The 127974-nt window shown below is 33.4% G+C and overlaps 3 protein-coding genes across 6 annotated transcripts in view; all 3 read right to left on the bottom strand.

Moving 5' to 3' along the window:
• The window catches only part of LOC110108973 (18S rRNA (guanine-N(7))-methyltransferase RID2), an 11585-nt gene extending 8504 nt beyond the window's left edge, over positions 1 to 3081 (bottom strand). The window contains exons 1-5 of one of the 2 annotated variants that reach the window (XM_020839847.2): positions 2911 to 3081; positions 2422 to 2599; positions 2257 to 2332; positions 1490 to 1573; positions 1342 to 1397 (exon numbers count right to left, since the gene is read on the bottom strand). In XM_020839847.2, the coding sequence (XP_020695506.1) occupies positions 1342 to 1397; positions 1490 to 1573; positions 2257 to 2332; positions 2422 to 2517 (312 nt within the window). In that variant the 5' untranslated portion in view covers positions 2518 to 2599; positions 2911 to 3081. The remainder of the gene's footprint in view (positions 1 to 1341; positions 1398 to 1489; positions 1574 to 2256; positions 2333 to 2421; positions 2600 to 2910) is intronic. The other variant, XM_020839848.2, reaches the window with a different exon arrangement.
• Positions 3082 to 6437: 3356 nt separating this feature from the next.
• Positions 6438 to 8941, bottom strand: LOC110108931 (60S acidic ribosomal protein P3). The gene is made up of 2 exons (XM_020839789.2): positions 8650 to 8941; positions 6438 to 6818 (listed from the first exon to the last, which is right to left on the bottom strand). The coding sequence occupies exons 1-2, from the start codon at positions 8845 to 8847 to the stop codon at positions 6642 to 6644; spliced, it is 375 nt and encodes a 124-aa protein (XP_020695448.1). The 5' UTR covers positions 8848 to 8941; the 3' UTR covers positions 6438 to 6641.
• Positions 8942 to 11807: 2866 nt separating this feature from the next.
• Positions 11808 to 102181, bottom strand: LOC110108953 (digestive organ expansion factor homolog). 3 transcript variants are annotated; one of them, XM_028691811.1, is made up of 23 exons: positions 101800 to 102181; positions 101590 to 101667; positions 100524 to 100584; positions 93281 to 93425; positions 90858 to 90981; positions 85725 to 85825; positions 85488 to 85619; positions 81300 to 81380; positions 80938 to 81116; positions 72930 to 73002; positions 65120 to 65179; positions 64979 to 65017; positions 64805 to 64893; positions 45981 to 46045; positions 38419 to 38465; positions 38292 to 38351; positions 37809 to 37880; positions 19662 to 19691; positions 14596 to 14690; positions 14273 to 14378; positions 13915 to 13977; positions 13759 to 13830; positions 11808 to 12187 (listed from the first exon to the last, which is right to left on the bottom strand). In XM_028691811.1, the coding sequence occupies exons 3-23, from the start codon at positions 100580 to 100582 to the stop codon at positions 12113 to 12115; spliced, it is 1767 nt and encodes a 588-aa protein (XP_028547644.1). In that variant the 5' UTR covers positions 100583 to 100584; positions 101590 to 101667; positions 101800 to 102181; the 3' UTR covers positions 11808 to 12112. The 3 variants fall into 3 exon arrangements, with proteins under 3 accessions (XP_028547644.1, XP_020695479.1, XP_028547645.1); XM_020839820.2 differs by having other exon boundaries at positions 101590 to 102181; XM_028691812.1 differs by lacking the exon at positions 100524 to 100584 and having other exon boundaries at positions 101590 to 102181.
• Between the last annotated feature and the right edge of the window lie 25793 nt (positions 102182 to 127974).

Below are 127974 nucleotides of genomic sequence, written 5' to 3'. Positions count from 1 at the left end.
AAACTTTGAAGACAGTTCATGGTAAAAAAATTAAAAATAAAAAGACGTTTTGACAGTTAGAGATGAAACAATATAATATACATAATGAAAGAGTTATATTGTAGTGGTACTAATCAGTCAACCAAGTGTCATATAAATAAAAGCAAATGGTTTAGTGACCTCTTTAATTCACTCACTACCAGAAATAACCACTCTGTTCATATCTGTTTTAAAGTTATCTATTAATCTCCGTAGCCAACTAGCCATCATTAAGTTAACAACTTTGACCTCCAAAACCAACCCTAAAAAAACTTATCTAAGAGAAAAGAAATTCAGGTTCTACAAAGTTGTTTAGAAAGTTGAAAATGAATGAGCGAGCACAAAAATACTACAAAAACAATAACAAGATTTTATCCCACTACATTGGGTTAGTTACATTAATCCATTTCTCTATTGTATCCTTTTAAGAGTCAAATTCTCATTTAAATTTAATAAAAAAAGGACTATTTTCTAAGCAAGTCTTTTTAAATCTACCTCTACTTTTCTTAACATAGGCTGGTTCTAATCAAAGTTTAAAATTACATAATTGGGTATTGAGACGTTTTTTGTTCATGAGGTGAGACGTAAGCCTCAAAATCCAAAAAATTGCGTAAAATAATAATAAATGTCAAAAGTAATTTTTTATATAATACCTAAATAATAAGTTAAATTATGATATATTAACTGTAAAGAAACATGACGATAGCACAAGGATAGGAAAGCTTGGATGAATGTTCAAGTTATCATTCTAGGCTTAGTTAGATCAGCATATAAGGCCTTGAAGTTCATGTTAAGTGAGGTCGGACAGGAATCCAAATCGCATACTGGTAATCAAACTAAGTATGTTATGAATGAAACTAATGACCTTATAAGCAATTCATTTGCATAGAATAATGTTTCCAAACAAATTTGACTTTTGATTACAAGCCAAAGGAGTCATTGAAACTTCTATTCCTCTATTTCAAAAATAATAAACCAACTTTAATAAGCATGTAGCATAATGAGGCTAGCTCATTTATGGTTGATGTTCCTAAAAGACTTCTCACTACCAAAAAATATTATAGGAAAGTCACTGAACTTGAAAGATCTTTGATTTTTAAATAAGAATTCCTAAAGCACTGTCAAAGGAATATGTTATCATTTGCTTCTTTTGAATTTGAGCAAATAAGCAAATAACCACGGTTATTGATCTAAAAAGAAATCTAACACTGAAAGCATCTTTTCTCTAAGGGTTCACTGAAAGCCAAAAAAACATGTAGATACTAGAAATGATCAAATTTAAAAAGAACAAAAGTAACCATGAGCAAATTTTTCCGGCCATACCTGACCCATGTCAGCAAGCAGTAAATCACCTTCTACTTCCCGCTCCAACGCAACATCTAAGGGCAATTTTAATGTCAATAACCAAAAATAATAATCAAGGGAAAGCAACATCTAAAATGCCCACATTTATAGGGTGCAATTAGCTTACCTAACATCGATTGAGAGATATCAAAGCCAATCCAATGGTGCTCATTTTCAGATAAAGTTTCACCGCTAAGCCCAGATCCACAGCCTAGTAACAACAGGCAATATGAGAAACAAGCTATCATCTGAATAAAAGCATTCGTATTAAATATCCACAAAATCACATCAACTAGTTGAGAGATTTTTCCATCAAAATCAAGTTAAAAAAAAAATAAAAAAAATCTGCTATGTTGATGTTGTTACATCTGGCTATTAGATTGATAAATGATCAAAATATAAGAACCATAAACACATGACCGCCTTCATTAATAAGAAGAAACTTTTTTGAATGAAATTTCAGGGTTTTTTTGATATCACCTCGGATTTGATTTAAGTAGGATTTTGTAAATCCTCTAAATACAGAATTCGGAAATCCAGAGGGGCTTAAAACCCAAAAATTGTTTAGTAACATTCATGATAAATCCTTTTAAAACTTATGTGACTATTTGGGATTTACCAAACTGGCACTTCCTCTGGAGCCATGGATTTCTTAAATCCGGCAAAATAAATGATTTTGGAAATTCTGAATTTAGAGCGAATCGGCGGAATTTTCCGTCCACAACGGATTTTGTTAGCCTTGAGATTTGGTTTTGCATTTCAGGCCGTTTGGCTGGATTTCGCTCAAATCCGGCCTAAATCCTGCTACCAAACAGCCCCTCAAGCTAACAACCAACAACTAAATAAATAATAATGTACATGAGGAAGAAAATCAATGAAAAAGCGAAACTTAACCTATATCAAGCAAAAGACGTGGAACTCCATCGTTTGGAATATTGAGCAGTTCTAGTGCTCTCTCCGAAATCTTAGCCTAACATGAAACATGAATACAACATTGAGAACTCAAAACATCTTTTAAAAAAAAAGCAAACAAAAAACATGAAAAAAGGAAGATTCTACCTGGATTTCAATGATTCTGGAGGAAGTCGTGTACTTGCGAGCCTCGGTGTCGTTGTAGAATATCTCTGGCGGCGCTTGCAACTCCGGTCGGGGCATCTCGCTCTTCCTTATTCCACTAAAAACGAAAAATATATGTATATCTTTATGGACTGTTCGGTAGCAAGATTTAACCTAAATCCTGGCAAACATAAAAAAAAGGGATTTTTACATACATACCACTTTATAACATATGTATTACATTTGACAACTTTAGGGGCAGTTTGGCAACATGATTTATGCAGGATTTCAGCAGGATTTATGCTAAATCCTGCCCAACTGGATTTGAGCGGCGGAATAAATCCTGTTGCCAAACTGCCACCGTAAATCTCACGGCGGAATAAATCCTCCGTTTCCCTCTTTTTTCCGTAAATCCCGGATTTACTAAATCCTCTAGAGATCGACGGATTTACGGTATTTGGCCGAAGAAGCCCGCGAAAAGGAGAAAGTTACCTTCACAGCCAGCGAGCTCCCGTCGTTGCTTCCGATCAAAATGTAGTAACTTCCGCTCCGACAGGAAGGGAAAGCTGTCGAAGGAGCAAAGTTGCCGAAGAAGCGACTAGTGCAATCTCTACACCTCCTGTGAAGTAACGAAGCCGAACCGTAACAGAAGGGAAGATGATAGGCAAGCCCTAAACCCCTCTAAGTTAATATTGATTAACTTATTATATATATACATATAATAATTAAGTAAATTAATTAAAAATAATAATATTATAATTATTAAAATTATTTAAATAATTAATATAATGAATAATTAAAATTAATTTAATAATACTTTAGAATTAATTCAATTATTAATATGAATATTAGTTTTTTTTTATAATAATAGGGCTATTAATATGAGTATTAGTTAAATAATTAGTTATTTAAAAAAATTAACTGATATATCATCCAAAAATTATGTTGATCGGACATGAATATGGAGGCAAAATCAAGATTGGAAACTTCAATAAATAATTAGTTATTTAAAAAAATTAACTGATATATCATCCAAAAATTATGTTGATCGGGCACAAATATGGAAGCAAAATCAAGATTGGAAACTTCAAAAATTAAATTGGAGATCATCTCAACTCCGATTTCAGTAAACTTATAGTTGAGCTTAAGGTCTCGAAAATACAAACCCAACGACACTAAATTCGACCCAATTTGAGCTCAAATGGGTCCAAATCAAAGACCCGAAGCGCATTTTGAAGGCTTGATACATAATTTGGATTACTAAACAGTTTCTAAATGTGGTGTGCTTATATTTGAATCGAGCGGCTTTACAAGATGAATCCAACGAGCTCAAAATCGTTGAATTCTGATATAATTAAAACACTCAAATGCTCAATAAACGGTCAATGATTAAAGGATTCAACATCGGTCATCCATTTGAACCACTACAAATTTATCATTCATCTTTCTTTTATTTACTGCTCATGTCACTCTCAAAAAACTATGAATAGACCCCTTAATTCTCATGGAGGAGGGGTGGAGCTCAAGCAGAAAGAGGAAGAAGAGTTATGTTACCACCAAACTTCTCCTCGACCACCTCCCTGCAACTGACCAACGTTAGACTTCTACCCTGTCGTTGAATTTCTACTCGACGTCGGACTTCCGCCAGTCGTCGAACTTCTACCAGACAACGGACTTCTACCTGTCATCGGTCTCCTACCCGACACCGGATTTCTACTCGACGCCGGACTCTTACCCGTAGTCAAACTTTCGTCGGACTTTTACACGACGTCGAACTTCCACCCGTCGTCGGACTCATGTCAGACTTCTACCCAATGCCGAACTTTTGCCCGTCACCAGATTTTTACCCAGGACCAGACTTTCACTTGTCAACAGTCCTTCCAACCTCCTTCACCAAACAATATTCTTCCTAACTATCGTTACCCCTTGACTATGATTCTTCTGACCTCTGTTGCTCGCCGACTATGATCGTTCCAACCTCTGTCGCTCGCCGACTACGGTCCTTCTACCCTCTGTCGCTAGACAACGGTCATTCCGACCTTCGTTAGTCGCCGATTACGATCCTTTCAACCTCCAACACCTGCCGATTACAGTCCTTATAACATCATAACCAGTTAAATGTTCTTTCTGACCTCTGTCGCCTATTAACTATGGTCTTTCCAACCAAACGAACACATAAACAGTGATTATTCATGTTTTCACCATATAACATACTATGTATGATGTATATTTGTTACATCAAGCTAAGGCCTTGCCCCCGATGAAGAGTCTCATTTGCAATCAACTGCAAATACTAGTGGATTCATTCAAACTGAGCTAGGCTCCGTGATTTTTCACCATTTTCAGAGGTGTTCCACGTAAAAATATTGGTGTTTCTTATAAATACTGCACCATTTCTCTTATCTAATTGTGTGCTGGATCTTTGTACAAAGCTAAGACGTTAAACTTTATATTTCTCTGCCAACTTGAAAATTCTAGAACGCAATGCAACTAATTAATTAGATACTTATTAATATAATTAAATATCAAATACATATTAGATTAACACATAAACAAGTAATTTAATAAATAATATTATAATTTTTTTTAGCTTTTGTTGCCTATTTTATTATTCTTCATATATATATGATGGATATAGGTTAGCTACTTTGATGGATTCATATTGTAAATAACAACCGTTCTATTTATTATTACAAATTATATAATCTTTATCTAGGAATGCCTCAAGCCCTTCTCAACTCAATAACCTTATGACATAATTAATGTAAATAAATTAAGAAAATATGATTATAACTAATCAAAATGTTTATTTTCCAAAAACTAAGGTTGTTTTTTTTTTTAATAAATATTGTAAATTTGAATCTAATTTATTATTAATTAAAAAAACTTCAAATTTAGCAAATGAATCAAAGTATTAATTCAATCTTTAACTCCATTAATGAAGGAGCTTGATAAATACAAAAATTCTCTTTAATTGTCGACTTTTTAAAGGATGAGATTTTCTTCAATTCATGAAAACTAAATAAAATGACATAAAATTAAATTAATTCAATAAATTGAGTACTCTTCAATTTGATATATTTTGTGAATATTTTGTTTTTAATTTTGATCAAGTTAGAAATACATTTTATTAAAAAATTATCTACTTTTTAACAATAAGGTAAATACTACCATTGATAAAGTTATATTTTTCTCATTAGGTGCAAACTATGACTTGAAAAGCTATGTTTCATATGTAATTTAATTAAAAAAATATAACAGTTAACAGTAGGGGCATTTTAATCTAACTCATAATTTTGGACATTTTTAAATATTTTTTAACCAAATATTTTTAAATTTATCTCTACTTTATTTTAAGGTTGGCTTGATCTAATACATCAACTCTCCTAAAAGGGAATAAATTATTCTGTGCAGAGGCAAGACGCAACTCTACGTCCAAAGGCAAAGCAATTGCATCCACATCACTGGAACTGAGCCACGTAATCGAACAATACCGAGCGAAGGAGTGACATGACACATTCTGGTTGGTCTCTAGACAGCATTCAACATCCGCACAAAATAATTTTTCCTAGATGAGTCATCAAAAAGCTGATACATTTATGTGACAAAATCAATTGACATAATTCTCTCTAATCTTATCTGCCAATGAAGCTACTAGTGATGAAAAAAATATAAAACTCATAAAGACCAGTATAAAGTGCCTCACTCATTAAAATCATTCCTTCAGCTCTAGAAATGATAGGGCAGCTTATGCTGGCACATGCAATGAAAGACAATTTTTTATGAAATCAAAAAAAAAAAAAAAAAAATCATGTTTATAAAAAAAAAAAAAAAAAAAAAAAAAAATCATGCTCAGCTCACTCACTACTCTGCTATCATGCATCATAGAACAGTTGAGTAAGCTTTTAAGAAAAAGCAAATGGTCCAGAATACTGAGCTCTAAATATCGCTCTGCTAAGAAGGGACAATGGAAAAATCCATTATAATTGCCTCATTCAGGCTTCCAGTGCTGCAAACCATTAAAAAGAATCTACTTTCTCAGAACAAAAACAGTAAGAAAATGTCTCAAATCTCAAAATAGGAGCCACATAAGCAAAGCAAGCTCAAAAAAGAAAAAAATATCTTATCATCACAATGAACAACAGAAATTCAAATTTGACAGCAGCCAAAGATGTCTTCTTAAGAAGATGATTCATAAAGTAGGAGAAACTAGCAAATAAAACCTAATCAAAAAGGGAGAAACCCATATCATCGTCACTCTCTTCCTTCTCTTCTTTCTTTTCCTCAGCAGGAGGCGCCTCAGGAGCTGCAGCAGCACCCCCACCACTGGCAGCTCCACCACCCGAAGCACCACCACCACCAATGAATGCACCACCGCCGCCACCACCACCAATTATAACCTGTAATGCAAATCAATGAACATCACCGGACATATATCGGTATGAAGATTGACAGGTTGAACTGATGCAACTTATTGCCTGCTGGATCTAAAAGGCGAACAACTTATTAATATAATAAGGTCTTCATTTAGTTTTTAGTGAGTGGAACAAGAGAATTCTACTTTGACATGAAGATTGGAAGTTTAGAAAGCTATACTGTTATTCAAACCCAACCCCTAAGAAACACTTCCAGTATATAGAAGAGTTCAAAGCGCCATAAAAGAACATAATAAGCAGTACAGGTTCATAATTCTTAATACATCAGGTTTATGTGCTGCAACTAAGGCAACTTATCACCTACCAGATCTTAAGGTCTAGAAATTTCTTTAAAATAACAAGGTCTTCATCCAACTTCAGTGAGTGGAAAAAGAGAATTCTAGTTTGGCATGAAGTTTGGAAGGTTAGAAAACTATATTGTTATTCAAACGCAGCTCCTACGAAACACTTCTAATATGTAAGAGAGAGTTCTAAGTGTTGAATACACAACATAAATGAATGTAATAAGCACTAAGCAGCACAATAGAATAGGTTCATAGTTTCCAATACATCAGGATTATGTGCTACATCTAAGGCAACTTATAGCCTGCCAGATCTTAAAGGCTATAAATCTTTAAAATAATAAGATCTTCATTCAACTTCAGTGGTGGAACAAAAGAATTCTCCTTTGACATGAAGATTGGCAGATTAGAAAGCTATATAGTTATTCAAGTCCAGCTCTTAAGAAAAACTACAAATACATACACTGATAAAAGAAAGATGGAAGTGTTGAGCAAACAATAGAAAATACTTTAACAATCAATATATGTTCATATTTCCGAACATATCAGGACTTTGTTGTACAACTAATTAGGCAACTTATCACATACCAGATCCTAAAGGAAAACAATTTTTAGGATCACAATAACTTAACAAGAGAATTATATTTTGACATTAAAATTGGCAGGTCAGAAAGCTACATTGTTTTCCAGAAAAAGCACCTAAAAATTACTTTAATATGTAGGAGAGAACCGGAATTCAAAACTGTAAAGTTTAACAAAATTTAAGAATTTAAATGCAGGAAACAATTATCACCATAATCACCATTGATTGCCTAGATCTAAACGCACCCCTTTGACAAAACTATCATTGCATTTCACTCTCGTATCAATAAGTACAGTTCAATTGTTAATCTATTGTTTCTTTGATAAATCCACACATAACCCGCTCACAATACAAAAACAAAAGAATACTTCCACCTTCATAAATTTATTTTCTCTAAAAAATACCCAATACAACAACCAATCTCGACTGTTTGAACGCATCTTTAAACTAAATGTTACCAAAAAAGCTTATTCAGTATCCTTGGATCTCCAGATTTCATAAAATCCAAATTCAGATAGGGTTTTCTAAATTCTGTCCACGATAAATTATAGTAATTTGTAATCCTCAAAGTCCTAAATACAGCCAAAAAATATATTTGCTAAAGCCATACTTAGATGATTTAATAAATCCTAAACGGATTAAAGCAGTCCAAATACCCGTGCTCCCTTAGCTTGAATTCGACAATCAAAGAAAATCTGCCACAAAATCATCCAAAAACAACCACGAAACTGGACGAAAAAGCATTCTAACAAAACGAACAACAACAAGCTTTTATCCCACTACGTGGTTCGGTTACATGAATCCTATTTCTCCATAACAAAACGAAAAAAACAAAGGCCTAAAACCCAAGAAAAATTCTCCTCCCAGAAAGAGATCAATAGGACAGCTAAAAAAGAGAAAGTTAGAGATTGAAATAGACAAGATCTGCGACCTGGAAAACAGCGGACGAAGGCGTGACAAATGAGAAGGAGGACTGCACGCCGCCGGACGAGTCGACAGCCGCTGCAGCCCGCACGAGATTCCGCTGGAGATCGTATGTCGACGAAGCCTCGCCTTCGAGATCACCAGTAGTCTGCTTCGCGCTCCATACGCCGCCCGAGTTTCTGCAAACGAAAGTGTACACACCCATCCTCTCTGACGCTGAGATTGGATGCCGCCGCCCAGTTGCAAAACCCTAATCGAGGATAGGAGCTCGAATCAATTTATAGTGGTGAGACTGAATTGCTCCTATTACAATTAGTGTTGGAGGCCCTATAACCTCCGACCGGCCCTATAACCTCCGACCGGCCCGTGTCAAAAAATGAGAAATTTGTGATGATCAAATACCGAGTTATACCGAGTTATATAAAAGTTGTATCGAGTTTTTCTTAGAAAAAACTCGATACAGCTCGATATTGCTCGGTATAACTCGGTATTGATCTTCACAGAGCGGTATTCCTCGTTATTATCAAATAATACATAGTAATACCGAGCAAATACTGAATTTTTTGACGGAATTTTGCCTCGGACTAAACATTCCTCTACATCCATACACAGGACCTAATAAAAGTTCCTATTAACCAACCCCCAAAATATTGAATATTTAAAAAATTAATACTTAACTTTCTACATTAATAATAAAAGAGAATTTTTAATTTATATGCCTTGTTATGCTCTAAATTGAAGAAGTTTATCTTTATTTTATATTATAAAAAAATATGCTAGAACATTTTTGAGATCCAATATATTATATTTAAATTTCATTTGGGATAACTTTTTTCTTACTTGTTAAAGTAGAATTAAAAAAAAAAATTATTTTTTTTACTAAAAAATTGATTTAAAAAACAATAAGAAAGTCATCCCAAATGATACCTTAGACTCATATTTAACAGTAAGGAACGAAATGTCATGCCCTTTTTATCTTGACTTTCTTCATACGTTGATGTTGTCATCGTATCTTGATTTAGAGTTTCATTTAACTTTCTTCGCTCAAGAGAGATCATGCCGGTGAAGTTAGAGATTATTTCTTCATTTATTATAGACTGCATACATGGATATTTTTTAAAGTTTTCACAGCGTATGATTGATTATATCATTTTAACAAAAATATAATGTAGATATGGATAATCAAATATATTAGTTAAAATATATGCACAAATTATGTTCCAATCTTATTCAAACCAAGATCAAATATGATTCAAGATGTCAAATATTGTGTTTGATCTTTGATTTGAATGTTTGAACAAAATTCAATTAATTTCAATACAAATTCGAAGAATAGTGAAATTATAAATTGTTGAAGTATTTTAATCGGTAAATTATGCATCAATATTCTTATATTAAATGGAGGAAAATGGAAGTATTGCTTGGAAGACGAATATATATTCTTCGAAAAAAGCGCAAATGATTGAAGTTATAGAGAAATATTTTCTTTAGCGATCTTTTTATTCAAAGTGATTGATGCTAATAAGAGATATTTCAAATTGAAATTAGAGGTGATATATCACTTTAATAAAGCACTGCTAATTTCATCAACTAAGTTATTTAAATATAAGAAATAAATATTATATTAAGATTTGAAAAGCATTCGACTACGATCTATTTTCTTATTACATATGATCTAAACTTTAATCAATAATTGTTCTTACATTGTTCGAATGTTATTCAAATTATTTTGGGTCAAGGCTTGCTTATTATTTTGATCATTGAGGAGCTTTTGGGTATACTTCACCAAAAGTTTTATTTCTGTTAATATATATTTTAATTGATTATTTTTTATTTTTTTTTAAATTATTTTTAAAAACACTGAAAATAATTTTATATATTTTAAACATTGTTAAAACAACCAACTACCACCGCTATCACCTCACCAACTACTGATTCTATATCACCTCATAAATCAAATTATTTGATATCAAAAAATAAAAAATTGAATAAATGTAAACACTATATTTTATTTTATGTTAGAATATAAAATAAAAATAAATTTAAAAATATATTTCATTTGAAAAGCTTAAATTAACTATTACAAAAAATAATTGCATCTTAAATTAAACATATATTTCGTTTGAAACAGTATTTTTATTGTTTTCTAAAACAATTTTTTTAGCATAAAAAAATCTTAAAAATAGTGAAAAAATAATTATCCCAAACGAAACCATAATTTGATATCACCCATGAGGCTAACATCATATAATCCACTCCTAAGAAGAAAATGGCAATATATTTTATAGTTTGGAAGTCATAAATTATTTCACATAGATGATAAAAAAACATCATCAACTAACAAAAAATTATTCTGTGTGGACACCGTACCATCTAGAGGCGAATTAGAGCATGTCACATCACCTGATACAAAGTGGGTACACAGCCGCGAAACAAAGCACCTGGGTGGCATGATGCGCTCTGATTTGCCTATGGACGCGTACAGTGTCCGCACAGAATAATTTCACTAAACTAACAGTCAGTTTTATGGTTTTAAAGGCATTATCTCTTAATCTAACAATTACGTTATAATTTAGCATAAATAGGCCATTCTAAAGCTGTCCAATGGACTCCCATTACACAAATAATCAACAAATCTACTGCATGCTCTACAAGGTCTCATACAGGCAGGGGCGGAACCAGCCCTAATTTTCAGGGGGGGCAAATTTATAAGACATATATGTTGGGGTCCAAGGGGGCAGTGTCTTCTGGCGGGGTTCGACCTGTTGGGGGCAATTACCTAAAGACCATAGTATTTTAAAATTTTTAGGGGGGGCAATTGCATGAAAACCCTTGTAATAAAGACTAAAAAATGAATAAAAATGAGTAAATTACCTAAAAAACCAATATAAAAAAATTTTGAGGGGGGGCAGTTGCCCCCCCTGGAACCTATTGGGTTCCACCCATGCATACAGGCCTCTATCCACTCTATTCAGCAATGAAATGCAAAAAAGAACACATTCATTATCAGCAGCTATGAATCTTAATGCATTAAAAACAAATTCTAATAATCATTAGATCCCACAAGGATTTTGCCTGGAAGAAAACTTATCAGTCAGAACAGTAGAAACATCACAGCAATAGAAAAAAAAAAAAAAAAAAAAAAAAATTGAACTGAAAAAAAAAAAAAAAAAAAAACATAAAATTGAACTGAAAAATGCCAAAATGTATACAAAGATTCATAAAGAAATAAGACCGATAAAACATGAATAAGTTTCGAATATAAGACAGGCTCAGGTAACCCATGGGAGCAAAAAAATCCCAAAGATCAAAGTCCTCAACGGTAAATAATAAAGGGTATCAAGGTGGGAAGGAATGAGATACATAATCAGCTATGAAGATGGAGAAATACCTCATCAGAATATGAAAAATCTCCCACCTAACAACCTTCTTTTACAGTTACAATGATGCAGTTAATTTCACGAACCGCATTAGCAAAAGACAAAGGTGGTTTTGTCAGATGAGCTCATCTTCTTTGCAGCAGCAGTTCCAACAATCCTCTCGAGCTGAAAATAGGGACGTCAAAAATTCATTTTTAATGCATTGGTTGAATATAAAAATTGATTTATTGTTTAAAGAATAAAAATTCGTTGTAAATGTTTTGCTAAAATTATGTGATGCAATGCAAGAAGCCTACTTCCAATCACCATTCATGAGTAATTACTTCTTACAGTTTAGCCCTGTTTAGTTAGTCATTTCACGTATTGTATCATAGTTATAATTTTTTTGAGAACGGGGTATCCACCTATTGCCACTTCCAAATCGGCTGACCTAGAAGAGGCATTGTTAGACCGGTCCTTTGAACCGGTCCAGCCGGTCCACACGGGACCGGCCCAGGCAAATAGAGGTGGAACTTCGCCGCCTCTCTCGTGGAGTCCGATCAAGCTGCAAGTTTTTGGGAGCCGAATAGGGAAGATTTTTGGGGGCATTAAAGGGGAAATTTGAATGTAGAGACTCTTTAGGGATTTCCTTTTGATTTGTATGCACTAAATAGTTTGTTTTCCTAGGGTTAGGGCATCTTGAATTTGGCTGAAATTTGAAATCTCTTAGATTTAGGTTTTCTTTGGGCTCGGCGTCTAGAGATTCGGGAGAGATCGATCCTCCTCTCGAATTGAAGATCAACTGTATCTTGCTATTTTATGTTTCTATTTCATCAAATAATACAAATTTTCTACTATTTTCTTGGTTTTGTGTGGATTTTTGTGGAGGATTTTCGCTGTTTTTCTAAAGATTGATAGGAATTACTTGAGATCTTCAATTGTTTCCTATTAGGCACCCACCCCAGAAACCTCCTGGCCCGCACTTGATTGGGCCTCACTTAAGAGGTGTTGCTGCTCGAGGGAAATCGAGCACGGATTGGGGGTTCCCAACCATACTCGCCCATGGTGGGTCATAGTTATAATTTTTAGAAACACATTGGCAAGCCATAATTATTTGTCAGGTTGTCCTTCTCATTATCATTTAGTTAAATGTCAGGATGAACTGATCATTTGTTATTTTGGACGTGTTTAACAATAAAGATAAGATATGACAAGCTAAACACAACAAAACTGATAAAGACTGTGACTACGGAAAGATGGTGAAAGAACAGCTTTTGTGCATAAATTCCAGTTACAATTTTTTTAAAAAACATTTTCTTTAATTTTTGTGCTCAAACGATCCAAAAACTAAAACAAAACGGAAATTAAAAACCAAAATTGCCAACACCATAGAACCGTGGGAATAAGGCTTCATTTGAGACAGCTTTCTTACTGCTTTTTAAAAAAGTTTTCTAGTACAAAATTTTTAATTTTTGTACTAAAATACTGTTTTAAGAAGCAATAAAAAAATCATCCCAAACTAAGCCAAAAACTACTCATTGATCAGAAACTAAAACCAAATACGACATTCAAAAATAAAGAAAAAAAAAACAGCATAGTACCTTATTAATAGATAATGTCAAGGACACAAGAAAGATCAAATAGCTGGTTATTAAGCAAAATTTTTTTTGCCAATTTCTTATGACTATCAGAAGAGTTTTATAAAAATACAACAAAAACACTAAAGGTAGTAATAAGTATCAGCCAATATAACATACCCTGTAAAGATCAAAGCGCGAGAAAAGCACACTGCATGACATATTTTTTGATCCTTCAAGCATATTAACGATCTGTAAGTGTAAGATAAAAATTAACTGTTGTCCACGCAGATCAAACAAATAAAGGAAAGTTTAACAAAAGGATTATTAGGTAACCTCAGGATAAAACTCTTTTCTTTCAGGCAGAGAGTAGATAATCAAATTCTTTATTCCACGAATCTGCATTAAATAAAAGGAAATCAAAATATTTTAAAAAACATAAAAAAAAATATCATCAATAACAAAGCTACACTTCCACAAATGCCAAGTGTTAATTGTACGAGCATTCTTAGTTTATATTGAAGAGTTTTTATACTAAATACAGAATGACAGTCCCAAAAGGAAAGTAACATTTTGGCCCTAACAACAAATCTTGAGTCTAATCGGACTGAATGCACGTTAACGGCATCGGCAGTGAAGGAATCAGATATCAAGAAAGGCATAATAAAATAATTTATTGAGCTGCAAAAAGAACCTTATATCTGTGATAAAAATGAGCTCTTTCAGTGTAAAGCATGATTTTTCGCTTCCCTTCAAAAAACCAAAGGCGTGAACGGGATACATCACTTTGTTTAGTGTACCTAAAGATATAAAATAAAAATAAAAAAGTAAGAAAGGCACTCAAACAAGTAAATTGATCACTAGAAATAGATTTGAAAAAAATTATAATATAGTAGTCAAGAAGTTTAACCTATTTTATAAAAGCCTAAAAGATCCAACAATATACAATAAAGTCAAGCCTTTATCCCACTACGTGGGCAAAGCCTAAAAGATCCAAAAAGATGAAATTTGTCTTACTCGCCAAGCAAACAAAAAGAAGCATTCTGCGATTTTAGGAAGTTACGTATCCGCACAAATTCGAAGTAAGAACTTATAAATACCAAAGTACCACCCTGCACCCAAAAAAAAAAATCACGTAATAAGCATTGAAACGATAAGAGTAATTGTCAGAACAAATCCACAGGTCTGCAGAGTAAACATGCATAACATGCCTGTAATCACAGTAAAATCTTCTAAAAGAAAGAATATTCCAACTTAGAAAAGTGCTACTCTTAACTAATTTGTACCCATTAATTGAGTTTAAGAAGAGAATTCAACTGTCAAGGAGAGGGAATTCAAGACATGAAGGGCAAGGTGGATGACTTCACTATCTGAAGTATAATCATAAGATTAAGTGAAAAGGAAATTGTCCGCTCATCATTATAAATTCATAGTTACATTTTCGTACAATGAAAATAACTGTTCGTAGTTCTAAATATCCACTAAATCAATAAAGAAAGTATTTCTCAATGGAGGGGGAAAAGAGCCTCTATACGAGCTTTGAGAATGGAAAATAACCCTAACCATAGTAGTTATTTTAAAAAAGGCATCTGAGAATATGCAAGTCCAAGTATCAAGACCTGAAATAATGAAAATAATCCCTTTGCAAATGTAAGGGTAAGTTTGCATGCATAACCCCTCCCTAAACTTTGTATTAATGGGAGCTCCATGCTCTAGTTATGTCAGCCTGAGCAAGTGGACTTCTAAGGAATAAACGCTCTCTTAATTAAACAAATGAGAAAAACTTTTCAAACCAAGAACATGCTATCTACTTTAGAATTATATTAATTTGGACTAATTGGCCTCACCAGCATAAGTGGAAAGCAATATATAGGGGTGACAAAATGAATAGATGGGGATTAACTTATTGGATTTTTGTGAGTTAAGAATATGGGTGTAAAAAATTGACACGACCTGAAATCCGACCTAAAAAAATTTGGATTCGGGTCAACCCATTTGTGAAACGGGTTGGGTCCGGGTTCAGATTTTTGACCCGTTTGAAAAACGGGCCAGGTTCGGGTTGACCTGACAACCCACGGGTCGACCCGTTTAACCTAGATCCCACATGACCTAACCTGCTTTTGCCGCGAGGTGCGAGCTCTTGCGGGCCTGCCTAGTCGGGCTAGCGCTTAGCAATCTCGCCTCCGTCCTCTCAAGTCTCGCGATGGAGCTCCGCCGACTCAAGTCAACTACTCCGTCCGACGACTCTGCCAGTCCGCATGAATCCTTGATGACTCGACCTCGCCTTGCACAGACCCTACGTGCTCAGCCTTCGCTCAGTAGCCATTCGTCGGTTCTCCCCCAGCCCGTCGACGCCCAAGCCAACAAGCCATATGCGGCTACGCATGATGACGCAACTCAGCAACAACACCTGCGAGTTTGCGGGTCAGGTCGGGTCAACCCGGCAACCCGTGCAGGTCGGGTCCGAATTAGAAATCCTAACCCATTTAACTAAATGTGTCGGGTTCGAGTCAATCCGTTTATGCCCGAGTCAAGTCGGGTTCGACCTGAACTCGACCCGTTGACCCAAATTGACACCCCTAGTTAAGAATTTGGTGGTTATTATATATTTAGGTCATACATGTGATTTAATTTTATCACTCGCTATGTTACAGTGGGTAAAGTCCCCGAATAAGTGTTGGTTGTAGATTGAATCAACTGAATCATATCTACCTCAATCAAACCTTATGCTCGATTGAGAGGGTTATCGTGGGGCACGACAATTAGCCCAAAAATGAGAAGACCGCCTGTTAATCTCATTAAAAATTTTGACATCAATGACAATAATCGACATTTTTGTATTTTTATGTTTGATGTAACTGTTAAGTATGTTGTTATTAAGGGCTCGTGTACTTTCATTTAAACACCATGGCTTTTTAATCCAGTACTCATTTATATGTACTTAACTTTTAAAAATAAGATCTATTTATTTTCCTTTCATCTTTATCATTCATCTTTTTAGAAATGAATCTCAAGATTGTAGTTCATGTGGCTCTGTAAATCTGCACAACTTTCCTCTCTTGTTCTTTTGTCTGATTTTGCACAGTAATGTCCAATGCATAGAGGGTATTGCAGCTAGTAATGTGGTCTTCCAACTTGTCAACTATTTCGGCAATGTCGTCAACAAAAGAATAACCACTGCAGGCGAACCACTGGTTACAAGCATGCTAACGACATTGCTAAAACTTGAACAACCATGCTGGTCATTGTTTAATGATAACCTTGAGTCCACAGCCAAGTTAGAAAAACATGTTTGTCAATGGAAAAAACACTCTCCCTAATCTTGGATTAAAGAAAAAAGGGAAGCAAACTCTGACATCATTTAAGATCGACGGAACACAGAGGTGGCCATCATCCGATCTGGATCTAATATTGATAGAATGCAGATTCTTCCTATAATATTTGGCTAATGAAAAAAATATTCTGACCTATTCTTTGTCTTTTGTCTCCTTCCATTGTTCCCTTCCCGTTCGCCTCGCTACTGCAAACAGTTGAAGGGAAGGGGAGGCTTTCTGTTTGCAACAACCGCCTCTACAACATGCACAACGTGACTCCTTGTATAGCACACTTCGTGGGAACCACGAATCTACAAGTAGTTACAGCATGGGGGATTGCAATCTGTAATGCAGAGTTGTTCCGTCTGTTATGGACAGACTTGCGAACATAATATGTGAAGCAAGTTTGACAAGCAAAAACTACCAAGTTTCACGCGAGTTGGCGATGCAACCGGAGGAAATGGAAGCAGCCATGGGAAAAGTGGAGTGGAACTCATATATGGCGGCATCACAGGAACTGTGGTGATTTTACCTGAAGTTCCTGGTGTTAGAGCAATTTTTTTTTTCAATAAAGCTGTAATATGGCTTTATTTGATAAAAATAAAACATTCACGTGAATTGATTTTAATACATTTCTAATGAGGAATCTTATCTTTTTCTAGGATTTTATCAAAGTGCTGAACAACATATAAGACAAAATGTAATAAAGCGAAAAGTGGATAAATTAATAAAATTAAACATTTAAGTCGATGGAATTATGGCTTTGTATTAAATAAGAATTTTATCGCATAGTAATAATTAGTAATGACTTAAATACTTCTAATTGGATAGAAAGTATTTAACAAGTTGAGCAATTTTTAGATTAAAGAGAAGAAAAGACACGAAAATATCTGAAATAATTCATGATCATCTTTAAACCGGGACGTGCCTGTCAAAGTCCTGATAATGCATTGATATGTGTTTGATAATTAATAAGATAAATGATTAAAATATTTAATATTGAACTCATAAATTAAGAGACTCTTTTAAGGCACTCTTTTTTTTTTTACTTCTTTGATTGATTAAATTTTACTTATTTATTTGCCAACAATTTGTCTAATGGCAGTCTCTGAGCTTAATGCAAAATTACGAGTTATGCCACTGAACTAAGAATTGCGGCATATGCAGACATGCTACAATTCTAAGAACTTTTTTTTTAAATATTTTTTTCTTCATAGGTAATAAGTCAAGAAACAAGATTCCATGCTGGCAAACCAAAAATTTAAATTATTTGCTTTATTTGCTATTGTGCATTTAACTTAACATTAAATTATATTGTGTTAATAATTAAACATCCTTTGCTAATTGTCTTAGAAAGTTTTTTAATAACCCAATTCAACCACCCCTATTGGGCCGTTTGTAAGCCATCAATGATCAACTCAAATGGGCTTTTCATTGGATTAATCCTTATCCCAACCAATTTAAGTCAGCACAATACTAATAAACCCATTACATCAAAACTCAAGCTTTTCAATAGATATAAGCTCATCCCAATTAGTCTTGGCCTTACAATGACTGTAGGCCCCATCCTAACCTCAAACTCGAGTTCTCTCTCATGCTGAGAAGCCCAGAAATCAAAATAAAAAACACTAATTAAAATCATACAAATAAAAATTCTCACATGTCCTAGAGAAACTACTTCGAGTCTAGTAAAAACTCGTAAACAACTGCTAATCATGCATGTCTCGGAGCTCATGTTAGCCATGCCTAGTACATTTGAACTACAAACAACCATACTTTGTATCTCTGAAGTATTCAATGAAATTAAAATAAGTCCACAATTAAAATCAAATCCATCAATTAAAAGCAAGCAAACTACAAATCTCATGTCTTAGACACTTTTTTTTAGCCAAGCTAAAACTTATGCAACAGTTATAACTCATACATGTCTCAAAGCTTTTGCTGGTCATGTCACTTTTGAACTATAAGCGATCATTCTTTGTGCTTATAAAATATTCAGTCAAATTGGTATAATTAGCCCTCTCCCAACAAGCAAGTTGATCTCAACTTTGAAGGCACATATTTAATACCTATTTTTCAACCTTAGTATGCTCAGGATATCCAAGAGAAGGTAACAAAGCCATTCATTAGGCTCCTTGGATGTTATGGCTCATAGGCATTAGCATATATTATTTGTTGTTATAAATGATATGAAAGAATCATAAGATTTTAATCAAGTCTACCTCCAATACTTGAAAACTCTCCATTAAATTAAATTCAAGCTTAAATACAGAATTTAATCTAATACTAACCTAAGTAACCTCCTCAATTGAGAGTAATCTCACGTTAGTGGAAAGAGTAATATATTATGGGGGCTTATATCCATGGGAAATCTTGACCCTAGAGCTAAACAAACCCTGACAAAACATGAAGGAAAACCTACTTAAAATAAACCAAATCTTATCTACCAGAGAACTTCTCCTACATTTCCTCTTACACATTAAGAAGGCTCATAGGAAAGGGGTTTGACTTTTCCTAGGCAAACACTTACTAAGATTTTAATCATAAAAATTTATAAATTGATACTTAATTCAAAAAAGATGAGTAACTTATCCTCCATTCTCACCCAGCACTTTTGGACCTTTTGGGCCAGTAAATAAGTAAAGTTCTCACATATACTAAAAGACTGACGTAACATCTCAATAAAGAATATGAACCAAATGTAAATAATTAAAAGTTAGTAATATACTGTTAAATGCCAAACTAAGATAGTAATTAGCAGATGCTTACCTCTAGTGAATCCTTCATCTTAGGGAAAACCTGCATAAATTGATTATATTAACACATGAAAGTCTAGCTGAAATGTTTATTAAGCTAGGAAGTTTGAATATATTGAACATGAAACATGAAAAGGCCATGCATAATATAGTAAGAGTTTATACTCATTATATGTCATCAGCTGAATTTCAAGGTGTAGATACTAGTCCCAAATTTCAACTATTCACTATAATTACCATCTACAAAAATTAGTGCCGCACGTCCCAAAGAATAGCCCCCTTAGAAAATTATAGGGCCATTCATGGCTTACAAGGAAAGCCTATGTTGAACCACTCCAATCATTACCCTTCAAAAAACTGCTAAATAACTTTGGAAACTTGTTTGTAAACACTTCTTTCTAAATAAAAGCATTTTCAGATTTTATATTGCAAAGAGGGCGCCAGTTTGTAAGTATGACATCACTGCAGACGGTTTCTCTAAAGTTTCATGAAGCTCTACATAAAATGATAATGATTTCCTCTTCCAGTATTTTCTTTGCTTTACATCAATATCAATATTTTCTAAAGTTATAGTAACGAAGCCGTCCAAAAACATTAACATCACCAGGTTGCTCCGCCCTTTTAGGCAGAATATCTACCCAATTCTCTCAATTCATTCATGTTTGAAAAAAAATTGTGAAACTAGAGTACCTCAAGCTTTTTAAATAATATTTACATTGTTAGCTTTGGCCTGAAAGTTTTTCTACATAGATTTTTTATACTAATTTGTATTGCTCCTACTACCTCCTCCTCCATCACATGGCCAACCAATCATAAATAGTTTCCTACTACCTCATTCTTTTTTGTAACTTTTGCTCCCACAAACCTCTAATTTGATCACTGCTTCCGGTTTGTTCTCACTTCCACTACACAAAGTCGCTGTTGTAGCCTTCTTTGTTGCTAAATACTCCAATAAATTCAACTGAGCAATTTTGACTGTAATTCTATAAAATTTTAACTTTCATCTTCAGCTTTCGAGAACCTCTATATCATGGTTTAAATTTCAACAAAACCATTGAAACTGACCAATTTTCAGTTTCAATATATTTTTTACAAAAAACTGTCAAACACGTCAAAACAGACAAAATAGCTAAAACCCCAAAAGGCAATCAAAACAAATGAAACTCAATTGGAACCTTCAAAATATTAGGATAATAATGAAACTTTGAGCAAAATCACATGAAAATGGAGAACACATACCAAAAAATCACAATAATATGACACAAGTTTATATAGGTTGGGGAGATCCATTCATGTCCACGTATGCATGAAAATTAAAAAAATTAATTAAGTTTCAAAAGGGATACAAAGACAGATTGCACATTGTGCAAATAAAGACAAAGATATCGCTTTGTCTATGCCACCCACTAAGAGAAAATGCTTCTCCATCAGATGAAATCAAAACTAGCAACACCTCAAAAAAAAAACAGATCTCCCTCCTACAAGCACCTAAAAAAATTCCTCCCCTCTCTTTAGGTTGGTAGCCCCCTCTTGCAATTTGCATATGATTTTTGGATGATCTTTAACACCATGTAACCATCTCCTTATATAATGCTTAGACGTAGTAGGAAGCAAGCTTCTAAAGACTAGGTAGATGGTGGCAAGTAATATAATTGTAGGGGTTAGAGGGTGGTGGGTAGCAAATGTAAAACCCAAATTTGAGCAGGTATGAGTCACCTTCTGCTCAATTTATAAAATATCTGAAAATCCTAACATTTACAAAATTTCATAAATTTAATATCACTATGTTCTACTCGTTGAATGGAGCAATTCAACATATAGAACTATATTTCGAATTGCAAAAAGATAGGAAGTTAGGATATTAAATGTGAGTTGAAAATTTTTCCTAAAGTTTTAATTTATGTCACTGTTCAAATATGAGAATTATTGTAGCAAGGGTAATTATAGATTTACAGGTGGCTTGCATGCATTGTTTAGGAGGGTAATTAAGGAATTTAAAACGTCGCTATCCTCGATTCAAATAGTAGAAATCATCTATAAGCACAAAACCGACAGAAAAAAAAACTAGAAGAGAGATAAAAAAAACAAAAGAAATTTAAAACGTCGCTATCCTCAGAACAACCGACAGAATGGTTTCCTCACATGCATTGAAATGTAGGTTAAGTAAAGTATGTGCTTAGGGATAGCAAACCAATGGTCCACCATAGCAAGAAAGTCCAAACGTCCAACCAAACTCCTCCAGCAAATGCTCCCAATTCAGCCAACAAACATCACCTCAGTTCAAGAAGAAGTATACAAATGGAGTGGAACTTGTGTAGAGAAGAAAGAGGTAAGAAGCCCAGACGAAATAGAGAAGAAGAAGTGGACAAAGCTCTCAAGCTTTTCCAAGAAGAAGAAAACCCTCAGGTTTTTTAAGAGACTAAGCTCAATCAAATTCAACAACCTCTTCCTTTAAAAATCATCTTCTATATATAGGCAAGATAAGGGAACCAAACAACCATAAAACCTTCCAAATAAACCAAATAGATTTAGGGAAATGAAAGGCCAACAACCACCACATCAGTCCCCAAACGACACAGCAAAAACAAAGAAGAGGGCTCATGATGTAGGCAAAGGGGGGGTCAAATCAAACCCAAAAAATTTTGGTTTTGACTTCCCTTGAGCTTGCTAGCTCAATAAATTTTGAGCTGAATTTTTTAGCTCATTATGAGCCGGTTTTTAGTTCATTTATTGAACTAAAAGTTATCTCATTATTATCTAGGTTTTAGTTCATTTATTATCTTATTTATGTAGCTCTTTATTTATAGTTCTGTCTCTTAAAATTCTGAGTTTGTCCCTTAGTTTCCAAAATGACTTTTGGATTTCCTGTGTTGGCTATTTTCCGTGCTTGGCTCCTTGGCTTCCTCGGTTGGCTGTTGGGTGGCCTTTCCCGTGCTTTGGTGCCTCGGTTCCGTGCGGGCCTCTTTGGTTTCCGCGGCTGCATCTTCGGGTCCCTGGCTGGGAGGTTTCCCGTGGCTGATGGGGGGATTTTCCGTGGCTGATGGGGGGCTTTTCCGTGGCTTTGGTGCTTTGTTCTTAGCATAGAATTATATGGCTTTTATTTGCTTAGAATGTGAAAGGTTTTTGGGGCTGTTTGTATTCCCCTCTCATGCCTATATATATAGATGTTTTGGAATGTTTTACGATAAGTTTATGATGTGATTTTTGGAAAGAAACCTAAGGGTTTTTGGAAAAGCTTGCGAGCTTTGTCCACTTTCTTCCTCTATCTCTTGGGGAGACTTGCGAGTTCTTTCCACCCTTCTTCTCGGCTTCTAACCTCTTTCGTTTCTCCGCAAGTTTACACCCCACCTGTATCCTTCTTCTTCTGGAAAGCAAGTTTAGGGCATCTTGTTTGAGTCAAGTTTGTAAGAGTCTTGTAAGTCGTTTTATTATATAAAGTTGTGGTTTATATAATTTGTGTCTTTTTGAGTATTTTTATGTTTTTATTTTGTTCCTAGAAAGAGTTTCTTTTCTGATAAAAAATTTGGGGCCCTCTCCCAAATTTTTGATTGCATCATTTGGTATCAGAGAATTTCTTGGGGGGCCCTCTCCCCAGGGATTTTTGCTCGTATCATATTTGGTATCAGAGCAAGTTAGAAAGTCCTAGGTTTATGAGTCAGTTTGTCGTATGCGTCTTGATGTCATATAAGTTTAGTTTGTGAGGTCAAATAAATCTTGGTAAGTCATAGTAGTCTTGTGAGTCATAAGTAGTTATTGGTAGTCAAATCTAAAGCCAACTCATCGGGAGATGAGTTCTCAAGAAGAGGAATCTGATATAAGCAAACTCAAAAAAATTTGATTTTGACTTCCCTTGAGCTTGCTAGCTCAATAAATTTTGGGTTAAAATTTAGCTCATTATGAGCCGGTTTTTAGTTCATTTATTAAACTAAAAGTTATCTCATTATTAGCTAGGTTTTAGTTCATTTATTATCTTATTTATGTAGCTATTTATTTATAGTTTTGTCTCTTAAAATTCTGAGTTTTTCCCTTGGGTTTCCAAAATGGCTTTTGGATTTCCTGTGTTGGCTGTTTTCCGTGATTGGCTCCTTGGCTTCCTCGGTTGGCTGTTGGATGGCCTTTCCCGTGCTTTGATGCCTTGGTTCCGTGCGGGCCTCTTTGGTTTCCGCGGCTGCCTCTTCGAGTCCCTAGTTGGGCGGTTTCCCGTGGCTGATGGGGGGCTTTTCCGTGGCTTTGGTGCTTTGTTCTTAGCATAGAATTATGTGGCTTTTATTTGCTTAGAATGCGAAAGGTTTTTGGGGCTGTTTGTATTCCCCTCTCATGCCTATATATATAAATGTTTTGGAATGTTTTAAGATAAGTTTATGATGTGATTTTTGGAAAGAAACCTGAGGGTTTTTGGAAAAGCTTGTGAGCTTTGTCCACCTTCTTCTATCTCTTGGGGAGACTTGCGAGTTCTTTCCACCCTTCTTCTCAGCTTCTAACCTCTTTCGTCTCTCCGCAAGTTTACACCCCACCTGTATCCTTCTTCTTTTGGAAAGCAAGTTTAGGGTGTCTTGTTTGGGTCAAGTTTGTAAGAGTCTTTGTTTGTAAGTCATTTTATTCTATAAAGTTGTGGTTTATAGAATTTGTGTCTTTTTGAGAATTTTTATGTCTTTATTTTGTTCCTAGAAAGAGTTTCTTTTGTGATCAAAAATTTGGGACCCTCTCCCAAATTTTTAATTGCATCAGCTCACGGGAACCAAGAAGGAATTCCACGGAACCATGCAGACAGCCGCGGAATCGAGCAGATAGCCGCGGAACCGAGAAGCCAGTCATGGGAACCAAAGGGGCAAAAGCATGGGAAATCACCCAGCATAAGAAAATGAGAAGACAAAGGGTAGGAGAAGAGGCAAGTCCACTCCAAATTGAATCCTTGAATTAAAGCATACCTTTTTGGAATAATGAACTAGGAAGCTCAATAAATCTCCCAATAAATGAACTAAACTTCAGCTCAACATTAATGAGCTAACAACTTAGAGAATAAAGCTCAACACCAATAAACCACCACCTCCCAACATCATCTTCAGCTCAAACCGAGAACCATAAGCCAACCCGAGAACCAGCAGCAGCCCAAGGGACCCAACAAGCTAGTAAACCAAAGGTCTACCGAAGCCCAAGCACAACCTACCATGATCATTGGATGCTTTCCCATCATTGGATAGCTAAAAAAAATATAAAACTAAATTAAAAACTAATGTTCAATGCATGATAAATAAAATACAAAAAAATAATGATTGCATAAATTCCCCCTGGTGGGAGAGTCTCATCTCCGGATGAGAAAGCTTCAGCAACTTTCTGGAAAAGATCAGGATGACATCGTTTTAGTTCATTAGCATCCATCAAAGTGCAGTCGATTAGAGGACGATTCTTCCATTTTGCCAAGAACCTCTTATGTTCTCCATGCCTTGTTTTAGAAATTCTGACATCAATAATATCTTCAACATGTTCTTCAGTTCTTGTCAAAGAAGTGGAGAGTGGCAAAGTTTCAATTTCCACAGAATCGTCAGAATTTCCTTCATATAAAGAAAGATCAGAAACATTAAATATAGGAGAAGTGCCAACAAAAATAGGTAGATCCAATAGATAGGCATTTATGCCTAATTTTCGAAGCACACGAAAAGGTACAAATCTCTTTCTGCTTAACTTTCTGAAAGTAACAACAGGAAATCGTTGGCGACGAAAGTAAGCCATAACTAAGTCACCCTCACTGAAAATAACCTCACTTCGATGTTTATCTGCAGCAGATTTGCACTTAGCATTAGCCTTTTGGAGTTTTTCAAGGACTTGCTGTTGGACAGTCTTTATGTGGTCAAAAGTTTCAAAAGTTTCAGCACTAATTTTATTAGGTAAATGCAAGCAGTTTCAATCTAAATGTGAAGAATAGGTTGTCCATAAATAATTTCAAAAGGAGTTTTACTAGTGGAACAGTTAACAAAATTATTGTAAGTAAACTCAGCTTGAGGCAAGACTAAATCCCATTGAGATGATTTTTCTCCAGCAAGACATCTTAATAAATTTCAAGAGCTTTGATTGACAACTTCAGTTTGCCCATTAGTTTGAGGATGATATACACTACTAAATTGAAGAGTAGTTCCAAGTTTTGCCCAAAGAGTTCTCCAAAAATGACTCAAAAATCTAGTGTCTCGATCAGAAGTAAAAGTACGAGGAACACCGTGAAGACGAACAATTTCTTTAAAAAACATATCAGCAATGTAGGAAGCATCATAAGTTTTCTTACAAGGAATAAAATGTGTCATTTTGCTAAAGCGATCCACCACCACAAAAACAGAGTTAAATTTTCGAATAGTAACAGGCAAACCCAAAACGAAATTCATAGAAATATCTTCCCAAGATTTGTTTAGAATAGGTAGAGGAGTATACAAACCAGAATTTTGTGAAGTTCCCTTGAGAGCATGACATATTTTATATTGTTTAACCAGCTTAGCAATTTGCTTTCTCATATGAGGCCAAAAATATTTTTCTTCAACCAAAGCAATAGTTTTCCCTTGCCCAAAATGTCCACCCAAACCCCCACAATGAAAGTTCTTTCACAAGTTGTTCTCTTAAAGAGTTTTTAGTTATGCAAAGTCTAGACCCCTTAAATAAAAAATCTTGATGTATAACAAACTGAGCAGAAGAATCAGTTCCAGAAGCAAGACAAGAATCCCAAATTCCCTTAAAACCAGAATCATTTGAATAAGTGTATATTTCAAAAAATAAAGAGAAGTGATAGTTGGATAAACAGTTACTAACAAATGAGATCTCCTACTTAAAGCATCTGCAACTTTGTTTAAAACACCAGTTTTATGTTTGTATGAAAAATATACTCTTGCAAAAATTAATCCCACTTGACATGCCTTTTATTCAAATTTTTTTGAGAACCCAAAAAACGAAGAGCTTCATTATCAGTATTTAAAACACTCCCTTTGAATCAAATAACATCTCCAGAATTCAAAGCTTGAACAATAGCATAAAACTCCAAATCATAAGTAGAATATTTGGATCCAGTTTCATTCAGTTTTGCACTAAAGTAAGCAACATGTTTTACTTCTTGACTAAGCACATCACCAATACCAACATGAGAAGCATCGCAATCAACTTCAAAAATATTTTCAAAATTTGGCAAGCTAAGAATAGGAGCTTGACTCATCCTTGCCTTTATGATTTGCAAAGTTTTTTTCAGTTTGAAGTGTCCACCTAAATATCTCTTTTTTTAAGCAATCAGTAATAGGAGCAATCAGAGAACTGAAGTCTTTATAAATCTTCTATAGAAAGAAGCCAAGCTATGAATCCTCTCACATCACTTATGTTTTTAGGAACAGACCAATTTTGAATTGCTTCTATTTTTATCAGATCCACTTTTATTCCCTCAGCAGAAACAATAAAACCCAAAAATATTAAACTTGAAGTCAAGAAGGAACACTTTTTAAGATTGATGAAAAGTTTTTGTTCTCTTAGAGTTTGCAACACTTGCTTCACATGATTTAAGTGTTCAGAAGAATGAATACTATAAATCAAAATGTCATTGAAATAAACCACAACAAATTTTTCAATAAAAGGTCTCAAAACATGATTCATAGTTTTCATAAAAGTACTCGGAGCATTTAAAAGGCCAAAAGGCATCACAAGCTATTCATACAAACCTTCTTTAATTTTAAAAGCAGTTTTTCATTCATCCCCAGGCCTTATTCTTATTTGATGATACACACTTCTCAAATCAATTTTAAAAATTTTTTTGGCACCACTTAGTATATCCAGCATGTCATCCAGTCTAAGAACTGAAAATCGATATTTAATAGTGATTTTGTTTATTGCCCTACTATCCACACACATCCTCCATGTTCCATCTTTTTTTGGCGTTAATAAAGCAAGCACAGCACAAGGACTTAAACTTTCTTGAATCAAACATTTTTTTAACAAAGCAATCACTTGCTTAAAAAGTTCAGCATTTTCGAAAGGGTTCATTCTGTAATGAGGAAGGTTAGACAAAGTAGCTCCAGAAATTAAATCAATATGATGTTGAATTTTTCGCATTGGAGGCAACCCAATTGGCAACTCATCAGGAGTTATGTCAGAAAAATCATTAATTAAAGCTTGCATTTCTTTAGGGATTTGAAAAGTAGAATCAAATTCCTTTCTCAAAACCAAATAAGCAACTTCAGAATGTTTTAAATCATTAGCATTTAAAAGCAATTTAGGAGAATTAATTTTGGTAATCGAGTTTTTCTTAACAGGTGAATCAGGTACATATTTTTGTGGATGAAGAGTGAACTCCTTATTATTTTGAATCAAAGTGTAAGTGTTTTTCTCTCCATTATGAATAATTTTGTGATCGTATTGCCAAGGTCGTCCTAACAAAATATGGCAAACTTCAAGAGGCACAACATCACAGATAACTTGATCTTTGAAAGATCCCCCAATTGATAGATTGATAGTACATTGCTTAGTGATTGGAACCTCACCCCCTTCTTTAAACCAAGAGATTTTATAAGTTTTGGCAAGTGGTTTTGACTTTAATTTAAGCTTGTCAACCAGTTTTTGAGAAACAATATTTTCATAACTCCCACTATCTATCATAAGAGTACAGATTTTCCCTTCGATTGTGCAAGTTGTTTTGAATATTTTTCTTCTTAGCCACCTATAACCTTTGTCAATTTTTGTTGTTAAGACTTGTCGAATTACCAATAACTCTTCACCTTCATCTCCTTCAACATCAACCTTTTCTACTTCATTATCATTTTCAGATTCAGTTTCATTTACTTATTCTTCTTCCTCCAAGTTTTCATCGTTTCCAATGAGATTATTTCTTGGTGGATTGTTTTTCCTACAAGTGGCAGATAGACCACTTTAAGCCATTGATGTATATTGAAACAGTTTTCTCTTCAGATTCATTTAAATCATTTCTAGATTGAAGTTTATAAAACATTTCAGTGAATTCTTCAGCTGACTGATTTCCTTTTCGCAAGTTATTAAATTCTTGGAATATTGTTCGAGCATGATCAGTTGGCAAAAATTTTCCTTTCATTTTTTCCTTCATCCTTTCCCAGTTTTGGACTTTTTCTTTTCCTCTCCTAAACCTATTATTTTGAAAGTTTTTCCACCAAGTAAAGGCATGACCAGATAGTTTTAGGCTAGCAAAGCGAACCTTCCTATTATAAGGTATTTCTTTCACTCAAAAAATTAATCCATCTTTTCTACCCACTCAAGGAATTGATCTGGTTGAAGTTTTCCCTCAAAATTAGGAACATCAATTTTAATTCCATGATCCCAATTTCTTTGTTGCCTGTTTTGATTTCTAGGAACCTCCTCTTACTTTCAGAATTTTGCACATTAGGATTAGCATTATTAACATTCAGGTTTTCAATTACTTCAGCCATAATATTGATTTGTTGTTGTAAATGATACAGTTGTTGCATTAGATTTTGCCAATCCCCCGGATTATTAGCCATCTTAGAATTTAAGAAAAGACCCACCAAACAAAGACAAGAAACCAACAAAACACACCAACCAAGGATAAGAACATGCACTGATACCAAACTTGATGCAAGCAAACTAGATTGAAGAAGCCAGATAAGGAGAACGAAGGGCAAAACTTTAAGCAAACTCGATTCAAATAGTAGCAATCATCTATAAGCACAAAACCGACTGAAAAACACTAAAAGAGAGATCAAAAGAAACAAAAGAAATTTAAAACGTCGCTATCCTCAGAACAACCGACAGAACGGTTTCCTCATATGCATAGAAATGTAGGTTAAGTAAAGTATGTGCTTAGGGCTAGCAAACCAATGGTCCACCACAGCAAGAAAGTCCAAACGTCCAACCAAACTCCTCCAGCAAATGCTCCCAATTCAGCCAACAAACATCACCTTAGCTCAAGAAGAAGGATACAAATGGAGTGGAACTTGTGTAGAGAAGAAAGAGGTAAGAAGCCCACAAACGAAATAGAGAAGAAGAAGAAGTGGACAAAGCTCTCAAGCTTTCCAAGAAGAAGAAAACCCTCAGGTTTTTTTAAGAGACTAAGCTCAATCAAATTCGACAGCCTCTTCCTTTAAAATCATCTTCTATATATAGGCAAGAGAGGGGAACCAAACAACCATAATGAAAGGCCAACAACCACCACATCAGACCCCAAACGGCACAGCAAAAACAGAGAAGAGGGCTCACGGGAACCAAGCAGGAATTCCACGAAACCAAGCAGACAGCCGCGAAATCGAGCAGATAGCCGCGGAACCGAGAAGCCAGTCGTGGGAACCAAAGGGGCAAAAACATGGGAAATCACCCAACACAAGAAAATGAGAAGACAAAGGGTAGGAGAAGAGGCAAGTCCACTCCAAATTGAATCCTTGAATTAAATCATACTTTTTTGGAATAATGAGCTAGGAAGCTCAATAAATCTCCCAATAAATGAACTAAACTTCAGCTCAACATTAATGAGCTAACAACTTAGAGAATAAAGCTCAACACCAATAAACCACCACCTCCCAACATCATCTTCAGCTCAAATCGAGAACCATAAGCCAACCCGAGAACCAGCAGCAGCCCAAGGGACCCAACAAGCTAGTAAACCAAAGGTCTACCAAAGCCCAAGCACAACCTACCATTATCATTGGATGCTTTCCCATCATTGGATAGCTAAAAAAAATATAAAACTAAATTAAAAACTAATGTTCAATGCTTGATAAATAAAATACAAAAATCAAGATTGCATCATAGGTGCATCTATATTAGTAATGTAATATTCACTCTGCATCTATGATGCATTGACACGGACACGTCGACACGAACATGACACAACACGGACACGGGACACGAGATTTTTTAAAAATATAGGACACGGTTGCGGCGTAGACATGGCATAATAATTTTTTAATATAATATATTAAAATTAAGATGACATTATATTAAAAATGACAAGCAATAACAAATCAATTTCATGATAACTTGTTTAACTTATAACATAAAGATGTTTAATACAAAATGTCCAATACAACAACAAAAATATAAGCAAAAAATCATTTGGTACAACATGAAGGTCCAATTACTCAATAGAGGGAATGATAGAATTTGATTCAGAGGTTGATCTTTGGCCTTCAATATCATCATCATTAAATATCATTGCTTCCAACTCTGGTTCATCTAGAGAAAGATTTGCAACCTCAAATAATCTCATATCATCAAGGCACTCGAACCCATCTTCAGCAACATCCCACATCTTATTATCACATGTCATATAAAGTAGGTTTTTTTTGGATATTTTCTATTTGAACTACTATCCTTCAAAATAGAAATTATAATTGATATGAAGTGAAATCAAAATATCTCAATAATAAGAAAATATGAATACGACAATATGAATACAACAATATACCGGTTTGTCGGCGGTCCAAGGGGGCGCTGCCCCCTGGCGGGGTTCGACCTGCCAGGATAAGAGTAATTTTGAAGTTCTGCTTGTTTTTAAAGTTCGCAAGTTATTTGTATGAAAAGATACCGAGCGGTATCGAGCATGTACTGAGCGGTACCGAGAATGTACTGAGCGGTACCGAGCATGTATTGAGCGGTACCAAGCATGTACTGAGCGGTACCGAGCATGTACATTAGCTTTTTTTTGGTAAGTTTATAAAAACAATAATTAATATTTCAGGCGTCGAGAGTCAGGCGTCGATGCCATTTATCAGTCACTGAGAGAGAAAATGAAAATACCTTCACTGCCAAAAAGAAATTAAAATGAGAATATTGGATGATTGGGTATTAAGTGCGGACATTGATTTGGTGTCGTGGATAGGAAATAAGAAATTTAGTTTAAATCCCGCAAAATACAAGAAATTATATTTAAAAAAATTCATGATAAGCGTGTCGGATACGCGACACGCGTATCCAATTTGCATTTAATATTTTTTAATCAGACATGTTTTCGACGTGTTCGACACGTGTCAGAAGAGTGTCGTGTCGGACACAGTGGCGGACACTGCACGCCTCTTTGAGGATGTTATGAACCGGTTGGTGGCCGGTTCAACCGAACCGGCCACCCGTCTAATATTAGACGTCGCGACCCATCCAGGGTCGTTGTTTTTCGCGAACGACACAAGAGAGCGGAACGGGCGGACGACCGAGGGCTTCGTGGGAGAGCGAAGTAAGTTTCGTTTTTTCAATTTTAGCGAATAATCTTCTTCGATGATAAGAATCGATCATTCCTTTTCTTTCTCACAGTTAAAGAAGTGCTATTTTGGGAGAATTAGCATCGAGAGGGAAGAAACGATCGAGAGAAAAATAAGGAAAAATGTTTGTTGAATTTCTTTCGAATTTTCTTATAAATTCTTCTCCTACTTCGTTTAAAGTGAGCGATATATTTCTTGAAAGATAGGGAAGAGATTGTAGTGAAAAAAAGGAAATTGGAAGAGAAGGGATTTTGGGAATTTGAGAAGTTCTCAATTGTAAGTGAATTATTAATATTTGTTATCGAATCACAATTTTATTTATATGAAAATCATTGTATGAATTTAGGTTTTAGAAAGTGAAAGATCAAGTTGTATGCGTTGATCCTGCGAGAATTCAACAGGAAGAAGGGAAATTGATTCAAGTTTATATCAAGCATCGACGACCTGAAAAGTTCAAAGTGGGTATTTATAAAAGTTTAAATTTATTTATTTCAATTCTATTTTCATTTAGAAAGAAGTATAAGCGAAATTATTTAGATTTATGATTTCTCCTACTTTTGGAGAAATGATTAACTAAAATAAGCAACGACATGTATGAGTACAATTATGGAAAAGAAAAAGGATATGTTATGAGTATATCAAAGAAATAGAAAGTAAAGTTTAGAAAGAAAACATACACATGTATATGATTCGTATATGCAAATGATAAGTAATATTTATAGAGATACACGTAAGATATGTTGTATGCAATTGTATCAATAATGATGAAAATGAGAAAAGAAAAGAAAATAAAGAATAAAGGAAAAGGGTATTGAAAACGATAGGAGTCACCCCCTTATGGTACTGGCTGGGGACGCCGTACTCGTGCACAAAAAAGGAAAAGGAAATTTCTATGGAAATGGGAAAAGGAAATCAAATGGAAAAGGTTGTACCTTTGGGTACTTTGAGACGGTGCTCCTGTGCAAATTAAACGGGAAAATGAAATATAAATGAAATATTAAAGATAACAAATGCTTCAAATTATTTTAAATGAAAATATTCAAAGAAGAAGTATTAAGTTAATGGAATTGAAGAAGAAACAAGATTAAGAATAGAGATAGGAATATATGTTAAATGTTATATTATAAGATAAATTTATATATAGTTACCCACTGAGTATTAACTTAGTAAACTCAAACACAAGTTTAAAATATTTCAGGAAAAGTTCCTAGAGGAAAAATAATGGCTGAAAGAGAAGAACATATACAGAAGACGATGTGCAAATGACAACAGGTAATAATAGGTAGTTGTTGTTTCTCGTCTTATTCATATTGATTGTGCGTGGAGTTATTATTGTTTAATTTGTTGTAGATCTTTATCGTCGACTTCCGTACCCCGCCTCGTTAGATCGAGCTTCCGGCCGGGTCGTGACAGAGGAGGTGCATCATAGCTCTGCATTTCTACATGTTGTAATTAGTATGAAACTGTAATGTATCATTATTTCCACATGTCATTCTTTGTGAGCATGGGAGTTGTTTTATATGCTGCTGTGTTGTAATTTTATAAAAAAGACATGAAACTATCCAGTATTATATACTAATATTAAAATGCAACAATATTGATTTCCTTGATAATAATATAATATATATAAATATAATATATATATATATATATAGTAATGATGAGGGTATCAACAAGAGATTCTGGCGCGTCTACCACAGGAGGAACCGTAGATCGACGGCTATGATTAAGAGTATATTTTATGATGAATTTTATGTATTTCTTATGCTTATATTTTAGTCTTTCACATTATACCCCTATGCGAGATTAGTTTGTGTTGTAGCCCGATGGCATTTTAGTATTCGAGTCTCTTTTATTTTGAGGCCTATATACATAGGCCTTTGCTATTGTATGAGGATGATTAATGAAATTTTTTTTGCATTCGTGTTCTCTGGAATGTTGAGAGCTCTACAAAGGAGAAGTCCCTAGGTGAGGGCAAAGCAACTCCCACCAGTCGCACGAAGAGTCTGAGCTCTCGATTTCCCCCTTCCCCCTTCCTTTCCTCCACCCTCCTAGCCGAAACTACTCCTCTCCTTCCCCTTCCCCCCCCCTCCCTAAACCGCCGACCCAAACCCTCCATTCTCCAAACCATCGGCGACAAAGGCCCTTCCCCCTCCCATAGTCGTCGGCCCAAAGTCTCCACCCCTAGCCATAACCCTAACCGCCGGCTCTAACCCTAATTCTCTCCCCTAAGCTGCCTACCAACCCCTCCCTTGGCTCCAAAAATTCAAAATCGAATATTCTAAACCCTTCCTAATTTATCCCCTTTAACTTTGGAAACAATTTTAATTCAGATTCAAATATATTTGAATTTGAATTTTGTTTCCTAAATAAGGAGCCATATTTTAGGAAAGTCCCTTGAAACATGCTTATTTGAATTTTAAATAGGATTGGATTTAAAATATTTGTTCCTATTTTAGGATTCTAAATAAAGCAAGCATTAACTCTTCCCCTCAAAAACCCCAATTCCCCCCAACAAAGCCGTCGGCCCCTCCCTCTTTCCCTCTCTGATACATTGTTTCTCTTTCCCTCTTTGGAACCCAATCAAAGCCCTCATCAATTCTCCTCCCTTACACCTCTTCTCCCATGATTGATATGTCATTTAAGGAAGAAGACAAACAACCTCCCTCAGCCTTCTTACTCATGAATGGCCGATCCAGAGCATGATCATGGATTCGTGTATGACCCTCAAGGACGAGTAGATGTTCTTCATCTCCCTTTCTTTGACATCGATTTCGAGATCGACCACTTCGTTGAAAACTACATAGATCGGATCTTCTTCACCTTGAAAAACACCATCGACGAGAATCAACTTCCCCTTTAGTGGCAGATCCTCCAACACCCAACGGCTATCTCCTCTCCAAATAACTCTTCATTGAGCAATATCGTAAGTGTTTGCTATCTTGTGGTGGCATTGTTAGTATTGTGTAAATTATTCTTCAGCTGAACTACTTGAGAGTATCAGTGAGATAAACTCAAGGCGACCGTTTTAATTGTTAACCGGTGAATTCTTGTAATTGAAAAATTAAGCACCTAATGCTTTTGTTCTTATTTTAAATTCTCCCTACTCCCTACTTTATATTATAACTACATGCTATTATTTCATCTTTAACTGAGAAATCCTAGAATCTAATCTTGTGAAACATTAAATTTTAATTAGCAAGCTTAATAACTTTTTATTATTTCACTGCAATTCCTGCAACTGCTTTATGTTTCACATCAAGTAAAGTGTCACACAACACTTGAAGGAAAAAATAACGATCAGGTAAGCCTGAAAAAAATGTCATGTTTGCTAATACGCAGGTGGGGGTAGTGAACCTGATAGAAGAAGCGCGACCTTGGTATGATATGAAGCCTACGGGTGATTGAGGCAGTGCGACCTCATGAGCTTATGGGGGCTATAGACTTAAATTTAGGCATCTAGACATGACATATTCTGAGGCTGAAATGAGAATTATGAAAGAACATAAATCTATTTCTGATTATCTATCATAATGTTTGATACAACGTTTTAAAAGGCGAAATCGGGAATCGAGGCGTTTTGGCTAAGCGAGGCGAGGCGTAAGCCTCGAGGCGGATCGAGGCGTAAGCCTAAAAAATGATAAAAATAAAGTAATTAACAGTGCTGAGCATGTACCGCTCGGTACCGAGCATGGACCGCTCGGTACCGAGCATATACCGCTCGGTACTGAGTGGTACTAGCTTGGAACTGAGCGGTACTGGCTCGGTACCGAGCATGTACTGAGCAATATCGAGCATGTACCTAGTGGTATTGGCTTGGTACCGAGCGTGTACCTAGTGGTACCGAGCATGTACTGCTCAGTACCGAGCGGTACTGGCTCGGTACCGAGCATGTACTGAACGGTACAAGCTACTCAATAATTATTATTAATACTATTAATTATATATTTAATAATATATATTTTAATTTATATTAACTAGGCTAATTATATTAATATTTAATTAATAATTATATTACTAATTAGTCAATTAATTTATGCACTAATTATACTATTAAGTATTTAATTAATTTGCTTAATTATTAATATTTAAATTATATTAATTAAGTTAATCAATAATAACTTAGCTGCGTCTAGGGTTTGCCTTTTATCTTCTCTTTTCGTCCTTGTTGTTCGGCTTTGTTGCTTCATAAGAGGTGTAGAGATTACACGCGTCGCTTCTTTGGCTCCTTTGTGGCTGTTCGACTGCGCTCCTTCGACGACTTTCCCTTCCTGTCGGATCATAAATTAAGACATTTTGATAAGAAGAAACAACGGGAGCTCATTGGCTCGCTGGCTTTGAAGGTAAATTTCTCCCATTCGAGGCGCTGACTCGATGCGCCTCGGCGCCTCTCATATTGAGGCGTACGCCTCCGTGGAAAAAGGCGTAAGCCTCGCCCGGACGTTCGAGGCTTAAGCCTCAGTTTGCTTGACCTCCGCCTCGATTTGAGGCGCGCCTCAAGGCGTCCGTCTCGAACGCCTTTTTAATCGATGGTTTGATGTACACATTGGAAAACAACTGACAATGGAGTATTTACATGCAATGTATCATTTTCATATGAAATGAAATTAGCCTAATGTAGTGATAATAATATAACATTCTACATAGCTCTAATAGGTAGCAATATGTTCACCTAATACATTATAAACTATTGTACAAAATTTATGTTAAAAAAATTATAGACGGTTTTCTTACATTCAATTGTTAATGCTCATGTTAAATATTGTTTTCCCTATACTTGATTACTATATTAGAATTGCAAAACTTTTTGGGCATTGTAACTCACGAGATTATTGTTTTGGTTGTTCTTACAGGAAAGAGGAAGGATAAGGTTGTGCAAGAATAGTGACAGATTCAGTTTTTATTTTATGTTTATTTTTGTCAATATAAGAAAGGCCTGGTTTAAGGTTAGTAGGCTGTGAATAATATCATGTTATGATTTTCTTTTAGTTGCTTTGTAGACGAAAATTTCTGGAAATAAAATTTTGGACATCTTCCGCTTATGAACGATGTTTTAAATTTTCCTTTATACCTGTTGTAATTTGAAGGACATAAATTGTATTGAAATGCAAAGTAGTATTATTGAAAATGATTTAAAGTCTCTTAATTGTTGCACTTCGTGTAGAGTGTTTGTAGTAAGGTCTACGTGAGGCGTGACAACAAACTTGTAGTGGCTAGGTAGAGGGTGATATGTAAGAAACTTGTAAAACTTAAGTAGAGAAATTTATCCCACATCTCAAGTCTCAACACAAAAACTCAATCAATCCAAAAATATTATAATTATGATTTTAAAGCTATTAAAATTTTATATTTTAAAAATAGATTTATTAAATATTTTGAAGTTTTTTAAAAATATAAACTAACAAATAATGTGAAACTGAAACTTGTAAGATGAGAATGAAACGAAAATTAAAATTTAGCTCTATATCTTACATACCAACTTTAATCTTATTACTCGGGACATCTATACCATCATTAGTATGTATAATTTTATCCAAGGTTTCTAATCCTATGAAGCCATTTTATCACAATTGATAAATCACGATCAATTTCATATCCATGAATTTCAAAAACTGTGAAAAGGATCATTGTTCTAATAATTAACTAAAACTGAGATACAAATATAAGAGCATTTTGTCTTAAATTAAGAAAAATGAAATATGGCGGACATGACTGTTTTTCCTTCTTTTGCCCATTTACAATGATAAATATATCAAATACCTAAGTCAAATTCAACTTCCTTCACATGACTAACGAAATGTCTAAACAATTGCAGCTATTCCCACTCATCAAGAGCTTCATGCATCATCGAATTTTACCCAGAAATTGTTAGATGAGTTCTCCAAAAGCATTTAAGCATGCATAGCACCAAAATGAAGCACTCTAAGGCCTTCATCAACTACAATAATAATAGTGTAGAAACTAACCTTCTTAGAAAAATATTCAAGCCGGGCATCATCAGTATCAATTATTGAAGAGGCTTCAAATCTCTCATACGCCTGTTATAAGTTGAAAATAAGAAACTCGGTAATAAGTGAGGCTTATACCTAGCAGCAAAACATAAACATATAATAGTGCATAGAAGCCATAGAAAAAAAAAAAAAAAAAACATTCCCTTGGGCATCATCAGCATAAGAAAATAAAATTACAAAACTATCAAAAGCATGATTATGGTTGCATCTATAGATTCGATTGGCATAAGTAGCATGAATACAAGCACTGAAATGCCTCACAATCATTCTTGCAAAATATCTAAATTAAATTTGGAAATTAGTTTAGGCTGGACAATAGTTTAATTAACGAATAATTAAAAATTAAATTTTATGAAGATCATTATAGAATATTATTTACAACTTCAGAAATTCTTCAGATAAATATTATTCACATAGAAACTTAACAGATCAATTTACCTGGCGTACTTGAAGCAAAACCTTGTGAAGAACACCTTTATGCTTGCTAATCAACTTCAACTGACAAAAAAATATGATATATATGAAACTGCAAGATTTTTAAAAGGATATATTTAAACTTGCATACCTTCCCTTCATAGTTAACACAAAGTCGGTTGAATAGTGCATTCATTTCTGAAACGTCAGTAAGATAAAAGCAATGTAAAACTATTAGCAGCAGATTGTTTCAAAACAATAACATGACCAAAAAAAGGTTTACAAAAACTGCAGTAATAAAAGAAATGTACAAACTGCAAAGAGGAAGCACTTTAATCCACAAAAGGATTATAATGAGCACCTTCAAAGAGGCGAAACCAACCCTTTTCTTAAAAACTTTTAAGGATTATAGGATTATCTGAAATCATTCTGTAAACATAACTCCCAACAGTGTTATTAAAAACACGCTTTAGTAATGAAGTAAAGTGATATGCTAGTCCTGCGCATTGTTTGCCTGTGAAATGCAAGCTTGCACGGGCGTCATGTTGTAGCGATGTGAGCTTGGCCCTGGAACAAGGAAATCCTGGTTCAAATCTTATGTTTCAATTTAGCATTGTCGCAATAATAAGGCACAAACATTTGTTTATTTTTGTTATTTCTCATAGCCAATAAATTGTTGTTTGTTGATTCTCTATTCTCTCTAGCTGGAACTATTATTTTCTTGGTTGTTCTTCTCATCACTCTATGTTGCTTGGTAGTTTTCTTTGACTCTTCTCAGCAGTTTTTATTGTGGGCACTAACTTCTCGCTCATAAACTTCTTCTCAATAATGCTTGTCAATGCCTCATTCAAGCTCTCTCAGTTCATACTACCCCTACCTAATAATTTCTAACTAGTTGCTCAATCTTACGACTATTCTTCATTTCCAAGTATTCATTTATCAATTTAATATTTATGTCTTTGATTTTCTTTTGTTGGATTTCAAATAGCTCAAAATTGCTCCTTTAATATTTTATTTATTAATTAAAACTTATTGCTTGATGTGATTTAATTTTGATTGAAAAAATGACCTATTGTATACACATGCTATATGTATGCATGAATGCAATTCATAAAAGCGCCGCAAATGTTTGTGCCCTATTAAAGCAAAAATGAACCATTGCGCATTGCGTTGGGCTTAAAGCTTTTTAAAAACCTGATTTCAGATTGATTTCTGCAGTCTCAAATACAAATTTGTGTTTTTTTTCCAGTTTCACACATTTTGCAAAGGATTAATTTCAACCATACCTTACCCCAATGTTTCCATAAAAGTTTACAATCAAGCCAAAGTGCTTCTTCTTATTTAGCTAAATACCTAGTAAGTGTCAACATCATTATTTAGCGAGTAATAACTCCTTGATTATAATTTTTTAGCTATTTAAATAAGGTCACAAAAACCAAAATAACACACTTCTTCACTACAAAATTAATCATATTTATAAATAAAAAGAATTTCAATTATTTGATATTATCAGAATTACTAATACAGATAATAATTGTTACATGTAAATAAATTAAAAGATCAAAGCTGAATATATGACTCTTTCCTTCATTCAGAAGTATCATCATGTTTAAGTCAGTTAATGCCAGGACAAATACTGACATTACAATACTCATTGTACATATAACGCAAGCATAGAAATTGTCTATTATTTAAATTTTTTATTTTAACAAATTAAAATAAATTAAATTTTAATAAAATAAAAAAATTTTGAAACATCAATTATAAAAGATGAATAAAAATGACATTGAATAGATGCCAAAATGTCAAAACAACCGAAAACATCAAAACTAAAGCACATTTGATTTTCTTTTTTTCTATTTTAAAAAAGATGAACTTAAGTAGATGAAACATGTACGACAAGTTATTTCATTTCTTGTTCCTTATATTAAATAAAATGGATGTTTCCTAAAGGGCACTTTCATGTAGAACACACACAAATCTTAATAATTTATTAAGAAAATAATCAAAATAGTTCCCCAAACTATCTATAAAAGAACAAAATGGTCCCCACAATGTAAAAATCTCAATTTAGTCCATAGCCTTTTTGAATAGGAACCAAAATGGTCCTGCCATCCAACTAATAGAAATTAGAACTAAGGGTGTTAAAAATGGGGATTTTTTAATATATTTTTTTCTTTTTGAATATGTTAGTAGATTTAAGTATCTAGATCTTGCCAATATGTTCAATACCCCATATAAAAAAAATAAAAAATACAATACTAGTCACCGTGCTTAGGAAGCTTTGGTTTCTCCTATTCATCGTTGCTCGAGGGAATCTTCACTCTTTATCGCTATTAGGGGGATTTTTTGTCCACTCCTCTTCATCTCTTATGGTCGGAGAAGCTTCATCGAGCACAGGAACAAATACAGTAGTCTAGTACGGCTGGCTCCTAAGAGAGGTAATATTACTACTCATCCCTTCTCCAATAGATGCAACCTAAAAAATAATCTTGGTTCTAGGAATGCAAATTACAACCTTCGTTTCAATATAACTTAAACAAATACAACAATAAATAAGACACGACATCACTTACAACTTCCAATAACACATGTCACAACAACACTTACAACTTTCAATAAAACATGACACAACAACACCTTACAACTTACAATAAAACATGTCAAGTAACACTTACAACTTTTAATAGTTTCGAGAACAAGCATACTGGTGGAATGATAATTGTGAAAACAAGAAATAGATAGAAGTCCAAGACGAATTAGTAGAGGGAAGGTAGAAGACGATAGCTTGCATGCTAAAAACCCATAGATTTCACATTCCAAAAATTCATCACAAATCTCTTTCTCATAAGAAAATCAGCCACATTATATATGAGAGGAAAAAAAAAGCATTAAATACTCTCCTAAATGAGCCAACCAAGTAGCCAATAAAATACACCCAAAACAACCACCATGAAGGTAAGTAAAAAAATCATTTATAGGGATCATCAAGGAGCAAAAGACGAGCAACCAACAGCAAGGAAATCGAGACAGCAGGGAATCCGAGCCAGCAGGGAATCTGAAAATAGTAGGGAAACTGAGCAGCCACCATGAGAAGACCAAACAACAATAAGGAAAAGACCAAACAACAGTAAGGAATTCAAACAGTAAACGAGGAAAACGAGTGGGCAATAGAGAAAATGATAAGACAACATGAAAAAGTAAAAGACAACAAGGAAATTAAGAGAAGCCACAAGAGATAGAGAGCTAGAAACATAAGTGAAAAATTAAGAAAAAAAATATAAAATAGAGAGCCTTGATTGCATCAATTCTCTCCTGGTGGAATAATCTCATCTCCTGATGAGAATGCCTCAGTAACATGCTGGAAGATATATGGACGACGATGTTGCAACTCCACAGCCAATTTGTTGATAAAAAGTTATGGATATCTTGGTTTGGTTTGTCAGTTTGAATGATGCAACCTAAAAAACAACATTTGTTCTAGGAATGCAAATTATAAACTTCCTTTCAATATAACTTAAACAAACACAACAATAAACATGACACAATGCCACTTACAATTTTCAATAAGACATGATACAACAACACTTACAACTTTAAATAAAACAAGACACAACAACACCTTAATACTTACAATAAAACAAGACACAAAAACACTTATAACTTCTAATAGTTTCGAGAAGAAAGATACAGATGGAATGAAAAATGTGGAGAGAAGAAATCGATAGAAGTCAAAGAAGAATTAGTGGAGGGAAGATAGAAGAGAATAACTCGCAAGCTAAAAACCCGTAGGTTTCACATTCCAAAAATTCATCACAAATATTTCTCACAAAGAAAATCAGCCACATTATATAGGAGAGGATGGGGGAAAATGCATTAAATACTCTCCTAAAGGAGCCACCAAAGCAGCCAATAAAATACACCCAAAACAGCCACCATGAAGGGAAGTAAAAACATCATTTATAGGGATTAACAAGGAGCAAAAGATGAGCAGCCAACAACAAGGAAATCAAGACAAAACAACAGCAGGGAATCCGAGCAGCTACAAGAGGAAACCAAACAGCAGCAGGGAATTCAAACAGTCAGCATGGAGAACGAGTAGACAACAGAGAAAAATGAGAAGACATCAGGGAAATTCTGAGAAGCCACGGGGGAGAGAGCTAGAAACACTAGTGGAAAATAAAGAAAATATAAAATAGCTAGCCTTGATTGCATCACCAACCTTCTGTGGTAGTCCCACTCCAGCTCCGAGGAAGCTATGCTTACTTGTCTCATGCTCAACCATCCGTCTCAGAATAGGGGTAAGTGTGATATAAAACAAAAATCCCACCAATTTGAACAGCGAGACCATCATGGTCCCTATTGAAAGATATTGGAGACTAAATAAGGATCTTTATATAATTTGTTATCATTTTGACCTTCATAAATAAAGGGACTATTTTGATCATTTTCTTTCTATTTATATAACAATCATCTTCATGCATATATCTATCAAATTCTTATCCAAATATAAAAATTTATAATAAACCAAGCCCATTCTTTTTGCTTATATCAAACTCTCAACAATTTGCTTGTCAACAAGCAAATGCAGAGGTTCCATAGTTTAAAGAATTAAACTTATAAACATGCATAATTTGAGTGGCATGTGCATAATTTTTCCTTCCTGAAAATATGAAAACACCTAAAAGCATGTTTCACAAGTTTAAAAAACATGCCTATTAACAGTTTAAATTAATAAGATATTAATTAGGGTAAATTAGCACATATTAAAATCATTAATATTTTTTTAGTACTTAATTATGATAATTATGTCTAAATTAGTAAATCAATTGAAATAATTTTTTTCATTAAATATTCAGGGTAATTAGAGATAAATTACAATTTTAATTAACATCATTAAGTTTCTTAGAATTTTTAATTAAAATATATAGCTCAAAAAAAACTAAATTAGTCTAATAGCATTTAAATATTGAAGATAATGAGAAATGAATTTTGATTTGATTAAAATTATAAGGACTTTAATTGTATCAAATTACATAAAATAAAAATCAGGTAACTAATTTATTTCTTAATTAATAATAATATTAAATAATTAATGAGTCATTTCTTCTAGCTAAAGATTAAATAAATTTCTAATTAAGTTTACTTATAAGTAATTATTATTAATTATTTGCTTAGGACATCAACAAGAGATTCTGGCGCGTTTATCAGAGGAGGCATCAGAGATCGATGGCCACGATCAGAAGCCTTTATTTTTTAAGCATTTTTATGTGTTGTTATTTTATATTTCAGTTTTTCCTATTTTACCCCTATGGGTAGTTGGTTTGCTATTGTAGCCCTATGGGAAATTTAGTCATTATCTTTTTTTATATTGAGGCCTATATATAAGGCCCCTTCTATTATATTTGGGATGATGATTTTGATGAATAAAATTTTGAGCTTTTCTCTTCTTCATTGTGGTGAGCTTTGAGAGAAGAAAAAGCACCCTAGGTGAGGGTAATTGCAATACCCGTCAGTCTTTGGAAGAGTCTGAGACTCGCAGCTCATCTATCTCCCTTTCCCCGCACCTCCGGCCACCTCACCGTCTCCCAACACCCACCGGCCTGCTCTCCCCATATTCCCCTATTTCTCTTCTCTAACCGAGCCCCTCGCCACCCCATAGACGTCGGCCTCCCTTGGCTCCTCCAGCCGTCGGCTGCCATCCAAAGCCCATAGCCGCCGACCCCTAGAGCTATATTTGGGATAGTTTGGAGTTTAAATTATTCCCTTTTCCTCTCTTAGAAAATTCTGAAATAAAATTCAGATTTTCTAAGTCCTTTGCCCACCTCCCTAGCTCTAAACCCTAGCTGCCCACCCTTTTCCTCTCTACCTAAGAATCCCCACTGTCGGCTCCTTCTCTCCCTGCTCCCTTCACAAACCGCCGGCTCCCCCAAGGTTCACAATAAAGAAGTTTCCCACGTTCATGGATGGTCGATCCTGAAGTCGACCACAGATTTGCGTACGATTCTCAAGGACAAATTGATATCTTTCAGTCGCCATTCTTCGACCCCGACTGGGAATTTGAAGATTCCATCGAAGAGTACATCAACCGCATACTATCTCATCTAGCCGAGATGATCGACGGACAACGACCACCCGGACAGTGGGAACTCATCAGACATCCACCTGTACCTCCTTCTCTGGCTACCTTCCTGTGGATCAAGACCGTAGGCGTCCTAACTCTCTTAGTGGTTTCGTTTGTTTTGCTGAAAGTCTCTCTCTGCTAAAGCCATTCATCGAGTGTGAGTGAGGAAGGAAACTTTAGGTGAAAGTTTTAAATATTAATCTGTGGATTCTTATTACGGCACATTTAGTTTTACTGTATTTTCTAATATTATTTTAAGTTGTTTTGTTCTCCAAAAAATTGCGACTGCATACCAAAGCAAAATGTCAATTGAGAATTCCTGAAATTAATTCTTGTGGCTCATTAATCTTAAAGTAGCAAGCTTTATGATAATTTCATTATTTCCTTGCAATTCCTGTTTGTTTCACATCATTATCACAGTTAATCCTGAAATAATTAATAAACTAATGATTGATTAGAGCATTCAATATTTAACTATTCACTTAGTTTAATCAGGGATCACCTAATTACTTATAGTAACCAATAATTACATATAGTTAATTCGAATTTTAATTAAGATAATAATTAAACTTGTTATAATGAAAATATAAATTATAATTTCATTTTGACTAATTAAATATATACACCAAATTAAAATCTTAATTAATCAAATGATTTATTAGTCACTATAAATTATAGTGATAACCTTAAATAACAAAAAATTAATAATACTTAATAATAATTATAACCTAAAGAGTTAATTACAAAAATTACATATGTATAAATTACTTTTTTTATATTATCGCATATGTTTTCAATAAAATTTGTATTATAAAACATATTTTTGTTATGTTAAAAAAAAAAAACAAAACAGCATTAAAAAAAATCTGCCATTTAGCATGTGTTTCAAAGTTAAGAAAATAGCATTAAGCACACGTTCAATAATGTTAAATAGACAACAAAATTTGCAATGTAAGCTAAAATAAGAAGATACACATTAATACACTATTAACATCATCATTGTAAATTTTTTCCATTTGGAATGAGTTGAGCTTGACCTTGCAATTCATTTTCAAAACTATAACTTCAGTTAATTCTAGTTTAGTTAGCATTGACCTATTGAACCAATCACATCAATTATATAAGATAAGGTCAACCAAAATGCCAAATCAAGTTAAGGTAGTGGAGAAAATTAAAAATTAGAAGCAAGATTATTTTTTCTTTTCTGTATAGAATACTGTGGACGACGCATAATTAGAATAGAAAATATTAAAGGAAATGTAATGCTTAAGTGAAGAACAAGACAAACAACAAATACATAGATTATTGTAACAGAATTTTAGAAGAAATAGTATTTTTTTTTTAAAACAGCAACAATAAAACTGAAGCATGGTGATACTTGCAGCTTTTGATAAGTCGAATCTCATTAACATAAAGGATATAGTTTGGAGGGGAAAATACTAAATAAAATAAAAGCAACCATGCCGCACGAACACAATTTTGGGAGATAAAATTATACCAATGGTTGGCCACTTCACAAAAAGGTTAAAGGAAACATAATTTGGAATCAATCATGTATTCTATTATTTGAATTCACAAGAAACCATTACCTGGAGTAACTAAATAGCCTAAAATAATTGTTTGGCGATAAAATCGTGCATGCCCTTCTAAGTACCTGTTCATGGACAGATCATTAGATAGAAGTCATAAAATAGTATATGCCATATAGTTAAAGAAGAAACATAATCAAAATATATGAAATTATGTAGAAATACTCCGTTTAACAAAAGAGCGGATTATTCACTAGATTAATCGTACATGCATCTGATTCGAGCAAAAATCTCCCTGGGGAGAGGGACCCCAAGAAAAATTCTTGATCACAAAAAAAAAGACAACACACTTAGCTAATTATAGGGAAGAACAAACTCTTACATTTCAAATAAGAAAAAACACACTTACAAACTTGACTCAATCAAGACAAGACTCTTACAAACTTGACTCAACCAAGACAAGACTTTTACAAACTTGACTCAACCAAGACACCCTAAGAAGGATACAGGTGGGGTGTAAACTTGCGGAGAGACGAAAGAGATTAGAAGCCGAGAATAAGGGTGGAAAGTACTCGCAAGTCTTTCCTAGAAGAGATGAGAAGAAGGTGGACAAAGCTCGCAATCTCTTCCAAGAAAATCCTAATGATTTCTTTTCAAAAATTAATATATCACTCTCTTTAAAACTTACAAAACCTATCATATTTATAGGTATGAAAGGGGAATACAAACATCAACATAATTGAATTCCCACAGGAATCCAAGCAACACAAAACGGAAACCCCCCCCCCCCAAAACTTCACAGGAAAACAGCCCAGCCAAGGCCCGAAGAGGCAGTCGCGAAAACCCAAGAGGCCAAGCACGGAACCGAGGCACCAAGGCACGGAAAAGGCACCCAACACGAAACACCAGTAACCACCGAAGAAGCCAAGGAGCCAAGGCACTGAAATAGCCAACCTGGAAGCCAAGGAGCCAAGCACGGAAAACAACCAACCTAGGGATTCCAAAAGCCATTTTGGAATCCCAAGGGACAAACTAAAATTTAAGATATAAAAACTATAAATAAAAATTACATAATTAAGATAATTAATGAACTAAAATCTAGCTAATAATGAGCTAACTCTTAGTTCAATAAATGAACTAAAAACCAGCTCATAAATGAGCTAAATTCCAGCTCAAGATTTATTGAGCTAGTAAGCTCAAGGGAAGTCAAAACCAAATATTTTTGGGTTTGATTTGACCCCCCCTTTGCCTACATCAGCATCTAATGAGCATCCAATACTAATAAGTATAGTTAGCATATTAGATGAAAAAAAATCAGAATAAGACCAAATATGACCCCTAAACTGGTAGATACAACCAGCCACATAAACTTCCATGATGGCCTAGTTCATGCCTTGGGACAGATCCGTAGCACTTTCAAGTAATGTATTCATGTACTAGTAATTACTCAAAATATTCATCCTTACCATATATGACTTAAAATTTATAAATTTTATATTAAATTAAACTCAGCTACTTGCGATTACGGGGTCACTTAACATAGAACCATGTTTTTTAAAAAAAATACAAATGGTCCCCTAAGTTTAATTTTGTGCTTCAATGAGGTACTTCCATAAAGGAATCATTAGTTAATTTCAGATTTCTAACTTGCCCTTCACTAACAATAGAAGCCGCAGAACATATAGGAGATAGATGAAGTACTAGAGACAATGGTTGGAGCTCCATCATACATTTTGTAACTTATCGTTCTCAAGGGCATGGGGCCAATTTTAGCGATCTGTGGTAAGGAAGACAAACACTTGAAACTCATCACAGAGACGAGTAATGTAATTAAAAGGTATTTTATCCCGAGCATAGCTTTGGGAAATTTATCAACATTGCTTCATTTATTGTTTCAAAGATGAATTCTATGCATTCAAATCATTTTTAGGGAAGCATACATTGTAATCTAATAGTTTTGATCAAGATAAATAATAAGCCATAATAATGAAATGAGATTTCACAAGGTTCCTATATCGTAATCTAGTGCTTTCATAGATTTTGAACATTCATAAATGATTATAGAGTTTAGATTGGTTTAAAATGCCAACTTTAAAGGCATAATGTGTGCTAATTATTCATTAGTTATTTTTCAGATTTCTAAATTGCCCTTCACTAATAATAGAAGCTGGAGAACATATTTGAGATGAAGTACTAGAGGCCATGATTGGATCCACATCATACATTTTACAACTTATCGTCTCTGAAGGGCATGGGGGTAATTTTAGTGATCTGTTGTCAGGAAGACAGACATGAAACTCATCAAAGAGACGAGTAATACAATTGGAGGGTATTTTATCCGATCATAGCTGTGGACAAGTTTATCAGCATTCTTAGGGGTTAGAAGATGAAGTCTGCACATTCAAATCATTTTTGAGTGAAGCATACATTTTGATCTAATATTTTGATCAAGATAAATAATAGGCCATAATAATGGAATGAGTTTTCACAATGTTTCTATGTCGTAATCTAGTTTTTTCATATATTTTTTACATTCATAGATGATTATAGAGTTCACATTGGTTTGAAATGCCAATTTTAAAGGCATAATGCGTGCTAATTATTGGTTGTAATGAGTGTTGAGAATACAAATCCCACATATTGATGACTTGAACGAAACAAGAAAGAAATTAGTGGAATCAACTTAAGTTTAACTACCCATTCATTCCATGATTTAATTCCTTTATATGACAGAAACAAAAAAGGGAGGCCGCATCCACGTATTAGTGACTTGGAGGGATATTTGGCGCATTCAAGTGGGTGAGACAAGCTAGAGTGGAATGTATGCATACAGAATTTCTTACATGGGGTCGGAGATCATTTAATAAGAATGGTGATAATGCTTACTCTTCCCAAAAAGAAGGGAAAAATATATTTTTTAAAAGCAACCTATGGTGCAATTACTGCAATAAGAAAAAGCATATCAAAGAGAATTAATAGAAACGCCACAGAAAACTTTATGGCTATGGCGAAAAAAAAAAGAGACCAATTGAAAGAGCAAGTTTGTCTCATTGATCCAAGACGCAACTTATGAGAAATTAATAAGCTACGGTTTCAACTCCCTAGAAAAATCTTTCGACTCATACTCTCTAGTTTAAAATGTTATGAATTCTAACTATTGTATTTTAATGCCTCAAGTAGTTCTCCTAAAATTTGAATGGTAGATTCAGGAGCCGTCGATCACATGGCAACCGCTACCAACACTTTTCAAACCTACAAAACTTGTCCCAACAATACAACCTTAATCACTGGGGTAGGTCACTGAAATATTCTTGTTTCTCCTACATCTACTCTCAACAATGTGTTACATGTTCTAATCCTATAGTAAATCTTCTATCTATTCATAAAGTCACCAAAGATTACTATTGCAAGGTATTATTTTTTACTAATCATTGTGTATTTTGAGGAAGATGATTAGGCAAGTAAAAAGATAGGGTTATACCTACTTGGAAATGTCCAAGTTAGTCCTAGAGTTTTATATTGCTCCAATCTAGTCACTCAACTATTAAAAATTGAGTCAATTTAGTTCCAAAGCATAAAATAAGAGTTAAAGTTAACACCAAAATTAAATATGAAGGGTATTTTAGGTATTACAAGTGGCTATGAGATTGCATTACTTATATTGTTCAATTTTATCATTTAATAAATTATAACACATATCTAATCTACAAAATAATAAGGGTGAATAAATAGTAAAAAATATATATATTTTTAAAGCAAAATCTAACATGATAAAATTTGCAATTTCATATCATTTAAATATAAAAAAATATCACAAATCAATTTTATATCATTTAGTTCATTAAAAAATCAAATTTAATTTGTTTTTAATTGTAATTTAAATTTTAAATAAAGTTACATTTTAATTCTAATTTTAATTACTATCAATAAATGATAATTAAAAAAATAATACAATTAGAAAATAATTTAATTATGAAATAACTTATTAATTTTAAATTTGATTATTTTTTTAATTATTTATGAGTTAATTTCTTTGGCAATGTCTGTTCTATTATTTGGCTATAGCCGCGAGTTTGCTTTTCCTCTTACCTAGTTGTTCGTTGCTCTTTGAATTATTTATGAGTTAATTATCAATTATTAACAAACCATTATAAATAATATAATTAAAATCTAAGTTAATTATCGATTAATCTAAGTAATTAATTATTTATTAATTACATCATATTCTTAATTCATTTTAATTAAAATAGTTAAACTAAATTAATTTGTTCCTATGTTATATTTCTTTGGCAATGTCTGTTATGTTATTTGGCTATAGCCGCGAGTTTGCTTTTCCTCTTCTCCAGTTGTTCGCTGCTCTTTGATTTTGCCTGCTTCGCGTGAGAGGTAGAGTTTTGAACGAGTAACTAAATAACTTCTTTGCCTCCTTCGACAACGTTCCTTCAATTCAGATCTAAAGTAACACTTCCTCATCATTCTTCTGTAGATTTGGAAGTAACACCAGGAGCTTGCTTGCTGTGAAGGTAGCCATATTTCTTCCTATATCCAAACAGCCCAGTAGGGTGTCTCGCTCTTGGTGTGTCATCTATCTTGCAGCCGCATGCAAATCCGGAATGCGAATAAAAGCACGCCTTGCTCGCTCACATTGCCCTGGGTCGCTCGCGCCTCATTCTATGAGCTTCATCTTGCACAAATCGATCTCCAAGGCGTAAATTCAGAAGGCGTCGAGGGCTTATAATGGGAAGGCGTCGAACAAGTAACAAGTCATTCTACCTAAATGCCCACAAATAAATGAATCTCTCAAGCTTTTTCTATTAATTTAAACAAAAAATCATTCCTAAGGACCAAATTGGCCAATTTTTAATAGTTGAGAGACCAAATTGAAGCAATACAAAACTTTGAGACTAATTTAAACATTTATCAATATTTGGGGTACTATTTGGAACTTTTACAATTAAATAATGTAAATAAAATAAATAAGGAATATAAGTATCAAACAAGAATAAACAAGGCCTTGCTAATACAAGGAGATGAATTCCCCTAAATTAAGCAGTCATACATATACTGTAGTAAAAAAAAATCATAGATAACTTGATGTGAAACCAGGTATTGTTTCTTAGAAATTAATAAAATTTGTTAGAGCAATGATAAAGTAATTTAATGCTTCTCAAATTTGACAAATCCAAAACAAGATCTTAGAAGTTAACAATGCTTAGGCAAGTCGTTACAACTAAATTTGCAAGATCCTTAAAATAACAACTTAAGCAAAACTAATGATATAATTAGTCAACTAGAATCCGACGGTTAACAAAGTAATCATCTCACCTTGAGGTTCAAAGTCACTCTTCTACGTCTAGGGTTGTCGAAGGAAGAAGAATCATACAAGAAATGAGATCACTCCGAGGTAGATGGTGCCGACGATCCGTAGTGATGGAGAGGGAGGCGTAGGATGTGGAGGTGGCGAGGGAGGATGACTGTCGCTGATCCACTCGTAGTCTGAAAATTGACCGTCGATGATGTGCACAAGGGTGGGGAGGATTCGATCCAAGTAACCTTCAACTGTGTCGTCGTGGTCAAACCCCACGTCGAAGAATGGAGATCGAAGAACGTGGATGTCTCCGTAGACGTCGAATACGAGTCCACCTTCAAGTTCCAGATCCGCCATGCATGGTGAGATTGAATAGGGAAGAAGAACTGAGGTGGGAGCTTGCTGTGAGCTAGGGAGAAGGGGAGGTCACGGTTTGGGGAGGGAGAGAGAGGGGCGGGTGAGACTAAGGGGAAAGAACACAAATCTGAAATTTTTATTCAGATTTCCAAATTATGAGGGCTTAATTTCAGTTTTGAAATTTCAAAATTGAAATTAATCTAAGAGGAAAAGAAATGAGGGTATATTAAAAGAGACTTAATGGGGGAGAGAGAGGAGAGAGGGGCCAGCCATGTATGGTGGTGAGGAGGCTTGAGAATTTAAATGAGTGGGGACCACAAGGAGTTAAATAAACATAATCAAAATCTGACTTTTAATTTCAGAATTAATTATATTAAGTAATTCCCAAATTCAAATGTAAATAAGAGGGAATTTGAATTTGAATTTCAAATATGTGTAACTCCTATTAATTAACTTTCCAAATTTGCTATGGCTTAATTAGGAAAGCAATTAAGAGGGGAAAATTCGAAATCCAAATGGGAGAACTAGGGGAGGGAGGCGGCGGCAAGGGGCAGCCGGCGGGCTGGCCGGCTTGCAGGCCGACGAGTTTGGGAGGTCCAGGAAGGGGCGGCGGCAAGGAGCAAGGGGAAGGTAGGAGGGAAATTCTCTAGGGATTCAAATGGCTACAAATCCACTCACCGCGAATATCTTCAATCCAAATTTCCACAACGATGACTTCAACGAAAATCTAGAACTCACAAAGAGATCTAGTTTCTCCGACGAACTCACTAAGAGATCGAGGAGGGTTGAACTCACAAAGAGAACATAAGATGCAAATTTTCATTCATCAAAAACTAATCTCAAATACAATGACAAAGCCTATATATAGGCCATCCGAAAATAAAAGCCATAAAGACGACATTGCCCTTCGACTACAATAAACACTAACTCCCTCATAGGGGTACAAACGGAAAAACATGAAATATAAATGACATGAATAAAATAAAACATCAAAAATAAAGACTCTGAATCATGGCCGTCGCTCGACGACCCCTCCGATGGTAAGTGTGCCGAAATCTCCTATGGATGTCCTCATCATAAATTGCACTAATAAGATTAAAAACTGAGAAGTGAAATTCAATTCATACAAAAATTGTTTACATACATGCCTCATTATATCTATTTATACAGCCCTAATAACCTAGATTAGTAATTTAGTACATATGCTTAGCGTAAATCGACTTAGATAGTTCTAAATAATCCCCAAAATTCAAAACTTGAGTTACAAAGATATTAATAAAGCTGATAATCAATCATCTCCAAAGCTTCATTTTTTTTCTTTCAAATTTACATTTCCTGTAAAGAAATTCATAAATTAATATCCACCAAAACTATGAGTGCCAGCTGTTTTAGATGCAATCCATATGAGGCACATATCACACGTATGGTGAAAGAATAGACAAAGCTACTGGAAACTTCCATAAGCCCAAAAAAAAGACAACCGCCTTATACAAATCATAGCCCAATAGACATCCCAGAAACAACAGCCAACAAAAGTAAAAGTCCCAATAAACGCCAATAACAACTAAAACTAGGGCCTAAGGTACCCAAATAAATCCAAATAACCACTGCAAAGTTTAAGCCACTGATAACGGAACCAACAATTAGTAGAAAATTGTATTGAAGTGCAATAATAATGCTACAATCTCACATCAATTTTTCTGATTTGGAAAAAAAATTGACTCCGACTAGCTAAACTTCATATTTATCAAAATATCTTTGAACTTGAGAAGATCCGATAACCAAACCAAATTGACCTCACATCAAAGCACACAGTCAATCGTCATCAAACAGGCTTTCTCAAGGCCATTATCAAACTCATGTTCCAAACAACTAAAATTATAAAATTAGATAAAAAATTAACCAGTGAAAACAAACTAACTTCACAAATTATTGTTTGATCTGATGCTTTCAACGAGAATAAACATGTGGTTTGGATTGGTCAAAATTTGATGACACATTTAACATTTAATATGCATCAAGCAAATCAAGAAAGATTTTGCGCCTCCATCAATAGTGGGCACACCTCTAAATAGCCTCAAGAATAAGAGAAAATGATCAAAATTGTCCCTTAACTCTTTATGAAGGATCAAAATGATCATCAATTATATTAAATGACCATTTTGGTTCCTCTTTAAAGAATTAAGGGACCAAAATGATCCTTTAAATATAGTTTGAGACTATTTTGATCTTTCATAAAGAGTCAAGAGATCATTTTGAACTTTTCTCTATAACAGTATTTGGCAAGGGATTGGATGGGCATTCACAAAGAGGTGAAAAGATAAGCATTCAAGGAATTGGCAGTAGGCTCATGAAATAAAGTGAAATCAGACACATAAAAAATTAGATTAATACTAGAATATCCAATTTATAGGCATTAGTTATGTCTTGCAAAATTGAAAACTGTTGTCTTTCTTGCATTCAATTTCTTAAAGATTCCTATATATATATATATATATATATATATATATATAAATGCACGATGACTTTATCATCAAGTTGCAATTCAGCATAAATCCTATTCATTTCAGCATAAAGCTTGTAATTTTCATGGTCAATAGTTAATTTTGTAAATATCCACGTGTAATTCAAGCAAATTATGCAAATTATATAAGGCAGGCAATGAGAAGGCTACGAATCTAATATACATCCTAATAAATACTAAGAATGAATTTTATTTAATACCTATAAAATGGAATGCTAATGCAATTGTAAGCATACATATCACAGAATTATGTATGCTTATATGAACGAATAATTTGTCACCTTTATTTTAAAGCAAATTGATGAAATTTAAATTTTCAAAATTTTTTTTAAGTGTTTATCTTCAACAAATTGCTTGAAATAATGATGCAACCTAACTATTATTAAATTCCTTTTATTAATTTGAAAACCAATAAACCAAGAACCAAAAATAAGTCAATATCAATCAAACCATCCATTGTCAACAGAATGTCAACAAATAATTAATTTAAGTTGTTTTTTCATATTGCAAAAAAAAATTATTAACAATCACCAAATAGTTAGTTCATCTTCACATTCAAAAATAGAATAAATAATAATTAGAAGTCAATATTCGTACTGTACTATATTGCTCTGATTGCAATTTCATACCCAAATATTGACTCTTAATTTAGTATAGTTCCAGGTTCATGAATATAATATATATTTTTTTTTTTTTTTTTCTATATCTAAAGCTATATATAAAGCCTTATATAAGATTTTTGGGAAATTCTAAATTCTAGCTGAGTTCATCCCTAATATCTCATTTAAGACTTTTAGTAAAACAATAATAGTAATAAAAAAATCTAAAAACATAATGTTTAGCTAAAAGACATCTAAATCTTCCAAAATACTCATACATCATATTTATCGTGCTTAAAACCCTTAAATTGATCTAATATGGATCCCCATATTTCAGCAAATGATTATTTTTTAAGTTCATGTTTCATATCAGCCTATGACGGTAAAAACACTTCTCCAAATATTCGACTGTCATGCCAATTTAATTTGTCATATTCAACTTTTTGGGAATAAGAAAGATAATTTTTTTCAAAGAAATCTTTCAATATATCAATTCACATTAAAAATTTCATATGAGCATACTCTCATTAGAAATTTTGTTTTGATCCTCATGATAATCATGTTACAGTTATCTGTAACCATAAATTAGCATATTCTCTTTAAATGACATCATTTATAAAATAAAAAAAGAAATCATTTATAAAATATATTTATTGACCAAATATATATGTCATATATTTAGTTGATATGATGATGCAACCACAAACTGTGTTACCAATGTGAGGCAGGATGATCTAGGGTTAGGATTTTCTAATGCAACTAATATCATGCGCAGTATGAAAACATGCAAAGGAATTTGAGAATTCAAATAATCCATCAACTTGCTTTCCTTAAATATAAACAAATAATACTAGAATTAGAACACAAAAGATAATGAAATGATTGAAATAATCTAAAAATTTTAGCAAGAATTTAAAACCAAAAAATGATCTAGCAATTATAATTTAAGGTAATAAATTGAATTTATGATGTGCCAAATTTGAATAAAATCAAGAATATTAATGATGAGGACATCCATAGGAGATTTCGGCACACTTATCATCGGAGGGGTCGTCGAGCGACGGCCATGATTCATAGTATTTATTTTTGATGTTTTATTTTATTCATATCATTTATATTTAATGCTTTCCATTTGTACCCCTATGAGGGAGTTAGTGCTTATTGTCGCCTTTATTTTTTTTTTTTTTTTTTTTTCGGTTGGCCTATATATAGGCTTAGTCATTGTATTTGAGTTTAGTTTTGGATGAATGAAAATTTTACTCTTATGTTCTCTTTGTGAGTTCCTTCCTCCTAGATCTCTTAGTGAGTTCGTCGGAGAAGATAGATCTCTTTGTGAGTTCTAAATTTTCGTTAAAGCCTTCTTTGTGTAAATTCGGATTGAAGATAATTCAGGTGAGTGGATTTGTGGCCATTTGAATCCCTAGAAAATTCCCCTCCTCCCTTCCCCTTGCTCCTTTCCGCCGCCCCTCCCTGGACCTCCCAAACCCGACGGCCTACAGCCAAGCCACCCGCCGGCCCCACCTTGTCGCCGACTCCTCCCCCTAGTTCTCCCCTTCGAATTTCAAATTTTCCTCTCTTAATTGCTTTCCTAATTAAGCCATAGAAAATTTGGAAAGTTAATAGGAGTTACACATATTTGAAATTCAAATTCAAATTCAAATTCAATTTCCCTCATATTTTCATTTGAATTTGAGAGTTATTTAAGACAATCAAATTCTGAAATTAAATTCAGATTTTTTATTAGATTTACTTAACTCCATGTGGTCCCCACTTGTTTAATCCTCAAGCCCCTCCACCTCTACAAATGGCCGGTCCCTCTCCTCTCTCTCTCCCCTATTAATTCTACTTTAATACACCCTTATTTCTTTGCCTCGTAGATTAATTTCAAGTTTGAAATTCTAAAACTGAAATTAAACCCTCCATAATTTTGGAAATCTGAATTAAAATTTAGATTTGTGCTTAGCCCCCATAGCTTCACCCGCCCCCTCTTCCTCCTCCCAAAATCGTGACCCCTCTCTCTCCCAAACCCACGGCCATTCCTCTCCAGCTCATACTGCCGGTCTTCTTCCCCATTTGTTAGCCTTCTCCTTCTCCCAATCCCTTGGAATGATGCATGGAGGTGATGAGGACATCGAAGATCTTTCCGCTCTTAATGTTTTATCACGTCGTTCAAATCATCGTAAAGACCTAATTATTCGCTCTCTCTAAAATTAAGCGTGCAAATTCATTATGAAAGTCATCTTCGCATGGATTGTTTCACATCAGGAGGATCCCGAGCTTGAAAGCGGATTGGTTTTCGACATCTACGGAGACATTCACCTCACCTGTCCACCGTTCATGGACGTCGGATTTGACTCCGACGACACGGTTGAAGATTATTTGAATCGCATCCTTCCCACTCTCGTGGACGTCATAGATGAACAATTCCAAGATGACAACTGGACGATCAACGGAAATCCACCCGCTTCTCCACCTTCACCGCCGCCGCTTCCCTGGCCATCACTACGGATCGTCTGCGCCGTCTACCTTGGAGTGATTTCGTTTCTTGTATGGTTCTTCTTCCTCCGACAATCCTAAAAGTAGAAGAGTGACTTTGTGCCTCAAGGTGAGATGATTACTTTGTTAACCGTCGGATTCTAGTTGGCTAATCATTTCATTACTTTCATTTAAGTTGTTATTTTAAGGAACTTGCAAAATTTAGTTGTAACGACTTTCCTAAGCACTGTTAATTTCTAAGATCTTTCTTGATTTGTCAAATTGGAGAAGCATTAAACTATTTTATCATTGCTCCAACAAATTTTATTAATTTCTAAGAAACAATTCCTGGTTTCATATCAATTAATCAAGTCAATATCAAATTATGTAGATGAAAACGTAATAAAATAAGAAAAACCATGCCTCACATGAAGCATGAAGTTGGCTTTCCCAAGAATTATATAGTCGCACTTGAACCACACACATATGAATCATATATCCAATTTGCAATCAACAAATCAAAGCCAATGTTGTTTCATTACATGCCTTAAAATATATATTATAGAGTTTGGAAGTTGAAAGTAGCCTGTAAAGCGGGTCTTACGACTTCTATTAGAAGTAAGCTACTTGTGGGTCTTACAACTTAGCCCTATAGGCTAAGCTGCCCATTAGTTTTGAATTTGGTTGACAGGTCTTACGACTCCCTTAGAAGTTGCATATAGGTTTAATTTGGAGTGATAATTACGACACTACTCATGAGTTGCCCAAAGATGAGTCTTACAACTTAGCTCTACAACAAGACTGCCCGTCGATTTAATTATTTGGGTGGGTGGGTCTTATAGCTTTTATTTGGATGTTGCCTAAAAGTGGGTCTTACAACCTAATCCTTTAGATTAAAATACCTGTTAATTTTTCATTTGAGGGTTTGATATTTCATTTAGAAATTTCCCAAAAAATAGGTCTCACAGCTCCTATTAGACGTTGCCTAGTTATTTGGGTATGACGGGTCTTATTACTTCCCTTTGGAAGTAGCTCATTGGTGAGTCTTACAACCTAGCCCTATAGACTAAGATGCCCATATATTTAATTGTTTGTTTGACTGGATAACAGTTGTTTGTTAGCTCAACACTAGATTGTAATTTTCAGTTATTTACTAGCTCGACACTTATTAGCCAGCCGTTGTTATGTAACATTAGTGCTTCTGCTATAGTACTTTACTCTTTTTCTTTTGATTGTCATAGACTGTAATAGTAGTTACTTTAACAGTAGCCTATTTTACCTGTTCTATTTTCTATATGTAAAGCATAACACTTATTCTTTTTCTTGCTTTAGCTTTTAATTTGATGCTAATGAATTGTATTTACTTGTTTACAAGAGCTCATGTTGATTCAAAGTTTAAAGGATTTGCAATGTTTGTGAAGAGCAGAGATTGAGACTTTATGAGTTTTATGCTTGAGAGTTTATTGTGTTGAGTGTGTTGAGGGTTGGTTGAGTTTGAGTTGTTGAGTTGTGCGTTTAGTTTAATGAGGGTTATGATGAGGGCTGATTGTGTTTTATTTGATGTTGATTAGTGCGAATATTTTTATTATGCATTTTATTTAATTTTAAAAGGTTTTACATTGGTTAATTGATTAGAGAAAATTTTTTAATTTATTGGTTGATTTTAAATTTTAAGTTAATTAAATTGATTGATTAAATTTTATTATCAATTGAATGAATTTTAAATTATTTAATTAAATAAAAATTGCTTAACTTGGTTAGTTATTTAATTAAATGTTAAATTGGTGATTAAATAAAAAAATAGGGGTGCCTATATTTTTTTATCACAAAAAGAAAAACACAAGACGACACAACCAAGACTAGAAGAGGAAAGAACAAAAGGACGAACAAACTCTTACATTTCAAATTAAAGAAATAAAAAGAAATTAAAAATTACAAACTTCGACTCGATCTCAAAGACACTCTAAAGTTGCTGCACTTGGAAGAAAGATACAAGTGAAGTGGCACTTGCGGAGAGACAAACGAGGTTAGAAGCCCGAGAAGAAAGGTTGGAAAGAGCTCGCAGGATTTCCGGAGGGGATGAGAAAGAAGGTTGGAAAGAGCCCGCAGGATTTCCAAAGCAAACCCGCAGGTTATAACTTCCAAAAATAACATATCATTCACTACTTTTAAAACATTACAAACCATCTCATATATATAGGTATGAGAAGAGAATATAAAAAGACAAACATTAATTCTAACACAAGAACCTAAACATCACAACATTAAAACACCTAAAAATAAATCCCAAGCCAAGAAACCGAAGAGGTAGCCGCGGGAGCCAAGGAGGCCGAGCGGAAACCAAGGGTGCACGGTCACGGGAGGTAGCACAGGCACGAGAAACCAGCAGTCGACCGGAATCCAAGGGGGCAAATGCAATGAAACCATGGAGGAAACCAAGGAGTCATGCATGGGAATACTAAACACCTTTCTTGGGATTCCAAAAGCCCTTTTTGGAACCCCAAGAGACATCATAAAAGAAGAGTTTAAAACTATAAATAACATTTAATAAAAAGTAAGATAATAAATGAACTAAAATGTTAGCTAATAATGAGCTAACCCTTAGTTCAATAAATGAACTAAAGTCCAGCTCATAAATGAGCTAAAATTTCAGCTCAAATAGTAGACTCAAGAGAAGCCAAAATTCATTTTATTTTGGACCTGAGTTGACCCCCCCTTTGTCTACATCAGACTCCCCTTCTTGCGAATTCAGCTCCTGATGAATTGGTTGATGATTCCCTTGAGGCGGTGCATACTGTTCATCCAGTTCTTTGAGTTTCTCGCCAAATCTTTTCAGAATTTCTTCTTGCTCCTTCTCGAATTGCTGTTGTAGATATCTTTTATACTTCTCGAATTTTTGATCACATAGGAACATGTGATACTGAAGCTTGTACAAACGATCTTGAAGTGGGTCAGTAGAATCTCCTTATGTAGGTATCCATCTGTCCAATGGTTGCGGGACATCAGGATTATGTTGATCGCTTTCTTCCTGGAATGTAGCCATATTTTTAATATTTTTCATTTTTTTGACAGACTCAAAAGACTCACCTAAAAAACTTAAGACAAGACTCACAACTTGACTTGACAAAATTTACAATAAAACTCTTTGACGAACTAACTTAACAAACCACAATCCTAAGATTTTCTAACTTGCTCTGATACCAAATGATGCAATCAAAAAATATAGGGGTGCCTATATTTTTTTATCACAAAAAGAAAAACACAAGACGACACAACCAAGACTAGAAGAGGAAAGAACAAAAGGACAAACAAACTCTTACATTTCAAATTAAAGAAATAAAAAGAAATTAAAAATTACAAACTTTGACTCGATCTCAAAGACACCCTAAAATTGCTGCACTTGGAAGAAAGATACAGGTGGAGTGGCACTTGCGGAGAGACAAACGAGGTTAGAAGCTCGAGAAGAAAGGTTGGAAAGAGCCCGCAGGATTTCCGGAGGGAATGAGAAAGAAGGTTGGAAAGAGCACGCAGGCTTTCCAAAGCAAACCCGCAGGTTATAATTTCCAAAAATAACTTATCATTCACTACTTTTAAAACATTACAAACCATCTCATATATATAGGTATAAGAAGAGAATATGAAAAGACACAAACATTAATTCTAACACAAGAACCTAAACATCACAACATTAAAACACCTAAAAATAAATCTCAAGCCAAGAAACTGAAGAGGTAGCCGCGGGAGCCAAGGAGGCCGAGCAGAAACCAAGGGGGCATGGTCACGAGAGGGAGCACAGGCACGAAAAACCATTAGCCGGTCGGAATCCAAGGGGGCAAATGCAATGAAACCATGGAGGAAACCAAGGAGTCATGCATGGGAATACTAAACACTGATGCATTTAGATTTTGCTTAATTTTTTTTGTTATGAACAATATTAGTTTTATTTTCTTTTTTTTTTGTTTTTATGCTATCCAATGATGGTGGTAAATCCAATGATCATGGTAGGAAGAGGTTTGGATTTTGTTTCCTTGGATTTGCCGGCTTGGGGGGGTCCATTTGTCCTTTGAAGGTGGCTGGTTTCATGAGATCTATGGCTGTTTCGGTTTGAGCTTATGAAGTTAAACTTTAGTTGTGCCAAGCTCAGGGACATCAGGATTATGTTGATCGCTTTCTTCCTGGAATGTAGCCATATTTTTGATATTTTTCATTTTTTTGACGGACTAAAAAAAGACTCAAAAGACTCACCTAAAAAACTTAAGACAAGACTCACAACTTGACTTGACAAAACTTACAATAAAACTCTTTGACGAACTAACTTGACAAACCACAATCCTAAGATTTTCTAACTTGCTCTGATAACAAATGATGCAATCAAAAAATATAGGGGTGCCTATATTTTTTTATCACAAAAAGAAAAACACAAGACGACACAATGAAGACTAGAAGAGGAAAGAACAAAAGGACGAACAAACTCTTACATTTCAAATTAAAGAAATTAAAAGAAATTAAAAATTACAAACTTTGACTCGATCTCAAAGACACCCTAAAGTAGCTGCACTATGAAGAAAGATACAGGTGGAGTGGCACTTGAGGAGAGCCGAACGAGGTTAGAAGCCCGAGAAGAAAGGTTGGAAAGAGCCCGCAGGATTTCCGGAGGGGATGAGAAAGAAGGTTGGAAAGAGCCCGCAGGATTTCCAAAGCAAACCCGTAGGTTATAACTTCCAAAAATAACTTATCATTCACTACTTTTAAAACATTACAAACCATCTCATATATATAGGTATGAGAAGAGAATATGAAAAGACACAAACATTAATTCTAACACAAGAACCTAAACATCACAACATTAAAACACCTAAAAATAAATCCCAAGCCAAGAAACTGAAGAGGTAGCCGCGGGAGCCAAGGAGGCCGAGCGGAAACCAAAGGGGCACGGTCACGGGAGGGAGCACAGGCACGGGAAACCATTAGCCGGCCGGAATCCAATGGGGCAAATGCAATGAAACCATGGAGGAAACCAAGGAGTCATGCATGGGAATACTAAACACCTTTCTTGGGATTCCAAAAGCCCTTTTTGGAACCCCAAGGTTTTTGGAACCCCAAGAGACATCATAAAAGAAGAGTTTAAAACTATAAATAACATTTAATAAAAAGTAAGATAATAAATGAACTAAAATGTTAGCTAATAATGAGCTAACCCTTAGTTCAATAAATGAACTAAAATCCAGCTCATAAATGAGCTAAAATTTCAGCTCAAATAGTAAACTCAAGAGAAGCCAACATTCATTTTATTTTGGACCTGAGTTGGCCCCCCCTTTGTCTACATCAATTGGCTAATTGAATTAATAAATTTTAATTTAATTGATTAACGAAATTAAATTTTAATTTGATTATATTGTTTAAATTTAATTAGTTAAATGAGATTTTTAAATTAGTTGAGTGGGGTTTGAATTCTAATTTTATTTTAAAGTGATTAATTAAATTAGATTAATTTTAAAAATTGGTTATTTTGAATTTTATGTTAAATTGATTAAATAAGATTTTATTGGATTAAATGTTATTTATTTTAAATTAAATTAGATTTTTAAATTACATTTAATTTAAATGAATTGTTCAATTTTATTAAATTTTAAATTAGATTAATTTTTAAAATTTAATTCAATTTTAAATTTAATTAAATTTTTAAAAATGATTTTCATTTAGTTATATTAATTAATTGTTTTTAAAGTTCATGTTAACAAATTAATTACCGCTCTTTAAATGCTCCAAGAGAAAAAGTTATGCAGTCTTATGGGAGATTTCAGCAGGCTCCCAGCATCCCCTCTCCATGCGATGAGGTCAGAACAGCACTTACCGTTATGTCTTCCCGACCGGACCTAAGGTCGATGGGGTGAGGTCTTGAATAAAACTATCCCAGCTGGACCTAATGTCGACGACATGAGGTCTTAAGTTTAAAACCATCCTAGCAATTTTTAAAATCAACGGTACGAGGTCTTGAAGTTGGAATACCTATTTGCTTTAACAATAATTTTATTTTAACTATTATTTTTTTGAACTACTGATTGCAGTCATTAATGCAGGCCAATTACTATAATTATAGACAGTTTATTTCCCTGTCTTTGAACTAGAGAGATAAACCCAGTTATTATATCATTTCCCAAACCATTACTCACAGCAAGCATTTCAGTTGGAATAGAGGATTTCGAGCGTGAGAGATCTTGAACCTGGTCTTTGAGAGATCTTGAACCTGGTCTTTGAGAGATCTGAGATAACAGGCTTGAGTATGCTCACGTGATAAGGGAGATGGAGAATTGCAGCCGGCTTGTGTAGGCAGAAGTAAGTGTGCAAATGAGTTGTGGAGGTGATGTATTCGCGCGCGGGGTTTCGACTTAGGGCGGGACGGATCATACACATGTGGCACTCGGGCTTTAGTCGGAAGGAGGCGGAGGCTGTCCATGCGGTTTGAGTTTAGCTCATGTAAGGGTGTGAATTGCGAACAAGAAGGCGAACAAAGTGGGGCTCACGGGTGATTGTGCGCATGCAGGAGAAATGCAGGAAAGCAAGTAGGAGGGCTTGTTTGGACGAAGCAAGGCTTCGGCTTGTTCGTTGTATGCTAGGTGTGGTCGGATGGAGGCAATTTGAACAAAAGCATTGCAAGCGGGCCGGTCGGATTACGCTTGGAATCAGGATGGGCTAGTCATAGCATATGAAGGCTCGACTGTGTGTTCGATTGACGGAGGCGCACGACAGGCTCAAGTAAATCCAGTTAATTGTGGTTGATTTGGTCGAATGATTGGGTATTCGCCAACTGAAGGAGCGAGTGGATGTGGGCTTCACGTAGGAGTAGATAGAGAGCGAAAGTGTAAGTGTGCTCTTCATCTTTTTCTTTTTTTATTGATTAACTACAAGGCGGTTATTAAAGTGAAAAGTTGCGTTGTTTAGCAAAGAGGGGCCGAATCAACAGCATGTTGATTGTTTCATGAGAAGAGATGCATCTCTTCAATTCAAACTTTTTTGTTCTATTATTTTATTTTCTCTTTTCTTTCTTTCTCTTTTTTTAGTTTTAAATTAGTCAACATATACAAAAGTTTTTGATATAAGAAAAAATCATTGATATCCAAATTGGGCTAGGAGAAATTAGAAATGATAAAATAGATGAGTAACAAAACTATGAAGAATAGATTGACGAATAATTATATTAGAAGAATAATAGGAGTCACATATATTGAAAATTGGGTGGTAAAAATTGAACTTGGTGGTTCAGACCATGAATAAAAAATAGTACAACACGCACCCTTAAGATGGGTAATGTGGTTGGGGACAAAAAGGAAAAAAATTAAGCTAAAAAAACACATGAATGGAAATGTTGTGCAAAAATATCAACACAAAATAAGTTCTCCTGTAGCACTCAACCAGAGTACATGGAGAATGAGGTTTTGGAAAGCGGAATCCCAAATAGTTGGGACACGTTAAATGATGATGATTTGAATGAAGTACTCATTAGCCCCACAGCTTTTTAGGGTAACAGACAAAATAATTTCTATCCTATTTTGAAGTATAAAACAAGAAAATTATGATCAGAAAATATTCTTTAAAAAGGGACCAGAGCATAGTAACATACCATGGCTTAATGCGCATGACATCAGTTCCATGTTGCTTAGATGGCAAATGGTTCAAATGCTCAATCACAGTATTCACATGGGACCAATTCTAAACAGTACCAAAAAGCATGCGTGAGTACATTTAAATAAGTGAACAAAACAATATTTATGTTTCCCTCAAGTTTCTACCAAACCTGCATGGTGATAACGTCAGCATGATCAATGATCAACACCTACATTATTAGAACAAGAAATTTAGCAAAATCATAAAAACCAAAAGAATAATTATTAGCACTAATTAAATTAATGCGTAGAGTCAATGTTGGCTCACTTACCTCTATTGAGGACAGATAGTCAATATCCTTCTCCTTTTCAAACTCTGTCTCTCCAATTTTCTAAATAAAGAAATGAATATCGATCTCAAAAGTTGGAGCAGTTAAAGAAATTATACATAGTTGCCAAAAAAGAGAAAACAAAAAAGTGGGGGAATGCAGACGTCATTTTTTGTCCAAACACAATTTACTACATCTTCTGCTTAATAGGAAAAGGTTCACTTCATACCGTTGTAAAAAACATCAAATGATTCCAAGTAAAGATAAAACAAAGAGTTTGACTTTGACTCAAAAATATATATTTGGTAAGCTAGCTCATTGTAAAACCCGAAAAATGTCGATCGTAAGCGTCGCATGCATTTCGATCAAATTTATAAAATTCTACGCAAAATTTCCATCAAATTGATATAAAAAATTTATACTAAATTTTGCACGATTTTGAAATTTAAAATCGACAAAGGTTATTTAAATAAAAATTAAATCCATATGACTAGCTTTTAAAAGAATTAGAAAGCAAGTGGCACATGCGTCATTTTGGACACCCCTCCTCCCCCACCGCCCTCATAAGCCAACGGACCGAATATTTTCGGTTCCTCTTGCTTTGTTCGGACGAAAAGGAGAGAAAGAGAGAGAAAGGGCGGCGGCTAGGTGGCAGCCGGCGGGTAATCCGGCGATATCTTTGGTGGAGATTGAAGGAAAAAGTTTAAGGAAGAATAAAGTAAGTTCCAAACATTAAAATCCTTTCATTTTCCCTTAAGATTTCTTATGGTAAAAATCTAGGGTTTTCTCAAAACTCAAAATTTTAAAAGAGGAATGGTAAGGAAAGATTAGGGGAGGTTTCTAACCATGAAAATGAAATTTTCACCAAAGATTTTCAATTTTAGGGTTTTTTCAAATGTTGAAGAATGAAGATTTAGGAAAATTTTTTAACAAAGATTATTCCTATGTGTCTTAAGGAGGTTCTATTGGTGTGAATTTGAGATTTTTCATAAAATACTATTTTCCCTATTTTTTTTAAATTAGACAATACAAAAATTAAATAACCTAAATTCATAATTAGATAAGAGGAAAGTTTTAACATGCAATTTTATTGAAATTAGTGAAAATTTTGTTTCCAAAATTTGGATTTTTAGGTAAATCGATGGTTTAAAATTGTGCAATAAAAGGCGTGGCTCAGCGCAATTTTAAACTTTTAAGCCTCAAAGCCTACGCAATGAGAGCTGGCATTGAGGCGTACGCCTCAAGTTCACTGAGCTGTGCCTCGCCTCATGTTTTAGAGGCGTCCTCCTCTTAAAAATTTAAAAAAAAAAAATCCTAACCTTATATATATATATATATATATATATATATTCGATTCGGCCCCCCACCCCGTCTTCGATCATTTTCGAACCGAAACTAGGTTTCTTCTCCCTTTTTCTTCGAATGACATTTTCCCCTCTTCCTGAGTTCCTTCCATTCGACCAGCGTCAGCTTCCTTCCACCGTGAGTTGCTCTTCGCCTATTGCTTGGAGTTCTCATCTACCGCGAGTTGGGCTAGAGTCTCCTTCGACCGATCGCTGAAATCTCTTCTTCTTCGTGTTTCCATCTATCACCTTATTGTGAAATACAAGATCGGTTCATTCTGCCATAAGGACCTCCATATTCTACTGAGTAAGATTCCACAATCGGTCTGTCTGCTCGGTATCGTTTGGTATCGCTCGGTATCGCTAGGTACATGCTCTGTACAGCTCGGTACCACTCAGTACAACAATGCTTGGTACCACTAGGTATATGCTCGGTACCGCTAGGTAGATGGCCAGTATCGCTCGATACATGTTCGCTACTACTAGGTACATGCTCGATATCGCTCGGTATCTTTCCATGCAAATGACTTACGAACTTTAAAAATAAATAGAACTTCAAGTCGAACCCCGCCAGGGGGCAGCTCCCCCTTGGACCCCCGGCTTCCTGGCATATTGTTGTATTCATCATCTTTAATAATAGTTGTTAGTATTAGTCTGCTTCTTCATGAGTGCATGATTTGTATAAGTTTTCTTAATGTAAAATAAGTAAAGCATTATGTTTAGGGGTTTGATATGTTGCACTAAGCCACTAATATATTCTTCTCATAAAGGATGATCAGAAGTAAGGATAAAGCTGCATTAGGTCATAGAAAAGATCCAGCATGGCAACATAGCACTCAGGTGGATGTATGAGGAAGTGATAAAACATATATCTATCTAAAATGCAATTACTGTGACAAAGTTGTGCAAAGTGGTGTGACTAGGATGAAGGATCACCTTTTAGGGTCTCACAAGAATGTTGCTCCATGCTCCAAAGTTCCTAATACTGTAAGGGAGGAGATAAAGTCATACATGAATAAATCTACCACGTCAAAACATCTTGCACAGAAGCAATTTGAGGATAGAGTTGATGTTGGTTCTTATAACGGGAGTGAGCGTAGAGTTAGGGATTCATCTTCTTCGATGAAGCCCATTTCATATAGGGGTGCTAAAGGGTCTATGGATCATTATATAGTGGACCCATCAGAGGACAGGCCTCCTACTACACAGAACATGGCCGCAAAAAATGCAAGGGAGGCACGAAGAAGAGTGTGTAAGAATATAGACAGATTTTTCTACGAAAATGTAATTTCATTTAATGTTGCAATGTCACCTGCCTATTACAATATAATCCGTTCAGTTGGAGCATTTGGGAGAGAATTCAAACCTTAAACCATGTATTATTTGAGAACATGAATTAGGAAGGAGTTGGAAAGCTTTGATAAAAGCATTGAAGATATTAAGAGGACTTGGGCTCAAACATGAGTAATAATTATGTCAGATGGGTGGTCTGAAATCAAACATAGAAATCTGATCAACATCCTCATTAATAATCCATATAATATTATATTTTTAAAGTCAGTTAAAGCATCTGACCAGGTCAAAGATGCTGAAATCATATTTGGATTATTAAATAACATTGTTGAGGATGTTGGAGAACATTTTGTCATACAAATTGTGATAGACAATACAAGTGCTTACAAGACTGTACGAAAAAAACTTATGGAAAAGAGGAAAAATCTGTAATGGACTCCATGTACAGCACATTGCATAGATCTGATTCTTAAGAAGCTTGGGGAGCTACCTCAACATAAGAATGCACTTACTAAAACAAAAAAGATAACTAAGTTTATTTACAACCACTCTTGCGTTTTAGCTGTTATGAGAAAATTTTCAACGAAAGAAATTGTAAGGCCAACAACAACAAGATTTGACACCGCTTACTTGGCCTTAGAGAGCATGTTGGATGCTACACAACCTTTAGAAGCTATGCTCACATCTACACAGTGGTTGTGTTGTGCTTGGGCGAAGAAGGCTGAGGAAAAAGAGATTAGAAAAATTATTTTAAATGACAGATTTGACAAAGTATCTTATATGTCATTACAACCACTAGGCTTTTAGTTCAAGTTTTAAGGATGACGGATGCTAAGAAGAAGCTTGCAATGACTTTCATCTACAATGTCATGGATGAAGCCAAAGAGATGATTGCCTCCAACTTAGGAGGCGAAGATAAAAGCTTTAGGAAAATTTGGAACATTATTGAAGATAGGTGGGAGTTACAGCTTCACCGGCACTTGCGTACAGCTGGCTATTACCTAAATCCTCAGTATCAATATGCATAGAACAAATCTACAAACCCTGAAATAAAGTTTGAATTGTATTATTGTATGGATCGGCTAATAAGTGATGCAACTGAAAGATCAAATGCTAACATGCAATTGGTGGTATCTTTTAGGAACAAAGTTGGGATTACAACAAGCAAATGATACAATTGTCAAATGATCTCCAGGTAATTTTATTTAATGTTTTAAACAGTTATTTAAAAAAAAAATTGCACTAATTAAACTCTCTTATATAAATATTAGTTGAGTGGTAGATTCAATTTAGTGATGGGACTCCAAAATTATAGCGTTTTGCTATAAAAATTTTGGGCTTGACATGTTTTTCATCTGGCTGTGAAAGAAATTTGAGTACCTACAACCAAGTACATACAAAGAGGATAAATCACTTGTCAACATTGAGGATTATTTCACTGGTGTACATTATGTATAATAGGAGACTCAAAGATAGGAATTTAAAGAAAAAATAATTAATGGATGATGAAGATCCTTTGCTTTGCGAGGATGTGGCATCTGATGATGAGTGGTTTGTAAATAATAAAGTTGAAGTGATGTCGTCTGAATTACAAGATGAAGATTTGAATGTTGATTTTTTTTTATGGTCTTAAAGCATTTAGATCCACCACAACTCAAGAAAAAATCAAAAAAGATATATAAATACTATAATTTTCTTACACTTTTATTAATGTATTACACGATTATTCATTTTGATATTGTTCAACAATATTTAGGGAAGAGGAAGATAACTGATACTGAAGAAGGAGCTGATTGGGAGACATTAACTCTATAGGAGAGGAGGAAGGGGAGAGCAGTTCATCATAATGATGATTCAAATGAAGACCCCCTTAGTGATGACAGTGCCGATGACTTATAAGTTCTTATGTGATATGTAATTCCTATTTATTTTTTGAATTATTTGTTAATGAAAAGAATATTGTGATTTGGGAAAGATGGAATTTGAGTTGACCTATATTTCATGTTGTCTTATTATTGGGATATTTTGATTTAACTTCATATCTTGTGCATTTTTATGTTTTATATATTATTTACTCATTAGTATATACAAAATTTATCATTTTATGTTTACGCAATCTTTTGAATTTGAGGTTTACGCCTCAGCTCACGAATGAAAAACGTCTCAATACCCGATTACGCAATTTTAAACATTGGGTAAATCCGAAACATTATTATGCTAAAATAAATGGAGGAAGGGAAAGGTTTTAGCTTAATTTAATGAGGGAAATATAAAACAATTAGGTTTCCGATTTTTAGGTTTTTTTGGGTAAAACAAATTCATAATTACTTAAGTTAAGAAATTTCTATGAATTAGAAAAGGAAAAATGTTAGAAAATATTAAAAAAATTTGAATATTAATTGGAAATGTATTATGTCATAAGTTTGATTAATCGGGAAATGTATTATGTTAAGAGTTTAGGAGTTAGATTAATTAGAAGTGTATAATTTTAATTTAACCTTTTATAAGAAAATTAAGGTTTGATTAATTAAAAATGCATTGTATTATGAGTTAGTAATCAAGGTGTTTATTATTCTAGGTGTTAGTTATAAGAGAGGTGTTGGTCCAAGAAGATTCGCCACAAGTATAAACGGTTGCTTATCGAGGTAAGTGATAATTAACTCTCCAAGTTCATTTTCTTTATGCTCTTTTAAAATGTTAAATGTATTTATAAAATATTTATATGTTGGATAGAGTTTTACACATGTTTATGTTGGATTGATAAGACATTCATATGATCAACTTATATAGGAAAAGTATAAAGCTCTTCATAAAGTCTTACATATGTTTACATGTAATCTTACATATGATGGTGAAGTAAAATGCATATGTTGGATTGAAACATATGAATGTTTGATATGTCAATCACATATAATATGATATTGAAATTGTATGCGGATTTGTGCATGTTGAGGAGTACCAATATGGTGCATTAGCACAATATGACTCTTTAGAAATCTATATTATCTAAGAGCATTTGTTACATAAAAAGTCATATATATATATATATATATATATATATATATATATATAAGTACATGTCTAATTAAGCATGATATTGTATTAATTAGTTCTTCAATTTCAAGTCTATAGTCCACATCAAGCATACATATTGATCTCTTTTCATTATATTTGAATTTGGTAGTATTAATTGTTACATGCTAAGCGTTAGCTCATTCTCTAATTTTGGGATACTTTTAAGGAGAAATCGCTATTAATTGATGGCTGAGAAATAGTGGTTCACATACAGTCGTACGAAAATACTGGGTGACAGGTTCTTTTGTATTTTATTTTGATGTTAAACATTTTTTTGTGATGGATTTTACATGTGAACTTTACAATCCACCTTTGTAAATCTCTTTTGATATATATGAAAAGTTTTGAAAATTCACAAGTTTTAGTGGCGCTTGATCAAATGTTGAATGTTACAAATTTAAATGTTTCATGTTATATGATGTTATTGAAGTTATGTTTTACATTTTTCTGTCCAACATCCGTTTCTAGCTCGTTTCCACGAGCTTATCGGGCCGGGCCGTGACACTCATAATTGGTAATGGAAGGTGTTGTATAAAAGAAATAAACAACATTGCATTAAATTAAAAAAAAAAACACAAAACTATAAAAATAATAGCAGTAGCTTCAAGATAAGAACACAAGGATTGCTCCAAAATAGTGAAACTAAATATTCTTAAGCAAGGGGAACCTTAAAACCGAGAATTATAATAAGGGCCTATTATCAGGCCATCATCAACTTCATTAGCCTTATCGCAACTACTTAGTAAATTTAAGCAACTATTTTAGTGTGCATAACTGATGAATAGCACCAAAGTAGCATTTTTCTATTATATAATTAAATAGCTAAATAAATAAAATTAAATATTATTAATTAAAAATAAATTTTATTTATATCATAAAATTTAATTAAAATTTATGTTTACAAATATGTAATTTGTGTTGTTAACATGAGAATTTCACTCTAGTTTTTTACATCATCTAGAAAATTTAGATTAGTATTATTTGTACTTTATATAGCTTTTTTTTTAATGAATGAACAAGTCACATGGATGGTAATGTTATGTAAGTAAGCTTTGTTGGAGTTTATTTAAAATTCATTATTATAACAAATTTGAAGTCCAAATTTAAATTTAATTTAATTTTTAAATTTAAAAAAAAAATTATTTGTATAAAATAGATAAATATTTAACTGGCCAATTTTTAAAAATCGAAAAAGGTTCACCTGTTTGGCGGTTGGACCGCCGGATCGAACCAATTTTAGCTAATTCATTGCAGAGCCGGTTTTAGGGAAAAACCAGACCAGTTAGCCAACCAGTTTCTGGTTGAATCAGCTGATCCGGTCCGATTTTCAAAACAATGGTAAAACCTACTAGTTTACTCAAATAAATTCATATTTTTTTAATAAAATGATTAGGAAATCAGTCAAACTGTACAAGAAATTTTTATATTGAAATTTATTTTATTTTGAAAAAGAATATAACTAATGATCATAAAGGAATGAAAGCTTCGATATCATCATCTATTGTTCATTTTTCTCCCATTTCAAACTGTCTTAAAAGAAGCATCTTGATAATTGTTATAAGTCCTTCAGTTTCCGTTACATCTGAAAACTCTATGCTTCATACGCTAATGTACCAAGTTAATAATAGTTCAATTTCATGAATTAATTTAAAAACTTAAACCAAGAGAAATTTTGAGTCAAGTTATTTTATCTTATCCTTCTAAATATAATCATAAATTCAACCTAAGATCATAGCATACAATACTTTCAGCTTCTTAAAGGACTGCAAATCAACAGCATATGTGTTAATCCAGGATAAAACTTTTAAGTCCATTAAAAGAAAACATAGTGAGGCATCCTGAAAAATTTTTTTTTTTTTTTTTGTCCTACAAGTTCTTGACCAAATTGATGCGGTCAATGCAAATACCTTAAGTGACCTTACAAAACCAACATAAAAATTTTCTGATCAGTTCATTAATGAAACATCCAAAATGCTCCAAATTAAGCTCAAAATAATAAGCAACTTTCATACTTTTGGGTCCCAGATTTAATGGTGTGATGATTACTCCAGTCAACAACTTTAAAGTTAATTGCAATCAAGAAGAGCATAAAGTAGACTTACAGTGACTAAACCAAGAGGAGATGCTACAATGATGTCTGAAGAATAAAAATTACTGTACAATTTTATGCTTCTCCTGCATGACCAAACATATGAACTTACATTAATTTATTGATAAAATCAAATAAAAGAACCTATAAAGTCGCAAAATCTTGTTTTGCATGCACTACAACTTAACTTGCACAACTTACAAAGGAAAACTAATAAATCAAATCTACAATTATGTTTTCCTACCAACGCTAGATTTCACAAAATCTCTTAGCTGGAACCTTTCAGTTTAATCATTGATTGCATTAAAAAAACACAGTCAATCCTTCAATGCAGGAGAAACCAAAATAAAAACAACAAGAGACACCAAAGAATAATCTAAGCAGGAAAGACATTGAAGATACAAAAGATTCTCCTTATGAGGAAACCAACTGCCATTATTCTAATTTATCCCGAGAACTTATTTAAAATATATTTTTTAAAACATGATATTATAACTAAAAAATAAAGATGGAAGAATACGAATTAAAAAAAACCTTGAAACAGGAAAACTACAAAAATACTCATTCAATATGCCTTCAAGCCTGGTGAATACGAGTGAGAATAGATATTTTTTTCTTATTCCTTCCCTGTAACAAACAAGATTTGAAACATGTCATCCACAAAAGCATCAACACTCTTAATGCTCTAAATATTTTCATCTGAATTATAAGGCTACTGTGAATCATGATCATACATATCTTCACAAATTCGAGGGAGAGAAATAACGTCCATTTCAACATAAACTCTGACCATATAAGGCTTAGAATGCCAAGTAGAAGTGGCATCCACTTGCAACGCTTTACCAAATATGGAAGCATGGAATATAAGATGGATTAGTTGAAATAATATATACAAAGCCAACGAAATGCAAGCCAAACAAGATCTACAAGTGGTTTCTTGAAACAGTTAAAATGGGGAGAATATTTTAGCATTAGCATCAGATAAACACTAATATAATAGTGTTACCAATATAAGAGTTTGGTGTAACCTATATCTAAAGGAAGTCTTATAATGACATGAGAGGTCAATAAGTCTAAAATAATAGTCATTAAACAAGTTTAAATCTAATATGAATTTGTGAATAACTTGAAGGTTGAGGTGGCCCGAAGAGAATTTGCCAACAATAAAAAATGTATGTGTGCTAGCAAGCTCAAAAATCTCACTTCAAGAGAAAATAAACAAGGGTCGCTTTAATGTAGATTTTTGCTTATGCTGAGGTGAACCAGAATATTCTTGGAAAGAAATAAAGGAAAATTGTTAGATGAAGTGCAATGCAATCATAAATCCAGCAATCCTACCATGCCCCACAATGGTGAGGCATAATGAAGACATATATGACTTAATTATGATATATAACAATTTCTATTCCAAAGGAATTTATCTTTTAATACATATAAGTTGTTCGAAAGCATTTTTTAAATTATTTATTTATTTGACTATAAAGTTTCTAATAAACATCATAATTTATCTAATTTTTTCATAATCCATTTTTACTCATTTCATTTACTACTTAATATAGGTCTTATTTCAACTTTAAAGTATGTCATATACTTATGTCATAGTTCATTAAACATCATAAACTCAAAAGTTATAAATTTAGGACTTTTTTGCCTCCATAAGTGCCCACTTTTGTTGCCCTACCAAAACAAGTTATCAAATACATATTATTAAAAACCCATAAATAGACATGACCTTTCTTAAGCCATTCATTTTCATTATTGAACATTTAAATGTATAAATCATTCATTTTTATTTTTTGAACATTAAAAACATACACCTTTCATTTTAGCAAGCTAATAGACTTTATACTTTAATTTTACAAATATTTAATATATAGCTTATAGGTATATCTAATTTATCAAAATACCCAATTGATTAAATAAATTTGCTTTCTGAAATAAAGTTGAGCATCTTACTCAAATGACGATCAACTACAAGATAAACTATCTCTTTACAATCACCTCGACACTTTATTCTTTTTTAAATAATCTACAAAATTCATATTTCTGAATTTGTAGTATTTTCCAACTTTCAATTTAAATCTAAATCAAACTAACTTTAAATTAAAGCGTTACAACAAAAAAATTCCGCTTCATATAAGTTGCAAAACACTACCTTGAATCAAAGTCAATTTGTCCAGATTTATATAAGTAAAAAAACAAGCTTTTCCTAACGTCTCCTCTTCTTCTCCTTCTTTGTCCTCCTTACAAGTTAAAGCCTACTCGAGCTTCATAGGTCGCTTCCTGTTGCTAGCTAAGGGAATGAGAAAATGGGAATACTTAGGTTAGATTAGCGTGTCTGTGTATAAAGTTAATATACAAGTGCAATGTCTTAACTCATTCCAGCCATCCAATTTCATATCGATTGTTGCATGTAAAGTTTAGGGGAAATTGTATGAAAGCTACCGGACCATAGCCCATTGTATAGTAACATTAAAATAAAATTTAAAGTAAATGATTTAATTAATAAACTAATTTACAATAAACAATATACTATATTTATATCTTTATATATATAATGATCATAATTAAATTTTGGATTTTATGAAAATATATTTAGTCATTTTTTATTACAAACGAAAAAAAGGGATATTAAAATTTGGATAAATTCAGATTTTTACATTTTTGCAATTTTGAGTATTACAATTCTTCCTTTCTTATTGGAATTTCAATCCCAAAATTCGCTTTCTTCATAAATCATAATATATCAAAGTGAGAGAATTTAATTTCATATCTTCCTTTTCCTTCTTCTTCTTCTTTTTTTTTTTTCATCTATGCTTCCAATATACTTTCTCATAAGGGATTTTTTTCATTCCCCAATTCTTTAACATTAGATTCATACATCTTTTATGGTTCTTCAATATAAATTACGTTGCTCTGTACATCAATTTTATATTGTGAAACTCAATTTCATTTATGTCCATTTTTTTAACATTGATATATGAGAACTATTATGTATATCGGACATATTTGCCAACAATGATATTCTATTGGCAAACTTTTCAAATTTTCAATTATTTTAAAAGCATCGATCTATCTCAAATTCAGCTTCCCTCCTTGGTCAAATCTAGATATTTCTTTCATAGACTGAACTTTTAAGAACACATTCACCAACTTCAAATTCAACAACTCTATGCTTTTGGTCATAATATTTCTACTGACAATCCTGGGCCGCCTTAACCTATTTTTGATTAACCTAATTTCCTCAATAGCTTGATCCATTAACTATAGATCCATCAATCGTTTCTTTACAACTTCCTTAACTAAATGGAGTTCTAAATTGTTTTCCATATAGTGCCTCATAAGGCATCCTTTTAATATTGGATTGATAGTTATTGCTATAAACAAATTCTATTCATGGAATATAATTCTCCCCACTACCTCCAAAATCCATAACACATAACCTTAGTAAATCCTCTAACTCCTAAATGCTATTTTTGATTGGCCATCTATCTGTGGATGGGATGTAGCACTATAATGTGCCCAAACTTCCATGAACACCTTTCCACGAGTTAGATGTGAATCTATGGTCTCAGTCAGATTTAAAAAGCTTAGGAATTCCATATAGTCTAATATCATTGTTAATTTGTCAACTGAATCAATTTGACAATAGGCAAAACGTCTGATAACTTAATCTATAAAAAAGTTAGGAAAACTTGTGACAAAAGTCATAGCTATAACTTCCCATTTTTACTCTAGAATTGGTAATAACTACAATACTCCAAAGGACTTCTAATATTCAGCTTTCCCCACTTAACATGATTCACATTTTCCCATATATATAATCATATTTTGATCATTCCAGACCACTAAAATAATTATTTAAATAATAATATATTTTGCAATACCTAGATGAATCGAATAACTGGAATAATGAGTTTCATTTAGAATCTCATTAACTCAATCATAATCTCTTGAAATCCAAGGATATCTATTACTTTTGATCACACTAAGTTAATCCATAATAAGATCCTTTTTTGTCGGTCTGAATTTGGCTGATAACTTTGTGAAATTCATCTTGTGCATCTCTTATTCTTTCCTCTAGATTAGTGTGCACAACCATCTGATTTAAACTGCATATACCCTAGACATTCTATCCTCCAATATTCATATATAAATTCGTCATATCTCCAATCAATTCTAACTATTAATTTAGTAGAAAATTTGCATGTCTACTAGACTTTCTACTCAATACAATTGCTATCACATTTACCTTTCTAGGATGATTTTGTACATCAAGATTACAATCTTTTATTAACTCTAATTGTCTTTTTTATCAAAAATTCAACTCTTTCGGGTAAAAATATACTTAAAAACTTTTACTATATGAGTATACCTTACACCTTACCCAATATAGGTATTGCCTACAAATTTTTAGACCAAAAACAATTGCAAATCTAAATTATGTGCTGAGTAATTTATTTCAAACAGTTTCAATTGTTTGGAAGTATAAGCAATTATTTTCGTGTTCTGTATTAAAATACATCCTAGACCCTTCAAAGATACACCATTGAATATCTAAAATCCCTCAATTATATATGAATGTTTAACAATAAAGCAAATCTCAAACACTTCCTAAGCTCACAAAAACTCTGCTCACCTTCATCAACATAAATAAATTTAACATCTTTCTTGGTTAGCCTAGATAAAGGCAAAGCAATATGTAAAAATTCCTACACAAATCTCATGTAATAGCGAAGTAAGCGAACTAATGCTAAAAAGCTTCAACTCTCAGTCACATTGGCTGAATTTGTCCATTCCACTATTGCACTCACGTTTCTAGAATCAACGGATATACCTTTACAACTAATGTATGACATAAGAAAACAACACTTCTAAGCAAATCTTCATATTTAGAGAATTTAGTATACAATTTGTTCTTCAATAAACACAAAAATAATCCTTAAAAGAATGGTATGATCATCATCATTTTTGGATAAACAAATATATCATCTATAAATAATCTCACAAACAAATCAAGATAAGGCTTGAAGTCTATATTCTTGATATTCATAAATACTATTGTGGCATTAATTAGTCTAAAAATCCTAACCAAGTATTGATAGTGCGCATACGTTAAGCTAGAAATTGTCTTTTCAATGTCACTATCCTTCACAATTACTTGATTTTATTAAAATAGATTTAATCTTCTTTTTTTCTTTAGGTGCAAAAATTGAGATATAAAATTTTAGATGAATTTTGACTAATAAATTTTCAAAATTTTGAGTATTACAAATCCACCAACCACATTTGCAAAGGACTGGAAAGTGAAATCAGCATGAGGCGCAGTATCCAACAATATGAAAACAGGAAGAAGAGCCTCCAAAAAGCTAAAGAGGCACCGAAATAGGTGGCGGCGACAGTGACCAATATGGGGTTCAACTGAAGCCCTTGATGCGGATAATGTAGGAGATGGAATCAAGGAAAGGAAACAACAACGTGTGTTTCCTAATAGAGAAGAGAACACGAGCAGCAAAGATTTTGAGGGAGAAAATGTGAAAGCAAATTGGAGGGAAGAAAAATGGCAAGCAAGCAAGATATATGGCAAGACCACAACCCTAGACGAGAGCTGGCAAACATGAATTGGAACATCAAAAGCTACCCAAGACACAACATATATGCACAAGCGAACCACGTGCACGAGCGCATAGCAAGATATGAAGCATGAAACAACACACGTAAGAGCAATGGAGTGCAGGTATGCCTCTTGCATGGGAAGAAGCGAGAAAGGTGAGAGTGCGATGGGTTTGGAAGACTATTTTTCCTTTTGTTTGAAAATATAGAACAGTAGGGGCAAACTAGGAGGCCCAAATTAGCCAAACAGATTTCCGGACATCTTTAATTGAATGCAGAATTTGCAAACGGAAACAAATGATCAACAGGACCATTAAGGCCATCCAAATTCCTAAGATTGAGGTAGGTGAAAAACAGATGGCTGAACAGACATCCATCCAAATTGAGGGAGCAGAATTTGGAAGGTTGGACATCCACGGAATTGGAAGGAGCAGGATTAAAGGAATGGCATTAATGTGAATCCCAGAATTTATCCCAGGATTTTTACAATTTTATTCACATGAGCCCCTACTGGTAAAACTTCATACATCTTTCTTGGTTAGCCTAGATAAAGGCAAAGCAATATGTAAAAATTCCTACACAAATCTCATGTAATAGCCAACTAATGCTAAAAAAGTTACATTGGCTTAACTTTTCCATTCCACTATTGCTCTTAAGTTCCTAGAATCAACTGATATACCATTACCACTAATGATATGACATAAGAAAACAACATTTCTAAGCAAAACTTCATATTTAGAGAATTTAGCATATAATTAACGTTCTTCAATAAACACAAAAATAATCCTTAAATGAATATTATGATCATCATCATTTTTGGATAAACAAATATATCATCTATAAATAATATCACAAACAAATCAAGATAAGGCTTGAAGTCTATATTCTTGATATTCATAAATACTATTATGGCATTAGTTAGTCTAAAAATACTAACCAAGTATTGATAGTGCACATAGCTTAAGCTAAAAGTTGTCTTTTCAATGCCACTATCCTTCACCATTACTTGATTTTATTAAAATAGATTTAATCTTTTTATTTTTTTTAGGTGCAAAAATTGGGATACAAAATTTTAGACGAACTTTGACTAATAATTTTTTAAAATTTTGAGTATTACAAATCCAACAACCACATCTGCAAAGGACTGAAAAGTGAAATCAGCATGAGGCGCAGTATCCAACAATATGAAAGTAGGAAGAAGAGCCTCCAAAAAGCTAAAGAGGCACCCAAATAGGTGGCAGCGACAGTGACCAATTTGGGGTTCAACTGAAGCCCTTGATGCGGATAATGTAGGAGATGGAATCAAGAAAAGGAACCACCAATGTGATTGTTAATAGAGAAGAGAACGCAAGCAGCAAAGATTTTGAGCGAGAAAATGTGAAAGAAAATTGGAGGGAAGAAAAATGGCAAGCAAGCAACATATATGACAGGACCACAACCCTAGACGAGAGTTGGCAAACATGAATTGGAACATCAAAAGCTACCCAGGACACAACATATATGCACAAGCGAACCACGTGCACGAGCGCATAGCGAGATATGAAGCATGAAACAGCACACGTAAGAGAAATGGAGTGCAGGTATGCCTCTTGCATGGGAAGAAGCGAGAAAGGTGAGAGTGCGATGGGTTTGGAAGACTATTTTTCCTTTTGTTTGAAAATATAGAACAGTAGGGGCAAACTAGGAGGCCCAAATCAGCCAAAGAGATTTCCGGACATCTTTAATTGAATGCAGAATTTGCAAACGGAAACAATTGATCAATAGGACCATTAAGGCCATCAAAATTCCTAAGATTGTGGTAGGTGAAACCGTGAAAAACATATGGCTGAACAGACATCCATCCAAATTGAGGGAGCAGAATTTGGAAGGTTGGACATCCACGAAATTGGAAGGAGCAGGATTGAAGGAATGGCATTAATGTAAATCCCAAAATTTATCCCAGGATTTTTACAATTTTATTCACATAAGCCCGTACTGCTAAAACTTTTGCATTCGATAGTCTCAAATATCATGCTTCAACAATTTTTTTTTTCAAAAATAGCTTTCAAGTCGGCACTCAATCAAGTTCTAGCCATACTGAATAATGCAAAAATAAATACCAAGCCACAAATTATCAATCTAATCACAAAGAAGCCTCTTGTTATATAGAAAGTTTTACCAAATAGTACGAATGATTACAGAGTTGAACAGTAAATGAATCATTGGTCAGGACCTAATTGGGTATCAGTGCAGAAATTTAATGCAATAAAACAATACAAGTACTAAATTTCATAATGCAAAAATTAATTGGTGGCATGCATACTTTTATATGTAAACAGTCCAAAACTTATATCTCAATGATAGCTTTAAAATGGGAAATATATTTCATTGGTATATTGGAAATGCATTTTAAATGGGCAGGTATTTACTTGGTCAACTTTATGCCCATCATAAAATGATCATTGTGGTTTCCGCCAAACAGAGTCTGAAAGTCAACAGGTTTTGCTCGCTTCTGAGATGCTAAATTTCCATCAATATTTTTGTCATCTCCAAGGACATCTCCCGCTCCAAACTCTTCAGAAAAACGATCCATGTATGCCACATTTCCCTGAAGCATGCCTTGTAAATTATAATCATGGAAGAGAAAAGAATGATATTTGGAAAGAATATATGAATATTATTTCACAAAAAGTCATTGTTCTCTAGCAGTGGTGTACCTTTACAGGCTTATTTTAATCTTAACATACCAAGATGAGCAGTTATAAAAAGAAAAAAAAAAAGCTAAACATACTTTGTGTGATAATGAAGAAAGCTGAACAAGCCTCTTTACCACTCGAAATGCAATGCTTGCAAGCGGTAGTAAAAGCATCACCTGCTCATTTACAAAGTTTAAAAAGAATTATATTAGAAAAATAATAAAGAAAATGCACCAGATGGCTCCACTTTCATAGTAATCAATTAGACAGATCATATATGGACTACTGGACTTCTAAATCAAATATGATAAATCACGATTCCCATGATTTGAGTGCATAGTTTCAGTGTAATTTGTTCAAGAGGTTCCAGCAATATGCTAAAAGGTGCCAACAAAGTATAGAAGAGGTGTCCAAGAAATGTTTTTTTTTTTTTTTTTAAACAAAAAAGAGAAGCTAAATGGTGTGCCTAAAAGAGTGCCCTAGAGCATCCAAGTGTCAATGATGTCTGACATATCAGTCATCTAGAAATGAATCTTTCTGAAAGGTACAGGATTAAAAAAGAAAGGAAAGAGAGAACATCTTAGAACACTTTCACAAAAAATACTATTATCCAGGTATATTAAATGATTGTTTGTTTGGATGGAAAAAGGAATGCAAGGTAAAAGAAATACAGTGTAAAATAAAAATAGTGCAAGGAAAATGATTTTGAGTTGTTTGGTTGAATATGCTACAAATGCATGAGTTCACTATTTTTGTTTGATTTGAAGTAAGAGAATGCAAAGTAGCATAGTAATCCATTAACAATAGTTGATCGGAAGTAGCCAGCAGCAAGGATAGTGGACAACGGCTAGCTATGGTGATGGTGGTCGATAGCAATTAGCTAAGGGGAGAGAGTGGCTGAGGCTGGTGATGACTAGCAGTGGATGCATCTGATAGTGGCGAGCATTGGCAGACGGTGAGTGTTAGCTGGCAATGGGTAGCAACGGCGGTAGTGGCAACTGACAGGTAGCAATGGGAGGCGAACGACAAGCATCACTTCTACCCAAGCTATGTATTTAATATTCACTTAAAATGGATTCCAAACACATTGAAAATGGACTAGAGGCTGAAGTCCAAATTCATTCCCAAAATACTTTGCATCAAAACCTCTATGTTTATTTTACACTCAAAATGCTGCCAACCAAACAACCCCTAAAGCAACATAAAAGATTTCCCATTAAGGATACAATGATTTACAAAGACTTACAAATGAGCGCCTAGCACCAGGATTCTTAATTATTTGTATAATAGCAAAATCAACATTATCATCATTTTTGTTGTATGTGATGTAAATGCAAAAAAAAAATTACTAGCAATCACAACATTTCAAAATAATACTAAGCAGAGTCCCAGAAATGATGCTAAAACTTCATTCTTACAGAACTCACAAACATGTTATTGGCAGTACTTTAAGAACAATTTAAAGTTATATGACGCCTTGAACCTACACTGAATCTTTACAAGCATCAGGCAATTAAATGTTTTATAGCGTAACAAACAAGACCCAAAACAAAGTTTACAAACATAAAAAGGCTACTTACATAACTTAGGCTAATCACCTGCAGCAAAAATATTTTTTTTCATGACCATCATAACATCAAAATCATCTACACAGCAACCAGCAATCTTATCATATCCACCATTATCATGGTTGAGTTGACGGTGTAGGCCAGCAAGGTTGATGCAGTCCTCCAGAAACATATTTAATGTGAGCATGGAAAGCTTGTAGGAACATAGTGTTGGAGAATTTTTGTCATCTCAACGAATTGGGATATTTTGTGATCGAGCACGATAGAAAATAATAAATCATCTCAAAGGAAAAAATTATTATTTTGCTATGGACTCAATAACAAAACCCACAATTTTATATTTTTAACATATATTTTTTTCTATTCAATATTTGATTAAATAGGATTTATTTTATTCTGGGGCACGGATGCCCCATAGAGGCAAGCCCCTATTGATTAATTACATCTCAAATATTTGTTACTTGAGAACATTTTTTTTTAAACTAGTGATTTATTTAGAGTCATCAAAAGATTAGCTAGTATTTTCATTTTAAAATTTATGAACTTGTTCAAAGATTTTGGTCATTGGGAATTTCAAGGGTGATGTGATTAACTTTAAATCAAATTTTTTGAATGGAGGCCAAAGAAGGAGAATGTAGGAGTACTTTATTCTGAGAAAACTCAGAGGTACTCAGACCATCCTATGTTGGACATTATATTTTAAAATAAGATTTTTGTTTAATTTGGTCAATTTGATCTAGAATGTTGGGGTTTATATTCCAATAACACATGTTGAAGAAAATGTATGGAATGTGCGAACTTACAAAGTGGCTGGAGTCAATAATAACCTCGGATCCTGGAGCTAAAGCAAGGACTACTAAAAGGTAGTGTCTCAAACCAAGTCTAATGGAGAGCAAGAGATTGATAAACCTACACCTCACAAGAGGCGTAAGTCAACCCAATCACTGGATTTACAACCCTACCTGAAAAGGGCTACCAACTAAACTCACCTAAACACTTTTAAAACCATGAGCTAGACCTTGTCTCAATGCATATGAAGATTAATGAGGCTATTTTTATTTAGAAAATAGGACTTACAACTTGGCTTTTAGGCCAAGATGCCTGATTATGTTGGTCATACTTATTAATAACGCAAAATAGCGCGCGCCAATGAGCGTGGCACAGCGCACTTACAGTGTTTATGCTCTCTCCTTGCAAAGGCGAGATGGAGGCAGGAGGAAGCCCGAGCTTGCTGTCTAAGTTACTCCGGGTGCTGTCTTCCGCAATCATGAGCTTCTAGGAGTTGATGTTTAAGGAAGAAGAGGCTCCACTCCCTCTATTGGCTACTGGAATGGAATGGTTACAACAAATCCTTCCACAAGCTCTAATCTTCTTCTCCGACTATCAAGATTGAATGAATGGCCGACCCTTAGCTCCTAAACCATGCACACAAGGAAAATAGGAAGAAAGTGTCGAAAAGCTCCCTGCTCAGCCACTTAGTTCGACAAAGACGTACACATGAGGCCTAGATGCCCGATCTCCCTCAAGTCGAGTCCCAAATCGCATACGAAGATATCCCAGTCGATTGAAATGTCCAGCCTTATCTGGTACGTGTGCACGAGAGACGGGCCGCTCCACTCGGCTCCTCTAGACACGCAGGATCGAGAGGATGGATGTCCGATCCTCACTCTTGATCGCTCCTGTCTAGACACAAACACACAGGGAACAAAACTCTTGATCGGTCTCCCGCTCCCCATCTCTTCACCTAAATAGATCGCACGCCAAAGTTGCCTGCTCTACCTAGAAGAGTCACACGCAAGCACGATGCCTTGGCCTTCGCTCCTCTTGCTCTCTCAAGTTCGGGTTGGATTCATGCAAAAGTCTCCTTCCGCTCTGATCTCTCTCATGAAAGCATGATGCCCTGACACGCAGGAAGAGAACCAAATGCCAGACATTTGAATGCTCGTTTCTCTCCTTTTGTTTTTGAAAGAGAGAACAACCGACCCGAAATAGAAGCCCTTCCTTTTTCTCTCATCTCATTCGTTCGAACACATGCAAATGGAGCCTAGTAGCTGCTAGAGATCACAAAAATCAAGGTAAAAAATATGGGGTCAACTGCCAATTCGATTCTAGCCACTTGATTTAGCTTCCTGATCTGAAAATGTTTGGAAAAGTTCATAAAAGTTGATAAACCATGGGCAGAATCAAATAAGTCAAAATGGGCTGAAATTGAATTTAAATTGAACTCAATTTGAATCTATTTGAGTCGATTTCGGTTCGAATTGGCTCGATCGAGCTAACTTGAAGAAATTAGGCTCGAATCGACACTGATTTAAGCCGAATTGGGTTTGATGGGGCTCAAATGAGCTGATCGGGTTCAATTGAACCCATTCGGGTCTACTTCAACTCAATTCAAGTCGAGTCGACACGAAAATTTTGCCAACACATAGCATGGGGTTGGAAGTACAACCTACAGTCTTCAGTCTTGATGAGCATTAACCAGACTCAACAATATTTTGGCTTTATCAGATGAAGTTTTGGAGAGCAAAAGGAATGCTCTAGCATATAACTGTTGTTAACCATGGTTGAAGTTTTGACAGGGCTAAAAGCCTTTTGTTTTGAAGGTAGGAATGAGTTAAAAGTTTTCAGTTTTGAAGGTATTAAGGAACCAAATGTAAATAGCACATTTACGCATGTTATCTGCCAAAATAGAAAGAAAAAAATATCAACACGAACCTTGGGACGAGTAAAACCTTGATCAAGGTAAAATTCACCACAATGAATCTCTTCACTTTTACTATTTTCATCTTTATTAAGTTTAGCATCATTCTTCAACACATTTTCTCGAATGCTGTGTATATGATTTAACTGAATGAAAGATCAACCTATATTAGTTAGAAAACTTGAAAAATTAATCTCATACGATATTAAAACAAAAGCAGAATGAAACAAATGTCAGAGATGTCTTCATACCGCATGCATAATATATGCATCCATGATACTTGAATCATCTTCTTTGCCTTTCAGATAAAATGGTCTCTTGTTACAATGCATTATATCTCGATAAGTATTGCCTGTCATAAGATACAACGTGGATAATTGTATGATATAGAAAGTTAAAACTATGAGTTAATAGGTTATTATTGAGATTACAAATATAAAACATACTATAGAGAGAAACATGAGACCCAATTAGGTTGGTCTACGAATAATAACTGTCAAACAAATCCCACCAATATATACCCCTACAAACAAGAAATAAAATAACAGGGAAAATTCTATTATATTAAAATCTTTCTTTTGAAGATCCATTTAATAATCCAATTAGAAGCATGAAAACCAAACTTCTGCTATATGGTTAATCCAATAAATAATAAGTACAATTAACATTTCCACATTAATATAAAAATCAGAGCATCTAAATGATCTATACATCTTATCCACCAAGACAAAAAAAAAATCAACTATTATAGCAATTCATACAAGAATAATCAAACTTGGCATTACATCAAATCATTAACTACATAACCTTAAATCACATTCCCAAGCATAAGAAGCATAAATCTGATCAATCCTTCTGCAAGGTTTGTAGACCTAGAGATTTAAAAGCACAAAAATTAATAGGTGCGAATTTACGAAATGTTTGAATAATTCCAACGAGCAGGGGCCCAAAATCACCAAGACTTCCACGGTTCCACCCTCTTTCCATCCTTTTTATCTGTCACCTCATTATCGATGGGATCTCTATAGCTTACTCATCAATTTGTGGATTATTATAATTCATCAGTAATTATTATTATGTTAAAACACCAATCCGTAAAATGAAATATTGCATAAATGTTTGAACGAAATACTCGATTACTTCTCTCAAATTCTTATCGTGGTATCATAAGAAATTACAAGTGTTCAATTGATGCAATTCTCTCTTCATTTTTCAACTAATTTTCTATAACTACAAACTTCAACATCGTATTGCCACAAATTGGTTCCATTAGTGCAGCCTTCATCACTGCTTTGTTATATTTCTTTCCTTTTCTGTTTTTTTGCTGTGAACATAACCACAAATTCTCTCTCCATAGACAACAATAATAGTACCCACATACCTTTGGTCTTGAGTTTTCTTGAAATAGAAAAATGCAATCAAAATCAAGCAGGAAAGTTGCAACACGTTTGTTCAACATACCAATTGAATGGAAAGAACAATCTAAATTGATTAGGATTATTTTATAGGTTCTTAAAGGGAACAATAAAATTGAGCCTTCTTCTCATGCCTTCAAAATCTTAAAAATGTCCATTTCCAACATCTGGTTTATTGATTCAAGAGCTATGATGCACCGACACTTCTTCTCAAAGAGGTGTGCAGTGTCCGACACCGTGTCCGACACGACACTCCTCCGACACGTGTCAAACACGCCGAAAACGTGTCTGATTAAAAAAATATTAAAAATAAATTGGACACGTGTGTCCGACACGCGTATCTTAAATATTTTATAATTTTTTTAAATATAATTTCTTATATTTAGCGAGATTTAAACTAAATTTCTTATTTCTTATCCACAACACCAAATCAATGTCTGCATTTAATACCCATTCAATGAAGATTCACATTTTCATTTCTCTTTGGCAGTGAAGGTATTTTCATCTCCTCTTTTTGCACAATTACAAATCTTTCTCTTGTTGAACCAGAGTTGAAAGCAGTGATATTCAATGATTATGATATTGAAGGCAAAAAATAAACCTCTAAAGCTAATCCTAGTAGTTTAAACTGGAATGCTTGATGTTGTAGTAAGTGATTATTTGCTTATATTTTTGCAGTTGTACTAGATATTTTGTACTAAATATTTTATACTATAAGCTAGACAAGTTATCATGTCATTCATTTATTATTGTTTGTCATTTTTAATATGATATTACATTAATATATATACACTATATAAAAAAATGTATTGTCGTGTCCGCGTCGTACCCGTGTCCTATATTTTCAAAAAAAAACCGTATCCCGTGTCCGTGTCATGTCGTGTCCGTGTCGCCGTGTCCGTGTCCGTGCATCATAGTTCAAGAGCTATATATCATATAACCAACTCCTCTCATAAACTTATTTCATATAAACCTTGTCCTAGTAACAAAATGATAACCATGGCAAATGGATCCTTGACTACCATGGCTTGTTAAGGAAATAAACTTATAAATAAATGTCTCACACTCTAAAATGCCCTCCATATATCTAAATTATTTACCGATATAATATATATTTAAAAACTAACTACAGATTCTAAGTACAAGATTATGTTTTATCCATCATATTATATCTTTCAGCATCAAGGCAAAAGGAGGACGATTGACTTTTTATAGAAAGGGATGGCCCGTACCAAGAACAAAAATAATACATAAGTCATCTTATGTTTATTCACCTCAACAAAATAACGTAATTGAATGAAAGAATTACTAGATACTTGCTACCAGAAACGCTATCCTTTGTCAACAAAATGCCTCAAAATAATATAAGAGGAAGCAATTTTAACAGTCGCCCACATCACAAGGCTGCTACCCATAAAGTTCCTTGGATTTAAGAGTTCTACACTAAGTTCTAAATAAATTCTACCACCATTTCAATACCTCAAATAACACTTTTTTACCAAATATTTAAAAGTGTTGCATTTGTTCATGTACATTTTCAAAATAGAGGAAAATTTTTTTACCAACAATAATATACATAAAAAATTCCAAATACATGAGATGACATGAATATTGTGCAAATATTCCTATGCATTATCCACTAGAGCTCAAAATTGATTGTATGTTGTTAATAATAGGTCCGTCACAAATGGGTGCTATTGACGATCATATCCACTAAGCACATCAACATAAATATATACACATTATATGTCTTGAGTGTAATGCATCAACAAAGGTATATTATTAACGTTAAAGTGTATAATCCCCCATAACTCGAAAGTTAATTACATCAAGGTTATATCAGAGCTCATGTTATGTTCTACTAGGCTTCTTAGTCTTTTTAGGAAAATTTCTATGGATAGATTTCATATTTATAGATGCTAGTAAATATAAATTTTAACATCTATTTATGCAACTTTCAATAATGATCATTGGGGGAATTCATATTCTCTATAGTGGAATTAATTATCATATTATTATTAAGGGGGGTTTGCATACATATCACAAATTCTAATATATTCACACATCTAACATCTAAGGCTTTATATAGTTATATAACACTCAAATCTCCAAATCACATCAAAAACTCCACTAATATTAACTTTCTTTGAAGTAAAAAACATATTTTAATGCCTATGTTTTAATGTGTTTTAGACATTAAAGTGGAACATAAATAAATATAAAGATAGATATGAAAATAAATAAGAATGTTATGACATGTATATAAATCTCCTTATTATTAAATGTTTGGAGACCACTCAATAGCAAATATGAGACTTTCCTCATTAAGGGATAAAAATGTACCCTTCCTCATTAGTGTACCCTTCCTCATTAGGGTTGTTCACTTCAAATTCGTGTAAAATATATTCATAATTAGTATGCATTATTCCATGTTTAAGTTATTAATTGATAGTTATCAACACTTCCCTGATTATGTAAATATCAATTAAGCATATTAACAATTGCCCATGAATTATTTTGACTTGATTATTGTGTTTGTTATTGCATAGCCTTACCTCTAATGTCTATCATATCATTGTAATGTAATTGAATCTATCTGTTTGTCCAAGTAATGGTGGATAATACACAAGGATAATGGCAGTGTATCTTTATTGTTGCACAGTACTGATAAGATTGTCAGCGATACCCACTTGATTGATATATTATTGGCTAGCTTGGCTTGACAGACCTGGTACTCAAACTGATTAATCTTGTCCAGGAGGTAAAGGAGCTCCATGCGGTTAGTGACAACCTTCCTTTAGATTTAGGGTATAACGAAAAACTGACATATACTATATAAGGTTGTTGACGAAAAATCCCTTAAGATATTCCTTCAAATGTAAATATGGCGTGGTTTTTCAGTTCAGCATAAAATTGCATTGATTGTCATTTACACAATGTTATTTATGGGCTCTAGTAAATGATTACAAGTGTTTAATACTTGACACTCCATTAGTTCTTGCTATATTATGAAGTTGTTCTAGTTGATGCAATAGTTAGAATAATTGTGACAAAATTACTTGTTAATCATGACATTCCGTTATTCTAGGTATTTAAGCCTTAACAAATAGGGTTTATGATAGGAAGTACTTGAGTTTGCAAGTAACCCTAAGGTAATACTTGAGTTCGCAAGCAAACCTACTCGAAATTAGTGAGAAAACATAACGCAAACTGCTGTTTACAGCAGAAAATCAGCACTTCGCAGCAGATTTCTTGGGGAAAACAGTAGAAAACTGAGAGAAAACAAAAGATTCCACTAGTAGATGGAGAAAATGTTATTATTTTATAAATTGAGAATGTCAGTGGATTTAGATGCTCTGAATTTAATATAGATGGAGAAAATGTTATTATTTATTGTATTAAATTTAAATTTATAAACTCACCATAGCGGACCGCTGTCAAAATTTTCCAAACCAAGTGGACGGATTGTTACAACAACACCTTAACTAGCCAGTGAAATTTTACTTCACTTTATTTTGAGCATAACCTTAAATGACATCAGACAGTAAATATTATCGTGTAAAAACTCTTAAATGCTCCCATTTAATCAATTTAGTTTACCAAAACGGTTCTTAAACAAATTCACGTTGGAAAAGGCATTAAAAAACTGGAGGCTCAAGATACTGCAAAGAAGGCAAACATGCTAAGGGGAGTTAAAAAAAAAAGGATATGAATGATACAACACAAATACCACGTATGAAAAACTTAATGCATAATAGACATTATATTATCTCATGTTGAATATCATCCAAGCCTGCATTATTCATTGAAACAACATTTGGATGATGGAACTGAAACATTTTGAAGTTCTTAAGCACTTTCCAGGTCCCATTCAGCTAACTAACAAAGCAGCAATTAAATATAATAAGAGATCAAACAGCATGTGTGTATAACCACTAAGCCATTAGCAAGAAACAAAAGAATACTTACAGAGTGAAAAGAAGAGCCTCCGCTTGGATAAACATGAATCCTCAAAATTGGAACTACAGTCTAAGTTCTTCCAATGGTTATAGAGCTTCTGATTTACCCCACAGAAAGGGTCCCCATTAAGCTCCTACAGCATGCAGAAGTGGCCAGAAATGTCAGACATTTACCAAACAAAACAAACAATCAAATCAAATCAACCTCCACAGTAAAATAAGGAAAAATAGCTAATAGGGGGCATCTGGTTAACTAAAAATAAAAATCCCGTTTCATTGGGGTATTCAGCATAATTTGGCTTGACTCAACAAAGATGAAACGTGTATGCCAATAAAAAATAGAGCGGGAAAAAGCTATATGCTTCACTGCTTTCTTACTTGAATTGGCCAAGTAAACATGCTTGTCAGTTAAACACTTAAACTTTGGCCATTCTTTAAAACGAGTAATATGAGCACAAATGGTTAGTATATGGTGACGGCGATAAGAATTTGAATGAAAACCAGTGGAAATCAGTACTAACTTAATAGGGGTGTCAAGAGCTTTGTACATTTCTTTATCAAACATTTAAGTGAACCAAATGATCTGCGCATTGACAAGCAAACCTAAATCTAAATAAAAACCAATCAGCTTTGTAAAAAATGACCTAGAACCAACAACAACATCAAGCCTTTGTCTCACTAAGTGGGGTCAGCTACATGAATCCTTTTTCGCCATTGTATTCGATTAAAAGTCAAATTCTCATCTAATTCTAATAAAGAAAGATCATTTCTAATATTTTCTAACCAAATCTTTTTAGGTCTACCTCTACCTTTTTTAACATAAACCAAATCTAATACGTCAACTTTCCCAACCGGGTCATCGAAGGTCTCCGTTTAATGTGACCAAACCATCTAAGGCGACACTCTCTAATCTTATCTTCCATTGGAGCTACTCCAAGCTTTTCACGTATATGCTCATTTCGTATCCTATCTCTAAGGGTCAAGCCACTCATCCACCTAAGCATCCTCATCTCTGCAACACTTAACTTAGTATTATGCTTCTCTTTTAATGGCCAACATTCGGCACCATAAAGCATTGCAAATCTCACCACCATCTTATAGAATTTTTCCTTAAGTTTGAGGGGGACTTTTCTATCGCACAATAAGCCCGATGCATTCCTCCTATTCAACCATCCAATTTGAATTCTACTGATAATATCCCAATCAATTTCACCATCACTCTGAACAATAGATCCAAGATATCTAAAACATGTACTCTTATTAATGACTTGATCGCCCAAAGTCACAATCCCCTCACTAGGTCTATTTCCACTAAAATTACACTCCATATATTCAGTTTTAGATCTACTCAAGCGAAAACCTTTAGACTCTAAAGATGACCTCCATAATTCAAGTTTACCTTCAACTCCCTCTCTAGTCTTATCAACAAGAAGAAAATCATCAGCAAAAAGCATGCATCAAGGTACATCCTCTTGCAAATGTCTAGTGATAACATCCATGACTAAAGCAAAAAAATATGAACTTAAGGCTGATCCTTGATGTAATCCAACCGAAATAGGAAAATACTTGGTCAAACCACCTTGTGTTTGAACACAAGTAATAGCTCCTGCATACATATCTTTAATGATTTGAATATAAGCATTATTAACTCCTTTCTTTTCAAGAACTCTCCATAGCACTTCTCTTGGAACTTTATCATATGCTTTCTCTAAATCAATAAATATCATATGTAGATCTTCCTTATTCTCTCTATATTTCTCCATCAAACCTCTCAATAAATGTATGGCTTCCATAGTAGACCTACCCGGCATGAATCCAAATTGATTTTGAGAAACATTAGTATTACGCCTCAACCTATGCTCCATAACTCGCTCCCATAGTTTTAAAGTATGACACATTAACTTAATTCCTCTATAATTCGCACACTCCTGTGCATCACCTTTATTCTTAAAAATAGGAATTAAAACACTCATTCTCCACTGATCTGACATCTTTTTAGTCTTCAAAATAGTATTAAAAAGTTTAGTATTAAAAAGTTCAGTAAAAAAATGACCTAGAACCAAATAAAACAAATTAAAAGAATGAGAAACTATCATTGCTATTGGTCTAGTTCAATTATTTGATTAGCAGTTGTTCCTACACCCATCGAGTAATGATGGAGATAAACTAAAAGAAATTAAGATAATAATTAAGATAATAAAATATATAAACAGTATCCTCATCATCATCACGCAACTTTACAAATTCTCATGTTATATCTGGTCCTACTAACTGTTTTCTGAGGTATTAAACCTATTTCAGCACAGGTCGCTTTGAGCAACTAAAATCAATAATAATTTTTATTGGAAATCTAAAAAATTGCTCAGAAATTCTCATGATAACAGAAAAAAAAAGGGGAAAGAAAAGACTTGCACGATTAAGGGATTACTACACCATAGATAAATCTTGTCCAGTTCCCACCAACTTAGACATAGTCATCTCCTTTACATGCATTTTCCATTCCAGCTTCAACTTATCTTTCGTTAACTTATCAACCTCTTCACTTGTTAAAACATGTCCAAAGTGGCGCTGGAAACAACTGCATCCAGAAAAATTTAATTTATCCCATCTTAAGTATAAAACAATAAAAGAAAAATGAAATAAAAAGTAATTGCGTCCATACCCAAATAAACATTGTATATAACAAACATCAAACTGCAAAAAACTGCAGTGCTAAAATTTGTTTCACCTCAGAAAAGGATAAATTAATTAACAAAAAGAGTTGAATGACATGAAAGTTTGACACAAAAAGTTCAAGTCTTTAACAGCCATTATAAGATGCCATAATTCCTAACAGCATTTCATGAGATAAATTGAGTCGATCAAGAAATCGAAGTATGATGACAGTAAGGCATCGATAACATTGCACGACCAACATTCAATAAAGTTCAATGAGGATCTAAGCAAGACAAACTGAAGAATATCCTTCAAAAAATAACTTTAAACCAATCGTCACTAGGTAAATGCTAAACTTTACTATATTAATACTAAAATACTACGATTAACATAATTTGATTTTATTTTACTTGTAAATACTTCCACAATGTATTAAAGGATTCATGTCATGATTATTCAACAAGTTTTATGCTGGCTGACAAACTAACGCAACCCTCCACTTTTCTCATCCAGGACTTGAGACCTGGCAACGACAGTGTTTGCCATTAAAAAATGTTGGCGAGACCTAAAAAGACTTGGTTAGAAAATACTAGAAATGACATTTCTTTATTAGATTAAACTGAGAATTTGACTCTTAACATAACACAATGGAGAAAAAGGATTCATTTAGCCAAACCCACGTAGTGGGATAAAGGCTTCATGTTATTATTGTTGTTGTTGTTGTTATAAATACTTCTACAAAATGAAGCACAAATATAATATTGGAAACAGGAGAAATCATTTATGAGATGCAACAAACTTTAAAAAAGGTGGAACAAAGATATAGAAAGGAATGATAAGACAAAAAGGAACCGCGTGTGCAAAAATAGAAATATGTAGGCAATTGCACGTTCGCATAATTAAAACTAATTGTGTACACATATATGTGAACATCCACATGAAATCATTTGCACCTTCACACATAGACATGTAAAGAATTACAAACATAAAACTTACAAAAGCATTTTTATAGTTTTAGGGGAAAAATTAACAATAATAACCAATAATTATTCAAGAAGGGTACTTGGAGTATCTAGTAAGCATCCAGCAACTGCTTAGGAAAATTTCAAAATATAGAATTATTGATACAAATATGATAGTTTGTACTCATTGAGAATCCATCTCTTCATTGTAATTCCCTAAATTGTCATAAACGTGTTTTCCTACTACTGTCGCAGCATTTGTTCCCACCATTGCCATTGTTTCCCACTATACTGTAGCAATTGCCACCCTTCTCAAGAACAGACGGCTTCTTGATTTTTGAAATCCCCCCATTACAACCTCACTTCTTGTTTGCGTTCCGCTAATATGGCAAGTGCCTTTTCCTTTCTCGTTGGATTGCTATCGCTGGAATTAGTTCCTAGTTCCTACTCCAGCCATTATCTAGCATCCAAATCTTCTGCTGCTTAATATGTCAGTAAAAAATCAGATTTCATCTACATCCCTAAATAATTATGAAAGTAGAATTTATGGAAGGGCTTCTATCACTGGAATTAATGAAAGGTGAAATAAAAACTTGTTATTTAAAGTAGATATCTATGGATTTTAAAGACTTTGAAGGCTAGTAATTAATGATAATTCTTAAGAATTCAAAATAATGTCAACCTATTTTTTTCTCTAATGTTACAATTTAATAAGAGTTTATGATATTTCAGTTTAAATCTATTAGGATTTTATTTGATTTATTATGAATTTTATAAAATTATAGGTAAATTAAAAAAATCTATTTAATCTAGAATTAGGATTTGATAAATTTTATTAGTCAAATAAACTCCAAATCTTATAAGATTAAAACCATAGGTTATGGACGGCAAAAAGATTATTCTCAAAAAGTTTAAAGTCAATTGAATTTAATTTTTATTTAATATTTTTTAATATTTAAGGTTTTATATTTAGAAAATTAAGAAATGGGCTTCTTGATTTCTAAATATCTGCAACAAGTCGTTTTGAATTCATAGTGGAGGACACAGTTTCTAGTTTTTCTCTGGTGCTTCCCGTCCTGTAGCAATGTTAGAGAGAATCAATGAGAATGAAAATTTATGCAAGAGAGGGAGGCAATGAGAGAAATGTAAAAGATTTGATAGGGGAGATAGAGGGATATCTGAATAGGGTTAGAATAAAGGAATTTTCATGAGGGGAGGCATAAAGAGAGGAAGGTGAAAATAGATGAATATGTAGGAAATTTTCTTTTATATTCTTAATTATATCATATTAAGTCTTAGAGTTTTATTTATAGAAAAAAAATCCTAAAAGGTGATTGCAAAGAGAACACTAAATAAAAATAAAAAACTATTTAAAATTTGAGAAATCCAAACAAATTAAAAAAACAAAATGTTTCTTGACTCATCAATCACTAATAAAACAACAACAACAACATCGAGACTTTATACAACTACGTGTGGTCAGCTACATGAATTTTTTTTCTCTATTGTGTCATGTTAAGAGTCAAATTCTCATTTACATCTAATAAAGATAGGTCATTTCTAATATTTTCTAACCAAGACTTTATAGGTCTACCTCTGCCTTTCTTAACATAGGCCAAATCTTACTAATACATCTATTCTCCTAACCGGGTCATCGGAAGGCCGCCGTTTTATGTGACCAAGCTATCTAAGGAGACTCTCTCTATTCTAATCTACCTTTGTAGCTACTACAACCTTTTCATGTATATGCTCGTTTTATGTCCTGTCTCTAAGAGTAAAGCCACTCATCCATCTGAGCATTCTCATCTCTGCATCCTTTAACTTAATATTATGCTTGATCGCTAATAAAGCATGAAATAATAATTAATCTCACCATTAATGTTGAACATATCTTTTGATCAGATGGTCAATATTGATTCTCCTAGATATGAAGAACTTTCCTAAGGAGAGAGTTCAGCCTACTCATCACATCGATTGAGAGATACAATGCAACTCATTATTTTCTATGTAAGAATAGTTTGATGGTGGATGATATTGCTAGTTGAAGGGCTTATTGTTGAATCTAAATTAGACTAGTGGATGATACCCGACTGTACTAACATATATGCCTAATGAGTTAAGAACCTATTAGTGAGAATGGAGAGTGCAAAGAGAAAAAAGAAGAAAGTAGGCTAGCAGAATTTCTACTATCTCAATCAAGAATACAAGAGAGGCTCAAGAGATATGCAAAAATTTTCAAAAAGGTTCTTCTCCACCCTTATTTATAAGGTTTTGATGGCTACAAGAAAGGTTATACAAAGAAAAATAAAATGCAAGCTATACAGAATACCCTTACAATGCTACACGCTAATTACATGTCGCCTCCTGATTGATAGTAGGATGATGAAGTCAACGATTAGGGGAGTTGTCTGTCGGTAGGCGAGCTCGAGAGAGGCGAGTAGGCTCAGGTAGAGTCAAAAGAGGGGATGGACTTGTGGTTAGAAGGTCGTCCTAATTGGTCAAAGACTAGCGTAGGAAGCTTGAAGTCGCCTTGTTGAGAAAGGTGAGCAGAGATTTTTGCAGGGAAGAGTCCTCGAGCCTGATAATAATAGTTGAATGAAGTGTGGAGTCTCTAGGGTAGGAACATTCCTAGCACAAAGTCTATCGAGTTCGAAGGAGGAGGATATGACTAAGATGAGTGGTGATATGTTTGCTCGGCAAGGAACTCCTTAGTTGCCATGCATTGGGTGAGCTCCTTGACGGATGTGGGTGAGTGATGTCCGCCGTTCTCCTTAGGCAAGTTCCTCTGCTAGTCCCAAGTGAGTCATTTGAGATATTTACTCCTGAGAGGGAATGTCCTTGTCATGACCCAATCGCTATTTATTAAAACCTATTATAATCTTATCAAATATTTTTTTCTACATCTAGAATTGATATTGCAACTAATTTTTCTAGTGGGGATGCAAATTGGCTTTGTCAAACCTAATGTGTCAAGCTCATCTCTTGGTCCCTTATTTATAAGCTTGGCTCAAGGTTTCACAACAACAACAACAACATCAAGCCTTCTTCCACTACGTGGGGTCGGCTACATGAATCCTTTTTCTCCATTGTGTCCTATTAAAAATCAAATTCTCATTTAAATCTAATAAAGAATGATCTTTTCTAATATTTTTTTTAACCAAGTCTTTTTAGGTCTACCTTTATATTTCTTAACATAAGTCAAATCTAATACCTCTACTTTCCTAACCGGGTCATCAGAAAGCCCCATTTTATGTGACCAAATCATCTAAGGCGGCTCTCTCTAATCTTATCTTCCATTGATGCTACTCCAACATTTTCATGCATATGCTCATTTCGATTCCTATCTCTAAGGGTAAAGCCACTCATCCAACTGAGCATCCTCATCTCTGCAACACTTAACTTAGTATTATGCTTCTCTTTTAATAGCCAACATTCAGCACTATAAAGCATTGTAGGTCTCACCACCATCTTATAGAACTTTCCCTTAAGTTTGAGGAGAATTTTCTATCACACAATAAGCCCGATGCATTCCTCCACTTCAAGCATCCAACTTGAATTATGCTAATAATATCCTTGTCTATTTCACAATCACTTTGAACAATATATCCAAGATATCTAAAATGTGTACTCTTATTAATGACTTGATCGCCTTCCAAAGTCACAATCCCCTCACTACGTCTATTACTACTAAAATTACACTCCATATATTCAATTTTAGATCTACTCAAGCGAACACCATTAGACTCTAATGTTGACCTCCATAATTCAAGTTTACCTTCAACTCCCTCTTTAGTCTTATCAATAAGAAGAATATTATCAGCAAAAGCATACACCAAGGTACATCCTCTTGCAAATGTCAAGTGAGAACATCCATGACTGAAGCAAAAAGATATGGGCTTAAGGCTGATCCTTGATGTAATTCAACTGAAATAGGAAAATACTTGGTCAAACCACCTTGTGTTTGAACACAAGTAATAGCTCCAACTAAATAGGAAAATACTAAAAAAAACTCACATGCAAGCAAAATTACATAGCAATGCTTAATAAATGCTTTTGTAAAATGAATAAAACTAGCTAACTTGTGTCTTATAAAGGTACAAAGAAATTATGAGAGTTCTTTGAAAATGAAGCTTATAGTGATGAAATCTCTAGAGACTTTAATTTGAGTTGGTGGGCAACTTTGGTTGCTTGGGCAACTTCGATAGCGACTGATGTGTTGAATTTAATTGATTTTGGGGTTGAATATTGAATAGTTGTGTCGAGTAGCTTTAATAACATGAATTGGCAAGTACATTAACAAGATCATCTTACCTCTTTAGCTTCATCAACTCTGCGGCAAGTTGATTTAATTACTTGATAACTTACTTGAACCTAATTTATGATAATGGTGGGGTTTTATTAACTTGGCCTAAGAGACATTGGTTGAATACAATGTTCGGGCTTAGCAAGGAACACAATATTATGACAACCACTATAATCCCTCTCTACTCTCCCAAACTCTTCAATTTCCACACATCTCTCAATCTAGTTGTTCATTTTTTTTACCTTTTGGCCTCTATTGACCACCATCTGCATTGTCAACACATACTTTACCTTGGTCATTGGACCAAGATGGCAGTCCCCTCATTGGCTTAGAGAAGGATTGACAAACTCCAATTTGTTTTTATTAATTTCTAAATGAAATATCTATTAATTTTGTAATACCAAAAAAATAAATAAAGGATGTATCATAAGAGCATAAGAATGAGCTCTACAAAAAATATTCTACCCTAGTGTAATAAGAAATATTAACTCACTAATCTTGGATAGCATAAGAGTTTCTGCCTCGTAAGGAAGGCACAATGACTTAAATCCCCAAACATGCATTCTTCAAGTATTAATGAATCAAAGGAAGTCTAGGCAAATTAATTATATTTTTTTGATAAATTGTTCACAAATTGAATGCACTATACTAGAATTACAACATTATGAACTTTTTAAAATTTCTGAGAGTAAAATGCAAAAGAATAAAACTAATTCCAATAGAATAAACAGCAGTCATGATGAAAATGACAAGATGAGAAAGATGTAGCTCAAAATAGCATAAAGACGATAATGACTACGCCAAAATAACTATATGGATGAACCAACAGCAGTGGAATAAAAAAAGAACCCTCAGAAAAAATAATAGCAAACAAAATTTCTTTCTCACACAAACAATACCCTACATCAGCTGGTAAACAATGTTCAATGTTACTTATTGCGCAAAGGGTTTTTCTTGAATTTGTCTGTTGCTTTCAGGAATAGATTATCAAATCTATCATATATCATGTGTTCAAAAAAGAAACCGTCACTTTTGGGAGAAAAATCATGTCATGTTGATGATTACAATTTTTTTTATTAAAATTGTTTACTATTTTAAAAAAATCAAAGTTAAGTTTTATCAAACAATAACAATGCATTGAGATTTGCAAAAACATAGCAAGACTAACAAATATTACAAGCTTATTGAACAAGCATGAAACTTGATAGAAAGCTTTCCTTCAAGGCTCAAATATTCGTTCACAATTGAAAATTTAATCAAGAAATGTATCCACAATTCCTTTCAATGCTTACAATTACTAGCATATACCTTACTTATAAAAGGGAACCTTTACCAAACGTATGCATGGCCTTAGGAAATCTAATTTTGTTTGAAAATATATGAGAGAAAGAATATTCAAACTATGATGAAAAAGATTCAGTTGATGCAATCCCCAAAAAATTCAAAAGATTATGACCATCTCATTTTCTATGAAGCAGTTTTTATTTCCATTGGCTCTATGATTCCTTAGTTTCACATGAGCTTGTACCAGTTAAATCCATGTCGGATATTGTTTGTGCCCAAATTACACTGTACAAAAATTTTTATCTTGATTTATTCAAAACCTGGATCACAAGCTTAGATCACCAATTCATTAGTTTAGAAAACAATGTATTTAACTAAAATTACGAAAACTTTCATGGTTAAATTGTAAATATTAAAAAAAAAAAACAAGTTCAGCTTTTCATATTTATCTTGCAAAGGTTAAGATTAGAACCTGAAAAACTTGCTGCATGGCTTCAATTCACTTCCTAAACCAGATTGATTGGACTCCATTTCTGTTGCATGAAATTAATCTTATGTTATCAGTTAAAGGTTCACTAATAATTGATCTTGATGATTCAAAAAAACATAATAACTTGCATTAACAAATATCACAATGAGGCAATCTTGCTGATTAAAAAAGAACAAAATTCATAATATGAATACATCATAGACTCTAATTAAGATATGATAAAAGTACCAGCTTGAGACTAGCATATTAAGGATAATAGAAAGCCTAGTTCATAAATTTAGGAAAAATAGAAATATATATAACCATTAACAAAATAGGATTCCAACTTTAGCGAAGAGATGAAGTGGTTTAGAGCTAGGCATGACCTAGTCTTTTTTATTATCAGATGTTTATAGGTTGAACCAGAGGTTACCCTGCCAGACACACAACATTGCAAACCAAAAGCTTACACATCAAAATACTAATTAATTTGAATATAAAAAAACAAAGTAATGTCAAACAACATAAGCTTCTGACCTTTTCAAAACTTATTCAGTTTTGTTTTGCTTGTAGCCGACAAAAGAAATTTATTATTATAAAAACAACAATAGCATTACTTAGCAGCGCTTCATAATTGTGATGAATAAGCCAAAATAGTCATCCACATCAACTTATTATGTGATGATTATGATCTATAAACAATTTATTGCCCCCTTGTCATTGTTTAATCATGCATGAAGGTGCATATCAACGATAAAGCACAAAGAAAAAAGAATTAGAGCATTACTATCTAAACAACGTATTCAGAATTTAAACACATTGTTATTCCTTCAAAGCTTAAGAAGAAAAAATGCACCAAATATGACAAAACAAGCACTTCATATCATAGCATGAACCTAATCAATCTCAACGCACAATAAAAGAGCCAAAAAAACCAATAAGAGCGGGGGATCATTAACCAAAAACCTCAAAACCATAGAAAGCCTAACTAATCAGCAGACCCAACACAGTCACACACAAATAGAACAAAAGAAAAACACTCACTTCAGGCAAAAAAAAGGTGCCTCACCTTTCGATCTCTTGGGACTGGGAACGTTGTCATTCCCATTTGCGGCATCAGACCTACCTCTCTTGCGAGCTGCATCGTCTGGGTACATGTCAGCAGAAAAATCAATCCTCCGTTTCCCTCCTTTTGCCGTAAATCCCGGATTTACTAAATCCTGCAGTTCGGCGGATTTACGGGATTTGGCCGAAGAAGCGCGCGAAAGGAGAAAGTTACCTTCAGGGGCTGTTTGGTATCGAATTTATCGTGGGATTTAAGTCGGATTTACGCTAAATCCAGCCAAACGGTTTTTGTGCGCGCGTTAAATCCCGGATTTAGGATTTACGGCTTAAATCCCGGATTTACTAAATCCCTCGGTTCGGTGGATTTAACGAGATTTAACATTAGAAGCGCGCGAAAGGGAGAAAGTTAACTTCACAGCCAGCGAGCTCCTGTTCTTGCTTCCGATCAAAATGTCCTAACTTCCGATCCGACAAGAAGGGAAAGTCGTCGAAGGAGCGAAGTCGAACAGCCACGAAGGAACCGAAGTAGCGACGCGCGCAATCCGTACACCTTCTGCGAATCAACGAAGCCGAACAGCAACGACGAAAAGAAAAGATGAAATACAAACCTAGACGCCTCAAACTTATTATCGATTAACTTAATTTATATAATTTAAACCTAGACGCCTCAAACTTATTATCGATTAACTTAATTTATATAATTTAAACCAATAATAATTAAGTTATTTAATTAAATAATTAATAGTATAATTAGTGCATAAATTAATTATCTAATTTAACTTAATTGATTAATTAATGATATAATTAGTAATTAAATATTAATATAATTAGCTTATTTAATATTTAAACTTTCATTTTGGTCCATGTTAGTTTGTAATTATCTTTGTATTGAATTTTCGATCACTTTATATGACCTAAAATTGGTTTTATTATGTTTTATGCAATAATCTTAATTTCATAAATATCTCCTTTAAAATTAAACGCCTCAAAGTTATTATGGATTAACTTAATTTATATAATTTAAACAAATAATAATTAAGTTAATTAATTAAATAATTAATAGTAGAATTAGTGCATAAATTAATTATCTAATTTAACTTAATTGATTAATTAATGATATAATTAGTAATTAAATATTAATATAATTAGCTTATTTAATATTTCAACTCTCATTTTGGTCCATGTTAGTTTGTAATTAATTTTATTATGTTTTATGCAATGATCTTAATTTCATAAATATCTCATTTAAACTTAAATCCCTAACCGCCATAAATCCTGATATATGTTACCAAAAGTTTTCTCCAGATTCTACAAGAATTTAACATTTAAACAGCAAAACAGTTTTAGCGATTCAACAACATTTCGGACTTTACTTAAATCGAATTATACAGGATTTATTAAATCGCAACTTGTTGCCAAAACAGCCCCGTTATGAGCGAGCGGCTCCCGTCCTATATAACTCGATCGAAGGAGCTAAGTCGAACACAAACGAAGGAGCCGAATAAGCCACTCGTTGCAAATATTACACCGGCGGAAGCTTAGGGACAAACAGCAACGACGGAAAAAAATTGAAAAAAAAGCCCTAGTGTCTTACGTTTAAGCTACATTAATATAATCTAAGAATATTCTATTAATGTAAATTTTAAATATAATTAATAATTATATTATAATTATTTATATAAATTATTTAGCTAATCTAACTTAGTCAAATAATCAGTAATTACAAACAATAAATATCCTAACTAATTTATAATTATATTAAATTATTAAATATATAAATAAATATATTAAATAATAACATAATATTCTTGTTGATTATTCACTTTGTACTTGCAAAACTGTCATCGATTTGAGTAGTGAATATTACCGTGCCTAATGTGAAAACTAAAGTACATTTCAATCATATTTCCAAAAAAAGTAAATTTAAATCATTTCAAAAATTAAATAACAATAATAAATTAATGAATTTTAGTTAGGATGCAACCTGATTAAAGTCGCCCCCTATAACTGACTACTACTTTCTACCAAATTTCATTTGATCGTTAACTCAAGACATCAGACTATTAAAAACTTACATCCAATACTTTAAGAAGAAAATTTAATAAAACTAAAATATAACATATTATAATTTATATCAAACACAATCCCCTGAAATCCTTATATAATACACTGACAAATTAGTTTCACGAAAGATTTAATAACATTTATCACTTAAGTTGTCGAATGTTTTATGGAAAGTTTAACAGGCTCCTAAAGAGACTGTTTGGCGTATCCTGATTCGTATGTTGGGATTTAAGTCGAGTTTACGCTAAATCCAGACCAAACGGTCTTTCTTGTGCACACGATTCAAATCCCAGGGATTTCATAAATCCCGAATTTAGGAATTTACGGCTTAAATCCCGGATTTACTAAAATCCCTCGGTTCGGTGGCATTTAATGGGATTTAAGCCGAATAAATGCGCAGCGAAAGGAAAGCACCTTCACAGCTAGCGACGTCCTGTTCCTGCTTCCGATCACAATGTACGTAACTTCATCGGAACAGGAGCGGAAAGTCGTAAGAAGGAGCGAACAGTTCGCATAGCCAGGATCGAAAGAAGCGACATCGTGCAATTATCACACCATCCTGAACAATGAAGTCCTGGACAGCAGCAAGGAATGAAACAGAGAGATGAGAAGCAAATCTAGGACGCCATATATGCTTAATTATTGAATTAACTTAATTTATATAATTTAACATTATTAATAAAATAGTAAACTACATTAAATAATTAATTGTGATAGTTAGTGCATAATAAATTATCTGATTTAACTTAATTGTGATAGAATAGTAATTTAGATATTATATAATTAGCTTCAATTACGCTAAGAATTATATATATGATATATATATACTTATTTTATATTACTATATATATATATATAATTATAATGTTATATATTAATAGTTAATGAAGTAATTTGAACATATATGTCGTATGAATCTCTAAACATTAAAATTATTTTAATTATACATTTATTTATAATTATTTTCTTCACATTTAAATCCCTAACTATCATAAATCTTGAAATATGAACCAAACAGTTTCTCAGAATTTAACAGGATTTAGCATTTGACATACCAAACAGTTTTCAGGATTTAACACATTTCAGATTTACTAAATCTAGATTTACAGGATTTACTAAATCCTACTAAAGTTAAATCCCACTTGTTGCCAAACAACCCCTAAGATTTACTAAATCCAGGATTTATAAGATTTACTAAATCCTAAGTGGCTAAATCTTACTAGATGCCAAACAGCCCTAAATTATGTATTAATTTAATTAGTTGAATTAATATAATGTAAATAATAAATAATTAATTAGGGTTTGCAAGGAACATAAAACAAATGAGAAATTATTTTGTGCGAACTCTGGACGTAGCTCTACATCCAGACTCTAATTAAATTAAGACACAGAGATTTCTTAAGACCCAATGATCCGACCCAACCTAACTGTAAAAGTTTGAAATCGCAGCAACCCGCTTAGTTTTTACGTTTTAAAACAAAAAAGACCCATGAAAGCTCTCAAATATTTAGGATTTTTGCGGAAAAAAATTGTTGGTGCATGTTGAGAAAAAAAACAAGAAATAATCGATGAAGTTGGAGATTGATTTGGAGGACTTCACATTCTCTGCAGAGCCATTGGATAAGAAGAAAAATAAGAATAATGTATATTTTACTTGCCTCATGATTTTTAATGTTTATTATGAGGAAACATATGTTTTGCTGAGCTTAGTTTGTCAACAAAGAAATTTGTCGTAAAGACAAATACAACATAATTGTGTTCACCTTCAATGCATATCAAGTCTCAAACAAGTTTAAATACTACAACGAGAAATTTATAAATTGGGTAGCAATGATTTATGTGTTTTTTTCTGATGTTTCACACACATTCACTTATAATGTATTCTTAAAAAATTTATATGCTGAATGCCACGAAAATGCATGCTTCTGTAAATTAATTATGTAATTTTTTATGTGAAATGATAATTTTTGGAAATTTATTTATTCGCTTAGATATAATTATTATACATTTTTTCTCTTTCATTTATGTGATATTTTATTCATTTTGATGATGTGTACTGTTGTGTACCACAATGTACCGCTATGCAATGTTGTGTGCCGCTTACGATGAGATTTAAAATTGTTTTACTATGTATTGTGTGATCCCATATTGTACTATTTGAGCAAAAATGGTAGAATTGAAAATTTATGGTTTTCTGAAAGCCTCGTATTTAATCTCTCTTATTAGACTTTGAAGAAGTACTTGATTATTGAGATATTTCTATAAGAGTGCTTGAGAGGTCTTTGAGTTTGAGAAAGGAGAAGCTGCGTGAGAGGGAAAAGTTGTGTGAGGGGATTCACGCGGTTGCCCCAAGCAAGTTTCTACCTTGATTCCTTCAAGTGTTTTTGTTGATCTTCTGGGTTGCTCCGAAAAGAAAGTTTTCAAGGTCGAAGATCGTCAGGTTCTCTGCCTCACCAGGAGGGTAAAAATGATTCCATGTTCTGTCTTACCAGAAGAGTGCTGAAAAATATTCCAAATTATCTACCTCACAATGAGTGAGAAATGATTCCAAGTTCTCAATCTCACTAGAAGGGTGGAAAGGATTCAGGTTCATAGCCGCAATGTTAAAGGGTGGAAGTGATTCTGTAAAGGCTTCTTCACCTTGTTGTGGGAGTTAAAGGAGTGTCACTAAAGATTTAGTGCAATACTCGAAGATGAGGACTCGAGAGAGTGAACGTAGGTCAAGATTTAACCAGACAACTATAAAATATTTGGTGTGCTTGTTCCTATTTATTTTATATTTTTATTTCTCACACTTTTATTTCTTGCATATTATTTTCCATATATCTTAGATGATGATATTGTGATAGCTTTGGATTATTTTTGTCAAAAAAAAAAATAAGAAGAAAGGAATAGTTTACCTTTCCTATCATGTCAATTTATTTTTGTTTCCCACTATTCTTCTTTGTCTTATTGTTATATTAGTGCAAAATTTATGTTTTTCGACTTTTAGAGCCTTTTTTTAGTAAGGTGTGAACATGCATCTTGACAGTGAACTCATATATAAGTTTTCAAAATGTTAATAAACTTATATATACATTTTTTAAATGTTGAGAGAAGGTAATGAAGAATAGTATACCCTTTTGAGTTTTGCAGCCTTGCAGGTTCGTATTCATTATGTTAGTTTTGGGACTCCTTCCAACGACCATTGGGTTATATTGGTATTAGAGTTTGGAACTTGTTTAAATGACATATTATTGTAAGCGCATGACTAGTGAAGATGATCACAGTCCTAAAGTCTTGTGGGCAATACATGCCGGGGTGGTTTGGCAACTTGATGAAATGGTGATTGGGTTTTTTTTTTAATAGAAATATGACGAGAGATACAATCCATCAAAAGTGATCAAACATTCACCAAACTACTCGGATAGTAATGTCGATAAGCATGCCTACTACTAGATGAGAGAGCAATGTTGTTCATGAAAGGAGGCGAGCACCTACAATTCCTGAATTAACTGATGCGAGTAATTTTATGTAATATATTCCCAATAAAGCGGTACACAGTTGTATATGTTCTATATTGTTCACGGACAATTGATGCAGCACTCATTAAATCAGCGCCAAAGCGCTCTACTTTAGAATTTTTCATATTTTTCAAATAAATTTATTTTAAATATTTGAGTTATTACAATCTCCCCACCTTTGAAAAATATCATTCTTGATATTTTTATATCAGTCCGGGCAAGACAGACAATGCTCAAAATAAAATTTCAAACAAAATTTCACATTTCTATTTCACTCATAAGCTCTATATATATTTTAATTCTTGTAATAACTATTGCTATGATACCATTTTGTTACATTCCAAGATCTATATTGGAAGAGTTATATTTGCCTTTCATTTTAATTATTTAACTAGAGCTTACCAATGAACATTAGAAATAAACATGATAGCATATTTGTCTTGTCGTGAAGCTCATATCATAGAATCATTACCCTTTTCTGAAACTATAAAACCACCTAATAAGCACATAGTCTAGCAAGTATAAAATCTTACAATTGAAATCAATGCAAAATAAAAGAGAATAATATGCTAAATAATGTAAAATTAATATTAGTATTTGATCAATAATGTTAAATAGCATTAATGACAAAAAATAATATTAATATTAATCACAATATCAATAAATTAATCGTAGTAATGTCGGTATACGTATCAGTATTCAGATATTCAATTAGTATATCTTAAGAGTATCTGGCTCCTGTACGTATGACTCCCAATGCAATCAGTCGTCTCTTATAACTCTCAATCCATGTACTCCTTATAACTCTCCTTGAATCACGTGAATCAGTTGCCCTTGCTTCTTTTAACTCCCCATCAATTTTCAGCTCCTTATAACTTTCAGTCAATGAATCATGTGGACCAATAGGGAATTACGTTGAGTTATCATATCATCTATCTGATATTATTTAGTATTTCATTTAAAATGCATTAAATAATATAAAATCATTCATAATGATCAAATCTATAATATATCCAAACTTGCATATAATATATTTTTGATAGATTTATGAGAGATAAAATTTGTAGAAATCAAAATCATTGAAAACATAAATAAGAGATTAGTTACTTAAAATGAATAACTAACAAATATGATCCAAAAGACATTTACCTCTCTTCTCTCTTATTTCCCTCTTTTAAATTCTTCCTGGCCAAACAACTAAGTGAGAGAGCCAGTGGGGTGAGGCAGGGATATATATATTATTCATGGTCTAACGCCGCAGTGCTCACCAAATCAGCACCAAAGCGCTCAACTTCAGATTTTTTATGTTTTTCAAATAAATTTATTTATAATATTTGAGTTATTACATATGAGATGCAATGCTATAGCTTTTAAACTATCGTTAATTGGTGTTATTGAGAATGCTACTCGGCATGGTGTTGGGTGTGAAGCATTCAAAGAGTAGGTTTCATAGTTAACTGTGCTGTCAAGGCATACCAACAATGGCAATTGACATTCTGTTGCATATTTATTTACACAACTTTGTCTTACTATCTTCTCGATCCCTCATTTCATTTCAAATATTATTAAACTATGATAATGGAGCCCCCTCATTTCTTTTGTTCTGAAAAGGTGGAGAGGGCCCTTGCTCATGTTGAGATGAAGAACAAGGAACGTGCATACCAAGCATGGCTTGGCTATTACAACTCCATAAAAAATGTAGCCAGAGAAAAATCTAAGCTTGTACTTCTTGCTAATGAGTTTAGCCGTAGCATGGGAGTTAACAATGTTCAAGGGATTCATGCCAAGTAGTTTTTACTGTAATAATTGCTTTTCAAAACTAGCTTAAGGCTTCCTTTGGGACGGCTTTTTTATTGCTTTTTTAAGCAGCTTTATGTAAAATAACTATTATAAGCCGGTACAGTACATTTTCATTGTGAACGAATAGATATTTCATAATCTTTACATAAATGTCTCCTAGTATGGAAGTAAAGAGAAAACTGTGTGGGAAAACTTCTAATTATTTTCCAGTTTTATCATATGATATTTATTCATGGATTTTATTATTATTATTATTCCTCTGATCTTGATGAAGTTCTTGATGAGCAATTATTGCTTGCAATGTTTGTCAAATAAAGTTTTTTTGGTTTTTTTGCAAGAACTGTTGTTTTAGTGTGGGCTCTCAAAATTATATCCAGGAACATGTATACAAGAGTTGAATACTATTTTTGTTTGAATTTATTAAATTGGAATTTGCTATGAAAGAGTATTAACTTGGTCAGCTAACCCAAGAAGGACCGACTCAAAGAACTGGCTTGACATACTCGATAGAGGCAAGAACTTATTTAGCATTGCTTGTATACATCTTTCTTAGAGTGACATCAAAGAACTTATTTAGCATTGCTTGTTCCATTCTTAAATTTCTGACGTTCCTCTTTTAGCTTGAAGAAAAAGAACTGACAACAGTGAAGAATTTAAAAGAATTAGTAAGTAAACATTTGGTTTTTTGGTTCAGTTCATGTATTGAAAATTGAATATTATTTAAAGCCTTGTTCTCTCACTTCATGAATTTTTATGTTTTGATTTTGCAATTCAGGAAGAAAATACAATACCTTCAATGAAAAAGGCTCTGAAAGATGTTTCAATTGAGAAGTATTGCTTTTGCCATTACTTGGTTGAGTGGGTTATGTAGTATAGGCAGAAGAGGATGCTGCAGCCTTGAGAGCAGAGCTAAATTCTCTACACAACCAAGTAATGGAAAATCCATACAGTGGCATTCCATCTTTCTATGGAAAAGGAAATTACAGAGTTGAAGTCATAGTTGCAGGTTTGACTTTAATTCCTTGCCTTATTTAAGAGTTTTTATTTTGTTACTTTGGTTTTCAAATCTAATTGTTTCCTGAATACCTGAAACTATGTAGTAAGAGTCTCAATTGAGACAGCAAGGGCAGCTTGAATTAGCTGAATATCAGCTTCACCTTTCCTCCCTCACAACTGAAAAAGCAAGATTTGGAAGACAGACTAGCAGCTTTATTGAGTCAGGAGGCTCTGTTCTTTGGTAGGATCAACCAGTGGCATCAACTCCTCGACAATCAATATCTTCCTTATTTGATGCTCGCACTGAGGTTTCATTTGAAGCTTCTTCATCTATTGATGTTGCTTCTCCAAAATCAGAGAGTAATGACAAATTGGAGAAGAGTGATGTTAATGGAAATCTTGGAAGGAAAATTGGCGATTAGCTTGAAAAGGAATATAATATTGACATAAAATTATTGTAATAAATTGATTATGTAAATATAAAATTTGAAGTAGCTATTTTTTTAAGGTGAAAAAATCATGCAATCTTTTATTTATGATTTTTTTTTTTAAAGAAAAATAGTTTATGTAAGTTCTTATTTGGTGATTTTTAGATATTTTATTGAAATTAATTATTTGCAATTGAAATATTATTCATCATACTTAATTGAGAATTGAATGTAATCTATATTGGATAAAGTACGTATTAAGGCACATAAGTATAATTTTATTATGATTATTTCATTAAATTGAAATGTTAGGAAATCATATATCTTAGGTCAATTTTAATGTGCCTTATTCTTAGACGTGTTCCATCAAATAAATTTATAAGAAAAGTTAGTATATTTTGGCACATAATATTTGTCATTTTTATTAATAAGTTCCATCAAGTTAAGATGTTAGAAAAGCTTGTCTATTATGACACTTTATAGGGGTTATGTTATTTAGTGACTATTACATCAGAATTATATGCCAATAAAGTTTAGTTTTTATGGCACAAAAAGATGCCCTAACCCCTATGCCAACGGCCTCCTAAGTGACACCATTATTTGATATCCTAATAGAACATTTGTCTTAATAGATACACATTAAGGCATTTTAAGGTGTCCTAATAGCCATTAATCTCTATAGTGTAGGATGACATCCAAGGAACTTCAAGAGTTAAAGGTGCAACTTCAAAAGTTGGTTGACTAGGTTTTTGCCCATCCTAGTGCATCTTTGTGGGGAGCACCTTTTTTATTCATAAAGAAGAAGGACAATACAATACATTTGTGCATTTTTTATAGGGAACAGAACAAAGTTACATTTGTGCATTGTTTATAGGGAATCGAACAAAGTTACTATTGACTGAAAGTATCACACTACAGAAAAACACGCGTTTACCGGCGGATTTTACCGGCGGACAAAGCTATTGAACAATGTTAACATGGATATTTATGTTTTTGAATGAACATTTATGTTTTTGAGTATATGTTGAAGTTGTTTATATATGTTAGGTGTATAGCTGTCATATGGAAGTTTGCAGGTGTGGAAATTTGATTGTTGGCTGGGAAGACATTTTTTTTTTTTGTCGATGCTACAAGTTTCCGGCGGATTATGTGTCGGAAATGCGATGGAAACGACGATACAATGAAGTGGATCGATCATGCCGGCATCTTTGTGTGCGCCGGAAATCACCGTCGCCTATTTCGGCGTTTTATCCGCCGGATATTTTCGACGCAGAGGTTGCACCGGAACTAAGCCGTTGCTTATTTACGGCGACCTTACGACGACTTATGCGCCGGTAGTTTCCGTCGGATCCATACAACATAAACTACCAACGCATTAGTCGTCGAAATTATGGAATGAAAATCGACGTCTTTCAATTCGTATTTTGCGCCGGCAATGCGCCGAAACGTGCGCCGGAATGGTTACCGGCGGATTATACCCGTCAGTAAATATTTAGCGACGCTCGCTAAATCGGCAGATGAAAATCCGACGGAAATGCGTCGGAAACTGAAGATTTCCGTCGGATTTCAAAGGTTACCAACGGATACAGTCCACCGGTAATGACATGTTTTCCTGTAGTGTCATTTGCTAAGGATTAATGATTTTTTTTATCAGTATGTTGGATATTCTATATTTTTCAAGATTGATTTGTGATATGATTATTATTAGGTGATCATGGTGAGAGAGTTTGATGTAATAAAGACTTATTTTAGTACTCAGTATAGACACTACCACTACATGAAATTCACGTATTACCGGTGGCCATTACCCAGTGGTTTAGCCACCGATAATACCTGCGGTTTTGAAGGTCGGTAAACCGCCGGTTTATCACCGGCGGCGGTGAACAGGCGGTTTGCCCTCCGGTAACACCGACGGAATTGCCGGCCGGTAAGTCGCCGGTGATTAACCGGCGGTCACCGGCCCCATGACCGCTGGAAATTACCGGCCATCTTAGCCGCCAATTATTATAACCGCCGGAAATAGACCGATGGAAATCGTTTCCTATGCGCTTTATTCAGTCGATTTTCGTACGGCCGGAAAATCGGCAGTAGTTTACTAAACTACTGAAAATCTTAGAGGAACCGCTGGAAAAACTGTAGGTAATGCCTGAATTTCCTGTAGTGTACAAGTTTTTAGTCGTATCTTTTTGGGTGACTAATGCACCATCTACTTTTATGAATTTGCTGATCAGGGTATTTAGATACTATTTTGATCAGTTTGTGATTGTATTTATAGACAATATTCTAGTTTACTCTACTTTTAAGGAAGGTCATGCCAAATATGTGAGGATTATTCTAAAGACATTAAGACTGTCACACTCCAGAATCTAATTTGGGTGATTTCTTTCTTTTATCTTTTATAATGCAACAACTAGAGCTATCCAATTTCTTCTATAAACATAAATATCAACAAAAATAAGATTATCAATTAAAATATCAATATATACATCTATATTTATTGACTAAAAAATAAATCATATACAATACTTATAAATCATATAATCACAACATATTCTTCAATTCTTGAGTACAAAAGAATAAATAAAATAGAAAAGAAATACAAACTGAGGAATTTTAATTAGTCTCACACTCTTGAACGTATTTCCTGGTCAGAAATTATTTAAACCACATATAATGAGCTAAATAGCCGAGCAGATCACTAAAATTATATAAAGTGAATTCAAAACATGACAAAGAAGCAGTATACATATCATCAATCAATTCATCACATTAACAATCATATGATCATGAATATGTATAGAAATAATAAAGCTCAATTGTAATAATAGTAAAATCTACAAACAATAAAATAGTACGATATGAAAGCCAATAAGTAAATTGGTATGGATTTTGAGTCAATAAAGCAGTCATCATATCAGTACTTTCACCAAGTCAAGAAATAATATAAAATGGTAAACCCAAAGCATTTATAAACTATCATAATCATATTAATATAATAAAATCATATAATAATGTACACATGCTATCTTGTTATTCTATGTCGGTATCAAATCAATATCTTAATCACACGCTCAATGTATCATGTACTCATCATATCACATACTCAATATCAATATAATGGATTAGTGGTATCAACGTCTATATCGGTAACAATAATAGTCCAGTGGCAGGAGCAGTATAATAATATAGTATTAGTAAATCCGTGTAGTAATAAGAATAATGCCTTAATAACATGCATTTTAGTAGCTAGAGATAACATCAGTTATATGCTAAGTTCTTCAAGTGTGAGTTCTAGTTGAAGAATATTTCATTTTTAGGACATGTAATGAGTAGTGCATGTATTTTTATAAACCCCTAAAAGATTCTGATAATTACTAAATAGCCGAGTCCTACTACTGCATCTGAGGTATGTTGTTTCTTAAGCATAGTTGATTTTCACTGAAAGTTCATGAAAGGGTTTTTTCAAATTTTTGCAACTTTCACAAGGCCGACTTAGAAGTCAGTGGCTTTTATTTAGACATTTGAGTATGAGACTAGCTTTTAGAAGCTGGAGGATTGTTTGATATTTGCTTCAATTCAGACTCTTCCATCTAGTACGAAAAGATCTCAAGTATTCAATGATGCTTCATTGAGAGGATTGGGATGTGTTTTGATGTAACATAGAAACGTTATAGCTTATGCTTTTAGATATTTGCTTCAATTCAGACTCTTCCATCTATTTCCGGCAGAACAGTTGTCAGTAAGTTTCTAACGCTCTATACGCCGGTGTTAACGTCAGAATAAACAAGAATTTCATTCTAAGCGGCGGATTTTACGGCAAAAATAGCCGACAGATTTACCGGCGGAGAAGACGCCGACCAATTTAAACTCAACGAATTGTAACCAGCGCAAAAGATGCCAGAAATTTCGCCGGCGAAAACCCTATTTCTGAACCCGAGCCTATCTGGCTGCTCATTTGCATCCGCCATTTCTTTCACATCTCCGCTCTTCTCTCGTCGCCTCAACGTCGCCCCACCGTAGATCGTCGTCGCCGAGGTTTCTGAACGTTCACGCGATGTCGCTGACGATCACTGCCTCCGTCGCCGGCCAAAGGACACAGGTTTGGCAAAAATTGACCATGAGTCTCGAAATTTTTGGTTGCTTTTCTTTAATAAATTTTCATAGGATGATTAGGAGTTTTTTTTTAAAGGTTGGAGTAGCTCGTCAGGTGTGAAGACCGTTCAACCTAGTTTGCCGAAGTTCACCGCCTCAATAGACGATTTTGTCCATTGTAAGATTTTTCTTCTTGAAATTTGTTATAAGACATTTACTAAAGGATGTGCCTTGGTGTTTGCTTTTGCTTAAGATATTTTTTTATGTTGATAAACAAAAAGAGAATGTTTCTCAAAATCAATTTGTATTTATGCCAGATAGGTCTATTATGGAAGCCATACATTTATTGAGAGATTTGATGAAGAAATATAGAGAGAATATGGAGGATCTACATATGATATTTATTGATTTAGAGAAAGCATATGATAAAGTTCCAAGAGGAGTGCTATTGAGAGTTCTTGAAAAGAAAGGAGTTAATAGTGCTTATATTCAAATCATTAAAAATATGTATGCATGAGCTATTACTTATGTTAAAACACAAGGTGGTTTGACCAAGTAATTTCCTATTTCGGTTGGATTACATCAAGGATAAGCCTTAAGTCCATATATTTTTACTTTAGTCATAGATGTTCTCACAAGACATTTACAAAAGGATATACGTTGTTGTATGCTTTTTACTGATGATATTCTTCTTGTTGATAAGACTAGAGATGGAGTTGAAGGTAAACTTGAATTATGGAGGTCAACCTTAGTGTCTAAAGGTTTTCTCTCTAATCTTATCTAACACTAGAGCTATTCCAATCTTTTCACGTACGTATATGCTCATTTCGTATCCTATCTCTAAGGATCAAGCCACTCATCCACCTAAGCATCCTCATCTCTGCAACACTTAACTTAGTATTATGCTTCCCTTTTAATAGCCAACATTCGGCACCATAAAGCATTGCAGGTCTCACCACCATCTTATAGAATTTTCCCTTAAGTTTGAGGGAGACTTTTCTACCGCACAAGAAGCCCGATGTATTCCTCCACTTCAACCATCCAACTTGAATTCTACTGTTAATATCCCTATCAATTTTAGCATCACTCTGAATAATATATCATCCAAGATATATAAAACGTGTACTCTTATTAATGACTTGATCGCCCAAAGTCATATTCCCATCACTAGGTCTATTGCTACTAAAATTACATTCTATATATTCAGTTTTAAATCTACTCAAGAGAAAACCTTTATACTCTAAAGTTGAACTCCATAATTCGAGTTTACCTTCAAGTCCCTCTCACTAGGTCTATATGACGAGAATATAAGATTAAGAAAGTGAGAGAGGGAATGAAATAGAAGAAGGGGGAGAGAGAGAGAAGAGATAGTTAATATATGAATATCACATAAATTATTATAATCCATTACTTATCTGCTGCTATATGTAGGTTATGGATATTAGAAATCGAAGAAGTTGGATGTATAACCGATTGGTGCAAGGACGAAATATATTAATAGATTAATTCATTAATGAGGTGAACATTTTCATTCATACAGCGAAACAACTACCCAACTTTATATCAGATGGAATGTTTCGATGTCTATGTTCTAAACATAAAAATCTAGTGCACCTAAGACCAGATGATGTAATTGTACGTTGATCTGTATCACATATGATTCATGCCACGGTATTTGTATTGTACTTCTCATGATGAGTATGAGCCACATTTTGATTCTCAATGTGATCCTTCTATAAGTACTAATGTAACTGAGGCTGAAAATATCCGACCAAATCTTGAGGAATTAGTTCATGATGCAACTGAAATACAATATGAACAATATATAGAAGAGTTACCGAATAAGGAGGCACAAATTTTTTATGATTTATTGCATGTTGCCCAACAACCAATATGAAAGGGTGCACCACTCACTCAGAGTTATCTGTTGCTGTGAAGATGTTAAGCATCAAGGTAGAATATAATATTACTCGTGAATGTTTTAATCAATTCATTGGGTTGCTTAAGGAAATCAATTCGACACATAAAATATGGGACATCATACGGAGCATGTTTGACGCTCCTTATGTTTCTTGGAAGAATGTCCCAAAAGAAGTCCGGGAAATGTGGTTTAGAGAGTTTGAGGTATTTTTATTTAAATGGTTTAATCTTTTTTACTTAAGCTAACAAACATATATAATTTATATTGTATGTTTTTGAATGCAGAAAGATTTTTATTGGCTGCCCAGCACAATAATAAAATTAGAAAGAATTTTGAGAAGCGTGGGTCCACTCGGATGCGCGACATATTCATAGACATTAGAAAGACTGGCGAGCGGCCATTATGGATTGGAGAGACTATATGGGCTGAGTTGAACACTGCTTGGGGTAGCGCATAGTATATCAAGAGGGATCAAAATCGACATAACAGAGCTTCGGATGTTGGGGGCTTGGGGAGTTCCCTTCATACTGGCGGCTCCGTTCCACATGCTGAGCACAGGCAACGTTTGATAATAAATTTTAAAAGTTTTATAAGATTTTTCTTTAATAGAAATATTAATAGAATTCTCTTATAGAAAGAGATGCTGGGTAGAGAACCAACTCATGTGAAATTGAATAGTCACACTCATAAGAGATAGAAGGATCAACAATGGATTGATGTGCGAGCAAGAAAAACACATGTAAGTATATGTGTTTAATAATTTATATTTTTAGTCTCAATTATATATATATATATATATTAAACTTTTACAGGAGGAGTATACACGGCTTCGAGAGAATCAGTCCGTAACAGGTGAGAGTTCTTCTGGCTGCTCTGTGGAGTATTCTGAGTACCGCATCTGGTTGCAAGCCATTAAAGGAATGCAACATGGCAGGGTTTATGGTTTATGTTCGCAAGCTCAGGCATACGAGGGGATGACCTCTACTGGATACAGCTTCACAGCCAGTTCACATGAGTCTTTACATAGTCAACAAATAACTGCCATTTAAGCAGAGCTAGAACAAGTAAGAAAATCACAAGCTGATTGGCAAGTTCAGTTGCAAGCACATATACAAATCTAGATGCAGGAGCAACACAATCAGTTGTTGAATAAAATGCGTAAAAAGAGGGAGCAATTGAGTGGAAAAGAGGTGGCTCCAGCTGAGGATGAGTCCACAGATTCAGAGTAGTTTTGTTTTTTCAATGTAACATAAACTTGTTTAAGTTTTTGAATATTTTGTGTTAATGAACAATCTGTGATGTTTTTAATATTGGTTGGTTGATGTTAATGAACAATCTGTGTTAATGAACATTTATGTTTTTAAGTATTTGTTGATGTTCTTGAAATCTGTGATGTGTAGATCTGTGTTGTGGAACTATTGTTTGTATACATTTACATGTGTGGAAATCCGATTGCTGCCTGGGAAAGCAATTTTTTTTATTGCTACAGGTTTTCGGCGGATTTAGCGTCGGTAATTTGTCGGAAACGACGATACAACGAATTTCTGTATTATTTCCGACGTTTTATAACCGCCGGAAATACCGACAGATAAGGCGCCGGTAACAAGTTATGGCTTTAGTTTCGACGTAAATTATGGCGTTTTATTAGCCGGAGTTTCCGTCGGATAAGTACGTCGCCCATTCCGGCGTATATAGTGCCGAAATAAACTAGTGATAAACGCCATTTTGTCAGCACATTTTTTGTCGGTAATGCGTCGGAGAGTGCGCCGGAAAGGTTTCCTTCGTATTATATACGTCGAAAAGCTTTTTTCGATGCGTACCAAACCGGTGCATGAAAATCCGACGGAAATACACCGGAGACCTTAATTTTCCATTGTATTTTCTGTATTACCGGCGAATTTGGTCTGCCGGTAATACCGGGTTTTCCTGTAGTGACATAAGAGGAACTAGCTGACATAATACGGAACTTGCTACTCTTGTATTTGCTATAATAACTCAAGTTTTGATCCAGTCAAATACTATTTTAGGAGTGATTATAAGTCAAATTTGTAAACCATCTTTGCCATAATATTGATATTATTGTGTTTTAATTATAATTATTTTCTCCTAATTTTAGGGGTACTACAAAAAATTGACATATGTCAGTATATATGAGACTTATGAAACTGTCATGTGTCCACTTTTCAAACCGATTGGACTAGAATTTTTTAGATATATTGTGTTATTTTATGAATGATTTTTTATAATTTTTAGAGCTCTGTATTTGAAGATATAAAGGCATTTTTATGAATTTTATGTTTAAAATTAAATAATTAACATAATTACCAATACATCCTTATATTGTTTTATGAAAAAAAAAAATGCAAATCCATTTAAGAGATTATCAAATGGATATTTCATTTCCTTTTTTTATTTTCACCAAGCTAGAGAAGGAAAAAAGGGAGATTAAGAAGAAAAAGAGAGGAGATAAAATAAAAGTTAGGATTTGGAGGTCATATAACAATTTTATTCAATCAGTCCTCATGGAAAAGTAGTTAGTCTCGAGGTAGGCTATTGTTACCCCTATCTCTAATTTCAATTAATTTATGTATTTTATATTTTATAAATTTTAATTTAGTTATAATTTATAAATTTTGTGATGTCTCAATTTTTAGCAAATTTTACTATATAACTTTCAGTATGTTATAGTTTTAATTATTATGCACATATAAATATGGTAATATTAAATTTTCATCGGATATTTTTATATTAGGGGGGTATACTAATTTGGATAAATTTAAAATTTTAAAATAATTGTTAAAATCTTTTCGTATGAGTATAAGACAAGAATATTTGTAAAATATAATTATTATAGATACATACATGTGAAAAGAGCATACTGCATTTTCTTATGAATTTCACAAACTTTGGTTCATATGAAAATACAGTGAACTAAACATGGAATATGGTATCAGATGTTATTATGTTATATATGTTGTGAATATATATATAATATATATATAAAGGCGACTAAAAATAATAAACTTATCATGTTGGCTTGAGACAATGCAATTTTAGATAGGAGGGTGTGCTAATGAGCTTTCTTTTAAAATAAAGATTTATTGTATAATCCTAAATGATATTAAAAGATAAGAAGATAGATTTGATACTGATATGGCTTTTATGGCAAGAAAATAACGTCCTTCTGAATATTGAAAGTTCATCTAATCTAAATGACTTGTGAATCTGTGAATGCACTAATTCATTAAAATATAACTGATATTACTGAGCATACTGCATTTCTATGAATTTCATAGACTTTGGTCATATGAAATTTACATGTATTAATATGATACAGTAAACTAACTGGAATTGGTATCAGATGTTATTATGTATCTATATGTTTGTTGGATATATATAATATATATATATATATATAATATATATATATATATAAGTTGACCAAAAATAATTAACTTATTCAGATTGGCTTGAGGCATGCAATTTTAGATAGGAGGGTGTGCTGATGAGCTTTCTTTTAAAATAAGATTTATTGTATAATCCTAAATGATATTAAAAGATAAGAAGATAGATTGATATGATATGCTTATGGGCATAAAATAACGTCTTCTAACATGAAAGTCATCTAACCTAAATGACTTGTGAATTATGATATGACTGATTCATAGAAACATAACTGATATGACTGAGACTGATTCCTATAGGGTTGGCTTAAATAATTGGATATAGGAAAAATATCATAGATAATTGGATATGTTTTCTTGCTTATAGTACTTACATATGCATATGACATGAATTTATATAATATAATTAACATAACATGATTTACATAAGATACATGCTATGATTGATACATGTATTTGATAAGATTGATAATATTGATACAAAGGTATTTTATATATATGAACTATATAATTTACATGATATACATACATAAATATTATATGACATACATATGATAATGACATGTATACACATGTAATAAGATGTTATATAAACTTTTTTGTAATTGCTGGGTATATGATTTATAGAACTTACTGATCACTAATCTTAAGATGTATTGTCGTATTGATGTTTATTGATTATATGATCTATTACTATTTTATTGATTGTTATATGCTTTTACAATTATATATTTATGCTGAGAGTGATTGATGACTACATCTATATTATTTTTATTATCTTGCATTGATTTTAATTATAGGTTTCGATAACCTACTAAGCGATTAGCTCATTTTGTGATTTTATATATTTTTAGAAATGGGTCAGGATCCAGGGGAGTGAGGTAGATCTGGGATTCCTATTTTATTTTGTTTATGTATTTTCTTTATTTTTTATAGTCAAGAGCTTAGGAAATTAAAATGAATGCAATGATTGGTCTCTTAACTTCTGTATATGGATTTTGATGGATGAATATAATTTATATTTTGACATATCTATTTTTTTGTTGATTTTTCTGTATTAATTTATATTGATAAATTCATAGAAGCTTTGGAAGTAAATAAATAAATAATTTTTTTTTGAAATTAGACTTTGTATGGTGTTTACATTTGTTCTGAAGATCAAGAGATATTATTTGTGTAGCGTTAGATATGCGTCGATCATCACAGTGTGAAGTGTCAATTCACTTAGAAGGATTTATTGATCATCAAGTATGACTTCATATAACTTGGTTGAGCATAAACGAAAAGAAGAAGAAGAAGAATAAAATAAGATCTATACTCGAAGTTTATTATTACAAACCAATGTTTAGAACTATACAAATAGGTTTTGAGACATTTTTTATCCAATGAGGCATAAGACTTGAGACATTTTGAGTTATAAGCCTCATAATCAAATTAATAAATTAATAAAAAAATAAAAAAATAATATACTAACATCAATATAAGACATCAAAATAAGATCATAACAAGTAAAAGTAATATCAAAATAATTACTTTTATCCACTCCCAACTCAACATAAAAAAGTCATCAAAGTCGCTAAGATTATTTATGAATTCAAAAGTCTCCTCATTCTAATCGCTTTTTGTATATTCGCTAGAATTTTTATTATAGTGACTTATTTTATTTCCTTCCTCATCCTCAGTTGCAAATGTGAGTACAAGTGGCATCATATGTAAGTGCAATGTGCATTTGGGAGTTGAGGAATTGCATGCAATGTTGATTCCAAAATTTGTTTCTTTTAGATTTAGGTGTAGAGAAATAATAAAATATGTTTTATTTTAAGTAATAAATTTAAAAACTAAAATTTTTGAACAACTTAAATCCTAATTTTCGAGGGTTGCATCTCAGAAATTGTGCATAGGAACACCTTGAAGCACCCCTTAGCCTGACTGAGACGTATGCCTCATCAAGCCAAGGTGAGGCATAAGTCTCATGGCGATTTTTCAAATTACGTTAAGACGGTTCTTGAGGCTTGTCTCTTATTATGGTATTTTAAATAAAGTTCCAAACATAAATATCAATACAAGAAGATGATTTTTAATGAGGCCACCAATAAATATTAATAAAAAAATGAATATATTAAAAGATAAAAAAGAACTAAAATAAACTTCTTATAAGTTTATTCTTTATATAAGGTACACAAATAAAGTCAACACATCCCAAGCCGCTTCTTTGGAAGGAGTGATTATTATGTCCGCACCGAACGTGTCCAGAGACCAAAAAAAAAAAAAAACGTCATATCACTGGGCGCTCGGTACCGCACTCAATACCGCGCTTGGTACCGACCACGGTACCACTCAGTACCTCGGTATTGTGTCCGGACAGAATAATTTTCCTTTGGAAGATCCCCCAACTTTAAAAAAAATGCTGAAATTGGATCTAAGGGTAATCACATGAGAAAAAAATACCACATCTACCTTAATGGTATAGACCAAACTTGCGTTTGACAAGAAATTGGTTCATCTGAGATGATTTAACAAATATTCCCATTAAGAGAACTTCCATCTTCAAGCTATTGATCTCTTAGCCATACCGTCACTGAGTTCATGAAAAAGATCTTAGAGCATATATAATTGTTCAACAAATTCAACTTTCTAGGCCTCAACTTATGTTTCATTTGGAACTATTTTCTTACTGCTTCTTAAAACAGCTTTCTAGTATAAATAAAATTTGTACTAAAAAGCTGTTTTAAGAAGCAGTGAGGAAGTCATCCCAAACGAAACCTTAGGTTTGGTTGGGGACAGCTTCTTTACTGTTTTTTAAAACAGTTTTTTTAGTAAAAAAATTATAATTAAAAAAAAAACAGTACTAAAAAATTGTTTTGAAAAATAGTACAAAAAATTATCCCAAATAAAATCTTAGACTTAATTAGAAATTATAGTATTCATGATGAGCTTGGAGTTTATTTCATGATGATGAGCTTGGATACACTCTTTTTCACCCTTAATAGTGACTCCATAATATTGGCCTTTATCCAAACTAGCCCTGTTAGCCTCCTCATCAATTTTAAAACTTTCTTACAACTTGTCTCCAGCGGCAACTTCCGCATCAAAATTAGCTTTTTTATTCTTTATTTTCTTTGTAACAACTTAGGCTTCATTTGGGACGGCTTTTTTACTGCTTTCTAAAGCGGAGTTTTAGTACAAAATTTTAGTACAAAATTTTTTTTCTAAAGCGGAGTTTTAGTACAAAATCTTTATTTCCTTTGTAACAACTTTTAATTTTGTACTAAAACTCCGTTTTAAAAAGCAGTAAAAAAGCCGTCCCAAACGAAGCCTTAGTCTCTCTTCTTAGATCATTGAAGCAACATTTGAAGTTTAAAAAAATAATAAAAAAAACCTTCAAACTTGGAAGATCCATAAAGTGGTCATGGACCTATTTGTTCTTCCGATAAACTCCTTGTTGAGGTTCATTAAAGCATATATTTAAACTTTATTTGGGACAACTTTCTTACTGCTTCTTAAAACAACTTTTTAGTATAAAAATAAAAAACTTTATACTAAAAAACTACTTAAAAAACTGTAAAAAATCGTCCCAAATGAAACCTTATTTTAAAAAAACTACAAGATTATAGTGTATTAACAAGTACTCACCATTCCTTTAGTAACACTTTGTTTTGTTATCAGCCTCTTAAACAATTCCCAAGAGCTCTATATCATTGTGAACTCCATAATAACATTTATAGACTATCAAAGGCATCAACAAATATGTTCACAATCAACTATTTTTCAACAACACATTGAGGATTTGCCTCCGTAAAATAAGCAAGATTGGATGAAGTCCCTTAATCAATAACTTCTTTATTGATTAAGTTTTAAGTTTCATTTTGGGCGGCTTTCTTAACGCTTTCTAAAGCAGCTTTCTAGTACAAAAATTTCTATTTCAAAAAGTTTTTATAATAAAAAACTGCTTTAGAAAACAATAAAAAAACCGTTCCAAATAAAACCTTAATTGTAGCATCGCTTCCATGCTTGGTAAGAGCATGGAAGCAATATCCAAACCAAATATAACATCAAATTCAAGATGGTTGAACTTCGTCTGCCAAAGAACGAGATATAAAATACAAGAGAAGAGGAGGAAGAAGAATAAATAGTTCAAAAACCTTGAAATTAATTACTGAATATTTATACATCTTTGATATTGCTGTGTGAAACAAAAAAGTAATTTTTTTTTAATTTAAAAAAAAAACAAACAAAAAAGTGAATAAATCCACATGATCAAACATAGTCAATGTATCAACTCCCAAAGATCAAATTTACTTATGTATTCTTTATTCTTTTTGGTCGACAAGAGCATTGATAAAACTAATCATCACTCAAAATCAATTGGGTCTAGGGTCTATTTGGAATAGTTGTAGCTTTTTATAAAGCTGATTGTGAAACTATTATGGGTAAAATAACTTTTTAAAAATTGCTACAAAAATCAACTTTTCATCATAGAAATATATAGAAAATAGTGAAAAATCAATAAACAAATAAAAATTATAATTGTGATCTGAAAAGCAAAGCGATAAAAAAATTATTCAAAATAGGCTCTTAATCAAGTTATTCGAAATAATAAGAAAGCTACTCCAAAAGAAACCTAAATAGAGTATAAAATACTAGTTTAGGCTTTGTTTGAATCAGCTTTCTTGCTGCTTCTTAAAATAAATTTTTAGTACAATAACTTTAATATTTGTACTAAAAAGCTGCTTTAAGAAGAAGTAAGAAATTGTCCCAAACGAAGCCTTATAATAGAGAAATAAGTGAGTTATTTGAAACCTTATTTGTGTACTATTACAAGAATTGAATCAAGACCTTCAATTTACTCATAAATTCAAGTACACATTGGTATATATAAGGAGAAATTATTATGTGTGGAGACCTGATGCAGAATGCCGTCTGGAGACCAACCGGAATGCGACACGTCAGCAATACCGAGCAGTACCGAGCCACGGTATCGAGCAAAGGAATGACATGGCGTATTTTAATTGGTCTTCGGACGGCGTTTGACATCCGTACAAAATAATTAATCATATATTAGATCTCAAACTCAGAATCTTGTGATTGAAAGTGTCAGCCCAATCTAATAAAAATCTCTCAATAGAAAACTGCCATATAATCATTAGGATAAAAACGAAATAAAACAACATAAAGATCATAAAAAATCATCATTATTACTAGTACTCAAGTGCAAGTTAATGCCTAAATCATGGACGACAGAAACAACAAGAGAAGAATATTTTATCAGAATAAGCTACCAAACCATTGGATTTCAAAAATCAGCACTCGAGCAAGTGAAAGCGCATAGCTTCGGCAGCTGTACAGAAGCAGTTGAACACAATCCTTAGAATAACTTGAGCACATATGCCTTTATATAGCCTGCATTACCGGTAAACGTGCAGCTGGAAATAATTGCATTTAATTGGAAAAAGTTCTAAAAAGATGAGAAAAAAAAATGAAATACCTATGAAGAGAAATCAAGTGGCAAAATTATTTGTGATGTGGTGTGATAATAATTCAGAATTGAGAGTAAGGATGAAGATATACAGTGAGAAGAGCTATTGCATTAACAAAAATATTATTAAGATTTCTCTGAGTTTGATAAAGTTTCCAATACAGTTACACAGAAATTATCAGTAAAAGAAAATTTCTAGTTAATGTAACTATATCAAGAAAATTCTCGATTTTTTTTGAAAAATCGATGAAATGTAGAAGCTTAAAAGGTTACAACATCTCAAATTCGAGGCTCAATAGAAGCCGCTCATTCTTTCTTGACAATATCACAAATTGCAACATGTAAGAGTGATGCATTCAGGGAAGGAACAAAAAGAGAGAGCTTCCAAACAAATGCAAAAAGGCTTAAATAGTTATGGTAGTGACTGTGGTAGTGGGTTACACTTTAAAATAAAAGAGAAAATACATAGAAATAAAAACATAATAACTACAAAAAGAAGAAAAAGTATATCAAACACACCTAAGCAACCTAACTGCAATATGGTTACTCAAACCTGAAGTGGTTGGCTTTATTCATGTAAATGTTTTTAGAAAGACGGGCGATTAATCATAAAATATATAGTTTGAATTCATTTTCTTAGAGAAACAAACTTTCCCTTCCAACCAATGGGCCATAGATCCATTCACTTATTTCTATAAATTATTAAAATTTGAAAGTCTCCACGTGTGCACACGTATGACTTGACAATGCCAAGATTTGATTATTTTGCATGCTTTCATAATACTTGGAAACATCTGAAATCTCTCCCACGTAGGGTGAATCTATGAGAAGCCTTTGCTTGCCCATCACGACAAGAAAAAGTATGCATGCAAGGTGTCCTATTATATAACGTTGGAATTTTCACAACCCACCGTGCCAAGAAAGACGTGCATGAGATATTTGCATGATAGAATTTACAAAAATGAGAATTTTCTTGTCATGCTAACGCACAAGCCTGCCCAATACGTCGTAAATGTCACCTATGAGTTTCCTTTGCCATGCTAAGAAAACCGTGCATGGGTTATGCTCGCACACAAAACACATCGCAAATGGGGTTTTAGACATTTATCCACAGCATTACGAACATCACTGATGAGTTCCCCTTAACATGCTAAGAAAAGTATCCATAAAATCCGCTCGTTTCCAAACATATCATAAACAGGATCTTAAGAATTCTTTTAGAGTTGCATTATCATACTTGCATGCATTACACCGTGCACGGGTTATGCTCGCCACACAAAACACATCGCAAATGGTGTTTTAGACATTTATCCACTGCATTCCGAACATCACTGATGAGTTCCCCTTAACACGCTAAGAAAAGTATCCATAAAATCCGCTCGTTTCCAAACATGTCATAAACAGCATTTTAGGAATTTTTTTTGAGTTGCATTATCATACTTGCACGCATGAAGGCAAAATTAATGGTGAATAAATGGTGACGTGTTTGCGAGGCGACAAAAACATGCTTTCTTCTTTGTTATCTACACACGCACACACACATATACATATACATACATACTAGTTTAAATGCATAGGCAACTCATGCATGTTGATAGGATTTTAAAAATGAATAAAAACTTAGTAAAGTAAAAAATCAATTAATTATATTATTTATGAAATAATATATTTATTTTATAAGTTTATTATCACAAATAATTCTACAATAAGAATAGATGCAATATATCAATACATTTTCTCCACTTCCATATCAATCTATCACAAGATAAACTATCAGTTATGAACTTAGATTAATTATGTTTTTATAGAAAATTTATCAATATTCAACTAATATGTTATAAAATATTAATCAAATAAAGGGCCCGCAACAAAATATTAATTTTATAAGCAAATAATTATATAATTTTTAATGCCAACAAAAACAAATTTTTTTCAAAATTATAACTGATTCCAAAGGTTTTTCAATTCAATGTTCACATTTAACCCATCCTTACTCTTCGCATCAACAATGTCTTAGCACAATAAATACTAATTATAAAGTAGTCCAATGCTAACAAATAAAAAAATCCTGAATTTCACTAAAAGAAAAAATAATGATAATGATAATAATGTTAATAAAAAATTTAAATTTTCTGGATCAAAGAATAAATGAAGCTGAATCATATTTCTTTGATTAAAATTTTACATATGAATTAATAAAATATAGATATAAACTACAGCGGATTTAAATTTATCATTTATGAGAAATAAATCGCTAAACAAGTAGAATCAAATTGCAAGAAATTGACAAAAAATAAGGACATAGTCAATGATATATCAAAATAAAGATGTTAAGAACTACCCATAATATATATGATAAGTGACAATGCTACTTAGAAGAGGAGGAAATTTTAATTTATGAAGTTTCGATGTTTTTGCTCGCATATGCTATATAGAAATTGAAGAGCCTGTTAAGAAGATTAATTGGTTTAGTGTTTATGGAAGGATATTCAAAATTGAAATTTGCATTTCCAATTTCAAGTATTTTGCTTTGAACATAGACAAGAGAATAGTAAATATAATTAAAACCAATTAATTTACAATAGATTACATGAAAAATATTAAAATCTCAAATTAAAATCAATTAAATTCACAATAATTTATAAGCAAAATAATTAAATCTTCTGGATTTTTCAATAGCAAGCGTTTCACTTCCATCATGGAAT

The sequence above is a fragment of the Dendrobium catenatum genome, unplaced genomic scaffold, assembly GCF_001605985.2.
Source record: "Dendrobium catenatum unplaced genomic scaffold, ASM160598v2 original_scaffold_71536, whole genome shotgun sequence".
NCBI classification, from domain to species: domain Eukaryota; kingdom Viridiplantae; phylum Streptophyta; class Magnoliopsida; order Asparagales; family Orchidaceae; genus Dendrobium; species Dendrobium catenatum.
This window is presented reverse-complemented; position numbering and strand designations above follow the sequence as displayed.

Bases quoted from the DNA above. Each gene is read 5' to 3' on its own strand.
- LOC110108931 (XM_020839789.2), bottom strand. From the start codon at position 8,847: ATGGGTGTGTACACTTTCGTTTGCAGAAACTCGGGCGGCGTATGGAGC. The intron at 6,819-8,649 runs GTCGCAGATCTT...TTTGCATTACAG, and splicing joins CTTCGTCCGCTGTTTTCCAG to GTTATAATTGGTGGTGGTGG.
- LOC110108953 (XM_020839820.2), bottom strand. From the start codon at position 101,677: ATGTACCCAGACGATGCAGCTCGCAAGAGAGGTAGGTCTGATGCCGCA. The intron at 90,982-93,280 runs GTGTAGTAATCC...TGCATGCTGTAG, and splicing joins CTGGACAAGATTTATCTATG to GAGCTTAATGGGGACCCTTT. The intron at 37,881-38,291 runs GTAAATTGATCT...AACTTATAACAG, and splicing joins TTTTGCTTCAAGTACGCCAG to GCGTATGAGAGATTTGAAGC.